This window comes from Heloderma suspectum, chromosome 8 (genome assembly GCF_057233095.1).
Source record: "Heloderma suspectum isolate Gila_16-S chromosome 8, 16-S_ref, whole genome shotgun sequence".
Taxonomy (NCBI): domain Eukaryota; kingdom Metazoa; phylum Chordata; class Lepidosauria; order Squamata; family Helodermatidae; genus Heloderma; species Heloderma suspectum.
The window spans coordinates 628,601-738,990 of record NC_139465.1 but is presented as its reverse complement, the minus strand read 5'-3'; the positions used below and the strand labels follow the sequence as shown (position 1 = coordinate 738,990).

At 55.6% G+C, this 110,390-nt stretch overlaps 6 protein-coding genes, 1 long non-coding RNA gene and 1 other non-coding gene across 29 annotated transcripts; 4 read left to right on the top strand and 4 right to left on the bottom strand.

The window, feature by feature from the left end:
- Positions 1-1,803: 1,803 nt before the first annotated feature.
- Positions 1,804-17,499, bottom strand: DHODH (dihydroorotate dehydrogenase (quinone)). 7 transcript variants are annotated; one of them, XR_014784686.1, is made up of 10 exons: positions 7,327-7,384; positions 6,389-6,601; positions 6,020-6,219; positions 5,809-5,891; positions 5,197-5,384; positions 4,604-4,717; positions 4,163-4,316; positions 3,919-4,078; positions 2,686-2,838; positions 1,804-2,029 (listed from the first exon to the last, which is right to left on the bottom strand). XR_014784686.1 is itself a non-coding variant. In XM_084812570.1 (10 exons), exons 3-10 carry the CDS (start codon positions 6,500-6,502, stop codon positions 2,784-2,786), a joined length of 1,068 nt encoding a protein of 355 aa, XP_084668696.1. In that variant the 5' UTR covers positions 6,503-6,601; positions 12,729-12,906; positions 17,314-17,499; the 3' UTR covers positions 1,804-2,783. The 7 variants fall into 7 exon arrangements, 5 of the variants coding, with proteins under 5 accessions (XP_084668696.1, XP_084668691.1, XP_084668694.1 ...); XR_014784687.1 differs by having other exon boundaries at positions 6,389-6,598; XM_084812570.1 differs by lacking the exon at positions 7,327-7,384 and adding exons at positions 12,729-12,906; positions 17,314-17,499 and having other exon boundaries at positions 1,804-2,838.
- Positions 17,500-24,996: 7,497 nt separating this feature from the next.
- On the top strand, positions 24,997-37,674 carry PKD1L3 (polycystin 1 like 3, transient receptor potential channel interacting). The gene is made up of 21 exons (XM_084812424.1): positions 24,997-25,208; positions 25,487-25,833; positions 25,954-26,201; positions 26,411-26,641; positions 27,049-27,572; positions 28,616-28,812; positions 29,293-29,489; positions 30,127-30,289; positions 30,471-30,657; positions 31,182-31,425; positions 31,649-31,751; positions 31,888-32,031; positions 33,530-33,715; positions 33,910-34,222; positions 35,024-35,157; positions 35,333-35,457; positions 35,628-35,788; positions 35,973-36,183; positions 36,293-36,394; positions 36,601-36,732; positions 36,834-37,674. The coding sequence occupies exons 1-21, from the start codon at positions 24,997-24,999 to the stop codon at positions 36,927-36,929; spliced, it is 4,257 nt and encodes a 1,418-aa protein (XP_084668550.1). The 3' UTR covers positions 36,930-37,674.
- A 193-nt stretch (positions 37,675-37,867) lies between these two features.
- On the bottom strand, positions 37,868-43,713 carry IST1 (IST1 factor associated with ESCRT-III). The gene is made up of 10 exons (XM_084812557.1): positions 43,641-43,713; positions 42,481-42,580; positions 41,890-42,070; positions 41,657-41,744; positions 41,297-41,380; positions 41,039-41,149; positions 40,765-40,953; positions 40,469-40,561; positions 39,455-39,503; positions 37,868-38,925 (listed from the first exon to the last, which is right to left on the bottom strand). Exons 2-10 carry the CDS (start codon positions 42,566-42,568, stop codon positions 38,726-38,728), a joined length of 1,083 nt encoding a protein of 360 aa, XP_084668683.1. The 5' UTR covers positions 42,569-42,580; positions 43,641-43,713; the 3' UTR covers positions 37,868-38,725.
- A 319-nt stretch (positions 43,714-44,032) lies between these two features.
- ZNF821 (zinc finger protein 821) lies at positions 44,033-48,980 on the top strand. 7 transcript variants are annotated; one of them, XM_084812563.1, is made up of 8 exons: positions 44,033-44,580; positions 44,665-44,729; positions 45,489-45,613; positions 45,704-45,826; positions 45,950-46,077; positions 46,532-46,636; positions 46,938-47,104; positions 47,387-48,980. In XM_084812563.1, the coding sequence occupies exons 4-8, from the start codon at positions 45,748-45,750 to the stop codon at positions 48,045-48,047; spliced, it is 1,140 nt and encodes a 379-aa protein (XP_084668689.1). In that variant the 5' UTR covers positions 44,033-44,580; positions 44,665-44,729; positions 45,489-45,613; positions 45,704-45,747; the 3' UTR covers positions 48,048-48,980. The 7 variants fall into 7 exon arrangements, with proteins under 7 accessions (XP_084668689.1, XP_084668686.1, XP_084668688.1 ...); XM_084812560.1 differs by having other exon boundaries at positions 45,950-46,095; XM_084812562.1 differs by lacking the exon at positions 45,489-45,613 and having other exon boundaries at positions 44,708-44,729; positions 45,950-46,095.
- Positions 48,981-49,538: 558 nt separating this feature from the next.
- Positions 49,539-56,566, bottom strand: ATXN1L (ataxin 1 like). Of its 3 annotated transcripts, none has more exons than XM_084812554.1 (2): positions 54,598-56,365; positions 49,539-50,091 (listed from the first exon to the last, which is right to left on the bottom strand). In XM_084812554.1, exons 1-2 carry the CDS (start codon positions 56,275-56,277, stop codon positions 49,846-49,848), a joined length of 1,926 nt encoding a protein of 641 aa, XP_084668680.1. In that variant the 5' UTR covers positions 56,278-56,365; the 3' UTR covers positions 49,539-49,845. The 3 variants fall into 3 exon arrangements, with proteins under 3 accessions (XP_084668680.1, XP_084668682.1, XP_084668681.1); XM_084812556.1 differs by having other exon boundaries at positions 54,820-56,365; XM_084812555.1 differs by lacking the exon at positions 49,539-50,091 and having other exon boundaries at positions 54,169-56,566.
- A 1,953-nt stretch (positions 56,567-58,519) lies between these two features.
- AP1G1 (adaptor related protein complex 1 subunit gamma 1) lies at positions 58,520-90,192 on the top strand. 8 transcript variants are annotated; one of them, XM_084812473.1, is made up of 23 exons: positions 58,520-58,811; positions 72,734-72,937; positions 76,792-76,916; positions 77,610-77,751; positions 78,112-78,208; positions 78,776-78,852; positions 81,123-81,218; positions 81,396-81,476; positions 81,590-81,688; positions 82,053-82,108; positions 82,493-82,606; positions 83,679-83,819; positions 84,694-84,748; positions 85,564-85,686; positions 85,783-85,872; positions 85,984-86,111; positions 86,230-86,334; positions 86,978-87,119; positions 87,402-87,531; positions 87,683-87,766; positions 88,220-88,380; positions 88,704-88,802; positions 89,096-90,192. In XM_084812473.1, the coding sequence occupies exons 2-23, from the start codon at positions 72,737-72,739 to the stop codon at positions 89,195-89,197; spliced, it is 2,448 nt and encodes an 815-aa protein (XP_084668599.1). In that variant the 5' UTR covers positions 58,520-58,811; positions 72,734-72,736; the 3' UTR covers positions 89,198-90,192. The 8 variants fall into 8 exon arrangements, with proteins under 8 accessions (XP_084668599.1, XP_084668600.1, XP_084668595.1 ...); XM_084812474.1 differs by having other exon boundaries at positions 89,102-90,190; XM_084812472.1 differs by lacking the exon at positions 58,520-58,811 and adding an exon at positions 69,822-69,889 and having other exon boundaries at positions 89,102-90,190.
- LOC146338708 (small nucleolar RNA SNORD71) lies at positions 83,420-83,506 on the top strand. The gene has a single exon (XR_014784743.1). It is a non-coding gene; the product is annotated as a small nucleolar RNA SNORD71 (small nucleolar RNA).
- Positions 90,193-105,200: 15,008 nt separating the features above from the next.
- Positions 105,201-110,389, bottom strand: LOC146338706 (uncharacterized). Its single transcript, XR_014784677.1, has 3 exons — positions 110,282-110,389; positions 108,886-109,057; positions 105,201-106,483 (listed from the first exon to the last, which is right to left on the bottom strand). It is a non-coding gene; the product is annotated as an uncharacterized LOC146338706 (long non-coding RNA).
- Between the last annotated feature and the right edge of the window lies 1 nt (position 110,390).

The following is a 110,390-nucleotide window of genomic DNA, read 5'->3' as shown; positions in this document are numbered from 1 at the left end:
TTCAATATGCCCCCGTTCACTCTCTCCAGGTGGGCAGGGCCCTATGGAAGACGCACGGCCCTTGAGAGTTCCTGCTGGGCAAGGCGTCAGCACGAGCACACCCTCCCTCAGTCCCAGCCCTCACACTTCCCTGAATGCTCTGAATCCTCCTCTGCAAGGAGCCCCCCTGCCCCCTGCCCGGGGGGGGGGGTGTCTAGCAGCCTCCTCTGGTACTCAGGGTAGTGAGTGCCCAGACCAAGGCCGCCGCAGGCCCCAGCATCCTGTGGGCAGGAAGAGCCTTGCGGGCAGGGAGGGCAGCTGCCCTTCCTGGCTGCAAAGGCTTTGCTTGCCACATGGTCATCCGGGACACACTCTGGGCACTCGCTCCGTGGCAAGTACTGGCTTACTCTGAATGCAAGCCAAGCAAAACCCACCTCACTCCCCGGCGTGACAGCTGAGCTCAGAAAGGCCACACATACCCCTGCCTTGGGGACCCCCAGGGCCTACTTTTGCAACTCTACTCCCCAGTACCCTCGCCATTGGTTCCAGCTCAGAGTGGTGAGCAGGATACTCCCACCTCCACCCAGCAGAGGGTGGTCAGCTCCAGGCTTTCTATGGGACGGGGGGGGGGTGCAGACACCCCTGCAGAAAGAGGCAACAGTTCCAAGGCCAGGGAGCCTCTGCAGGCTGGGATGGTCTGGCTGGCAAAGCAAAGGGCACGGGAGCAAGGCAGAGACTGGCTCCTTCTGTGTGGCAAGGGCCAGCAGACCTCCCTAGCCAGGGTCACCCCCCCCCCGGCACTGTCCTGTTAAGGCTGCCCAGGCTGAGGTCAGCCATTCCCAGAAGCTGCGCAGGGGGAGCCCTTGCAGCCAGTGCCACTCGGAGGAGAGCCCAAGTGCCGCAGCCCAGTGCCCTATCCATGGCCCACAGGGGTTGGCCATCACCTGCCTCTGGGCACAGAGGGAGCAGCACTCCAGGCCAGCCCCTGCTTGCTCCCTCATCTTTGTGTTGGTCCTGCTCTGCCGCCTTGACCACTGTCTGGGTACAAGAGGAAGCCAAGCCTCGTCAGGAGGTGGGCATCCCACGACCCTTCTACAGACATGGGGCCTGCTGCAAGACCAGGCTGGCTAACCAGGCACAGCTCGAGGCTGGTTGTTGTTGTTCAGTCATGTCCGACTCTTCATGACCCCATGGACCATAGCACACCAGGCCTTCCCGTCTTCCGCTCTCTCCCGGAGCGTGCTCAAGCCCATATTCATTGCATCAGTGATGCTATCTAGCCATCTCATCCTCTGCCGTCCCCTTCTCCTTTTGCCTTCAGTCTTTCCCAGCATCAGGGTCTTTTCCAGGGAGTTTTCTCTTCACATTAGGTGGCCAAAATATTTGAGCTTCAGCTTCAGGATCTGTCCTTCCAGTGAGCACTCAGGGTTGATTTCCTTTAGGATTGACTGATTTGACCTCCTTACAGTCCAGGGGAATAAGGGTCTTCTCCAGCACCACAGTTCAAACGCATCAATTCTTCGGCGCTCAGCCTTCCTTATAGTCCAGCTCTCACAGCCATACGTTACTACTGGGAAAACCATAGCTTTGCCAAGCCAACTTCAGCCATCTCCTCCCAAAAGAAAGCCTCCCCACACACACCCTCGCACAAAGGCCCTCAAGCTCTGCTGCCCCAGAGATGGCGCCCTTTTCCCAAGCTGCTCCTCCAGGGCACATGGAGAGGCATTCTCCGTGGCCAGATCCACCCCCAAGCCTGGCCATCACCCAGAGGCAACACAAGAGACACCCTCCCTTCGGCTTGCTTTTAATAACAGCTCTTCGGTGTAGCTTTTCAAAATATGTAACTTTAATATTCTTTAATGTTCTTGTCTTAAGGTTGTGTTGTTTGAAACTTGTATACCACTTTGATAGCTTTTTAGCAGATAAAGTGGTATACAAATGTTAATAATAAATAAATGGACTACCAATGATGACGAGATGGCTGTTTTTCTTGCCACTGATTTTGATCCTGTTGATTGCTGGTGTCCATCATGGAACTTCAACCATGCCACTGAGGAAAAACCGATGGCTTTATTCAAAGGTCCACCCAGTGGAAATGGCTGTCTGGAGCAGGGCCGGCCCCGCAGCACAGGCCACGCAGAACATGCTGCGCCACCCCTTCCCAGAGCCCAGCTGGCACAGCCTCCCCACCCCCACCCCCCATGGCTGTGGCAACAAGCCTCCAAAGCTCAAGGCCACTGGGCGGTCCACTGGCATCAAGCAGACGGGGGGATATTTTGGCTGTGCCCCCCTCCAAACCCCCTCAGAAAGGACTTCCCTTTCCCTCCACATACTGCAGAACCAACTGTCCTGGTCCTCAGCAAGCCAAGGGAATTTCTCTGGATCTTCATCTTGGCCTGAGGATATGCAGCACTAAACAGGAGCCCCCCACCCCCTCCGCTGCGACAAGATTTCTGATCAAAGACGCCAGCTCCTTCAGCTGCTGCCAGTATTTGCTCACTCTGTGCCAGGGACATGGAGAGCCAGGCTACACGTGTTTGCGGGAAGAACCAGCTGAGGGAAGTCCGTGGAGGGGACAGGCAAAGTCATTCTGCCTGCCTGCCTGGCCAGGGGAACTGTGACCCCAGGTGATACTGGAGAAGCCCCCTCACCAGGAGGAGAGCAAGCCGAGAGAAGCCGGCAAGCTGGATTGCAAGCAACACACACCCCAGAGGCCTCTGAGCCCCTCTGCCTGCCCAGGGCCAGCCGACATCTCTGTGCCCAAGAAAGTTGCTGCCATCGCACCAAGCCCATGCCAGGAGTCCTCAGAAGGCGTGATCTGCACCCACGGCGTCCTGAACGCTTCGGAAGCCTTGCTCTCTGCGCAAAGCAAGGAACACAGCGGTGGGAGCTACCCGTCTAGCAGAGCCTGCTCCCCCACCTCCCCAGTCCTCCACTCACTCTTCCTGAAGCCTGGGAGAATACATCTCCGCCCAAACAATGCCCATGTGCACTTTGACACCACCCCATGCCCTAGTTTGAACATGCCACCCCAGCTACTGCAGGCAACCAGGAGTGGTTATTCCTGTAGGGTAGATCAACCCTTAGTCTTCAAAGTGGGGAGAGCTGGTGACCCACAAATTCAACACAGGAAACCTAGGACAAGCTGCACCAGCTGCAGCAACCCCATTTTCACCTTTTGCTTGAGTGTATTTTTTTATGAGAGTGACGCTCAAGAAGACAGCCGTGCAGGTAAACTTAATTAAAAACAGGCTCTGTGTTGTATGTTGGGGTGGGGACAGCAGGCAGGCCTGAAAAGACGGTAGACTGGTGTGGATACCAATGTCACAGCTGCTATGCTAGCAACCGTGCGACAGAACAGCCTGGAGCACAGCAGGAACACTGACGCCCCCACAGAAAGGGTGGTCTTGGGCCAAAGAGGAGTGGGAGGAGATAACTGGGAACAGAGAAATGTAGCTAAGGCAGGGGAGGGGGGCAGAAGCTCTGGAGGAGAGGGTGGCAGGCTGGCAAGAATATGGGACCAGAGACCAAGACAAGGGGCACATGACTGCTCAAGTGGGGAGGAAGAGGTGGGGCCGGACAAGCACAGAACTCGAGCTGTGAGGACTAGAAAGTTGACAATGATGCAAAGTGTGACGAGAGAGTGACAGCATGGGTGTCCTTCTCACAGCGTAAACAGAATATCGGTACATAGTCAGGCCGTGAAGGAACCCAGCCGGACTAGGTAGGTAAGGTGTGGACACTTCCAGGGCCCAAGGGGCCCTCCTGGTCTGCTCAGCTCTCGGTTGGGGAAACCCCCTTCTGCTGAGCTTCCTGACCTGCACGACCCCAATACAGCGTGTTTGGCTGATGCCTTGCCGGAATCCTGCTCGCCCAATGGCCCCCAACGCCCAGCCAGCGGGTCTTACTGCTGTGGCTGGGAGCGGCCCCTCCACTCACCTCAGGAGCGCCTCCAGCTCTCGCTTCACCGCACCCACCACGGGGGGGCCGCTGTAGGTCAGGGCCGTGTACATCTGCACCAGGGAGGCCCCTGCGCGGATCTTCTCCAGGGCGTCTCGCCCGCTGCAGACCCCACCCACGCCCACAATGGGGATGCGTCCTGGGGGCAAAATGGGCCGGTCACGGGGGAGGAGGTGGGCGGCGTGGCCCTCTGGGTCTCCCCCCACATGGCGCTGCCCCTTACCTCGAGTGAGAGAGTACATCTCGCCAACCACCTGAGTAGATAGCTGGCGGAGGGGAGCCCCGCTCAGCCCCCCGACTTCACTCCGGAGAGCCCCCCGGAGAGTGCTGGGGCGGCTCACGGTGGTGTTGGTGACCACCAGCCCATCCACGCCGAGCTGGGGAAAGGAAGCCGTGGCTACGGTGAGAAGTCCACCAGAGGTGTTGCTTTCCCACTGGAGCCACCAAACCTGCAAGGCAGACCCCGCCCCCAAGCCTGGGGGGGTCACTGCTCTACAGCAAGGCAGGCCAGGCCAGCAGGAACTGAGGAGGCCGTGGGGGGGGGGGGGCTGGAGCAGGGACCGGGATGTCGGGGGCGATGGTGGCTGAGGCCAGGGGGCTGCACTCTAGCCACATCTGGGGGCCCTGGCGGGGAGGGGGCGCTTTCCCATCCCACCCGCAGCACCTCACACACGACACTGGCAACGTCCCGCTTGTCTTGGGCCGTGAGGTCTGGTGCGATCTTCACCAGCACGGCCGGCTTGCGCTCGGATGTCAGGGCATCCCTCTCGGCCAGTACCTGTCAGGGCGGGCATGCAGCTGTGGGCACACACGCCCTGCACAGAAGGGCACAAGCCAGAGACTGCCTTCCGGAGTCCCTCCCCAGCAAGCCCAGAGTGGCAGCTCTTCAGAGCAACTGGGGCACAGCCAGGCAGAGCATGCCTCCAACGGCTCTGTGGCCCCGCCACTGGCCAAGCCCGGCAGGCAGGCTCAGAGGCCAGGCCACACTGGGGGCTCTCTGGCATGCGCCAGCCCACACGCCAGAAGCGCACCTCCCCGGTGCAACATGGCAGTGTGGGTGCCGTGATCTCTGGCGCTCTGTGCCCGCTGAGCTGGGGCAGACGAAGGCCTGCCCTCTGCCCCAGGCAGCGGCTGGCCCTCTGCCCGGGGAGGAGGGGGTGCCAGAGGGCCGATGGGAGCTCAGCAGCCCAGCAGCTGAACAGAAGAGTGCCTGGGGGCTGACCCGGAGGATGGCAGTGCCCAGAGCAGGACACCCACCTTGGCCAGCAGGTAACGCAGCTCTGCTTTCCCTTGCAGGGCCCGCAGCCCCGGCGTGTTGGGACTGGACACGTTCACCACCAGGTAGTCAGCCAGGGGGCCTAACGTCCGCACTCCCGCCACATAGTCAGCTGCGGCGTCCACTGAGGCCTTGTTCTTGCCCAGGTTGATTCCGAGGGGCCTCCCCGCTGGGAAGACACACGCAGATAGCGGCCACTCAGAAGGGCTGGCCTGCCGGACAGGCAGCCCCAAAGCCTCCTGAGGGGCAGCAGAAGAGACAGGCCCACTGGGAGAGCGCTGGGGCCACAGCAGGGGCTGTGGAACGCTCAGGCGGCATCGCCACCGACACCGGAGTTGCCCAGGGAAGAGACCTGGGCAGGATCCAGGCGCCCTCCAGTCAGCCCTGCCCAGCCGGCTGGACCCTGCTACGCCAGGCCTGGTCTGCCCCACCCTCGGAAGTCCAACTTTGGGCTCCCTGAAAGCCTCACTAGAGACTGGCCAGGGGGGAGGGGGAAAATCGTGCAATTGCCACAAGCAAGTACCATGAAAGCAGAAGTACCGGGGGCAGGGCTGTCCCATGACTCGCCAGCGGGGGGATGCAACCCACCTCACCTTCACTGAGCAGACGCTGCGTTTCTCGTCGGGCCTGAAGCCTGTGCTGCACCACCGCGTGCCCGTGGCTGTTGAACCCATACCTATGAGGTGGCAGAGAGGCTTAAGTGGATCCCCCTCCCAGTGTGCTACTGGCCACATTCCCTCTCCTCTCCCGCCCCTCCGCTGTAGGAGGGGCCGGCCAACTCCCTGCCCCACCCCGGCCCCCCACCTGTTGATGACAGCCTGGTCTTCTGGCAGCCGGAAGACCCGGGGTCTGGGGTTCCCCTCCTGGGGCTCAGGGGTGACGCTCCCCACCTCCACAAAGCCAAAGCCCATCTTGTAGAGCCCATCCACAGCCTCTCCATGTTTGTCAAAGCCAGCAGCCAGGCCGAGGGGGTTCTGGAATCGCCGCCCAAAGACTTCCACCTCCTGAGAAAAAAACAGTTCTGCACCTGGAGCCAGCAGGGGGGAAGACGAGGCTCCATCCTGCAGGCACTGAGTGGGAGAGTTCTGCATGGCAGTGGTGCTAAGGGCTCAGACCTGAGGAGCAGAGCCTGGCTAGCCAGAGCCCTCCATTCCACCCCCGGCTTTTACGCACCAAGGCCTCTGAGTCAGCCTGGCCGCAACACGGCACAATCCCCAGGGCAGCAAAGCGCACGGCCAGCGTGTGGGCTGTCTCGGGGCCCACCAGCCTCTGCAGAACAGGCATCATCCGCTTGGAGTAGAAGCTCTCGTCTCCCTTGGCCACCAGGTATGAGATGAATATGAGGCCGCCGCCGCCAAGAATCCCAGCTGCCTCCTTGATGCGCTGCTGGGGAGCAGAGAGGGGGAGACTCTGCCTGACCCCTACAGGAGCGAGGCGATGGGCTCCCCGAGCCACACCCCCGCCCCCTGCGCTCCCCCCCCCCGGGCACTAGAGCTCTGGGCCTGTAACATATTTGTTGGGGATTGTTGTACTTATGCCCTTATTCTTATGATAGTTTTTACCCACTTTGGCTGCGATTTCCTAGCAGAAAGGTGGGGATCAAATAAAATAAACAAATTGATTAATTCTGGATTGCAGGCTCAAGTCGCAAGATGGCTCTGGGGGCCCACATAGCCCCTGCTCCCCCACCACCACCACCAAATAACACCGGAATAAAGAGCAACTCCAGCAAAAAACGAGGCTGGAAAGCGCCTGGCTTTCCCGGGTCTGAAGGTGCCAAGCGCAGCAGGAGGTTGCGGGAGGCGCGCCGGCCCCGCAGGGCCTGCAGCGGCCCCGGGCTTCGGCGGGCGCCCTCCTCGGCAAAGGCTCCCTGGGAGAAGGCCCTCCTCCCCTGCCCGGCGGGCCGCGGCTCTGCCCCGCGCGGCCGGCCGAGGGGCCGGGCCGGGCCTGCGCCTGCCAACGGGGCCGGCCGGGCGGCAGCTCGGGCTGGGCCGCGGGAGCCCGCCCGCGAGAGGCCGGGTCCGCAGGCCGCGCGCCCTGCCCTCGGCGCCCCGCAGCAGCCCGCCAGGCCCCGGCGCCGCGGCCCGCCAGCAGCCCGCGGCCGGGCTCACCCGCAGCGACGCGCCGGCGCCCGCCATGGCCGCGGAGGGGAGCGCGCGGGCCGCTTCCGGCAGAGCCCGGAAGCGGCCCGAGGAAGGCGCGGAGAGGCGCGGCCGCCGGGCCCGCGGGCGCCCGCGGAGGGAGCCGGCGCCGCGCCGCGCCGCTGCCCGGGCCGGGCCGGGCCGGGCCTTGCGCGCGATCTCTCGGGCGCCTGTAGCAGCTACACGTCGCCCTCCCGGGCAGCCCTTTCTCTCTTTCTGCGCGGCGCTTCTAAAGCGCCCCGGAGCCGCAGCTCTCCGGGCGGGCCACAGAGGCCCGGCCCGGCCCGGCCCGGCCCGGCCCGGGGGGGAGGCCGGGCTTGCGGCAGCCCGGCCGCTGCGTGTTGAGCGCGTGGCACGCTCGCGTCGCGTTGCGGCGCAGTCCGTGCGACAGTGAAAGCAGCCGGGAAGATCCGAGCGCGCGTCCGGGCGACGGGCAGCTTGTCGCTCCCGTCGTCACGGCCAGGCAATCGGCAAAGGCTGCACTGCAGCCCTGCAGCGGAGCCGGGCGGCGGCGGCGCCCCGAGTCGCCAGCCCCGCGCCCGCGCGCTCGGCTCGCCCGCCCGCCCTCCGCGCGCCTCGCGCCGCCGCCTGGGCCGCGCGGCCCCCCTTCCGCCGGCGGGGCAGCGGGCGCGAGTGGGCTCCGGGGCAGGAACTTGAGCCCAGTTTCCAGTCCCCTGATCATCTTCGTTGCCCTCCTCTGAACCCTCCCCAGTTTGCCTGCATCCTTCTTCAAGTGTGGTGCCCAGAATCATAGAATAGTAGGGCTGGAAGGGGCCTACAAGGCCATCGAGTCCAACCTGCTCAGTGCAGGAAACCAAGTCAGAGCATCCCTGACAGATGGCTGTCCAGCCTCGTCTTGAAGGCCTCCAGTGTGGGAGAGCCCACCACCTCCCCAGGTAATTGGTTCCATTGCCGTATTGCTCTGACACTCAGGAAGTTTTTCCTGATGTTCAGCCGGAATCTGGCTTCCTGTCACTTGAGCCCATTCTTCCGTGTCCTGCACTCTGGGATGATCCAGAAGAGATCCTGGCCTTCTTCTCTGTGACAACCTTTCAAGTACTTGAAGAGTGCTATCATATCTCCCCTCAGTCTTCTCTTCTCAAGGCTAAACATGCCCAGTTCTTTCAGTCTCTCTTCATAGGGCTTTGTTTCCAGTCCCCTGATCATCTTTGTTGCCCTCCTCTGAACCCTCTCCAGCTTGTCTGCATCCTTCTTAAAGTGTGGTGCCCAGAACTGGACACAGTACTCCAGATGAGGCCTAACCAGTGCTGAGTAGAGGGGAACTAGTACTTCCCGGGATTTGGAAGCGATGCTTCTATTAATGCAGCCCAAAATAGCATTGGCCTTTTTTGCAGCCACATCACATTGTTGGCTCATATTCAGCTTGTGATCGACGACAATTCCAAGATCCTTCTCGCTCGTAGTGTGGTTGAGCCACGTATCCCCCATCTTGTAACTGTGCATTTGGTTTCTTTTTCCTAGGTGCAGAACTTGGCATTTGTCCCTATTAAATGCCATTCTGTTGTTTTCTGCCCAGCACTCCAGTCTATCCAGATCACTTTGAATTTTGTTTCTGTCTTCCAAAGTATTAGCTATCCCTCCCAATTTTGTGTCATCTGCAAATTTGATCAGCATTCCCTGCACCTCCTCCTCCAAGTCATTAATAAAAATGTTGAAGAGCACTGGGCCCAGGACTGAGCCCTGCGGTACCCCACTCGTTACCTCTCCCCAGCTTGAGAAGGTCCCATTGATAAGCACTCTTTGAGTCCGATTCTGTAGCCAACTGTGGATCCACATGATCGTTGTTTCATCTAGCCCACTTCGAGCAAGTTTGCTCATCAGGATATCATGGGGCACTCTGTCCAAAGCTTTGCTGAAGTCGAGGTATATGATGTCTACAGCATTCCCACGGTCTACAAGGGAGGTGACTTGATCAAAAAATGAGATCAGATTTGTCTGGCAGGACTTGTTTTTGACAAATCCATGTTGGCTTCGAGTAATCACGGCATTGTTGTCAAGGTGCTTCCAGATGGATTGCTTTATGATCTGCTCCAGAATTTTTCCAGGGATTGATGTCAGACTGACTGGTCTGTAGTTCCCAGGTTCCTCCTTTTTACCCTTTTTGAAGATAGGGACAACGTTAGCCCTCCTCCAGTCATCTGGCACTTCCCCGGTCCTCCATGATTTCTCAAAGAGAATAGACAGCGGTTCTGAGAGTTCTTCTGCCAGTTCCTTTATGACTCTAGGATGCAGTTCATCTGGCCCTGGAGATTTGAACTCATTCAAAGTAATGAGGTGTTCCTTGACCATATGCCTGTCGATCTCAAGCTGCAATCCTGCCCCTTCAGCCTGTACTTCGCCTTTGCCAGGGGGGTCATAGACCCTCTTTTGGGAGAAGACTGAGCCAAAGTAGGAATTGAGCACCTCTGCCTTTTCTTTGTCATCTGTTATCATTTTGCCATCTTTATTTAATAGCTGAACCACCATTTCTTTCCTCTGCCTTTTACTATGCACGTAGCTGAAGAAAGCCTTTTTGTTGTTTTTAGCATCCCTCGCTAACCTCACCTCGTTCTCCGCTTTAGCCTTCCTGACGCCATCCCTGCAATTCTGTGCTACCTGCCTGTACTCTTCCTTTGTTACTTGGCCTTCTTTCCACTTCCTATATGTGTCCTTTTTTGTTTTCAGGTCATCCCTAAGCTTTTTGTGAAGCCACATTGGCTTCTTCTGTTGTCTTCCACCTTTTCTTCTTGTTGGAATTGTTTGTGATTGTGCCTTGAGAATTTCCTTTTTTAAAAGTTCCCACCCATCTTGGACTCCTTTTCTCACTAGCATTGTTTGCCATGGGACCTTACTGATCATTGTTCTGAGTTTATTAAAATCAGCTTTCCTAAAATCCAGGGTACGCGTTTGAGTACACTCGGCTTTTGCTTCCCTTAGAACCAAGAACTCAAGTACAACATGGTCGCTTTCCCCCAGAGTTCCTGTAACTGCTACTTTATCCACTAAGTCATCTCTGTTGGTTAGGATCAAGTCAAGGATAGCCGATCCTCTAGTTCCTTCCTCTACTTTCTGTAGGAGGAAGTTATCCGCCACACAAGTCAGGAATTTCCTGGAGGGGCCATGTTTTGCAGAATTTGTCTCCCAACAAATATCGGGGAAATTGAAGTCCCCCATTACTACTACATCATGCTTCCTTAAAACATTGGCTATTTGCTTTTCAAAAGTTTCATCCTTGTCTTCTCCTTGATTGGGTGGCCGGTAGTAGACTCCGACCACCAGGTTCCTTTTATTCTTTGCTCCATTTATTTCAACCCAGATGCTCTCGATGGGGCTACCAAGCTCCTCCTCCTGTATTTCTGTGCAGAGATATGTATTTTTCACATACAGTGCAACCCCGCCTCCCTTTCTGTTCCTCCTGTTCTTTTTGAACAAGTTATATCCTTCAACTGCTGTATTCCAGTCATGAGAGTCATCCCACCAAGTCTCAGTTATACCTATCAAGTCATAATTTCCCTCCTGTATTAAGAGTTCAAGTTCGTTCTGTTTGTTTCCCATACTCTGGGCATTAGTATATAGACATCGAAGACCATGTGCTTCATAGTCTGGCTTTCTTCCTACATGTGTCTGAAGACTATTATTGGGCGCTATCAGAGCTGTTCTCTCCATTGCAGTGCATGCGCCTACGTCCATTGTTACCCCCAACATTACATCTCCCTTCCCCGTAGGATTCAGTTTAAAGCCCTCCTGATGAATTTCTTCATGCTGTGGCCAAACACATTCTTCCCAGCCTTTGTGAGGTGCAACCCATCCCTAGCCAACAGCCCATCTTCCAGGAAGTATAGCCCGTGGTCCTAGAATCCAAATCTCTCTCGTCGGCACCACCTTCGTAGCCAGTCATTCACCCGGAATGACTGGACACAGAACTGGACACAGTACTCCAGATGAGGCCTAACCAGTGCTGAGTGGAGGGGAACGAGTACTTCCCGGGATTTGGAAGCGATGCTTCTATGAATGCAGCCCAAAAGAGCATTGGCCTTTTTTGCAGCCACACCACATTGTTGGCTCATATTCAGCTTGTGATCGACAACAATTCCAAGATCCTTCTCGCTTGTAATGTTGTTGAGCCACGTATCCCCCATCTTGTAACTGTGCATTTGGTTTCTTTCTCCGAGGTGCAGAACTTGGCATTTATCCCTATTAAATGTCATTCTGTTGTTTTCTGCCCAGGGCTCCAGTCTATCCAGATCACTTTGAATTTTGTTTCTGTCTTCCAAAGTATTAGCTATCCCGCCCAATTTTGTGTCATCTGCAAATTGGATCAGCATTCCCTGCACCTCCTCCTCCAAGTCATTCATAAAAATGTTGAAGAGCACTGGGCCCAGGACTGAGCCCTGCGGTACCCCACTCGTTACCTCTCCCCAGTTTGAGAAGGTCCCATTGAGAAGCACTCTTTGAGTCCGATTCTGTAGCCAACTGTGGATCCACCGGATCGTTGTTTCATCTAGCCCACTTTGAGCTAGTTTGCTCATCAGGATATCATGGGGCACTTTGTTGAAAGCTTTGCTGAAGTTGAGGTATATTATGTCCACAGCACATTCCCACAGTCCACGAGGGAGATAGTCCAGCCCCCTGCCCCACCCTGATCGGCAGAGTGGCCCTCTTCTGTATCTTTTCCAGGTCTGTCAGGGTCGGTTTTCTGCTGATTTCCTTCTGTGCCTCTTTCCCTGCTGGAGCCTTTAGGTCCCTCCCATAGCATATGGAGCTTGGAGTGTCTGAGTCCTGGCTTGCATGGAGCCTCCTCTGCCCCAGGGTTCTTGAAGAGTCACCCACCCTGGTGAAGAGACCCTTTCCCCTCTCCAGACATCTGCCTTTATTCAAGGGGTGAGTGGGGGGACCTTTGGGAGGATGTGCCAGGGGGCTCAGAGCTGGCCACAGTGGCCAATCAGATGCCCCAATGAGAAACCCACAAGCAGGACATGAGTGCAACAGTACTCTCCCACCCATGTTCCCCAGCAACCCGTGTACATTGGTTTAGTGCCTCTGATACTAGAGGTAGCACAGACCCATCAAGACTCGTAGCCATAGATAGCCTTATCCTCCAGGAATTACAGTCAGGGCCAGAAATATTGGAACAAGAATAACTGTTTTGGCACTTGGTCTCTGTACGCCACCACATTGAAGTTGAAAGGAAACACACCCAGATGGGAGCAAAATCAGGACTTTCAGCTGTAATTCAAGGGGTGTGACAAAAGTGGGGCACTAACCTTTCAGGAAGTACAGCCAGTGGCATACACCCCCCCCCCCATCGTTGGTGGCTCATAAGTAATGGAACAAACCAACATCATTTCAAACTTAAAGGTCACCTTTAATACCTGGATGAAAATCCTTTGCAGTCAATGACTGAAGCCTGGAACCCATGGACATGACCCAATGCTGAGTTTCCTCCCTCGAGATGCTTTGCCAGGCCTTTCCTGCAGCTGCCTTCAGCTGCTGCTTGTTTGTGGGACTTTCTGCCTTCAGGCTTGTCTTCAGGAAGACTTGTCTTCCCCCCTTAAATGCATAATTTCATTACAATTATAGCATTTCTGATAACCATACAAAGCTTTTTGTGACATACATATTACTTAGCCTCTTGTTGGGCTATTAGAGCGTAGAGGGCAGCAGTTTTACTAGCTGAGACATAAACTAGATTGGTTAAACAGCACATAAGACAAGGAACGCAGAGACATAACAGTATCTTTATGAACAACACTGGTAGAATTAGGATGAACAATGCTTTCAAGCCAGCTAAGATCTGGAAGCCAAGGGGTTAACTAATTTAGCTAATTGTTTTGTCTTACTGTTTTGTACGCTCCTATATTGTGCAGCTTGTTGATTTGTTTATCTACAGCATTGCCATTATCAGTTAAGTTAAAACAACAGAGCTTTTGGTGTTTCTCACAACTTAAATGATGAAGAAGGAAGAGGTAATCTATACTAGCTCTGTTTTCTAGAACTGCACCTTTTAGATCACGCAGCTTTTTATTTAACAATGACAATGCTCGTGAGGTGGCATTTATGCTTTTGGCTAAGCTGCAAGCTAACCGGTTGATTTCTAGACCGTCAGCCAAGGCTAAACCTGGAACCTTAACCAGTGACATTGCTAAGGCCAATTTTTCTGAGTCAGAATATAACTGCACATGACTATTACAATTTTTAGTTAGTTGGAGTGCTCGAGGCTGCCGTTGACGGATTTTCTCGGGCTACAGGGGAAGAATTGGCACCAGTTCAATTGGCGGCTGAGGCAACATGGGTGGTTATTAGACAAGTTGGCAGGAATGAATGACCAAGTGCGGGAACTACATGTCTAAAACCATCTATGAGGCAAAAGTATGTGGGCATCATTAAAAGATATGTTTTGAGTTTTATTACAGTGGAAGGGGGCCAGGGATAGCTTTGTATTTTCTGGAAAAAATTTTGACAATTAAGCATTTGTGCACACGTAGCATTTGTTTCAGCAATGATGGGGGTGCGTAGAGTGAACTCTGTAGGGGGTAGGATCTTTGCAACCACGCCCCAATTAGCATTTTGGGAATAAGTTAAACTTACACCATAAACTCTTAACATGGTATCTTTTTTAATTTTTCCAGGATGTCTACAGACAGGTATTAGGCAAGAGCTAATAAGCCTGTTTGCAGGTATACCTCTTGGCAAACAAAAATGTTTTACTCTCGTGATGTTAGCCAGGTGAAGCCAGTAATTATCAGCAAATCACTGGGACAAACTTCTCTTTCTAGGGGCTGGCCCCCCTTTTTGCACCTTATTAAGGAAACACAATGCAACACTACTAACACTACAACACACATGTTTGATCTTCTTTGGGATCTGACCGTACGCTGGGCAGCTATTCACCTGGCAAGCTGCAGTAGGGTCTAGTCCCCTTCTTCAATTCTCTAGTTGCAGGTCTAACCGTACGCAGGGGGACAGTCTCCCGGTGTGTCTACAGTAAGGTCTAGCCTGAGTCTTCTTACTGCTTTTTCAGAATGATGTTTAAAGGATTTTCAGGATTTCTGTTTACAGTCTACTCTCCCCTCTCGCTCTCTTGACTCGTGTCCAATGTATCCAGGGTTTAACTCCAGCTGCTTTCATAGCTGTGGGGGTGGAAAGTATGACAGTTTTCAGTCTTCTCTATCTGGGAGTCAAAGGGTTATTTTTCCCTCTTTAACTCATACTTTAACTCTTGGTTGGAAAGGATGAACTTTTGTGATGGGAATGGCTTATCTTCTAAGACAAAGCGAAGCTGGGCTTGAAGAACTTTGCTCAGTGTTTGAACTTCTTGTTTAAGGCTAACGTTTGCTTGCTTTTGATGCTGCTCCAGTGTCAATTATGAAGTCAATGTCACGGCCCCTCACAGTCAATGTCACGGCCCTTCTCAAGCTGTCTCTCTTTTCGCTCATTCTGGCCCCTTTGGTTTTTTTCTTTGTGTATTTGATTTATTTTATTTGGGCATTCATGCTACTAATGTCTATCTTGTCCACACTGGGCACACTGGTTCTTTTTTAAGAATCTTCTGCCTCTGCCGGGTCTTCTTCTTTTCTTCTTTCATCTATGTCTTCTTGGGCCTTTGGGTTGAGGGAGGTATACTGGCGATAGGCATTTGAAAGACGCTCTAAGTACGCTCTGGGGCCTCGGTGGCACCTTGCAGCACTTTAGACACTTTGGTCATATTAACTGACTTCTTCATACCTGCTTTCATGGCTTTTAATAGCAGGGTTTGATACTGGGTGATGCGCTCCAGCCCCACTTGTGTTTTGGGATTCCAGCGAGGGGGGGATTTATTTACAAGGAGACTTTATTGGGTAACTTACAGCACACAGGCGTACTTAATGGTTGGATCAGACAGCTTCTCTGAACCACGAGCTATTGGGCTAAATGGGTTATTTATACCATACATGTTACCCATGAGGCAGCACAACACTAGCAAGCATTTTCAGCATAGGCTAGAAGTGTTTGGTTCTCAGGCACAGCTTCCTGTAAACAACTTCGCTTCCCAAAGTGCTTGATAACACTTTTTATTTATTAGTATGGGAAGACAAATTTTTTCTCTTTCTTTTGCTTTCTTTTTTTTTTGCTGATCTGCCTGTATTGCAGATCATGTTTCAAACTTTTTATATAAAACTTTCTGATCCATGCACCAGCCTTGTCTCTTTATTTGTCTTTTTCAAGTTAAACTTACTTAAACTTTTCTGCCTTACACTAGTCCCACTGACACACATTTGGGATAGGCTCTTCTTCTCCTTCTAGTTACATTTTCTTCATTTTAAAGAACTATTACATTATTGTGGCTACTTTACCCCAGGTAATAAGCTCCAGGCACAATCAGCTGCTTTTAATTTACCCTGGGGGCAACTGTGGCCACGCTTCTTTTCTACAAATGTTTTTTCTTTGCCTCTTGCCTTTTCTTCTTTTTTTTTTTCCCCTCTCTATCTGTCTTCTACTTTCTCTACTTGACTTTGTCTTTTCTCCTTGTCATCCATTGGGAACCACACTTAGTATCATTTGGAGTTGCAACTAACACTAATCTGCAAATATCACATATATTTTATGATATTTAAGAAATCATAAAATATACACAACAAACTTTTTCTGCAATTTAACACAATGAATGGAAAACACTTCTTGCATGGTAAGGCATGATGGAGCAGATCCAGCAATTATACTGCTCTTCTGGCTGAAAGCTCAGGGCCCATTAAAATCAAGGAACGGGCATACCCACACACGCAAAGAGTTCTAGGTCACCATTTTTGCATCGGCAACTCTATGCTGCATGAGTTCTGGCAGAAGGAAATCTAAAAGTTATAGATCAAACTTAGCCTGCTGTACACTGAGCTGACTACAAACACAGACACACGGTCCACAGCGATGAGAGTTCAAGTTTATCAAAAGCTTCACAGCACTGTCCATGGCAAGTTTTTGACAATTTAAAATTTTAGTTCATGTGCAGAGTGTCTCTAAAAAGCTCAGATGATGATGGAGGCAAACAGTGAAGGCTCTGGGCAATGAAGATGCGATGTTTCCAGCAAAGGCTCTCCACTTTTGCATCAGTTTAAAAAGGGAAAGTGTGGCCCTACACCCCTTCTGACAGACAAGGGCCTTTAACTTTTTAGCAAGGCCTCTGTCTAAACAGAGCGGCACAGCTCAGCTCTCTAGCCATGACACTTTAACTTGGGCAACTCCTCTGTATTATTTTATTTCTGTCAGGTTCTCTCACAGACATTTTAAAAACTTACTCTTTTTTTTATTTTAACCTGGTACACGAAAGCACTGAAACACTGAGTGCTGAAACTCAGGACGCTGGGGGGTGATGGGCATCGCTTTATACTTGCATTTTTCAGGCAGCCATTAATCTTCGGGGAGGCGGTGGGGTGATTTGCAGGACTTCAAAGGCAAGCTTCTCAGTTTGTCTGTATTTGTAAATCCCAAGCTCAAAACAGGACACGATGAGGTACAGGGCAGCCAAATTCTTGCTTTGGCACGGGCAACAAATAACTCGGGTCAGCTTTCTTCGCTGGGGTCTCAAACAGGAAAACAGCCTTAATTTAAAGTTGTAACATCACTGACAGCGTCAGCCAGCCAGCTACACAGATCTCATTGTTTTTTAAGACAGTTGCTCCAATATCTTCTTTTCTTCTCAATCAGGTTGGGTCTCCCAGCTTACACAGTTTATTGCAGCTTTCAGGAGCATGGTAGTAGCGTGATTTTGGCTTGGCCAGGAACATGCTGTCTGGCTTCTCGGTCTCTTCAGCACACACACTTAGGCAGTGTAACACTGGACACTCAAATCAGTGAGATTTCTTTATTGCAGGGAATCCCACGGCAAAAGCTTAATGGTTACGCTCTTTAGAAATCATATAGCTGATGGTCAGTAGCTACAGGCTCTATGCAATTCTAACATAGTTCAAAGCTAAACACGGTTACCTTGACAGAGATCTTCAACGTGGTCTTTCCGCTTTATTCTGCTTTGGGACAGTCTTATGGCACACTTTTCATTCGAAGAGGGGTCTAGCCTGTGCTCTGGGGGCTGATTCTTCACCTTTATTTTCTATTTTGCCTTCATCTTCTGGGTCTTCATTTTCAGTTTCCATTTCTTAGGGATTTTATCTCAATTAGGCGAGGTGATGATGTTGCACAACTCAGAACGTTGTGGGCAATTTTCCTGCCCCCCCTCTCGGCGCGCTAGGCTAACAGCTACTTTTTCGGCCTTACACTCTCACGCTCCCACGCTTTGTTAAAAGCCAGACTGTCCTGCAAATTTTTCTAATAAACAGCCTCAGATCTTGTTCTTTTTTTCCTCTCAGCTCGACCTTGAGCTTTTTGCTGTTTTCTCTCTCTATTCTGAATCTTTTTAAAGAAAAACATTTTTCCTTCTTTGTTTGACATACATCTCAAGGGGGTGCAAGGTTTGCTTCCCCCACCACCCATAGCCTCCCTCCTAAATTGAAGACAGACACAATTAGGGAATGGGAATTGGTCAGTGAGTAAGGGGTCTCACTGGCCGACACAAGAGGATTTTTCACACCACGCACTTTGCTACTGGCCTGGGCACCCGGACGGTCAACGGTATGCGTCAGAAACCGCAGTAGCCACTCACACAATCATCAATCTCTCCACTACATCCATATGTCCCTGCCACCCACTTTTCCCACTTTTTACCAGAGCGGAAAACGGCTTCCCCAGCTTCCTCAGCTTCCTACTGAGTACTGGCGTGCTGGGTACTGGCGCCCACTCGGGGGTGTGATCAGGCCCCCCTTCTACCCGCAAGGAGTAGGTTCTTTTGTATACGTATACCACCAACACTGACCTTCTTCATGAGGCGGGGCCCTCTTTTTTTCTGCCCAGTGGCCTTTCTCCCTAAAGGCGGGGCCCTCTTTTCCCATATACTTGCCTCTCTCCTGAAGGCTTCCAATGTGGGTTTCAACTCAATTGCAGCTGCGATACAGGCAGGGCTCAAGTTCCTTCCTCCGCTTCCCAAGGTTCTCTTGCCGCTCGCTGCCGTTTGGGCGATCCCGGTGCAGGCTTTCTCCCATTCACTCGACAAAAAGGTCGGTGGCGCCAAAAAAGGGAGGCATGCGCCGAGCTCGTCCTCCTGGTGCGGCGATCAAGAGCAGGCAAATGCCACCTGTCTGGCTCAGAGCCTGCCACATCCGAGTCACGGCACCATTTATGTTGCAGAACCCAGAGTCAGAGAGACCACGGAGTGAAGGAAAAAGAGATACTTTATTTAACGCGCGGGCTTAAGGCTGGAATCATTTCCAAAGAGCCAGAAGCCCCGATTTACATTAGCACATTGGTTTTATAGACATTGTGACACATAGGAACCGGCTCCTCCTCCCCCTCCCGCGTGGGGTTGCAGTCCTCAACATTTCTTCTCTTAGCACTATTGTTTATAATACAAGAACTGGGTTATAGGGTAGCCATGATAAGGAGAGAACAGAAGAGAAGAGCAGAGAACAAGATATACAATTGTATGACCTTTGACAAGATAAGGAATTCCTGTGTCTCGTCAGCTTACAACAATACATTCAAGGGAGAAAGAGCTCAGCAAGAACATGAAGCATGAGACTGCATGAGGCTACTTAGTCTGACCCCCGATATGGCTGCTACATTACAGCTGAAAGTCCTGACTTCGCTCCCATCTGGGTATGTTTCCTTTCAACTTCAATGTGGTGGTGTACAGAGGCCAAGTGCCAAAACAGTTATCCTTGTTCCAATATTTCTGGCCCTGACTGTAGACCAATGCCCTTTTAAAGCCATCCAAATTGGTGGCCATCACTATGGCTTGTGGTAGTGAGTTCTGTAGTTTGTGTGCTGTCCGAAGAAGGCCTTTTATCTGCCCTGAGTCTCCCATCATGCAGCTTCGTTGGATTCATGTATAATGGGAAAGGAAGAAAAATGTCTCCCTCTACACTTTCTCTATGCCAGGCCTCATTTTGTACTCCTCTCTCATGTCCGTCCTCCCTTGCCCTCAAGCAGGATCCAGGCAGGGAATTGCTTCTCAAAGTGCTGGGCCTTGGCTGGCTGCGGGCAGGCCCCGCCCTGCCCCATGGAGGAAGTGGCTTCTGCGTACTTGAGTTTGGGCAGGTGCATCTGCCAGGTCGAGTGGACAATGCTTCTGCCTGCCTGCTGGCAGAGGTGTGGTCCTTGTTTGCAAACAAGGGTGTGCAAACAGGGCCCCTCCCCAGCTGGAGCTGCAGTTGGTGCACCTGTCCAGCCTCTGAGTGTGGCCCCACCAGCTGAAACTAGAGAGCTTTTGTCCTTGATTACAGTTTTCGGCCCCCTTGTTTCTCTGGCCGTGGGGTGAGGCGGGGCTTGCATGGGGGTGGGGAAGCATGACTGTGTATGAAAGGGTGGTGCAGGGCCAGGCTGCCTAGCAGAGTGGGAACCCCCTCAGCATGTGGCTGTGGTTCTGGGTGGGGGTGTGCATTGCCCGGGGGGCACCGGGGCCCCCCTGCCTGCCTGCAGGGGAAGAGGCCTGCTATGAGCTGGTCCAGTTGCCGCTGTCCTTCCTGGCCGCGCGGTCCTGGTGCCAGCAGCGTCAGGCCCGGCTCCTCCACTCGTGGGACCAGCATGCCGAGGAGGTCCTGCAGAGCCACCTGGACGAGGGGAGCAAGAGCTGGATCGGCTCACGGGCAGAGGTGCCCCGAGAGCAGCAGCTGCCCAGCAACCAGGACCACAGCCAGGGTGAGCGGGGAGCGGGGTGCCAACCCAGCACGTGGCTGCTGTGCAAAAGGCAAACTCCCTGTTAGGCAGAATTGGGAAAGGAACTGAGACTAAAGCTGCCAGGATCATCCTGCCGTTACACAAATCTGTGGTGCGACCACAGCTGGAGTACTGTGCACAGTTCTGTCACCGCACCTAAAAAAAAGATATTGTAGTGCTGGAAAAAGTGCAGAGGGGGGCAACTAAATTGCTCAAGAGGCTGGAGCATCTCCCCTATGGGGGAAGGTTACAACAGCTGGGATTGTTTAGCTTGGAAAAGAGGAGGGTGAGGGGAGACATGATGGAGGTCTACAAAATGATGCCTGGTGTGGGGAATGTGAAGATGGAGGCATTTCCCCCCCTTTTCCATTATACTTGAATCCAACAAAGCTGCATGCTGGAGAAGATGGGGGGGGGTTGCCCTCATTTCCTGTGGGCAGCTGGTCGGCCCCTGTGTGAACAGAATGCTGGTCTAGCTGGGCCTTGGTCCAATCCAGCCACAGGGCTCCTCTTAGTTCTTATGCCCCGGCAGGAGGCAGCAGGCAGAGGATCCCCAGCGCCCCAGAAGAGGGCCAGTAGGCCCCACCGCCAGCTCCAGGATGCTCCAGGGGGTGGAGGTTCCAGCTGTGTGCTGCCTTCCCAGCCCTCGACAGCTCTGACTCGGCCAGTCTCTGACGCCCCTGGCAGCAGGGAGACCCGAGCCCAGCACCGACCACGCTCGCAGGGGCAGGGGTGCAGAGAATGCTGGGCACTTCTGGGCTCTCCTCTCCCAGCCCCCCAAGTGCTCCCACTGACCCAGGGTGCTCACCCCAAGGCTCGCTGCCGCCCATGGCCCCTAGTCCTCTGCCGACGCTTGAGGAGGCTCTGCCCCACCCTGTCCTCTGCCGCTGTGCTGCCCTGAGAAGCCAAGGAGGAGGCCAGGAAATGTGGCCATGCTACCCTGGCCCCCAGCGGCCTACTGGCTCGATGGGGCGTCGGCAGGCTGCTGCACCCCTCCCCGTTCAGGCCACGGGCTCCCAGGGCCCTCTTCTAGAGACTGGAGAGGGAGCGGAAGCACACAAAGGGATCCTTCACAGGGCAGGGGTCTTCAGGCAAAAGTGGCTGGCAGAAAGGGCCCCAGCCTGGCAAGTGGGGCACTCAGGAGTGTCCATCCTTCCCACAGGCCCCTTCATGGGTTGCAACGCCATCACCCGGAGGGGCGGCCAGTTCTGGGCCAGGAGGGAAGCGTGTTCCAAGAAGCTCATCTTCGTCTGCCAGTCCGGTGAGCGAGCCCACCGCCCCACTTGGCAGCCCTCGAGCTCCCCCAGCAGCCGCAGGGGTGGGGAGAGTTGCGGCTCTGCTGCCCCATGCGCACACCAGGGAGAGCCGTGGGGCCCAGCATGTGCGGGGGGCACTCTGCTTTAGAGCTGCCTCATGCCCAGCGGGTGGCCGCCTCGGGGAATGAGGGTGGAGGACATCCTGGGTGAGGGGAGGGCCTTGCTGAGGCTGCCAGAGGGCCCCCAGAGCACGCGCATTCCCCTGTGGAGCCCGGGGCACCCAGGCAGGCAGTGGCGCATCCCAAAGCCGGCCCGTGGACAGAAACACTCCTGAGCCTGGCCTCCCCTCTGCTCTCCCTCCCCGGTCCCCCATCCCCACAGGCCCTCCCTGGATCCACCGTGATGTCTCCCCGGCCCAGCAGGTGAGTCCCAAGTTGGGGTGAGGCGCCGCTCAAGCTGTGTTCTGACCGGCAGCGGCCCCGAGCCCTGCTGAGTGTCTGTCATGGCTGCAGCAGGGCCCCTGGGGGTGGCGGGGGCAGCCCAGGTGACTCTAGCCTGTCTCTAGCCTTCCACCTGCCAGTGGTTCAAATGCAGACAGGGGCCCAGGAGCACAGCAGCGCCCAGCCTCCCCAGTCAGCCAGCAACAGCCCCCCAGAGCCTCCCGCCTGGAGCCACTGCCCGGCCACCGCCCGGGGCCCAGTCAAGAACCGGCAGCCCCCTGCAGCCCCCTGCCCATCCGGTGACTGCCACCCACCCTGCATCCAGCAGCCCCCCCTTAGCACCCAGCGCATGCCCTCTGCTCCACATGGGGCTGGCCAGCAGCCCTCGGGCAGCCCTCGGCTCCGCAGGCTCGACGACAGGACCCTCTGCCAGCACCCAGCAGCACCCGTCCCCCCAGGAGGCTGGCTTGGATGACACAGAGAACCACTCATCACCCCCTGCTCCGGGACCTCCCACTGCCAGCTCCCCAGAGGCTGCAGCTGAGGCCAAGATGCAGGTAGGCGGAGGCTTGCAGCTGCCCGTTCTCCTGGTGCCTTCCCAGGTGCCCTGGGGGGTCTCCACAGCCAGGAAGGAACCCAAAGGGACACATGAACAGACCCCTTGCAAGCCCAGACGGCCTGAGCCCCTTCCTTTGCATGCCAGAAAGCGCAGGCTGCGGGGAACACCAGGTACGGACTGGAGTGGCAGGGGCCCAGGCCATCCAACGACACGGGGCAGGGCCTTCCCCCTCCCGCCAGAAAGAATGGGGGGGCACATTGGGGGCAAGGAGCTGCGGGCAGGCAGGGGAGGGTGGCAAGGTGCCGCCAGACCGGCAGCCTTCCCAGGGCCTGCTCCTGCAGGGGGGACTTGCCTCGCCAGGGCCAGAGGGGGCCCTTGCCCTACCTGCCTGGACTGGGTCCCTGGATGGAGAAGGGCGAGGGAGGACGCCGGGCCCCCTGGAGCACCTCCCTCTCCCCCAGCCTCATGTGGGGACTCTTCTCCGACAGGCCCTTGAGGAGCTGCTGCACCAGTTGAGCCAGACCGTGTGGTCACTGCCAGGCCATTGGCTGGCGCTGGAGAGGGCGGCCCAGGACCTGAAGAACTGGACTGGCTCCCCTGCCCTGCTCTCAGGAGCTGCCCAGGTACAAAGGCAGGGGCAGGGAGGTGAGAGAGGCGAGGGCCCTGGTTCCATGGGGCTGCCTGCTATAGGCCTTCTGCTGGGTCCCTGGTCGGGCCAGGCCACGGCAGGCTGCACCCAGGACCACCCCGGACCTCACAGCCGCCCTTGCTCCCACAGGCCTCTGCCAGCCGCTCCCTCCTCTTCTTGAGCTCACGGCTCCTGGAGGACCCCCTGACCCCCAACAACACCTCCCAGCCAGGCCCTGCGGCCACCGCCTCAGCTCTCTTCCAGGCCCTCGGAAACCTGCTCCAGGCCATGGACAGCTCCCGCGGAGGCCAGCAACAGGTGTGCAGGGGGGGCAGACGGAGGACCCGCGCCTCTGCCACCAAGGGAGGGGCACCGCCCTCCCACCCTCTCCCTCTTGCAGCATGTGCCCAAAGCTGAACCAGACCAGCTGAGGGAGGATGTTGCAGCCACCTGTGTCCCGCTGTGGCCGGTGGCGTAGCTGGGCCTCACATGCCCCCTCCGTCCCTCCCTCCTGGTTTCACTGCTGCTGGCAGCCATGAGAGACCCCGGCCCTTCCCCTGCTGAGAGTCCGCTGAGGCTCTGCCTGCTCCCAGCCAGCACCAGCGGGCTGCTCTGCTGTGGCACCACCGTGGTGCTCCTCCCTAAGCCCTGAGGGCCCTTTTTCAGGGGGAGGCAGCCCTGGGAGAGACGCTGGCGGCCCTGCCCCTGATCCAGACCGGGCTCCTGCTGGGCCGCTCCTCTGTGGCCGTGGACTCTCCCGTGCTCAGCACCACCCTATTCAGGTAGCTGCCACCGCCTCCCACCTGTGCACACTCGGGCGGGGGGGATGTGGCTGGGTGCATGCCTACCTGCAGGGTAACCCTCTTGCCCCTCGCTCCGTCCAGCGGCCCTGCAGCCTCCCTGTCTCGCCGGTCCTTCCACCTGCCTCAGCCGCGGCCCCTGACAGTCACCTTCCCGTCCTCCGCGTCCCTGGCACCCTTTCTGCACCAGCACAGCCACCTGCAGGTCCAGGTATGCGGGTCTCTTGGGCTCCGCAACATGGCAGCTGTCCGCTCAAGGCAGCCGTGCAGTCCGTCGGCAGGGAGCAGCTGGCGGGGGACGCTGTGGGGCTGGCTGCAAGGGGCGGCGGCGGCCCACTCTGGCTTTTCCCTTGTGCTAGGTGGCCTCCTTTGCACTCAACCCGTTCAGGCACCTGGATGAGAAGCCAGTGGGAAGCGTGGCGAGTATCGCACTTGCTGCCAGCAAGAAGCCCATCTGGGTCCACAGCCTTGCAGAGGAGGTTGAGGTGGGAGCGGGGCCCTCGGCACGGCCGTGGCAGCGGGTGCACTGGAAGCGTTTCCCTCCACCGAGGCCAGGCTCCAAGCCGGCCGTCGGGAGGGGGACTGGCACGGTGGGCAGGCACTGGGCAGCGTCCTGGGTGAGGGCCCTGCATGCCCCGCCTCTCGCCTTGCTGCACCTGCCGCTCTTGCGGGGCCCACTTTGCGGCAGCAGCAGGAGAATCTCCAGCAGTCGCATGCCGTCCTGTCTGTCCAGGAGGGGAGCAGGCGCTCTCCCAATTTCCTGGCCATTGCAATGGCTCAGAGATTCACTTCCGATTCACCACGTGCCCTGATTTTTATGTAATCCATTTCTTCAGCACGGTTCAAAACTGCAGTCTCGCCAAGGTGGCTTGCAACATACAGTTCTATTTCAGTATAACCAGTTCAAGAAATAAGTTAATTTTAAAGCCAATTGAAAAATGAGCCAGTAACTAAACGAAACATATATAATTTTCTAAAAACCTTTCAGTTAAAAGCCAGATGAAACAAATATTCTGTTTTATCACTGGGCAACTCTAAAAGACTCGCAACTGTCCTGCATGTGGAACCTACTTTGTTATGTTACTTTAAGATGTCCTGATCAATTGTCTTTTGAAATATTGTTCCAAATGTTCTCAGAAGCAGCTGCACCCAGATCCTTGCTTGGTTTTGCTTTGCCAACATGAGTCGACCCTTTGGTCATAATCAACAGAGTACGGATATGCTTTCTCCAGCCGCTTACATTAAATCCCAGAAGCAGAAGCAGTTCTCGTTCCTCCGTACTCTCAAGTACTGGATTTCAGGAGGCAGAGCTCAGCCTTCAGGCAGCTCCAAGGGTCCCCTCCTCTCTCACCCTCCTCCCCACCTTCCTCCTTCCTGCCCTTTCCTGCTGGACCTCACATGGGATTGCTGCATGGGAGTGCTGTGGGCGGGGTAGTTTTAAATGAGGGTGTCCTGTTGCAGTCTGTTGTGCATCCTGGGCATCTGTGTGCGCCTGCATGGGGCGTTTCTTTCCAGGTTCAGCCTCCTTCAAACCCAGTCACTCCACGTGTGATTTGACGGGGGGGGGGGATTTGCACCCACCGAAGGTGCTGGGTTGGGTACATCCAGGGGGCTTTGCTTTGGCTGGAGGGGGGCTCTTCTTGCACCCGCCCAGGGGCAAAGCTGCCCTTAAGAGGTGTGGGGGCGGAGTGCTGCCCATGGGGCTGTAGGAGCCACCTTTTCCCGGGAGAGGACAGCCTGCTCCTGAGGGCTGTGTGGCCCGGCAGCCAAGGGCAGCTGTGCCCAAGGGGCAGGCAGCACGACGTGGCTGATCCAGAGGGCTCTGTCTGCTTCCAGATTGAGTTTGGCAGTGAGCCTGACTCTCCCACCAGCCTGACCGGGGGAGTGGGGCACTTTGGCCTGGAGGTGAACGTCACGTCAAGGGAGCAGGCCCTGCTGGTCTTCGTGAGGCCCAGCGCCCCCCTCCAGATGGTCCTGCGCCTGGGCTTGCAACCCCAGCCCCACAGCAAGGGCCCCCTGCTCAACACCACCCTGCCCAGGGGCCCCTGGCAAGAAGGTGAGGGAGAGGGGAGCAGAGTGGCTGGAGGTGTTTGGGGCCAGCCTGGGCGTGCGGAGCTCGCACGAGGGCCTGGAGATGAGGGCTGGGCTCCAGGAAGCAGGGTGGGCGGTGGCTGAGCTCCGTCTGAGTGGAGGTGGCGCCGCCTGGGGGTGGCCTCTCCCGGACTCCCTGCTCTTGCTCCAGAGGGGGCCTACGTCTGGGTGATCCCCCCGGAGGAGCTGCGCCAGGGCCCGGGCACCTACTACATCTCTGCAGAGGTGGCCCCTCACTCCTGGGGCCGCTGGACCTTCTCCACCCGCCTCGCCAGCGCTGGATGCTACTACTGGGCCAGCCCCCATCAGGCCTGGAGCAGCGACGGATGTCGGGTACGCAGCGGGGCTGGCTGTGGGCTGGGAGCGTCCCCTTCCCAGCTGGAGCCAAAGTAGGCTAGAAGGCCAGAGGGGGGGAGCCAAGTGGGACACTGGGGGGGGGCTGGAGCAGGCCCTCAGAGCCAGCCCCCCTGCCCTCCAGCACCAACAGGCGCCACTCTCCCCGTACAGCAGCAGGGACGGATCTTCCTCCTCCTCTTTCCCAGGTGGGCCCCCAAAGCAGCCTGCGCACCGCCCAGTGCCTCTGTAGCCACCTCTCCTTCTTTGGCCATGTCTTCCTGGTCCTGCCACACACGATCAGCCTTCAGCACACTGGCCAGCTCCTCAGCAGGGTGGGCCAGAACCCGGCTGGCGTGGCCTTGCTCGGTGGCTTCTTGCTGGGCTATGTGGCTGCCCTCCTCTGGGCCCATCGGAGACAGAGGGTGGATGCAGCAAAGGTGAGCCAAGTGAGGGGCGAGGCAGGAGGGGGAAGCCGGTGAGACGCAAGCCTTTTCTGGCTCCCGCCCTGGTCATGCAGGGGTGTTGCCAGTTGTGGGTCACAGCCAGTCACCCCCCAAGCCCCCACACACAGACGCACTCACAATCCGGGCCTCCCTTCTTGCCGGCTGTCTTGAAATGAGGTTGGGGGGAGGCGAAGGTTTGGGCTGGGAATGCGAACAGACCCTGAACAAAGGGGCGTGCGGAGCAGCAGAGCGCGTCCTCCCGCTGACCCCCCGGAGCAGCCCCGGGCTCCCGTCCGGCCCGGGGCTGCCCAGCGGCCACCCCGCGCCGCCCGCGCCTGGCCCCTCCCTCCGCACCCCCTGCCCACGGCCGCGGACTCAGGCCGGGCGCTCTTCCGCTCCAGGCGAACGTCGCCGTCCTGGCAGATAACGAGGCCGGCGCCGGCTTCCTCTACCTGGTCCAAGTGTTCACGGGCTACCGGCGAGGGGCAAGCACGTCCGCGCAGGTAGGGGAGGGGCCCGCCTCGCCCTGCCGACGCCCCCGCCGTTGCCCCCGGCTGAGCGCGCGGACCGAGCCGATCCCGCCCAAGCGCGGGCGGTGCCGGGGGGCGCGCGGCTGCGCTCGCTCGCGGGCAGCTGGGGCTCGAGTCGCCCGCACCCTTCTCCTGCTGGGGAAGGAGCGGAGGAAGGGAGGCGGCCGCGCCGCGCCGCGCCGCGCCGCCTGGGCTAACGCCCCTCTCTGGCTCGAGGTCACCCTGACCCTCTATGGGGCCGAGGGCCGGAGCGAGCCGCACCTGCTGCAGCACCCCGGGGCCGCGTGCTTCGAGCGCGGCGGGATGGACGCCTTCCTCCTGGCCACGCGGACGCCCCTGGGGGCCCTGCACGCCGTCCGCCTGTGGCACAACAACGCCGGGCCCAGCCCCAGCTGGTACGTCTGAGCCCGGCCGCGAGCGGGCCGCAGGGCCCCGGCCTCTGGGGTCAGGGGCCCGCGGGAGGCCGGGAGCACGACGCTGGCCGGGGCGCGCAGCCCGCCGCAGGGCTGTGCGGGGGACGGGCCGCAAGCGCGCGCCTCTGGGCAGCCTCGTGCTGGCCGGCAGGGCCCGGGGGGGGGGAGCCCGCGGGCGGGCGGGCGGGCGGGCGGGGGCGCCGCTGCCCCGCTGCCCCTGGCGAGCGACCGGCCTGCCGTGCGCAGGTTCGTGCGCCGGCTCGTCGTGCGCGACCTGCGAGCCCGGGAGGCGCGGCTGTTCCTGTGCGGCTGCTGGCTGGCGGCTGACGTGGGGGACGCGCAGCTGGACAGGGTCTTCGCGGCGGCCTGCGAGGGGGAGCGGCGGTCCTTCAGGTGACTGCGACGCGCCCTCCGGCCAGGGCAGCTCCCGCGCGCGCGCCTGCCCGCTCCGGCGCCGGGCGCGGGCCTGGCGGGTGCCGCGAGGGGAGGGCGGCCGGCCGGGCTTCGGAGCCGCGGGCAGCGGGCCTGCGTGGAGAAGCGCTCTGTGAAGACCGAGCCAGGGGCAGCAGGCGACGGGCCCAGCGGCTCCCGAGGCCCAGCGCTCGCGCCTGGGCCGCGGAAACGAAGGCAGAGAGTTCCCCGCCACGTGCCGAGGGCCGTTGTCGAAGCGGCCTCCTAGCGAGCCAGACCTCGGGCTGTCTAGCCCAGTACGGCCCACGCTGACCGGCGGCGGCGGAGGCCCCTCTGCGGGGTGCGTCCAGCCCCGCCTGGCGGTGCTGCCGGGGATCGAGCCCGGAGCCTCCTGCGTGCGCCGCGGCCCCCCCCCCCCCCCCGAGCTGCAGGCCCTGCTTCCCCCGGGTCTGAGTCGGGGGTGTGACGTCCAGGCCGGAGCGGGGGCCCCAGGCACGCTTCAGCCCCCGCACTGCTCCGCGCGGAAAGGGGCGGCAGCCCCGGCGGGGCTCTCCCCACCTGTGCCGAGGCGGCGGGGCCCTGCCGCCCCCCGCAACGCGCCCTCCGCCCCACAGGCGCCTGTTCTGGGCAGGGCTGGTGGGGAAGCTGACGCAGGAGCACCTGTGGCTGTCGGTGGTGAGCTGCTCCCCCTGGAGCCCTTTCAGCCGCGTGCAGCGGCTCTCCTGCTGCCTGGCTCTCCTGCTCTGCTCCATGGTCATCAACATCATGTTCTGGAAGGAGGCGCCAGCGAGGGGGCACCAGCCAGAGCCAGGTAAGGAGGCGGAAGCCAGCAGAGCCCGTGGGGCGCCGGTTTGTCTCTCCCCCGTGGCGCTGGGAGCCTGGGGGTGCCTTGGCCATGGTCCCGGGGCAGAGGCCTCACTCTGCCCTGGGGCTCCCCAAGCAGACCCCCAAGAGCCCCCATCCCTGCCCTGCCTTTCTCCCCCCCCCCCGCTCCAGCCTGCCTTCTCCTGCTAGCACATCTGTCTGCAAGCACCAAGGATGCAGCAGCCCATGTGGGCCGAGCTCCCCAGCCCCGCAGAGAATCCCTGGGAGCTGGGAATCCCCCACAGTTGGCCTGGCCCTCCCTGCCCACCCCCCGCCGACAGCACCCCTTGGCATCCCAGCAGTGTGTCCGGCTGGCTTGCTGCTAGGTCTGATGGCGCCTCCGCCACACCTGCGAACACCAGCCTCCCCACTCGCTCCCTCCCTCCCTCCGCTGGGCTGAAGGCCTCTGCCCGTCTCCCCGAGGCAGGGCCCTTCCTGGTGACTTGGCAGGAGCTGGTGGTGAGCATGGAAGCATCCGTTCTCCTTCTGCCTGCGAACTGGCTGATCACCCACATCTTCCAGCTGATCCAGCCCCCGGCCCCGCAGCTGCCGCCCACCCTCTCCCAATGCCAGCAGCGTGTGGTGCGCTCCAGGCAGCCCCCCCCCATTGTGCACATCAAGCAGGTGAGAGCCCCGGAGCACCTCCCGCTGGGTCGCCACCCGCCTCGTGCTGGGGAGGGGCTGTGGAGCAAGGCGGTGCACAGACCGTGCACACCACCAGGCGCAGAGCTCAGTGGCTGCGGAGCCACAGCTGCGGAGCCCGTTCTCTGGGGCAGCTCCTCAGAGCCCCACTGCTCAGCACTGCTGCCAAACTGTGCCCTGCCAACTGCTGGTGACGACGGAAAACCCATCTGAGCCGGTTGCTTGCTGAAAGGCTGCAGATGCTTCCCCCCTGTCCTGCCTCCCCCCCCCCCGCGATAATGCTCCTCTCACCCTGAGCACTGCTCCAAGTTCACCTAAAGAACAAGCTTCGCCCTCCAACTTGCCTCCCAGAGCTCTCACTTGCAGGCACAGGGCCTGGCTGCTCGGTGTGCAGAGACAGGCGCCCTTGGCTGGTGGTCACTGCAGAGGTCTTGCAGACCTTGGGGCACCTGCAAGACTGGCATGTAGCCCCCCGGGCCCATGCTCCCCAGGCTCGCCATCAGCAGACAAGCCCCCAGGGAGCACCGTGGGGGTGAAAGAACAGGCCCCAGACCTCCCCCCGCTCAGGCTGCTGCTGCCCGCCAGGCACTTCTTCTCTGGCTCTTTCCTTGCATGGCAGGAGCTGACTGAAACCCTTGGCTTTCTCTACAAGAACCCTCTCTGCCAGCACACAGGCGGGTGCCCCAGGGCAACGAAGCACGTGCCGGAGCTTGTGGCCAGCCTGTGTGGCCTCATCCGCTCCCACCTCCAGCATTTGAGGGACCCAAAAGCTGTCCCTCAAGGTAACAAGGTCTTTGCTAGGGCGGCTGGCTCACGCACACACAGAGCCAGTCCTTTGTCCAGCACCTGAGCTGAGCATGATGGGAGGGGAAGGGGAAGGATGCAGCCCAGCCAGCCAGGGAAGCTTCTCAGCCACTGAGGCCTGGGCGGGTGGGACTGGCACCCCCTTGCTCCTCTTTTCAGAGGGGTTCCGTCATCTCCACCGCTACCTGTGCCATGTGCTGAGGGACTTCGAGGCTCAGCTCCGTGGCCTGGACTGGTGCAGCTGGCCTGACGCCTACGACTACCTGCATGCAATGGATGACCTGCGCAAACTCCGGCGGCACCTGGAGCAGTGGCAGCAACCCCAGCCCAGCCCTGAGGAGCCCAGGTACTCAGAGGTGGCACTCAGCTCCCACTTACAGGCAGTTTGGCAAAAATCGGCCATAAGCCCACGGCCGTCCCTGGGGAGTGGGATCCCTGGTGGAGAGGCATTGTGCAGTGGAGTGCTGGGACTGTCTCCCCACAACCCTCGCACACACAACCACTTGTCGGCCTAGCACGTCCCTTCAGATCCAAGGGCCGCAAAGCGTGCAGCGGAGCACACGCAGGACGAGACGGAACAGCCAGCTTCTGCAGTGCCCGGTGTGCAAAGCGCTCACCTGCCGCCTCCACTGGGCTGGGCGTGCAGCCTGAAGCCTGGGCAGAAAAGCCGGAGGAGGGAAACTAGTGCCAGGAACCCGGAGGGCCCAGGAGTTGGGCCCACGTCATGCTCGGGGCTGTGCCGCAGTAGGAAGGAGGCCATACCAGGTCTTGTGGGGGGGCGCCCTCCTCTCTGCCCAGTGCTCCCCTCAGTGCCATGGGCGGCGGCACGACCCGACCGGCCTCCACCTCCCAGCCCTCCTGCTCCACCAGGCCCGGGGCCCAGGCCAGCAGCAGCCCAGTCCACGAGCCGGAGGAGGAAGCGGCGCTGCTCCCCCACCGCCTCCCTAGCCGTTGCAGCTTCGTGTGCTGGCTGGTCTTGGGGGCTGCCAGCCTGGCCGCAGCCTTCTTCACAGTGCTCTACAGCCTCCAGATGGACCGGGAGCAGGCCACCCACTGGGTCGTCACCATCCTGCTCTCAGTCCTGCAGAACGTCCTGCTGGTGCAGCCGCTGAAGGTGAGCGCCCCCCCATGCCAGTCCTGGCAGGGCCCGGGATGGGCCGTGGTCCCCGCCCTAGCAAGGCGAGACGCCCACCATGCAGTGGCACAGGCGTCTCTGGGCACCGCGGAAAGTTCCACAGCCAGCAGCCGTCCTGCCAGCCCTGCGAGCACCGGCTCCTCGGGGGGGGGGGGGTTCTGGAGGGATGCTGCTGCTGCACGGGTGCACCGGTCCTCCACAGGTGCTGGCCTTGACCACCCTCTTCTCAGTGCTCCGCAGGAGGGAGCTTTGGCAGGACAAAGGACAGGAGCAGCAGCTCCATCGGCAGCTGAGCCTCCTCACCGGTAAGGCACAGCCCCGCCTCAGGGCACCAACCTCTCCGGGCCCAAGGGGAAGGCAGGCCAGCTCCCTTCTCCTCCTCCTCCTCCTCCTCCTCCTCCTCCTCCTCCTCCTCCTCCTCCTCCTCCTCCTCCTCTTCAGAAAGGCACCTCTGCCTGTCGTCTCGTGGCTCAAGGGACTGGGCCAGCCCCCTGTACAGGCCTCCCACCCTGACGCCCACGGCACCACAGAAGGAGCGCACCGCCAAGGAGAAGAAGCTGTGCTCCTTGCTCCAGGAGATTGCAGGTAAGCAGCTGCCCTGAGATGGCTGGCGCCCCCCCGCCCCTGGTCTGGCCACGGGGTTACATTGTCAGGGCTCACAGAGCGAAGGGCAAGCATGCACATGCGTGTGAGAGAGAGGGCGGGGGGGCATCGTCTGCCTTCCCTTGCGATGCTAACAGTGCCTCTGAGCTTCTTTCCTCCTCTCTGGCAAGATGGGAAGTCATTGCTGTGGGATCAGGAAGAGAAATGGAGAGCAGGCCCAACGCCTCGTATGTACCTGCCCGCCTGGGTCGAGCTGGGCTTCCTAAGGGACAACTGCAGCCACCACCCCCCTCATGCTCTCCCATGGTCTTGTGCCACCTGGCAGGGCGCAACTGCTGCCCCTTCCCTTCATCGAGGCACCTCATGCCATGATGGTGCCCAGCGTAGGTGGATTAGCCATGGGGGGGCAATGGTACAGATTACAAGGAAGAGCGGCGGCAGCAGCTGCTCCAGGTCTGCAATGCCTCAGCTTCTCTCCCGGTCCTTGCTCCATGAGTCAGGCCGGATTCGGGTGCCAAGTATGGGTGGGCAGGGCGGAGCTCCATGGTGGGCAGCGTGCCCCTCTGCTGAGCTACCACCAAGCAGCATTCCTCATGTGCTAGCGAGGCTTGCCAGGCCGCTCCCTCCGATGGGGCATGCTCTGGCAAGGCACAGATTTGGCCTGCCCCCCCCATCCGGCTCCTGTTTTCTGGCCCAGTGTATGGAGGTAGACAGGGCACCATGGCTCTGCCAGCCACAGCTTCCCTCTGCCACCACCTCCACAGGACTCCCTGCACCCAGGACTTGGAGGGAACCTCTCAGATGCCCCAGTGCACAGAGCCAGATATGCTGGACTGGTAGCCCACAAGATGTAGTGCTGATGAAAGAATTAGCAGCACGAAATAATTCAGGTAGAAAGTTTTATTTAGAAGTTAGGGGTAAGGGAACAGGAAGAGCAATAAGAAAAGATACAGACAGAAGTTATAGAAAAAAACCCAAGCACCAATCCCTTGCTTGGAAACCAGATACGAGTTAAACAACAAATCTACCTGGCCTAGTCTACTTACTCCAGGGTAGGACCCTTTGTCTCATAGCCAGCAACCGAGACCTCCACCAGACCGGATGGAACCCCAAAGACAAGGGGATAGACATTTCCCCCCAGCTTTCTACCACGTGAGACTCAGCACTCCGACTTTATTCCCTGCTCCCTCGCCCAAGGAAGAGGAAGTGGCCTCTTCACGCCTTGCCAGGTGAAGTAGCTTCCCCTGGCAGGCCAAGGTGGTTTACAGCCCGGGGTAGGGATAAGGGATAAGCTGCTCCAGCTCCCCTCCCAGGTGTCCCACAATTGCAAATCTTCTTTGCCAGATCCTGCCACCTACTATAATCAAACAAAAAAATTCTAACAAAAAAACAATGCCATCTTCTATTCACCCTCGACTCCCACTCCGGAACAGGAATGCAGCAGAACGGTCTCCCTTGCAACCTACTATTCTTTACACAGTGCAGCTGATTTTCCTAGCTGTGCTGATGGTTGTGAGCTACAGTGAGAGGGGACCCCATGAGTTCTACCTGAACAGCGCCCTCCAGAACACCTTCGCATCCGAACTGGATGACATCCGCACTCCAGAGGAGCTCTACAGGTGGGCCCGGCAGTCTCTGCTGCCCAGCGTCTACGGAGATTCTCAAGGTGAGGACAGGCGATTCTTTGTGCTCCATACAGGGAGGGGGAGAGGCCCTTCCCAGCAGGGCTTCACCCTGTCCTCGCCCCTGCCCTTTCCACAGCACCAGCTGCTTCTCTATCTCCTCCTGCTTTCCAGCTCTGCACGAAGGGCTTTTCCCCCGCATGCAAGAGCAGCAGAGCCTCCCCTCTTACCCTCCCAGGACTGGCCATGGATGGCAATTCTTTCCTTGTGGGCAGTGTGCGACTGCGGCAGCTCCGGGCCAAGGGAGCCCCACAGAAGCCTGGGCCAGCTCTCCTGCGCCACCCAGCGTCCTACCCTGGCCCACTGGAGGAGACGGCGGGTGCTGCTCCCAGCTGGGGGCCTCCTGGCGTAGACGAGCGAGCAGGGCAGAGTCCCTGGGTGCACCAGAGTGAGAGCACCCTGGAAGAGCACCCCATCTGGGGGAAGCTTGCTCTCTACCCAGCCAGTGGGTACCTGGCAAACCTCGGCACAAATGCAAGCCACGCCAACAGGTAGATGGACGAGGAGTGCCACGGGGGCGGGGGGCATACGAGGCAGCCGGCCTTCAAAGCATTCGCTGCGCTTCCTGGACAGGTGTGCCTCTGCATCTCAAGTGCCCCATCGCTGGGCTCTCTGGCCCTGTCTCATCTGCAGCTCCTAGCCTGGCAAAGCTGTGGGGGAGGGAGGCAGGGGCAGAGGAAGATGAAGGCACAGTCTGAGTGGGGCGAGGCGGAGGAGACAAAGAGTGCCTGGAACGCCCCCACTGCCCCCCCAGAACAGGCCTGAGTTGTCATCCTGCTCATTTCTCTTCCCCCTCCTACCTGGAGGTTCAGCAGACCCCAAGACATCCCATCCAGCAGCTCCCCCAGTTACCTTTTTGCTCTGAGACGCTGCCCAGCAGGTTCCTCCGTGGGGGTGGAGGGGCTGTTGGGAAAGAGTGCTGTTGCTAAGACAACAAAAGATCCTGAGAGCAGCCCCGCCTATTGCCAGTCAGCAGTTTGCCCTTAGCTGGTCCAGCAGGGGCCCCGGGGTGGCAGGAGAGGAGAAAGCAGCCCTGTGGGACTCTGTTTAAATTGCACAGGCTAGAGGCCAGTGGGGGTGCTCTGAGGGAGGACCAGAGTTTATGATGGGGGGAGCCTCTGACGAACACTGGAGCATGGTCCTGTATGCCTGCCCACCCCCAGCAAGCTTGGGCCCAGCCCTCGGAAGTCTCGCCGGCAAGCTCCCCGGCGAGCTGTGGTCACGCTGCATGGCAGCTGGTGGGGGCAGCCACAGCCAGTCACGGCCTGTGCGCACCGCACCTGTCCTTCCAGCGTCCTCCGGTACCTGGAGCAGCATCATTGGCTGGACGGAAGCACGCGAGCCGTCTTCGTGGAGTTTGTCGTCTACAACGCCAACGTCAACCTCTTCTGCGCCATCACGCTGATCCTGGAGACCAATGGGATAGGCAAGAGGGGTGGCAGGAGGGAGCAGCCATCCCCCGCCTGGACACTGGGCCGCAGACTAGGCAGGATGGGAGCAAGGAAGACGGAGGCTGGCCCAGGGCTGATGGGGGAGTGCCGCCCTTCGCGGGCACTCCCCCCTCCGCCACCCACCCTGATGCTGCTTCTCCCTCCCAGCAGGGGCTTTGCTGAACAAAGCGGAGCTGCAGATCCTCCGCCTCCACGCCAGCCTCGGCGTCCTCGTGCAGCTGGCCTGTGCCCACATCGCTTTCCTCCTGCTTCTCTTGTACAGCATCATGGTGCAGGTGAGCAGGGGGAGGGGGCTGTGCGTCCATGCTGGGCAGCAGCAGGGGCATCCATGGAAGTCTGGGTGGGGGGGTGGAGGCTGCTGTGGCGCCAGATGACTACATCATGGCCATCGCCCCTGCCCCTCGCTCCCCAGCGCGAGCCCTCATGGCCACCTCGCGGCTTGCAGGGCCAGCAGCTGAAGCGGCAGAAGTGGAGGTACTTTGGCTGCAAGGGGAACTTGCTGGATGCCAGCACCATCCTCCTCAGCATGGCTGCTGTCGGCCTTTATGTGAAGAGAGGCGTCCTGGCCCAAGGCATCCTGAAGCGGCGCCGCCAAGACCGCACCAGGCGAGTGGCCGCTTCCGGCTGAACCCCCGCCCCACCCCCCCTTGCGCAGCCAGGCCACATCGGCAGGGGCAGACCCCGCGGGGGAGCCCAGCTGGGAACGCCAGGCTCAGCCGCCGAGCACACGGCCACTTCCCCCACTCTCCCAGCGCAGAGGGGCTTTCAAAGGCGCCTTCCCTTCGGACAGATTCATCAGCTTCTATGAGGCAGTGGAGGTGGACTCCGCGCTGACATACCTGATCGCCTTTTTGGTGGCCCTGGCAACTGTCAAGCTGTGGACTCTGCTTCGCCTGAGTCCCCGAATGCACCTCATCACGCAGACGCTGCAGAAGGCCTGGGGCGAGGTGCTGGGCTTCCTGCTCGTGCTCCTGGTGTTCCTCCTAGGCTATTCCCTTGGGGTGAGACGCTGCCGGCTGGGGAGGGCTCAAGAAGCCCCCCGGGCAGAGCGGGAGGCTCCGCGGGCGTCCGCCCTCGCGCCTTCACTTTTGCTCTCTGGCCACCCCTCAGTGCAACCTCATGTTCGGATGGAGCATCGCCGACTACAAGACCTTCTGCGACTCGGGAGTGACGGTCGTAGGGCTCCTGATCGGGATCTTCAACTACGAAGAGGTGAGAGCCCTGCAGCCCTCACCCCAGTGAAGCAGGGAGGCTGGGCTTGGCACTCGCTCCGCAGCCAGCAGGATCCCTGTGTGGGGCTCCAGCTTTCTGGGCCAGCAGAAATATGGAGCCCTCGGTGCTGGAGGCTCAGCACTGCCCGCTGCCCGGTAGCGTGTGCCCAAGGCTACTGTCACACACTCCGTCTTCTCCGTGCTCAGGTTGTTGCTTTGGACCCCGTGCTGGGCTCCACGCTGATTGTCACCAGTGTCTTCTCCATGGTGTTTGTGATCATCAACCTGTTTGTCTCTGCCCTCCTGACCATCTTCAGTCAGGAGATGAAGGCGGCCAAGGTAGGCGACACCAAGAGGACCGGGGGCTGCTCAGCCTTCTCAAGGAGGGCTGCCACCCCTCCTTGCAACCCACATTCACAAGTCCCTTCCCCCCAATGCAGGCCAGCAAGGAGGAGTCCATGATGCAGCTGATTCAACTCAAAATCTCTGCCTTCTTTGGAATCAAGCGAAAAGCCCTGAAGGAGGCACAAGGCTGAAACCTCCTCCACCGCCTGTCACGGCAGCTCACTCCTGCCGAGGATCCCCATTTTCTAGGCATTGCCAAAGCATGTGCTGTTCCCATAAGCAAGCTGAAGCCCAGATGCACTGGCAGAAAGACCCGCATGGCTGTGCTCCCAAGTTGGGGGAGGCAGGAGAGAGGTTGCCCACCCCCCTCAGCTTCAGCATTTTCACTTGGTCTTGGCTCAGTGTCTCCTCCCTTGCCCCACGCCATTTTCTTTCTAACATGGTGCCCTCCTGACACTAGTTGGGGCTGGCCAAGGCATCCAGAGCCCCAGGCCCTTAAGCAGAAAGTCTCCCTCCTCAATCTTCCCCAGAGCGGGGGGGGGGGGGAGACTCCAACCCCGGGCAAGCCAAAAGCGGGCACCCGCCCACCTGCAGGCCTCAAGAGCCCTCACCCCGAAGGACCAGCATAAGCCTAGATGCACTATTGTTCCTCAAGAGAGGTGGCCCTGACTTACACTTGCAGGGAGAACCCCCACCTGCCCTTCCACGTGCAACAGCAGCTACACAAACACCAAGGGCCCCCCCTCCACTCTCCCGCAGCTGAAGGGGAACCTCAGAAATGCTCTGTGGAATCTGCTCTGTAGCCCTCATGAGCATGGCCCAGACCAACAGGCCTTGTCCCAAAGCACAGGCAAGAACCTGAAGGCAAAGCGCTGGCATCCTCCGTTTGGCTACGTTTCCACTCCTCAATAAATAGTGTGCATTGCTCAACTACAACTGGGCTGGCGCTGGGCGTGCTGCTCTGAGGGAACGCGCGCGAGTTGGTGGGCCACAGCGGCTGGGGGCCATCCCCATACGGCCAAGGGCTGAGATGGGCCACCAGAGACCAGCTGCAGCTCTCCTGTTCCTGCTCCACCACTGTCTCGCCACTGCCGTGAACCCAGATTGCTCCCGCCAAGAAAGACCCAATGCAGAGTATTCCTCAACTTTATTTAGAATTAGTAGAGAAGGTACAAACCCATCAAATTGTCCCAGAGAAGCCATGTGGAAGTGTCACGCACAGAGATGTTAGATGGGAGAGCAGAGGTGGCCTCTTGGCACCGCAGCTGCTCCACAGTAGCAGCAGGAGGAGCCATTGGCAGTGCTGCCCCGCGTGGCTTTCCCCACAGGCAGGGGAGAACTGGAGAGCCAGGGTCAATGACGCACGAGTCAAACGATGGCCCTGAGCCCAGCCTGAGGGAGGGGGGCACTGCAGCAGGCCCTGGAGGGGCCTTGTCTGGGCCGCATTAAGGCAGAGCCAGAAGGCTCCTGCTTCTCTGCCAGCTGAATGACCACTGAGCCAAGGGATGCCCGAGCAGGCTTGCCTCCTGTGCTCATCCATGGCATCCCTCCCCACGGGGACGTCGTAAAGGCCCAGAGGGCTCCCTGAGAATGTGGCCGGCCACACAATCCAAGCAGGGGTGCTGAGGTAGCCCCCCTTTCACAGCACACGCCCAAAGGTGGGGTGCTTCTATCCCATCAAGCTGCCCAGAACCTTCAGGTTGGTGTTGCCAAGCTACCCTTGGTCCAAGTGAGACACTAGCCACATCGCCCCCTTTCCCCCCTCCAGAGAACACAGCAAAGCTTTTCTGGGGCAACTCAGGCCAAGCAGAGCTCTTCCCTGCTCCCATCTCAAAGACGCTCCATGGTCCTGGAGCACAACGGAGGGCATCAGAAAAGCAGCAGCATTTGGTGCGAGTACAGCAGGAAGGAGGAAGAAGAGGAGGAGCGAGCACACAGGCGTGCTGCTAAGAAGGGATGCAGCAATCCAGGCTCATCCCAGGTGCTCTTAGGTTTTCTTCTTCAGCTCCTCAAATCTGCGAGAGAGGTCATCAAAGTCAATGTCTTCTGAGGCGGAAGTGCTGGTGCCAGCAGAAGCAGCAGGCAGCGTGTCTGGCACAGATGGCAACTCTGGGAGTATGGCGTTCTCCCCTGACCTGGGCACAGGAGCCGGGGGCTGCCCCCGGGCTTCGGGTTTCAGGCCAGGACCTGTAGCAGACAGAGAGGGGGCTGTTGCAAGCAGCAGACAAGTGCAAAACTGGGGGGAAAGGCAGCCGCTGCTTCCTGGGGCAGTGGGCAACAGCAGCGGCAGCCGGGCACAGCACCCACATGGAGAGAGGGAGGTGCGGGCCTGCTCCTGCAGACTGCCATCCCCTGTCCAGGGAATCTGGTTTTCCTGGTGTGAAACTGGCCCAAGGGGAAGATCCTACTTTGGAGCAGGGGACTGGACTGGATGATCTGGGGGGGAGCAACCACCCTCACGAGCTGTGCCACCACTGGGCCCTGCAGTCCCTACCAACTTTGGACCCAAGGAGGAAGGGGACAGGGCATGGGCTTCACGGGTACTGAGCACCCGCCATCCCCTAGACTCCCCCCTCCCCCAGGCAAATGCAGCCACTCAAGGGCGGGCTCAAGTGCAAGTGAGGGCACCAGCTGGCGCAAGCCCCTTGAACACCTCTCCCTGCTCCTTTCCACCCATCTTTGCCTCCCACTTCCCTGCAGCCAACTCCGGACTCGCCTGTCAGTGGGGGGGATGGCACGACCTTGTCAGCACCAATGTCATCAATCTGAAACAGAGAGAGGCTGGTTGTGCACAGTCCAGGCCCAAAGTTCTTCCCTTCCCGCCGGACCACACGAGAGAGCTCCCTAGAAGACGCCTTGCCCGCACTGAGAGGGGAGCCAAGCGCATAGGGATGCCGCCTGTGGCTCTTGGGCCCTGTCTGGGCAGGACCTGGGGGAGTCTCCTCCCTCCACTCTCTCATGGAATCAAGCCACGAGGGGGGGGGGGAGATGAGGGCGATGTTCCTGTGGAGGGGGCATTCCTCTGGGCTTCAGCAGGCACTGGCTGCACAGCAAGGAGGCTGCTCTACCTCCCCCAGGGGACACAAGCAGCACAGGCCAGTCAACCTTCAGGCACTTCTCCCCCCCACACACACAAAATGAACTCCCTGCTGCCCTACACCAGAGGTGGGGAACCCCCTTCAATCTGAGGGCTGAGTTCCCTTTTGGAGATGCTTTCAGGGCCCACATTTGAGGGGAGGGGCAGGTAGGGTTGAGGGCAGATGAGGCAGGACCAAATCCCAAGCATTCCAGCCTCTGGTAGCTTCAAGCTCTTCCTGGTAGTAACAGCCTCAGAAGGGGCATTTGAACCTTTTAGAATGGGGCAGGGGGAAAATGCACAAAAGCCTGGAAACCCGCAAACGATGGGGGGCTGAAAGGGAGTGGGCTGGGGGAGGGGCATGGCCAGGTTGGGCCCCTGGGCCTGGGGTCCTGTACCCCTCCCTTCAACGTCACAGAAAACTTGGGGTGGAGGAGTGGGGGTGGAGGAGTGGGGGTGCAGAAGACCACGCCAGAGTCCATTACCAGCTCAGAGAAGAGTCTGCCTGTGCCCAGGGCTGAACTGGGCACCGCATGCAAGAGCCCCACCCAGCAGCGCAGCAGCACAAAAGCTACAGGCAGAGAGCTGCCACTCCACAGGACGAACGCCACCCCGCAGAAGCAGCAGCAGCCGTTGCCCTTCGGATGCACTTACGGACTCGTATGTCGGGGGAGTGGCTGGAATCTGAGGCGGGCGAAGGCTGGTGAAAGGCTGGTATGTGCCCACAGGCAGCCCATTGAAGTTCTCCTGCACAGGAGAAAGGCCCAGTCAGGCACACACCTACCCCCTGGTAATGACAGAATCAGTGGACAGGCCGCAGCACCACCAGAGCAGAGGGGTTGCTGGGAAGCTGCGCCCCCAGCACAGTTGCACCTCAAAGACCAGCTCGCTCCCTGCCCCATGCCCACTGGCTTCCCTCCCTCCTGTTGAAAGCCAGACCCAGCACTCACCGGCCCCTTCAGAGGTGGGTAGGAGAAAGGGGGAGCTGGAGAGGGCATGGCGATCGGCATGGGCACAACTCCATCAGGACCAGCCAACGGAGCCACGAAGCCGCCGCCGCCACCGCGACCACCTTTCTTTGTGTCGTCCACAAAACCCACGTCGATCAGGTCTGCTTCCACGCCTGCGGGAGCCTCAGCCTGGGACGAGGAGAGCTCACATCACAAGTGGGAAAGAGGGCAGTACCAGCGCCACAAAGAAGCCCCCCACCCCCACCCCACTCACCATGACCACAGAGTCCGGCTCATACGGCACGCTGTAGTTCTTGGCAATCTCGATCAGGTAGCGCTCCACCAGGATTTTGGGAGGTGCCTCGACACTCAGCTTGTGCATCAGCTGGAAGGCGGGGTGGGAGAGTAAGCCCTCTGCTGGAGAGGTTGAGGAGCCTGTGCCCCAAATCACCAGAGCCAGACAGCAGACCCCCTACCAAGGGGGGGTCCTCCGGTCACCCCCACGCCCGGCCCCAGCCCTCCTCTTGCTCACCCTGTCGTTGACGGTCCCGATCTGGTTGCTTCGGCACAGCTTGCCATACTCTTTGCTGTACTTGGCGCACAGCTGGTCAGCGACCTGGCACAGAAAAGGCATACTCGAGACAGAGGCCAGGAGCCGGGGGGGGGGCGGGGGCTCCTCCTCTCCAAGGAGGGGCAGAGGAGTGGTGGGGCTGCCCTTAGGCAGAGGGGCTGGGCCTGGAGTCAGAAGAAAGAGCTGCAACTTCCCAGGCGGCTCCAGGCGCCATGCAGGCTCTCTTGCCTCCTAGGAGGCTAGGAGGAGATCCGGCAGTCCCGCTGGCTGCCGTCCCCCAGGAATCACCTGCCCTGCCCAAACACAGTCGGCACTACTCACAATCTTCAGTTCAGCCACTTCTGACTGCAGCCGGGGGGCTGCCCAGATGAGGGTGGAAACAGCTTCTGCCAGGCCAGAGTCCAGCTCCCTGCAGAGATGACATAAAACCACCCTCAGCGGCTCAGCCCCAGAGCACTGCAGGTCTTGAGGGGCTGCAGGGGGTTACTATGAAGGCCCCAAAGAAGAGAGCCTGCCCCCAGCACCTCTGCCCTGCCAGATCAGGCCCTTCCTACTTCATGGAGTGAATGAGGCCAAAGCGTGCCAGAAGCAGGTCACAGTACAGCTCCAGGATCTCCATGGCCTCCACCAAGTAGTCCTCCCGGATGATGTGCTCCACACGGATGCGAGCCCGCTCGTCCTTGCCAGCAGACAGATAGTCAGCAATTTCCTTCCGTGCCTTCTGGGCTAGCTCAGCTGCAAGACAAGGGCTTGTCAGGCCAGCAGGCGGTAGCCCACCTACCCACCCTGATCCTGTGCCCTGAGTGGAGGGTCTACAAGGATAGGGGCTCAGGCAAGAGGGACCACAACTCCAAGAAGTTCTTTACCCCAAGCACACACCCCTCTCCTGGTCTTTCCAGGGGCAGAGCAGAGACCACAGCACTACTTGGTCACCCCCTTTGGAGCTCACAGCAAATTCACCCACTAGCGTCCTGCGTGCAGGCTGAAAACTAAGCATCTCTGCCTGCCCATGGGGCTGCAGGAAGCCATTGCCAAGAACAGCAGCAGCCGCTGTCTCTCCAGGAGAGCCACTCTGGTGACAAGGGTGAGGAATGAACGAGGTGGGGAAGTCAGCTTTGTTCTCTCCCACAGACAGACACACTCACTTTTCTTTTTCTCCAACAACTTGAGGCGATTGATGACAAGACGCAAGTTGACTCGCAAGCGCTCAGCCTTGAAGCCAGAGCCCAGCATGGTGAGAAATTCCTGCGTGGGAGACGAGACAGAAAACCTCCTGTTCAAGGCACATGCCAGTTTCTTCTTCCAAGACATGCTACTTGCTTAGTATGTGCATACTATGATTCCTTATTCATATAATAAACCCAATAAACAGACCCAAGTAAATTTATGTCAGTTTTGATTGAAGTTGATTGAGTTAAGGTCTAGACAGACCATGAATAGTAGCTGTTCCCAATCAAGGGCCATACACACCCACACAAAGCCAATTAGACACAGTATATCTCAAACTCTCTTTCCAATAGAAAGGGAAGGGAATTCAGAATTGGTAGCACCTTCCTGGCCTTCACTCTTCATAGCCCTTAGGGCAGCCCTCCAGATGTTTTGGGCAATAACTACTGTCCCCGCTGGCAAGGGCCGAAGGGAGTTGAAGTCTACATCTGGAGAGCACCAGGTTGGGGAAGGCCGTCCTGCGAGGCCAGCCGGCAAGCACTGGGCAAGCGGTTCTCCCCGGATTTCTGTCCTGTCCTGGCCGACGGTTGCGAGGGCTCTCTGCAGCCCACCTCTGCTCGAGGGCAGGACTAGCTGCAAAGACCCGGTCCCACAGCTTCTGACAGCGCTTCGCTCCAGGATAAAGGGAAGTCCTGGAAGTCTCTTGGGTCCTGGCCAGCCTCCCACCTGCCCGGCTCCCTCCTGGCGGAAAGGGCAGCCCGAGAACTACGAAGAAGCCCCTGAGGGGCTGTGAAGGGAATCAAGCACCCAAAGGCCAGCCAAGGCCAGGGAAGGCGGGCTGGACAGGCGGGCGAACTGAGTGCCACCCCAGGGGGCGGGCAGGGCAGGGCGAGGAGGCGGCGGCCCTCCCTGCGAGGGGAGCCCAGCCTGCCTGGGAGGCACCTGCGCCACCGCCCCTTTCTCCCCCCGCAGCTGTCCGGAGGCTCCGGGGCTCCCTGAGGCGCTGCGCAGAGCCGAGCTCGGCTGCCCGGGCGACCGCCTCCCTCGGCCGGCTCCAGAGGCGCCGCGAGCGCCTGGGCCGGCGCCCCAGAGAGGGAGGCGGGGGGGCGCGCGGCGGCGGCGGCCTTCCTCTCCGTACCCGCGGGGCGTCCGGGCGAGGGCGGCGGCGGCGGCGGCTCCTACTGCTGTTGCTGCCGCTCCGGGTCGGGCCTGAGCAGGGCCGTCGGCAGGCGGAGGGATATGCCGAGCTCCCGTCGGAAGAATAGCCGTCCGCGCCCGTCCCCGTCCCACCTCCGGAAGTGCGCGTCATCCGCCGCCGCCTGCCAGAAGAGCCCGCCCTGAGCGACGTGGGTTCCCGGGGCTGGCGGCGCGGGAGACGTGTTTGTGTGGAACTATTTTTCGGGCGGAGGAACCTACTTCGCGCCAGGACGTCAAGGGAGGCGCGAGCGTTGTACTTCCTGGAGCGGGAGTTACCCTTTTTGTGCTCCGCCCTGCCCCCGCAGCCGTGGCGGGAGAGTTCCGGCTTCTCCCGGGCCCCGGCGTCCCACACCGGGAGGGCGGCGGCGGCGGCGGCGGGGACGACGCCCTCAGCCGGTGGCCGCCCGCCCCGGGGCACTTCTGGGGGCTAGGCGCCCTGCGGTGAATAGTGCCGCTCAGCACCACTCGGGCTTGAGAGGCGGCGGCGGAGACTCCCCCGAGTCGTGCCGGACCAGGCAGGCGGCTCCTCACGGCTCCCTCCAGCCCTCGGCGCGACACCCTGGCCGGCCCCGGACGCATCGCGGCGGCCTCTGGGAAAGGGCTCCGCGCCGCCCCCTTCGCCCCACCAATCGACCTGCCACCCGCCGGGGCGCAAAGCCGGAGGCGCGCTCCGCTCCGCCTTGGAGGGAGGCACGCAGGCAGGCTCCAGCGCGGCGCGCCCCCGCCCGTCTGTCCGCCGGTCCCGCCGTGCACGAGCCGGGCGCTCCCGCCGTGCCGCCATCTTTCCTCCGACCGTCTGTGTCGGTCCGTCAGGCAGCCGGGTAGCCCTTTGTCCGCGCGGCTGGGCGAGCCCGGCCGGGGCGACGGAGCCCCGGAACCAGGTGAGGGCCGAGGAGTGGGGGGGCGGGGGAGGTTCCTCTCCTGGCCTCCCCCGCGAGGGGCTGACGGGGCTCTTCTCTCGGCAGGTGCGCCCCCTCCGGGGGGGGAACCATGTCCCGCCGGAAACAGACTACCCCCAATAAAGTGCACTGTGAGTAGTGCGCGGCGGAGGAAGTAGGGGGCTGTGGCCGCTCCCCCCCCGCATCCTGGCCGGGCCAGGTGGAGAGAGGCGACTCGCCTGAGCCTTCGGCGGAGGGGGCTGGGCGCCTTCTCTGGGGTCCCCGCACGTGCGCCCCCTTACGCTATTCCTTGTCTCCCGCCCCACCACTGGCCTCTCCGAGCCTGGGCCAGATGCTCTCCCCTTGGGCAAGGCGGGGGCTGTGTGCCCCCCCGGGGGGGGAGACAGCTGCCCCGAGACAGCCAGGCCCCTGGAGCAGCCCGCCAACCAGGGCGCTGTCTTGGCAGATGGCGAGCTGAGCACCTGCCTGTCTCAGGGCCAGCAACCCCAATGAGGGCTGGAAGCAGCTGCTCCTACAACCAGCGCAGGGTGAGGGCTGCCTTTCTTCTAGCTTCAAAACAGGAACATAGATAACTGGAGTCCAGAGGCCAGCTTTTCAAAGTCATCAAGCTCAGTAGACATCAGTCAGAGGTGGGACTGAGGTCGAGTCCAATAGAAAGCTAAACCTGACGCACAAAAGGGGTCTGGATGCATCCACAAAAGGGGTCTGGAGACCCCACGTTCCCGTCTCACCCACATGTAACAGTGTCACTCCCTGAATGAAACGGGGCAGCAGACAGAGTCTCCTAGAACCTCTGGTGGGCTGCTGGGCCACCCTGCTCCAGGGCAGAGCCGGGGCACGTTGGAGCCGCCCGGTGCGCTTGATGCAGCTGAAGACGTTTGTATTTCCAGGTCATGCTGGAAAGGATGCGAAGGGGCGGATTGGTCAGGCCGCCGTTGCTTTGCAGGAAGGGTTTGGGGAGAGCTGTTCTGGGGAGTGGAGCCCAGGCATTAGTCCCATTCTGGGCCACCTTCAGGTAGGGGAGACCACCACTGGGCATCGAGGGGTAAGGAGCATGTGGGCAGAGGACGGGCAGAGTTCTGACGCCTCCCCCTTGTGCTTCCAGGGGAGCAGGTCTTTGCTGGGCTGGAGGAGCACACGCGGCAGGCCATGTTAAGAAGGGACTTCCCTGAGCTGCTTGGAGCTCAGCCGCCAACACAGCCACTGCCAGAGAAGGACTCCAGCAGCAGTGAGTTGTGCTGTTCCTGGGATGGGATCACCCAAGGGCCGTGCTCTGCTTTGCCACCAGCTCTCCCAGTAGGCCCAGCTGGTCTCTAGGCATGGGGCCAAGAGCCATTGCTCTGTATTCCAGGTGACAGTGAGGGGGATGAGGAGACCACGCAGGATGAGCTCTCCTCCCCTGCTTCTGAGGAGGATGGAGCAACAGCCACAGTGAAAAAGGAGCTGGACCCTGCGGAGCTGCTCAGCCACAGCAAGCAGGTGACTCCAGGCCATGAGGCAAGTGCATCTCCTGCATTGTAGCTGCTGTGTGCCGAGGCAAAAGAGCCACGTTGCTGTAGGTGGGCTGGGGTTTTGGGGAGAAGGGATACTGAGTGCAGCAGATTCTTGGATATAGCACAGGTGTGGAGGTCAGTCAACAGGTGTTCGGCATGATTGGTCTCTGGAATTGCCCTGTCCAGAGGGGAAATGTGAGAGCAATTGCCCCTATGCCCTGCTGGTGGGTTTCCCAGAGGCATCTGATTGGCCAGGGCGGGAAGTTGGAGGAACAACTAGAAGACAGACGGATGCTCTGTCTGATCTAGGAGGGCTGTTATTGTGTTTTTCCAACACACTTAACCGCCGCCCACACCCAGAGGGGTCCTCCAGAGTCCTGCAGTGTCTGTCTCCTCCTGCTCCCCCTCTCTGAGCCTGCCCTGCCTCTCCTTGCCTCCAGATGGGTTTAAACGCCAGCCCAGATGTCCTGATGGGGCTTTCCAGATGTCCCCTCTGCCAGCTGGAGTGTGGGAGTCGGGAGCAGCTCGTCACGCATGTCTATCAGGTACTTGGAGGGGGCTGTGAGAGGAGCATTGTGCAAGGTTGGACCCTCCCTGGCCTCCAGGCTGAAGTGGTGGAGGCTTGACTGGGCTGGGAAAGGGTGAGGGGGACGCGGGGGATGCCCATTCCATCACCCCCAGTGGGTTTGCACCACATCCCAGGGAAGGCCCCGTGGGCCTCTCTCCTTCTTTCCCTAACAGAAGAGGGAGCTCTTTCGTGGCTTGGCTTCGGCCAGCCCTCGTAGGGGCAGCTGAGAGGGGGAAGGGCGGCGGAGCCCTCGCCTCACAGCCCGGCCTCGTTTGCAGCACACGGCGGCTGCCGTCAGCGCCAAGAGCTACCTGTGTCCTGTCTGCGGCCGAGCACTCAGCTCCCCAGGCTCCCTGGGCAGACACCTCCTCATCCACTCCGAGGATCAGCTGTCCAACTGTGCAGTGTGTGGGGCGCGCTTCACCAGCCATGCCACTTTCAACAGGTGAGGATTGGGAGCCCTCTGGCTTAGAAGGGCCGATGCATGGTGGGGCACTAAGCAGCCCTGGAGGAGCATTGTCTGGAGGTCTCGGGGAGGCAGAAGCAGGGATGCCTGCTGGATGCTGGGGCTGGCTGGAGGTGATCCCAAAGGCCCTTCCAGGCCAAGGCTCTGTGGGCTGCTCACAGTAGGAGGACCGGGCGGGAGAACAAGCTAAGGCAACAGCTTGCAGGCCACAGGGCAGCCTCGGAGACCAAGCCCGCCCATTCTGCCCTCTGCCTTTCACAGTGAGAAGGTGCCAGAGGTGCTGTGTGGAGATGCCCTGTCGCTCTCTCTCCCTGAGGGCTCTTCTGGGGCCGAAGAGAAAGCTGCTGCTGCTGCTCTCAGCCCCACGGTGTACCCTGCTGGTATCCTCCTTGTGTGCAACAGCTGTGTGGCTTATCGCAAGCTTCTGGAAGCTCAAGCCCCAGGCGTCCGCAAGTGGGCCTTGCGGCGGCAGAACGAGCCACTAGAGGTGAGGCTGCAGCGCCTGGAGCGGGAGCGCACAGCCAAGAAGAGCCGGCGAGACAACGAGACACCCGAGGAGCGGGAAGTGAGACGCATGAGGGACCGCGAGGCCAAGCGTCTGCAGCGCATGCAGGAGACGGACGAGCAGCGGGCACGCCGCCTGCAGCGGGACCGCGAGGCCATGCGGCTCAAGCGTGCCAGCGAGACCCCCGAGAAGCGGCAGGCCCGGCTCGTCCGGGAGCGTGAAGCCAAGCGGCTGAAGCGGCGGCTGGAGAAGATGGACATGATGCTGCGCGCACAGTTTGGCCAGGATCCCTCGGCCATGGCCGCCCTAGCTGCTGAGATGAACTTCTTCCCGCTGCCAGTGGGGGCCGTGGAGCTCGATGGGCAGCTGCTCAGCAAGATGGCCTTTGAGGAGCCCAGCCCCAGCACCCTGCACTGAGCAGCTGCTTGCCAGAAGCACCCTGGCCAGGCTTCACCGCAGTGCCAGGGGACAATGGACCTGGAGCGTGGCCAGGGACTGGGGGGCAGGTTCTGGGGGGAGGATGGATGACATGCTGGCAGCTCATCAGCTGTGTGGGGCCCACAAGTCATTAGCTGTCAACGGAGCTGTCAACGGGGGGTGGGGGGGAATAAATTAATTATACATGTTCCAAGTCTCTCTCTTGAGTGCGACGCTACTGAAACGGGGACACAAACCAAGACCTCACTGCAGTGGTGCTACCCTTACCTTTGCACTTCAGAGGAAGAGGGATGGACAGAGGCGACAAGGGGGAGAGCAGAGTGCTCCAGCAAGGGCCAGATTTCTCCTCTTCGTCGGATGTCCAAGTCTCTGGACTGCCTGGTGGAAGGGGTGAGACTGGGCACCACCAGTGAGGAACCTCCTCTTTCTCTTGTGGGCTTGGCCTGCTCTGTCCCTTTGCACCAGTCCTCCTCCTGGCCAGGCCCAGTGAGCAGGGAAGTCCAGACTGGCTCTGCCAAGCAGGATGACTCTCCTCTGAGAACCTGGAGCTTGATCTGTGATTTTCTGCACAAGAATGGCACAGAGCTAGTTGTGCTGGGGTGAAGATTCTTCTCCTTCGCCCAGCCTGCTCAGGCAGGAAGGCCAAAAGGCAGGAGTGCATCATTGCCATGAGGTAGATTCCTTTCTGGTCTCTGTCCTTCCGTTTGGGCTGCTTTGAGAAATTCTGGGAGGTGAAAGGCCTCAAGAGGCACCCATCTGGCAGAAGGCCAGTCAGACCATGGAATTAGGGGAGCGCTGAGCCTTTGCATTTTCTGGAGGGGCTTCAGTGTGGATGCTCACTTCTATAATTGTGTCTTGATGGAATCTTTGGCCCTGGACTTGTTGTGCATGGTACAAATCAGTAAACTAAATCACTCTCAAAGGCTTCTGCCATCGAGCTCTCTCAAGAAATTGTAGAGGAACCAAGTCCCAAAGGGTTGAGCATCTCTGCCTCTTATATTGGCTTCGGAGCTTGATTTTGGGGTGGGGTGCATAGTCTGGTCCCCAGCCAGAAGTGCAAAGGGAGTGGTCAAGTATGCCCCCCCCCCCCCCCCCAAACTGGTGGTGCTCTTTCCAATAGGGATGGATAACTGGCTGGGCACCCAGTTGCCATGATGCCGGCTGTTGTCATTGCTTTTGAGCCCTGGAAGCTTTGGGCATTAGCCGCAACCCGAAACATCTGCATTAGTAACCAACCTGAGACAACATACCCAAGCATGGTAACAAGGTCTTTGTGACTTAAAACTCAAATATTTCTACACCAAGTGCTACCCATCCACTATATCACCTGGCCCTTTTTAACTGAAAGATCAACTTAGATACCTAAGGGTATCTTAGGGCAAATTCCCCCAATGGAGGGAAGTAAATAGTGGGGTCCCACAGGGATCTGTATTAGGACCAATGCTTTTCAACCTGTTCATAAATGATCTGGAATTATTTATTTATTTCTTGCATTTCTATCCCGCCTTTTTTCCTCTTGCAAGGAACTCAAGGCGGTGTACATAATCCTCCTCCTCTCCATTTTATCCTCACAACAACAACCCTGTGAAGTAGGTTGGGCTGAGAGTCTGTGACTGGCCCAAAGTCACCCAGTGAGCTTCCATGGCTGAGTGGGGACTAGAACCCGGATCTCCCGGCTCCCAGTCCAGCACTCTAGCCACTACACCACACTGGCTCTCAGTGAGCAGTGGGATTAGGAGTGAGCAGTGAAGTGGCCAAGTTTGTCAATGACACCAAATTATTTAGGATTATTTAGGATGGTTAAAACAAAAAGGGATTGTGAAGAGCTCCAAAAGGATCTCCCCAAACTGGGAGAATGGGCATCTAAAGGTTCAATGTAAGCAAGTGTAAAGTGATACACGTTGGGGCAAAAAATCCCAACTTCAAGTATAGCCTGATGGGATCTGAGCAGTGACTGACCAAGAAAGAGATCTTGGGGTTGTGGTGGACAGCTCAGTGAAGATGTCAACCCAGGGTGCAGCCACTGTAAAAAAAAAAAAAGGCAAATCCCATGTTAGGCATGATTAGAAAAGGGATTGAGAATAAAACTGCCAACAACATACTACCCCTATACAAATCTATGGTGCAACCACACTTGGAATACTGTGTCCAGTTCTGGACACCACACTTAAAAAAACATATTGTAGACCTGGAAAAGGTGCAGAAAAGGGCAACTAAATGATCAAGGGGCTGGAACACCTCCCCTATGAGAGATGGTTACAACAGCTGGGATTGTTTAGCTTGGAAAAAAGGGAGACTAAAGGAAGATATGGTGTGGAGAATGTGGATAGGGAGACATTTTTCTCCGTCACAAAATACTAGAATCTAGGGTCATCCTATGAAGCTGATTAGTGGGAGATTCAGGACAGATAAAAGGACTTCAGCACATAGCACATGAAGTATGGAATTCTCTACCACAGGAAGTAGTGATGGCCACCAGTTTGGACGGCTTTAAAAGGGAGTTCGACAGATTCCTGGAGGAAAAGGCTATCAACGGCTCCTAGTCCTGACAGCTATGTGCTACCTTCAGTACCGGAGGCAGTGAGCCTTTGTACACCAGTTGCTGGGGACCATGGGTGGGAGGGTGCTGTTACACTCATGCTCTGCTTGTGGGTTCCTGGTCGACAGCTCGTTGGCCACTGTGAACAGAACACTGGACTAGATAGACCTTTGGTTTGATGCAGCACAGCTCGTCTTAAGATCTTATGTAGCTGTCCTGGTTTTCTAAAAGACTTTTCCGTACATGAAACAGTCGGGTCAGAAATAGCCCTCCCTTCTTCTTCATCCTTGAGCTTGCTGCTGGGGTATGTGGATATGGCTGGAGTTAATCGGAGCACAATAAGGTGCAGACAGTCTAAGGAAAAACAGCACCTAGTACTGCATCAAAATGTCATTTTTGGAAGCCACAAGCAATAGCTTGGCCTACGGGGGGCGGGGCGCTCTGAGGCTTGTAAGGATGCCAAGACCCACTGCTCGGTTTTGTCCCCCCTCACCCATGACCAGTGACTCCCACGATTCTTGCCCCTGTGCAGCAGCTGCCCTTTCATATTCCTCTTCTAGTGGAGTGCCTTGAGTCTAGGCTGACAACTGCCGCACGTTACATTGTTAAGGAGGTGCTGGTGAACCTTTAGCTTTCCAGTCCTGAGATTCTGGTCAGGATTTGCTCCACAGGACAAGCAAGAGACAGAGACAGCAAAGGAAAAGCTATTGGCTTATAATTATATAGATATATAGATATATATGTATATTTTTATATATATACTGTTTACATAATCAACAAGTTAAATGCAGTATTTGTAAGAGCATTAACAATAAAAAATACAATCTGTGTGTACAGAGACTTTAAATGGTAAAACAGGAAAAAGGATCTCACCCAAAGTACAAATATACAGTACAAATTGATTTATTTAAAACAGGTACAAAAAAAGCACAACAAAATAGATTATCCCCCAAAGACTGGTGATGCTTCATTAAGGAGAGGATGGGCTGGGCGCTTGACGAGTCCTAAGGCTTTAGATATGCAGGTGGCTACAGAGGTAAGAGGGCTATTAATTCTGGGCTCGCTACACACACTCCCTCCGCCAGCTGCAAACAGGCAGGTGGCCCACCCCAGCTAAGGTGCTATGCAAATGATTGCAGGCAGCAGCGGCAGGGGGGCTCAGAATTTGCTCCTTTGCCTGCCTCCATCCTGAGGCAGCAAAGGGCCCTCCTCTGTAATCAGCCACGGGGGCGGGGGGCAGACCCTCACAGGACACTTCCGGGGGCTCCTGTGGGAGAAGGCACGTGTGCTCTTGCAGGCGGGCACAGAAGCAGCTGGCAATGAGAGGGGAAGCTCTAGAGGAGGCGAGAAGATCTGGGAAGGCCCCTGGCAGACACCTGGCCACCGTTCAGCGGCTGCCCCGCTCAAACACTACTCCTTGGGCAGGCTCTCAGTCATGGACTAGGCCAAGGGCACAGCCAGGCAGTTGCTTGTCCCAGTGCATTGCATATCAGGGAGATCCCAACTCCTGCCCCCCGTGGGTCCTGCTGTAGTGTCACACAAGAGAAATAGCTTATTGCTCTAGGAAGCAGCCCCAGCGGGAGCCATGATCAAAGATGCTTCCACACCTTGCAGCTCTGACCTCAACACGGTCCTGGAAATTGCAGGCCAACGGAGGCAACAACTCAAGAGCAGGAGAGCCAGTAGTCAATCAGGGAGAAGCAAGACCTTGGGAATTTGGGCCCACAAAGAAGGGTGAGCTATCCAGTGGAACTGAGGGGGCTGAGTCTCAACAGCCATAGAGGCCTGGCGCTGCTGCCAGGAGAGAGATGGGCACTTTGATGGGGGTGGGGTAATGCCAAGCCCAGCCATGGCTGAGACGGCTCTGCCCGTCATGACACCCTGCAAGCACTCCCCCTACCCTGCCCCCGTTATGCCCCAGGGAAGAAGGGCCGGCCTTCCAAAATGGCCATCCCTGCTGTCAGGCAGCGGGGGGCAGGGAGGCAGAGCCTGGCACAGCCTTTACATGGAGATCAGAACAGTTCAGGAAAAGCACAAAGGACCATTTGGGGGAGCCTGGGAGGGAGGAAGAAAGGCCACGGGGCATCTTGGCCAAAATGTGGCTAGGAATAGTGCAAAGTGCTGGGCCCTTTGGAAGAAGACAGCAAGAAGATCCCAGCAGAGAAAGCAAAGCCTGTCACCTTTCATATACAAAGAACTGGGGGTGGGAGAGGTGGCTCGTCAGGCAGGGAGGCCATGAGTGCTGGCAAGCAATGAGTGCAATGCCACACTGTGGAGGAGAAAGCAGCAAATGGGAACCAGCCAAGGTGGCCCCTTTAAGGCGCTGGGAGGTGGTTTCAAACTACTGCTCTGTCTCAACAACAGAGCTCACCCCTGCCTGGTTCCAGAGAGCAGAGGACACCAAATCAAGGGAGAGTTTGGGGAAACTGCTCATCGGACATCTCACATGAAGGCCTTTCTGCATGTCTTCCAGGTCTAACACAGGGCTTCAGACTGAAAGCTATTAACCACTTGCAATTTTATCTTGCCTCAGTTTGTTTTGAGTCGCCAGGCACAAAGAGCGATTATCATCATTATCTAAAGAATAAGAACAAAGCATTTCTTACATGCTCCCTGCCTTTTCCATCCCCTTCAAAAGCTGCAAGTTGGTTAAGGAGGGCCCTAATGTCTCCAAACAGTTCCCAGGAGGTGCTTTCATTTAACCAGCCTAAAGGTGAGGGGCGTATGGATGTGTGCATGCACTACTTTGCACTCCCTGTCCAGGAACCTCCATGCACTTTTGGAGGAGTTGCCAGTCCCTTGAGCAGCTTCCACAATGCAACCAGACTAGAACAGGCCCCATATTCAACCCTGGACATTCTGACCTGGCTCAGCTGTGAATATTTCAATGCGCAACAGCACCCACAATAAAAGTGGACACAACCTACCTTGAAGGTGGGGAGTTGGGGGGCTACAGCAGGATGGAGACAGGCCAGACTGGGAATAATGTCTGTGCATGAAACTGACCCATGCACGCACTCACTCTCACAACTGCCCCCTGTCCGCCACTTACTGGATCTCAGCCCTACTTGGCTGCAGGCCCAAGAAGCTACACACTTGGCAGGCTTGCAGTTTAACAGAACACAGCTGCTGACTGTTTTTTTCCTCAATAAAACAACTGTGAGGAAATTGCATACAAATACCTCCCTGAGGAGAAGTCCAGGCTCCCTTGACTCAACGCCTGAAAGGGGGCTGCTGCTGTGATGCCCAGAGCAAAACGGCATGATATAGACCTGAGCAGAGAGACCTGACCCATGGTTGCCCATCCCTGCCTTTCTCCCCCACTCCTGGTGGAAGCGCCCTGCTGTGTGTGAGCAAGTGTCCTATTAAAGTGCTTGCATGATCAGGGATGCTGGGAATCCACTCCACTACTCACAGGCAGAGCAACAACCACCTCCAGACTCTGCCCTTGGCCCCTCACCCCCTCAGACCTGCCCCGCAGGAAGGGGAGGGAGGGAGGGAGGGAGCCTCTGTCAATGGGGGGCTTTCAGGCACAGGGCTGCTGGGAGAAGGGCTGGGCGCCCCTTCAGCACCAAGAGGATCTGAGCGGTGGCCAAGCTGGACAGCACCCAGGCCGGCATGGTACGCAGTTTGCCCACCACCAGGGCTTCACTTCCCTGCATTCGAGCGGCCCTCGATGGACAACTTGACCTCCTGGGGAATAAATGAGGGGCGGAGCAGGGGTAGCTGGGGCTCCTCCCCAAATCTTTGGAAGCTGGGGCCTGCCCAGCCATGCACAGAAATGGGGTCAAGACGGGAGGCTCCCAGGGAGGAGCCCGGGGCCCCCCCACCCTTCTCCAGTGGGCCTTTCTCCCCTGCCGGGGCTTGCAGCTCCCAGAGGCTCTGCCCGCTTCGCCCAGTCCTCTCTCGGGTGACTCCCTGGGGGCTGGCCTGGGGAGCAAGCCTCCCATTCAGGCTCTGCAAACTGATGGAGATGCAAACGTCACCCACCTGGAGCCTGTGGCAGGGCAGCGAGAAGAGGCAGGCAGTCCGCTCTGGGCTGCAAGATGACCAGCCCTGCCCATACACAAAGAAGGGGTGCTCAGGGGGGACATCAATGCTCACTTTGCTTTGCTGCTCCCCAACCACAAAATGCAGTGTGACAAAGCCTTGCCAGGGGCTCTCCTGCAAGTCCACCACCGTGCTCGAGTCTATCTTGAGGCCGCCACTCACTTCTGCACTGCGCACGAAGTCCTGGGTCTGCAGGTCCTCCACCCGTTTCAGCTCCCCAGTAGCCAGCTGGATGATGGCCCCTTTCATGAAGTGGGAAGGCAAGTGGCTCTGGGAATGGGCACGTTCCGCCTCCTGGGGTGCCTCAGGACTCGAAGTGCCCAGGCCATCCAGGTCCATAGGCCGGAAAGGTCCTGGGAGTGGCTTGCCATTGGCTATGGCCAACCCTTTGGAGATGCGCCTGTGGCAGAGCTGCTCCTCGGGGGACCTTGTGAACAGTTTCCGCAAGTGGCATTTTCCTGCTGCGGCGGCAGCAGCTTCTGCTGGGTTCCTCACCGGCTCCCCCTTCTGCTCAGGGGGATTACGATGGGAAAGGTTTAGAGGGCTCGAGCCATCCTTCTGCTGAGCAGAACAAACTGAATAGTCCTGAGAAGAAAGCACTCCCACCACCCTCTGCACCTCCAGGTCTGTGTCTGGGGTACTCCGCAGCGATGGGACAGAGACCTCTGTCTTCACGATCTGAGCACTGGTTAAAAGGGGGCCTTCAGCGTTGCATTCCACCGCTGTCCTTGGCCACTGCCCTTCCGCCTCACTCTCCTTTGCCCCCAGGGCAGACCTCTGCTCCCCATTTGCCATGACTACTTTGGGATCTAGCTCACTCTCCTGCAGAGGTGGCGGCTCAGGGTTTGAGCCAGCAACAAGCGCCTCAAACGCTGAATAGCCTGCTGGTAGGCATGACATCTGGTAATAGACTGGAATTCGGCCCTGGGAGACATCCAGCGGCTGGCTCCCTCCGTGGGGCTGCAGAGGGAGCCCTGGCTGCGAAGCCGAGGCACAGGTCTTGCTGAAGCTGGGGCCTGCCTGTGGGGGAGAGTCAGAGCCTTCGGCCAGGAAGGGAGCATAGGGCACAAAGTGGGGGATGTGGGAGGTGCCCAGGCTGGCTGGAGGCGGAAGGAGGTGGCCAGGCAGGAAGCCAGGAGGCACAGCAGTGGCAGTGGTGTAGGGCAGCGAGTAGGGCGAGCCCACGAACTGCAAGGGGGCAGGGGGGAGCGGGGTATAATGGATGGGAGAGTACTGGATTGCCGAGTGCTGCAGGAGTGGCGAGGGCATGCTGAAGGCCGGGGGCAGCGGGCTCACGTTCACCACTGGCGAGAAGGTGGCTGGCGGCACCGCCGCCACTTTGTATAACAACCCGTACTGGTCCACGGTCAGGCTGGCCACTGCCTCGGCAGGGCCGCCGCCACCGATTTCGCTGTACCGGGGGAGCGTCGCCTGGCTCGGTCCGCCGGATGCCGCCGCCGCCCCTCGGGTCCATTCAGCTGCCGCCGCCGCCGAGGCCTCTCCGCCGCCGCCGGCCGCCGGCCGCCGCTCTTGGCTGCCGCTGCTGCTGCTGGCGGCGGGGGGCAGCTCTCGCTTCTTGGGCGGCAGGCACTCCTGGCTGCGCTCCTGGGCTGCTCGCATGGCGCCTGCTCGGCAGGGGCGGGGCCCGGTAGGCCGCCGCCGCCGCCGCCTCCTGCTGCTGCTGCGAAGGCACCGGCGGGGCGAGGAGGGGGAGCAGAGGCGTCGCCGAGCGGGGGGCGGCGGGAAGGGGCGCTTCGCGGCGCGAGGGGCTGGCTGGCTGGCTCGCTCACCCGGCGCCGGCGGCCGCCTCTTCGCCGCCTGCTCGGCCGCCGCCTGCTCGGCCGCCGCCGCCTCCTGCTCCGGCGCCTCCCCGGCCGGGCTCCATCCCGCCGCCGCCGGCCCCGCCCTCCTCCGCCTCACACGGCGCGCCGGAACTGCCGCGGCCGTGACGCCAACACAGCGCGCGCGGGGCTCACAGCGATGACGCAGGGTTGCCATACCAGCCGCCGAGGAAGCCGGCGCCGCCATGGCGACAAACGCCCCGCCCCCGCAGCACGTGACGCCGCACTCTTGGTTTCCCGTTCCCCGCCTGCCTCTCGGGGTTGTTCTGAGCACCCAGCCCCGCACGCTCCGTCTACAGGAGAGAGTCCTGCAGGCCAGGCTCGGGGAGGAGCGAGCGTCCCGCGTCGCCGACAGAGCCTGCCGCTTGGGGGCGCCGGGCCGGTGCAAGGCGGCTTCCCACAGCAGCTGCCTGCCCCCGTAGGAAGGAAGGCAGCCCAGGCAGGGAGGGTCGCCTGACGCTGCCTGCCTCGGGCCCCTTCGACGTTTTATTGGTATATTTTGGGCGCATTCCTAAGCATGTTTTTGTTGTTTAAGAGGAAAAGACCTACAACTCCCAGCATGCCCCAGCTAGCATTGCTGGCTGGGGCATCCTGGGAGTTGTAGGCCGTTTCTCTGTCTAAACATGCATAGGATTGCGCCCTTTGTGGTCTTGACTGTACTGTACTGTAAACCGCCCAGATAACATTTTGTTGGGATGGTATATAAACAAAGATAGTAACCAAATACACAATTAAATAAAAGAACCATCTTCCGGAGGCAACGGTTTAATTGACCAACAGGTATTTCTTGAGGAACCTTTGCAGCCCTAAAATTGTACTTCCTCCCTTAGGATGGCTGAGTGGCCAGAGGTGGGAAATGTACATGTCTGCCAAGTTAAGCGAGATCTATTCCAGGCAACCCGAGGGAGCGGAGGAGACCCATCTCTTTATTTGTTTACTACATTTCTGTCCCGCTTTTCCTTCCAGAAACTGACATACACGGTCTCCCCACCCCTATTTTATCCTAACAACAACCCTGTCAAGTGGGTTAGAGTGCGAGTTTAACTGGTCCAAGGTCATCAAGTGTTCTGCATGGCTGCGGGAGGATTTCAACCCGGGTCTGCTCAGTCCAAGTGTGACACCTTACTACGCCCTACAGCGCTGGGCGGAAGACAGGAGCTACTGGTATAGCTCGGGCTGATTTACAGCGGATGGCAAGGGTTTCTGACTCCCAGTCGTATAACAATCGCAACATCTAAAAAGCTTCCAACGCAAAATTAGGCTGCTGAAAAAGAATGCTTGCTCAGGGTGGAACCAGCGGCGGATGATAGGCAAACGGGCTTGTGACTAGGAATTCCGGGGCGGGGGGCCTGTTCAAAGCCCCCGGTTCTTTGGTTCAGCCGCAGAGGGCGTGTCTCCCTCCATATGCTGCTGGACCGCAATTCTCATCAGCCCTACTAGCCAGCATAGCCAATGGTAAGAGGGCTGACGGGAGTTGAAGCCCAACATCAGGAAGCTGCGCCTGCCCCATCCCTGCCTTAATTCTTAGGTGTGTCCATCCGCCTGAGTTATTTTGCACCTAGATGGCTCTCAGTTCTAGTCAAAAGGCTACAAAGTAGATCCTGCAGGCCTGACGCCCGCATTGCTCTGCGCGTTCGGCGGGCAGCTCGTAGTAAGCTGCCCTATTGGCCACACTGGGTCTACTCCTGAGTAAGCAGGCATCGTATTGGCCTGCACTGACAGAGTCTCAATACAGCCGGCCTATCCGTCGGCCCTTCAGCCCGGTACGGAAGAGGCCGCTGCAAGTAGCGGAAGTACACTATCCTCCTCGCAAGCGGGCGCTTCCTGAGAGTCCCGGGAGGGCGAGCGGCTCCGACCGCACAGGCTGCCTTCGGACCAGATTCGTATCCAGGACGGAACCTTAATGTTCGCGATAGAATCCGGCCGGACAAACACCGTGAGCACAGCCGCAGCGGTGACTAGGCAGGCGTCTGACGTCATCACTGCCTGCCACGGCGCAGTCCCTTCACCTCTCGTGCGGCATTGCTGCAGATGCGTCCGCCAAGGAAACTAGTCCGGGGGCCGGCTCCTGCAGTCCCGCGCGGCGCCACTCCTGCTCCGCCACGAAGGGCGGCGGCGGCGGCGGCGGCAACGGAGGCCGCAGCGGGACGGGTGGACACGACGGGCCGCCGCGCCCTAAGCAAGGGGAGCCGGCAAGTCCCGGCCGCAGGATTCCTCCGCCTGCGGTATCGGTGCTGAGGCCGCGCCGCCGCCATTTTGGATGCCAGCCTCCTGCTCCTGCCGCCGCCTTCGCCGCCGCAGGGACCCGGCCCGGTGAGTGCCGCGCGGGGAGGCGGACAGCTGGCGGGCCCTCGGGGTTCGCCGCCGTCCCCCCCCCCGAGGGGAAGCCTGGTCCGCATTCCCTTCCTGCCTCTCTCCTGGGGCTGAATCTTTCCCGTCAAGGGCCTGGTCGCCTCCGGGGATGGGGCGGGAGGAGGGAAGAGGAGAGGCTCCGGTGCCTGCTCGCTCGCTCGGCCTACCTCTTGGCGCAGGAAGGGAGCCCGCGGCCACGATCCGCGAAGGGCCGAGCTCCGCCCAACCCGCCCGGAGCGGCCCTTCCTGGCCTTCCCTTTGCTCACCTTCCCCGCCCTGCGCCGCTACAACCCGGCGGAGGCAGGCCCAGGCGGGGCTACGGAGACCCCTCGTTCTCTGAGGCGTCGCTCTTCCCGCCCTTGTCTGCCCTGTCGACGCGGGGGGGGAGCGGGGTGTCCCCCCTCCTGCACTCATACCCCCCCTCGTGGCTCTCCCGGCTTAGGCTCCCCCCCCTCCCCGAAGGCGGGTTTGTGTCTCCGCCGCAGCGTTAAGACGTGGTCCTTGCAGTGCTTTCGGATATCGCCCACCGGTGCTGTACATGTGCCCAGGGAGGCGGCGACGGCAGCGGCTCCTGGGCTGGGTGTGATGTGGATGAGTTCGTCTTCATGTTTTTGTTCTTACGGCTTGGGCTGGTGCCTTCCCAGGCAACAGCTGAGCTGAGCAGTTGAGAAATGAAAGGCCAAGTTCATGCAGGGCCAGCGTGGTGTGGTGGTGAGAGCTCTGGGTGGAGACTAGGGAGTCCCGGGTTCAAGTCCCTACTTTGCCCTGACGCTCCCTGGGTGACTTTGGGCCAGTCACAGACTCTTAGTCTAGCCTACCTCTCAGGCTTGTTGTGAGGATAACATGGAGAGGTGGAGGGCCATGTAAGCCGCCTTAAGTTCTTTGCAAAAGATGACAAGCTAGCCCACTGTGGGTCGCTCCTGAACACGACCTATGGTGGGTTAGTGTGTCGTATGGGGAGTGTTTTTCTTGCCAACAATCCCCAAGTTACCCACCTCTACAGAGGATGTCCCCGGAGTGGCTTACTGTGGCAGTTGCTCTGTGGGTAAATCGCAGTGACCAGCAAGACAGCCGCCTAGAGTGCCGGCGACACTGTAGCCTGTGCAGCCAAACTTGATGGTCATGGTCACCTAACAATGGCTGAAGCAGACACCACGACCCCGTTCCCACCATGGTGGCCTCTGGGATATGCGGCCACAGCAGGAGAACGACGGAATCATGGAGCAGGCATGGGCAAGGGAACCACGCTGCTTTCCGTGGTTCCACAATTGTGTGTGTGGGGGGGCACTTGTCGTTGTTTCCCTATCCCTCCCTGCAGCATGGTTCTTTTACCTACCGCGCTCCCATGATCTTATAAATGTGCCCTATGAACGGTAAGGAGAGACAAGGCAGGGAAACTGTTTTTGCTGCAACCCAGTCTGACTCCCCTGAACTATTGCAGACTATTGCTTGAGAGAAGCACACAGGCTTCTACGAGCCATGTAGCTACACCTGGACATTCAGAAGTGTACAAAACTCCCTATAGGAGTCCCTTTGTCTGACACTTCAGCCCCTGATGATTGTGCCGCAAGACAGGGAACAGCTGGTTAATGATCCATTACAGGCATGGGATAGTCTACCCAGCTTTCCTGTGTCACTGGCCCACGTGTCTTGCAGTCAGTTAAGTAACTAGTCAGTGAACTCCAAGCCCTAAAGTTCAGGTCCTTGACTTTGGCCCAACATTGGCCATTATGGGTCAGTTGCAGGTAGTGATGAGTTATTAGGTTAGTGTTTTCTTATTCATATTCTTAAGGGAGCAATCCTATGGCCAATAGACACTGTCTAGAGAGCCATAGGATTTTTCGGTTCCTGGGAATCACACTCCCCCTCCCCTGCCCCCTTATAGCCAGTGCAGTTCTCTTCATGCTGGCTACATCTCCACGCTTGGAACGGAGCACAGAGACGGGGAAAAGCGGGCGGTCCTGGGAGCAGAGATGGAGAGTCAAAAGGAGAGACGTTGCAAGGCATGACGTTGTACCGCCTTTCTTTTGACTCCAAACGTGCAAATTGTATGGTCTTACTAGCGTATGCATGGGGAGTGGGGAGGAAAATAGGAGGTAAAGATTAGATCACTTTGCTGGACCTTTTACTTATGGGGGTTGCTGCTGTGAATGAGGGAACTTGCTTCTGCCTCCTGACAATGGAGAAGCTAAGTAACAGGAAGGTTTGAGCAATTTCTTCCTCGAAGTTGGGGTCCAATGGTGTCTTGAGACGTACAGCTCTCCAGAAGTTCTTGGGGCTGGAGACATGGAACCCTTTAGGACTGACAAAGGGTTGTTCCTGCTTTGTGCTTGACTTTCTCCTTTTGCTTAGGCATTATGGGAGGTGTTTCAGTAGAGGGGTTAGAATCATAGAATAGTAGAATCATAGAATAGTAGGGTTGGAAGGGGCCTACAAGGCCATCGAGTCCAACCCCCTGCTCAATGCAGGAATCCAAGTCAGAGCATCCCTGAGAGATGGCTGTCCAGCCTCGTCTTGAATGCCTCCAGTGTGGGAGAGCCCACCACCTCCCTAGGGAATGGGTTCCATTGTCGTATTGCTCTAACAGTCAGGAAGTTTTTCCTGATGTGCAGCCAGAATCTGGCTTCCTGTAACTTGAGCCCATTATTCCGTGTCCTGCACTCTGGGATGATCAAGAAGAGATCCTGGCCTTCTTCTCTGTGACAACCTTTCAAGTACTCGAAGAGTGCTATCATATCTCCCCTCAGCCTTCTCTTCTCAAGGCTAAACATGCCCAGTTCTTTCAGTCTCTCCTCATAGGGCTTTGTTTCCAGTCCCCTGACCATCTTTGTTGCCCTCCTCTGAACCCTCTCCAGTTTGTCTGCATCCTTCTTAAAGTGTGGTGCCCAGAACTGGACACAGGACTCCAGATGAGGCCTCACCAGTGCTGAGTAGAGGGGAACTAGGACTTCCTGGGATTTGGAAGCTATGCTTCTATTAATGCAGCCCAAAAGAGCATTGGCCTTTTTAGCAGCCACATCACACTGTTGGCTCATATTCAGCTTGTGATCGACAACAATTCCAAGATCTTTCTCGCTTGTAGTGTTGTTGAGCCATGTATCCCCCATTTTGTAACTGTGCATTTGGTTTCTTTTTCCTAGGTGCAGAACTTGGCATTTATCCCTATTAAATGTCATTCTGTTGTTTTCTGCCCAGCACTCCAGCCTATCCAGATCACTTTGAATTTTGTTTCTGTCTTCCAAAGTATTAGCTATCCCACCCAATTTGGTGTCATCTGCAAATTTGATCAGCATTCCCTGCACCTCCTCCTCTAAGTCATTAATAACAATATTGAAGAGCACTGGGCCCAGGACTGAGCCCTGCGGTACCCCACTCATTACCTCTCCCCAGTTGGAGAAGGTCCCATTGATAAGCACTCTTTGAGTCCGATTCTGTAGCCAACTGTGGATCCACCGGACCGTTGTTTCATCTAGCCCACTTTGAGCTAGTTTGCTCATCAGGATATCATGGGGCACTTTGTCGAAAGCTTTGCTGAAGTCGAGGTATATGATGTCTACAGCATTCCCATGGTCTACAAGGGAGGTTACTTGATCAAAAAATGAGATCAGATTTGTCTGGCAGGACTTGTTTTTGACAAATCCATGTTGGCTTCGAGTAATCACGGCATTGTTTTCAAGGTGCTTACAAATGGATTGCTTTATCTGCTCCAGAATTTTCCCAGGGATTGATGTCAGACTGACTGGTCTGTAGTTTCCAGGTTGGGTTGGTCCACAGTATTTTATTTAAAATATTTGTAGACTGCTCTTCCAGGGTCAAACCCTTCCAAAGCATCTTCCAACTTTTACAATGTATAACAAATAACCTAAAAACCATAGAACATGATAAAATTAACAAGTCATGAGAACCAGCAATAACACTAATCACAAACAACATTCAGCCCAGAAGGAGCAATAAAATCAGAAAAATAATTAAAACTAAAGTTGCACCATATACAGCAACCCAATAAAATATCCATTTAAGAGAAGGCAGTTGTAAACAAATGGGTCTTTTTGCTGGAACAGAGTTCCACCAGTGTGGGGCCACTTCCTAAAAGGCATTGCTGTGCCTGCCATAATAGATGAGTTACCGCATATAACAAGCTTGTTAACTCTCCTGAACAAAATCAGTGAGTGTTCAAGTTCAGGAAGCACACAGGTACTCAGGAACAGCCCTTGTAGTCTTTCCAGTGCCACATAAAACATGAGCCCTTTGTAGCTCCTGGCTAAGATGGTTGAGACCTCTAGTATGGCCCCTCCATGACTTCTTGCTAACATTTTCTGGCTGTTAACCCAGGTTCATATCTGCATTTCAGCTAGTGAAATAACGTTCCGTGTGTCTTCACTTGCTGCCCTGCATCATTAGTTGTGCTGGTGAGCATGTCCATGCTCATCTTGTGACAGGGTCAGCTTTTAGAAGTAGTACTGTGTTTTAATATCAAATACATTCTTTTTATAATTCCTTAAATGTGGACATCTTCCAGTAGATTCTGGGGCTTGTGCTCAGATTCGGTTTACATCACAAACAGTGCCACCCCAAGATACCTTGCTGCCTGAAGTGGAGTCCAAATGCACACACCTCTGGGCCAGCACTTGAAACACATCTTGCTGCATGATTCAGGCACCAATCCCTGTCTTCATCTGTCTCCACCCCCACTGCCTCCAGCACTGCCGGAAGCAAATCTCTTCACACTGTAACATGGAAGGATCTGCCCTCCTTGTGGAAGCTCCATTTAAGCAGGATATAATGCTCTGATACGTTCTTCTATTTGCTTTAACTTCTGAGTCATCCCTTAGTGTAACTGAAAATAGGTGAGGTCAACTTCACCATTGCAGGATGAGTCTGTGGGTTTCCATTCTGTGTAAAATACATTTCCCAGGAGTGTGCGAGAAATTTCTCAGCGACGGGAAAGGCTGTATGGCGTAAGAGGACCTCTCTGAAAAGAATAATTATTTGCTTGTATGTGTTCATGCATGTGCACATGCGAGATGTGAATATAGACAGTGAGAAAATGGCCTGTGTAGAAACACTGACCCTTTGAAAAGTGTGCATAGGTGACACTTATGTCCTGTTTGGTCCCCTGGAACCCTATATACAATCAGCTGCCACATGTGCTGCTTCTTCAGATGCTTCTAGACCATTCACTGGGCCTGTAGAATGGCTGACCCTTCGGTGGGGGAAAGAAACGCCGTGAAGGTTTCTGGTACCTACAGGTGTCTTTGAACAGCAAATTTTAGTGGTCTTTCTCTGTCTGAGATAAGACCTCGAGCAGCTGTTAGAAGAGCCTCTCATCACATGTGAGGGGGACAGCTTGCAAGTGGGAGGTGAGGAATATGGTGGCCTGGTTTTTGTGGCTGAGCATTTGAAAGACCTAAACCAGACTTGTCGTTCGTTTGTGTGCCTTCTGTTCGTTCTCACAGGATGGCAAACAGCGAGAGTGAGGGTGCTAGCTGCCGAGGGGATACATGTATGTGAAGATGGAGTGTGGTTGTGAGGTGTGGAGATTCCACAGAGCCTTTGGGTGGATGAATGAGAATGAATTATCTGGCTGACTAGGTCACCTGCAGAAGCAAAATCCTGCTGCTTGGTTTTCGTTTTCAGGGGAAGTTTTCTGTAGTTCTGCATCACTTCATTAAGGGATGTTGCTAGACAGAATCAGTCAAGTGGTTTGACCACAGAATACACTACAAGTAAATATGTCGTATCCATCAAAGTAGTCCTAACATAGAGAATACAAGCTATTGACGCTCCTAGGAATAGGAACCTGATAGTCAGGCCAGAATAGACAGATGACTACCAGAGTGTTGTGTTTCTTTTTAAAAGTCTGTCTACCAGAGAGTATATGGGAAATACAGAAGATTCAGGAAGGGTGCTGCTGGCTCCTCTGGAAGGCTGTGGCTGGGGAGAAACACTGCCCAAGTGTCCCAGCAGAGCAGCAGTGGGGGAGCTCCGGCCCACTCAGTCTCCCAGTACAGCCCACTGAAGCTTGGCCAAGCCCCCCCCCCCCCCCACCAAGGGGAGATGGAAGCTGACTGTCTCAGAGCCGCCACCACAAGGTACCTGGAGGGCCTGAACATGGCACTTCCTGGGAGCTTCCCTTTCCCACCAGCAAAGCCTGCTCCATCTGCAGCCACTGCCTCAAGGCACCAGGAGCGCTATGTAGCCAGGGCACCTGTCAGAGCATCTTCCTCTTTGCTGCTGTTCAGCTGTTTCCTGTGCAGCAGGAAAGAGCTGGCTGTATTGCTGTGGTGCGCAGAGAGAAGGGGAGCTCTTTCCTGTGGCACTGCCAGAAGCCAAGTGATCTGGTCATGCAGGATGAGAGCGATCTCTTTCTCTGTGGCCTGATCTCTTGGCTTTGTACTGCGTGGTGAGGAGAGCCAAATACAGTAGCCAAACATGGGGTGTATGTGTGAGAGAGAGAATGTGGGTGTGGGAGTACGTTTTGGCCCTGCCCCTGGTGATCATTTTTTCCCCAAGGGAACACAGCCCGGGGGGGGGGGGGGCTTGGCTTGTGACCACCTGCTGGCTCTTGGAAGCTGCCCAAGCACCTCCTCCCTAAGTGTGTGCAGGCTCCTTAATCTCGCAGAGCTTTAGGGTGGAAACTGAAGGTGAATAGTACAACCTGGTGAAAGTGTTGTTGTGGGTCTTGGTTTGAGGCTGCCGCTTGACGGCTGTCTTGTGAGGCCGAGCCTGAAGTAGCTGGGGCCAGTATCCTGCTCTGCTGGTCGCCATACCTCCCACCCCCAGTATAATTGAGGCAGCAGCTTCAAAAGTCAGAAAGCCCTGGTTGGATCACGGCTGGAGCAAGGGTGGGCAAAAGCCAGAAGCTCTAGGGAAATGGGAAACATTTCTGCTCTCTAGCCACAGGATAAGACCTGGGAATGTGGCTGGAAAGCTCACAGTTTGCCAGTCTTCAGTAACTTTCTCTGTTGCAATACTTCTTGAGCACCTCATATGGCATTGTCCATCTTTTTAAAATTTATGTAACTTAATTGGTATAAATCCTCTAATAAACTATATAAATGAATGGCAGGTGGCAAATCTTACTCCTCTTAAATCAAGAAATGACAGAATATATACCCATGAAGTGAGTATCTGGGGTAAGTCTCAATATGTTCTCTTATGTTCTTATTTGACGGCTAGCAGGCTTGAATGTTTGGCCAGCCTGCACGGAGTCCTGTTCATCCAGGCCCTCCGACTGCCTGGGAACAGAGACAACAGACCTCTTGGGCTGCATTAATAGAAGCATAGCTTCCAAATCTCAGGAAGTCCTAGTTCCCCTCTACTCAGCACTGGTGAGGCCTCATCTGGAGTACTGTGTCCAGTTCTGGGCACCACACTTTAAGAAGGATGCAGACAAACTGGAGAGGGTTCAGAGGAGGGCAACAAAGATGATCAGGGAACTGGAAACAAAGCCCTATGAAGAGAGATGGAAAACACTGGGCATGTGTAGCCTTGAGAAGAGAAGACTGAGGGGAGATAGGATAGCGCTCTTCAAGGACTTGAAAGGTTGTCACACACACGAAGGCCAGGATCTCTTCCAGATCATCCCAGAATGCATGACACGGAATAATGGGCTCAAGTTACAGGAAGCCAGAATCCGGCTGCACATCAGGAAAAACTTCCTGGCTGTTAGAGTAATACGACAATGGAACCAATTCCCTGGGGAGGTGGTGGGCTCTCCTACACTGGAGGCATTCAAGACGAGGCTGGACAGCCATCTGTCAGGGATGCTCTGACTCGGATCCCTGCATTGAGCAGGGGGTTGGACTCGATGGCCTTGTAGGTAGCGATGTACGAAAGTGACTTACCTTTCCATGGATTATGTTGATGCTGGGGGGGAGGCGTTCCGTTCCTCCCCCCCCCGGAATCCTGGCAGGCCGGCTCTGCTCCACTGGGATTCTGCGGAGCCACCAGCCAGCTCCGCCAGCAGCCAGACATCCGGCTGCTGGCTAGCAGGGACACAGATGGCGGCGGCCATAGCTGCTGCCGTTTGCGTCCCTGCAGTCAGCCATGATAGGCTACGTAAATGTTTACGTAGCCTATCACGGCTGATTTAAAAAAACAACAACATGCGTACGCAAATGGCGGTGGCCATGGCCGCCGCCATTTGTGTTCTTTTTTTTGGCATGTCTTAGTCTACGTTTACGTAGACTAAGACATGCCAAAATAAGGAACGCAAATGGCGGTGGCCATGGCCGCCGCCATTTGCGTACGTGCGTTTTTGTTTTTTAAGTCAGCCGTGATAGGCTATGTAAACATTTACGTAGCCTATCACGGTGTTTTTTTTAAAATCTAGCCGTGATAGGCTACGTAAATCTTTACGTAGCCTATCACATTTTTTTTTTTTAACTGGAAATGGCGGCACCGCCACTGCAGCCGCCGCCGCCAGGAAGTTCCACCCCAGGTAAGTCTCGTCCCGGGGGGGGCGGGGGGGCAGACCGTTCCGCCACCTATTTCGGGGGGCTGAATGCGCTGGCATTCGGCCTCCCCGAGATCCGTGGCGGAATTCTCTGACATCCCTACTTGTAGGCCCTTTCCAACCATACTGTTCTATGATTCTTGCCCAACCAGTTTGTCTCTTGTCGCTTGTGTTGCGGGGGCAATGCTGAGAAGATGTATGGGAAGTATGTTGCTATCAATAGGAGAAAGGGGGACTCTCAGTGGAAAGCAGGTGCGGGAGCAGCCTAGGCGTTGCATTTTGATTTGGAAGCAGCATCTAGAAATGTAGTTAACAGAATGAGGTTGACTTTAGAACCTAGGAAGCGGCCTTATATCGAGTCATACCCTTGATTCACATTGTCTACGCTGACTAGCCACGGCAATAGCTCAGGGCATTTGACTGGGATGTTCCTTGAAGGCCTTTGGCTGTTGTTTTTCCTCTGAGCTTGCCTTTGATTTAATATGGCCGCTGCTTCGAGGCTTGCTGTACTTTTTAATTGGTATTTGTTTTTATGGTGGTTGTTAGATGCCTTGTGGGTCTTTTGGGACAGAAAGGTGGAGTATAAATGTCTTAATAAATAAAATAAACACTGTGGTTTCCAAAGGAATACTGTCATATAAGTGAAACAACCCAATTGAGGCCCCAGCTTTGAGGATGCTGCCTTGAGGTCATTCCTAATGATGGCTTTTTAACTGTTTTGGAAGGCCCTTAAGAAATTGGTTTGGGGAACAGATGGTGTTCAGCTGAGGACAGGTGGATTTCACAACCAGTGGAGAATTTCACTGTAGGTTGTCTAACAACCACATTTATCAGTTGCTTGAAACACACCAAACCAAAATAAAGGCAGGCCTGCAGATTTTAAAATTTTAAGTACGGAACTACATAGATTAGCACTTCTGCCAGCTTCCATTGCTCAATTCTAAGAAGTGTAATCTCTGAATCTCCTGTTTCGGGCTGTCACAATTTGAACGTGTAACTAAAACAGATTCTAAATCCACTGTAATATGGCTTGTATTGATAAAGCACTTTCAAAATAGGCCTTACCTGGGGCTACCTAGCTTTTTTTAAGGTGGCCAAAAAATGCCTACCATTTTCTGGGTAACCCCCCTGCCCCACCCCAGCAGCATTCCAACCCCGATGTCACTGTCCGGAGTCTGATCGTGCCATTTCTCCAGAGGCCCCTCCATCTTCTCTGGGGATCTCTTGAGTCAGAGGAGAGTCTCTGCAGTGGCTCTGATGCTTTTCTGGGTGGAGCAAGTCTGGCTAACTGTGGGGACTGCAAGTCCACTGGAACCAGCTCTGCCGATGCCCCTGGCTCTGGACACATCTGGGAAGGGGCAGTAGAGCTTGTGCTGTTTGAATGGTGGGCTCAGCCTCCTTCTGGTGTCTGCCCCCCCCCCGCCCCACCCTGTGTTAGTATTTTAATGGAAGGAGCCAGCATAGAGTCCTGCTGGGAAATGGGAATGGGAGAGGCTGTGGGGATGGCTTGTCCTCCTGGAGCTTCCCCAGTCAGGTTGTGCTGTAGAGATGGGAAAAATATTGCCCAATCATGCCTCATCACCCAGGAATGCTCTGTCCACAGGTTGTTCAGCATGGTGTCCAAACCAAGAATTCTGGGTTGTTGTGGGGGACAACCCAGAGTTGGAAATTAATTTTTAATTCCTTAGTAAACATTATTGATCTAATGCAGCTTTTTCTGATAGACATTTAGGGATGTTCCAAGTCATGTTCAGTTTCCCAACATGTGACTAGACTAAAGAAAATGTGCATTCTTGATCCTTTTGAGTTCTGTTCTATAGATTGCTGTATTACTGGGGTTCTGGTTAGATGCTGCAGCAGGCAATGAATGTTGTTCCAAGACCCACATAGGAGAGAAACACCGTAGGTTATCCCACGTCACGTGATGGAACGGGGTGTGGGTTATCCCACCTATGCTTGGCTACTGTCCCTAATTGCTGAGAAAGTCTCTTGCCCAGCTAAATTTATCCTCAGTAGCTTTTCCTTCAAACCAGAACTCCCTAAACTCCACCCCAACAAATTCCTCACAAACAGGAACAGATGCTTCTTCCCTCGCCTTCACTTCCTGCTTCTTCTGTCTTTTAGGATGATTCAGATGTTTTAGGGACTACTTGCTAAAGTCCCTAAAATGTCATAAAATCATAAAATTACCATGTTTGGTATATTACATTTAAAAGTATTGCTTATTCAAACACATCTACTGAGTTTACTTTTAAATGCGTTTAGTTTTAATGATAATGTTATGAACAAAGTTGTACATAATACATTATGTTCCTAAAGTCAGTTAGATCTATAGAGAGCGTTTTAAAAATAGGTATTGCATATTTTTCCGTTTCCCCCCAAATTGGGGTTTTTTTTTCCTCCCTGTTTTTTCCTCCCATGGCTTCAAAACTTCTGAAAATTTTACATCTCTGCTGCCCTTGCTTTGCAGTTCAAGGACTGAGAAACAGCCACATTGAGGAGTCTTAAAGCGACAGTGCCACTGGGCCATGACAATGATGAAAAGGTCTTGGATGAAATCCTGAATGTTTCCATGACACAAGTACTCAAGAGTGAGATGTTGTGAAAATGTAAAAGTTACCCTCACAGCCTTGACTTCACTTCCTTGTTCATGTGCAGTTGTGCTAGTCTCACATGACTGGCTCAGATGTAGGCTTGGGTATTTGACTAGTCCAAAAATGTGGCAACTCTTTTAAGCATCATTACAGCACCGTAGCAACAAAGATGGTTATGATTTCACAGGTTATATATGTCTACAATTCTATTGACTCCAAAGCAGTATAAGAACCAGAAAGCTGACTTCAGCCAGGATTGTTCATCATATTGTCATATGAGCATCCCTTGCAACTCTAAAGCAAATCCAGAGTGAAGAAGATGATTTGGATTAAGCCAGAGTTTTTCTGCTGAAAGTTTTCTAGATCCTGTAAATAAACCTTTGCCTGAGGAATTGACAAATTGGCTAATTTAGCTGCTTCTGTGGATGCATTACTTGGTTTGTTTCAACCTTGGGTTTATTTTCACAATTGGATTTAATACAAGACTCAGAAGGTATGGGGGAATCATAGAATATTAGGGATGGAAGGGGCTTACAAGACCATCAAGTCCAGCCCCCTGCTCAGTGCAGGAATCCAAGTCAGAACATCCCTGAGAGATGGCTGTCCAGCCTCGTCTTGAAGGCCTCCAGTGTGGGAGAGCCCACTACCTCCCTAGGTAATTGGTTCCATTGTCGTATTGCTTTAACACTCAGGAAGTTTTTCCTGATGTTCAGCCAGAATCTGGCTTCCTGTAACTTGAGCCCATTATTCCATGTCCTGCATTCTGGGAAGATGGAGAAGAGATCCTGGCCTTCCTCTCTGTGACAACCTTTCAAGTCCTTGAAGAGCGCTATCCTATCTCCCCTCAGTCTTCCCTTCTCAAGGCTACACATGCCCAGTGTTTTCCATCTCTCTTCATAGGGCTTTGTTTCCAGTCCCCTGATCATCTTTGTTGCCCTCCTCTGAACCCTCTCCAGCTTGTCTGCATCCTTCTTAAAGTGTGGTGCCCAGAACTGGGCACAGTACTCCAGGTGAGGCCTAACCAGTGCTGAGTAGAGGGGAACTAGTACTTCCCAGGAGACGGAAGCTATGCTTATATTAATGCAGCCCAAAATATCACTGGCCTTATTTGCAGCCACATCACATTGTTGGCTCATATTCAGCTTGTGATCGACAACAATTCCAAGATCTTTCTCGCTTGTAGTGTTGTTGAGCCATGTATCCCCCATCTTGTAACTCTGCATTTGGTTCCTTTTTCCTAGGTGCAGAACTTGCCATTTATCCCTATTAAATGTCATTCTGTTTTCTGCCCAGCGCTCCAGTCTATCAAGATCACTTTCAATTTTGTTTCTGTCTTCCAAAGTATTAGTATCCCGCCCAATTTTGTGTCATCCGCAAATTGGATCAGCATTCCCTGCACCTCCTCCTCCACGTCATTAATAACAATGTTGAAGAGCACTGGGCCCAGGACTGAGCCCTGCGGTACCCCTCACGTTACCTCTCCCCAGTTTGAGAAGATCCCATTGGTAAACACTCTTTGAGTCCGATTCTGTAGCCAACTGTGAATCCACCGGATTGTTGTTTCATCTAGCCCACTTTGAGCTAGTTTGCTCATCAGGATCTCATGGGGCACTTTGTCGAAAGCTTTGCTGAAGTCGAGGTATACGATGTCTACAGCATTCCCACAGTCCACAAGGGAGGTTACTTGATCCAAAAATGAGATCAGATTCGTCTGGCAGGACTTGTTCTTGACAAATCCATGTTGGCTTCAAGTCATCACTGCATTGTTTTCAAGGTGCTTACAGATGGATTGCTTTATCTGCTCCAGAATTTTCCCAGGGATTGATGTCAGACTGACTGGTCTGTAATTCCCAGGTTCCTCCTTTTTACCCTTTTTGAAGATAGGGACAACATTAGCCCTCCAGTCATCTGGCACGTCACCCATCCTCCATGATTTCTCAAAGGGAATAGACAGCGGTTCTGAGAGTTCTTCTGCCAGTTCCTTTATTACTCTAGGGTGCAGTTCATCTGGCCCTGGAGATTTGAACTCATTCAAAGTCATTAGGTGTTCCTTGACCATATGCCTATCAATCTCAAGCTGCAATCCTGCCCCTTCAGCCTGTACTTCGCCTTTGCCAGGGAGCTCTTAGACCCTCTTCTGGGAGAAGACTAAGCCAAAGTAGGAATTGAGCACCTCTGCCTTTTCTTTGTCATCTGTGATCATTTTGCCATCCCCAGGCTACTTAAGGGAAGGAGCCCCTAAGTAACCTGGGGCTTTTGCCTCATCTGAGAAGGGTGGGGGTCTTTAAAAAGTGAAATCAGCAGGCCCAGGGCTGTTTTGTTTGCTAGATGTGCAGAGTTAGGCAGAGATTCCCATTGAGTAGTCCCCCCCCCCCCCGAGAGCCAGAGCAAACTCTTGGGCTCGTCAGGAGCAGTGAACAGTGTGTTGACTTTTGCAAGTGGGAAATGCTGTCTACCAGCAGCATAACTCTGCCCCATCCATTCTGTTGTGTAGCAGTGGGGGTAGAGTGGCAGCTGAAACATCATACCATGACGGTAGCTGTCTTAATCATTGCCTGTGGAGCCAGGCCTTTTCCCACGCCGACAACGGCTCATGCCACTTGGCAAGTGGGACAGATCTGTGGAGGCTGAAACACCCACTCGGTGTCCTCTCTGTGAGCTGAGACTGCTGACTTGGGGCAACAACCCTGGGCCCCCCACAGAGAGTCCTGTCAATATAGCCAAGGCCAGCTAGGAGACCCCACCAGCCAAGCTCCACAGGTTTGCAAGGGGTCCATATTGAAAGAGCAGCTGCCTAGCTTTAATTCTCGTCCCTGCCCTCTTTTCCTTAGAGGATGCCCGCCCCCATCAGACTCCGGGAGCTGATCCGGACCATCCGGACAGCACGGACCCAGGCTGAAGAAAGGGAGATGATCCAGAAAGAATGTGCCGCCATCAGATCGTCTTTCCGAGAAGAGGACAACACCTATCGCTGCCGAAACGTCGCCAAGTTGTTGTACATGCACATGCTGGGTTACCCTGCACACTTTGGGCAGGTGGGCCCCCTTCCTTTGAGGCTGTAGCTAGAATTGAGACCTAGGGGTGGCCTGTGGTCCAAACAGGGCTGCCAGCCCTTTCCTTAAAATCCAGACCTTGGAAGTGCGTCTGCTGCTCCTCGGCAGCCAAGGGGCCTCAGAGCTTCCAAGTTGCTGTGTCCCTTGGAAGCTGTCCAGGTGTCCTCCAGCCAGGTCGTAGGTGTTTCCTTGGGGTGGTAGGGAAATGCTGGAAGCCCCTTGCAGGGGAAGAAGGCTTCACACATGCAGGAGCTTGGAGAGGAGGAGGTCATGATCTCTGTAATGGAGCAAATAATGCTGTTTGTCAACTCTGAGTCACATGCCGCTGCTGTGTGGCAATGGCTTCCATCTCATGGCATCAAATTTTGCTTTTGAAGGTGGTGTGGAGTGCTGGGTATTTCCCCGATGAAAGGTCTACAGCAGCTTTCCCATCAGCCCCAGCAAGCATGGCCAAGGGTCAGGCATGCTGGAAGCTGTTATCCAGAAGCTCTGGAGGGCACCAGGTTGAGGACTGCTGGCCTATAGGAAGTCTCCAGGGAGGTCAAAGATCGTGGTTTCTGGGCGCTTCCTGTTAGTAGCTGGAGCTGACAGGCTTGTGGCAGGCTGAAGGGGCTGCAACGGAGGCTTGCCGCCGGGCTGCATGGCCCTGCCCTGCTCACACCATCGTACTTCATCCCGGGGTTGGGCATTGTGTCCAGTTCATATTGACTCAGCATCAGTGGACCATCCAGCTCCTTGGGCTCATGAAGCGAGAGAGAGGCAGGGTGGGGTGGGGTGGGGGGCTCTGGCAAAGGAAAAAATGGGAAGCTCTGCTATGGAGGGAGGTGAGCCTGTCACTTCTGCACTGAACCAGAGCCCCCGCCACTAACGCCTAAAGGCCTGGAAAAGTGTGGCAATGGACATCTTTGGGTTACTTCTCTTCCCTGGCTTGCTCCTTTCCCTACAGATGAAATGGATATGTTGGTGTCAAGGTTTCTCCTCCGCCTTTTAACTAGATTGAGGGAGAGCTTCAGCCAGCTCAAGTTACTACACCGAGCTCTGTGTGTAGGATGCATGCAGGCAGGTACGGAGGCAGCTCTTGCCCAGGCTGAGCACAGGGAGCAGCCTGTCCTGCCCCCAGGCCTGAGGTGCTGCTGCTGCTGCTGCTTTGCCTTTTCCTGCTACCATGCTAGGGTGGGGAGTTCCTTTGGCACATTAGAATTGGCCCTGGGGCTGCAGGGTCAGGCAGGCAGGCTGCAAGCTCTGGACATAATGGCATCTCTTCTTTTCTGGCAGAGTGAGCCTCAAGCACTTGCATGATGCGGCTTTAGCCTCAAGTGGGTGCTCCTTGAATTGACCGTGCACATCTGGATTTGGAAAGCAAGATAAATGAATCAGCATTGGGTGCTCTTACTTTTTTAATGAACTTCTGCAGTAGTAAAGACTAGAGAAGGCCAGTGTTGATATAATGGTGGGAAGCCTCTGCTGTGGTGGCAAAGAGATTGTGCGGGGACTGCAGGGTTAGAGTGTGACACCCCCCACCCCACATCTCCATCAGCCTGAATCACAGGCAAACTGACATCTGCACCAGCAGCAGCCCTGCAGTTAAGGCCAGTCAAGGCTCCCTCTTAAAAAGGATCTGCAGCAGCCAACCAAACCACTTTCTCTTTTTAAGTCACTTTGAAATGTGTCGGATTCTCCGGGGGCATTAGTGGCCCCAAATGGGCTCAGGTCTGGGATGTGGGGTGCAATTAGAAGTGTCTCTGAGCATTTTAGAGGTCTTCCCCTCCTCATTGAAGTAATGGTGTGCTGTGGCCCAGCTCAGCTCCCTGGGTTGTCATGGGGACAGAGAAACCCTCCCTGGACTCGGAAAATCTTAATAATTTTAGGCCTGTGGCAACTGTTCCTTTCCTGGGCGAGGTTCTTGAGGCTGGCTGCCAGCCAGCTCCCGTCACTCTTGGATGAGACCGATTATCTAGATCCATTTCAGTCGGGGTTCAGGCCAGGTTTTGGCATGGAAGCAGCCTTGTTCGCCCTGTATGATTACCTATGTTGGGAGAGAGAGAGGGGAGTGTGACGTTGTTGATTCTCCTTGATCTCTCAGAGGCTTTCAATACCATCAACTGTAGTATCCTTCTGGGACAGCTTTCATGAGCTGGGAGTAGGAGGCACTGCATTGCAGTGGTTTTGCTCCTACTTGGAGGGTCAGCTCCAGAAGGTGGTGCTTGAGAAATATTGCTTGGCCGCATGGATTCTCCAGTGTGGGGCTCCACAGGGGTCTGTTCTGACCCCCATGCCATTTAACATAATGTGTTAAATAGCATGGGTTGAGCGTGGTCATCCTGAGTTTTGGAGTTGGTTGTCATCAGTATGCTGATGACACGCAGCTCTATTTCTCCTTTTCCTCTTCTTCAGGTGAGGCTGTGGACATACTAAATTGATGCCTGGCTGTGACAATGGACTGGATGAGGGCTAATAAACTGAAACTCAGTCCAGACAAGACTGAGAGGCTGTTGGTGGGTGGTTCTTCAACCAGATGGAGGGTGCTCAGCCTGTTCTGGATGGGGTTGCACTCCCCCTGAAGGAGCAGGTTCGTAGCTTGGGGTTCCCCTTGAGCCATCTTTGTCACTTGAGGCTCAGGTGGCCTCAGTAGTATGGAGTGCCTTCTACCAACTTTGGTTGGTGGCCCAGCTACACCCCTATCTGGACAGGGATAACCTGGCTTCAGTTGTCTACGCTCTGGTAATCTCCAAGTTAGATTACTGCTTTGAAGATGGTTCAGAAGCTGCAGCTTGTGCAAAATGCAGCAGCCAGATGGATGACAGGGACCAGAAGGTCCAAACATATAAGACTGACTCTGGCCCACTTGCACTGGCTGCCTGTATGCTTCTGAGCCCGATTCAAGATGCTGGTTTTAACCTGTAAGGACTTACATGGCTTGGGACCACAGTACCCGACAGAGCGCCTCTCCTGATGCGAACCTACCTGTATACTATGCTCAACATCTAAGGCCAGCTGCCTACGCCAAAGGAAGCTCAGCAACAAGGGAGAGGGCCTTCTCAATGGGGCCCCCCAATTTTGGAATGATCTCCCTGATAAGGCCCGCCTGGTGCCAGCATTGTTATCTTTTTGGTGCCAGGTTAAGACAGGCATGTGGCAGCATGTAAGTTTTAATTGATCCTGGATTGTCTTATGGTTGTGGTTGTTCGCTTGAGATACCTTGCTTGAAGCTGTTTTAGATGTATGTTCTTTTGTGTATATTGTCTGCTCATGTGTTTTTATGTAAATAGCTTTTTTTTTCTCTGTATACTGTGTTTTTAATGTTTTTAATCTTTGTAAACCACCCAGAGAGCTCCGGCTATTGGCGGTATAGAAATGTTAATAATAGCAGCAGCGACGACGATGATGATGTTACACCCGCCATGGGGAGCACTGGCCTGTGAGGCTGCTCCTCTGGGGAATGCCCCCTTGCTGGAGCCGTGCCCCCATTACCTTTGAGCCCACCGGAGACCCTTCGTGCTGCATCAGAGATCGCTGATGCCACAGGGAGGTGCTCCAGAGAAGTCTGCAGAGTATGCGGAGCCGGCTTCTGGGGGAGCTGTTGCTTCCCGGTGCGGCCCTGATGCCCTGTGTGTTGAGGTGGCTCCCTTGGGGCTGCCACCTCAGGGCACCTGGGGGCCTTAAAGCAGCAGCTCCTGAGGAAGCTGGCTCTGCACCCCCCTTGCCTTTCAGTCAGGGAAGGGAAGGCACTTCCGGAGCTGGGTTCCTGGGTGCGTGTCTGTAAGTAAATATGGACAACTTGGGTGACTGTTACCATAGCCTCCCGGCCCCACCGACATCTCTGTTCCCCCTTGCAGCTGGAGTGCCTCAAACTGATTGCCTCTCAGAAATTCACAGACAAACGCATTGGGTACCTCGGAGCCATGCTCCTGCTGGATGAGAGGCAGGATGTCCACCTTCTCATGACCAATTGCATCAAGAAGTAAGCAAGGCCTCTTTCTCTCCCAGGGCTGTTGCTGAGGGTGGGAATTGGGAGCTCTTCTGCAAAGACGGGCCTCCTGCCGGGGATTGCTCAACAGTGAGGTTCAGCTCGTTTGTGCTCCTCCTCTGAGGGTTGTACCAGAAAGTAGAGGCCTTCTGTTCCCACATGGTCTGTAAGAGAGCGCCAGGTAGCACGGGTGACTGTTCTGGACCAGGTCAGTTTGGGACGGTAGCTGATAGCCTGCTTGCGTCACAGAGCTCGAGCTGCCTGCACCAGGGGCAACTGTGATGCACTGCCTCGCTGCTTTGAGCTCTTGTCCATGCTGCTGTATGTCTCTGGATCTGGGTCTGCAGGGCTCCGAGAGGCAGTCTTTGGGGTGGTTCTGATTGGGGCCAGGTGGAAGATGGCTGTGGCTCAGGGGCTTCTGAGCAGGTGGGTCTGGAGTACGGATTGAAGGCACTCCGAGTCCCCTCTGCTGCCCCTGAGTTTGCACGGCACACCACGGGGCGACTCGGGCTTCCTGTGGGTGGGCACAGTGGTGTTTGGCAGGTGGTGGCTGGGAACGGTGGGGGGAGCTGTTGCTCTTTGGAAGGCCTGGGGCATCCAGTGTGCTTGCTGCCCTTTCTGTACCTGGGAGTGTCTCATCCTAGGCCTCCCTTGCACTGCTGCTTTTTCTCCCTTTCTCTCTTCCAGTGACCTTAATCACAGCACGCAATATGTGCAGGGCCTGGCACTCTGCACCCTGGGCTGCATGGGCTCCTCTGAAATGTGCCGTGACCTAGCTGGGGAGGTGGAGAAGCTCCTGAAAACCTCTAACTCCTACTTGAGGAAAAAGGTATCCGCTTGTTGGTCAAAGATAGTAGGAGGCCTTTGGTGGGCTGCAGTGACCCACCAAAGCCTTGGTGTCCTCTGGGACTGGGGACCTGTGGGCCCTTCCGTTCTCTTACAGGCAGTTCTTGGTCGGCTTCCTCTTAAATGAGGCTGTGTCCACAGATTTTTGCAAGGGACTTTTAACTGGCTCCTGGCACTGTGTTCTTTCTTCCTCTTCCTTCATGCTTTGGTCCTTGTGCCCTTCTTTAGTCTTCCCAGGGCCAGATTAAATGCAAATAAGGCACACTGTTCTTTTGGGTGGGGCTTCCCCTGCAGGTGTGATTGGAATGTGCTGACCCCCCCCCCCCCCCGCGTCCTTCTGCAGGCAGCCCTGTGTGCTGTTCATGTCATTAGGAAGGTGCCTGAGCTCATGGAGATGTTCTTGCCAGCCACAAAAAACCTGCTGAATGAGAAGAACCACGGTAAAGCTTGCAGTGGCCAGGGTGGGCTCCTGGCACCATTTCGTGGGGGGGGGGTATGCGGATCTGCCTGTCAGACGGAGCAGGCTGGGTGTGGGGGGGGCACCCAGAGCGGATCAGCTCAGTTGTCCATGGAGCTCAGTGCTGTCTGCTCTGACTGAGGCTCGGTTTGCCCTTGAGCTTTGTTTTCGTTTCTACAAGCTGATCCTGGCCCAGTGCTGGTGGGCAGTGGAAGCTGCTTTCTTTGGGTCCGATGGAGATCCTTGGTTCTCATCCCACTGCTGGCTTTTCCATTTAACAACGGCCTGTGGTGGGGAGAGTAAAAACACCCAGCTGCTTTGGCCTAGGCTTGAAGTCCCCCCTGGCTTCCATGAAGAGCATTATCTTGAATGTGGGCCAGTGTGTGACAGATTCTGGACAGCACCTGCTGGGCTCTGAGGGCAGGATGCAGATCTGAAGCTTCCACAACGCTGCCTTTTAACATTGTGATCCATGTGTCCTGGTCAGTCTGTGGAGCTTTGCTCTGGGATAGCTACGTAAAGAGGGTGTCCCGTCTTCTCTCCCTGGCAGGTGTTCTTCACACCTCTGTGGTCCTCCTCACGGAAATGTGTGAGAGAAGCCCAGACATGCTCGCTCACTTCAGAAAGGTAAGTCCTTGCCCAGCTGCCCACTCTCAGCCACTTGTGCCCTTCTTTCAGGGCATGGCTTCTGCCTTTGAGGGAGGGCCGTGGCTGCTAGTGCTGGGCACTGATGGCTTGGCATAGCAGTGGGAGAATGCGACTATCGGGCCCCTCTCAGGGCCAGAAGCATTGTGGCTGGGAAGTCCCTGTGCGTGGGCCCAGGCCGGGCTGCCCTCCCTCTCTTCCCCTTCTGCACACACAGGTCAGCCGGCTCTTCGTGCTGCCTGTGAGGAGCTCTTGCCGAGCCTCTTCTGCTTCCTCTCTTCTATGTCTGACACCTCAGTGATGATTGGAGGGGTGGGGAGGGGGACACCAAGGAGATCTGGGCCAAGGCGGGGGGAGGAGCTGTTGCTGCTGCTGCTGCTGCCACCCCTTGGAGGGTCTCCTCCGCCTGCTTGTCAGCCTGGGGCTGCTAGCAGAGCATTGTTGCCAAAGGTGGAAGGAGCAAGGCCCCTGGGGTCCTGCCTGGGGAGATTTGGGGTTGATTGTGCCTCAGGTGTGGTCCTGGTTGCCCTTCCTGTCTCGGTGTCGTGCTGGTGATGGTGGTTGATGCGGTGAGCCGTGGCTCCTCTCCCTAATGCCTGCTTCATCTCTTTTGTCCCCATTGTCTGTTTGGAATCCTGCTGTGGTGGGTTAGAATGAAAAGGTAAGTGGTGCTCACCCCCCACCCCATCCCCCCGTGCATGCTTGCCTTGGGTCTGCAGAGTCCATTGCTTGGCATGCTAACATAGCAGCTTGTCTAATACGCTTGTCATGGAGTTTATTAACGTTCGAGGCAGCCTTGGATCTTAGCTGCAGCTTTGCTCAAATTGGGACCTGCTTGAGTATTCCCCTAGCCCCCCCGCCCTTCTTGGATGGCCCTTTGAGGGATGTTTCTGGGGGCTTTTGCACCTATTGGCTCATGGTGGGCACTTTCCATTGTCTTGTTGCCTGAGTCCTCCATTGGGGGTGGGGAGAGTAGGTAGCAGAGGACATGGAAGAATGAAAGTGTTGGGGCAACTGCCAAGGCCGCTTCCCGCTCCAGACAATGCAATGTTAAGAGGCAGCATGGGGTGGGCATTGACTCTCCTCCCTTTGTCCCATCATCACTTGGAGTAACTTGTGCATGGTAAGAGCCAGAGTGTGGGGGCTATGGGAAGCCCCCCTGGATGCAATGCCTAAGCAGACTCCCAAGAGATCCACTTTTGGAGATGAGATATTGGGGCCCTTTGGCGTGGGGCCAGCAGGAAGCCCTCCAAAAGACTGCTTGGATTTTGCTCGTTGGGCCAAGCAGCCATCAACTTCTCAAAGTAAAAAAATAAAATCTTTCATTGAAAGGAAAGTAAAATCTTTCATTTTACAAAGAACACCCCCCCGCCCCGGACATTAGGGCTCTTGGAATGTGGTCCTCTTAACTGCTCATCCTGTCCTACCAATTTTTATAGCAGCTGATGGCTCTGAGTAAAAGTAGTCAACCAATTTAAAGATGTTTAGTTGCGTACTCAATTTCGGTATAAGGCATTCTTTTTCTCTTGTTTTTCCTTTGGCAGCTTACAAATTTTGCCACACGCTTTACAACCCTTTCCAAGCTTGTTCTCAGAGCAGCAGATTGTGCAGATGAGTGAGGGGCAGTAGCCCCAAATCGCTTGCTTGAGTCCTTCTCAGCCCAGAATTGATCTGAGACATTGTGCCAGGCTTGGCTGCTCAGCACCAGAGTGACACTCTTGCCATGGCCAAGGGCTGCTCAGGCTGTGTATGTGCTTCTTCAGGGCAGCAGGGCAGGGAGATCCTGGGGCTGGCGTGCTTTGCACGTGGCTCCAACCTCCTGAAAGGTTTGCAGGTGGCGGTGGCAGGCAGCGGGGAGAGCTTGCAGGGTTCCACAGGTCTCCTGGCCGAATCCAGATGGACAGCCCCAGCTAATGGAAGCCAGGCCAGAGCCATTCATCGCCTGTTGGAGGTTTCTCCCATCGGTCGTCCACCAGACTGCTGGTCTCTGCCTTGCAGTATGGCAAAGTAGGGCCAGCTGGCCTCTGGTCTGTGCTGTGGGACAGGGGGCTGGGCTGGGCTGGGGCATGGTCAGCTGCGGCATGCTGTTACTACTACTACTGCCGCCACACTGTGAGAGCCCCCGTCTGGGCAGGGGGGGTAGGCAGAGACCTTTTTCCATGTGAGAGATGTCGTCTTGGATCCTTTCCTCAGTCACATAGAACGTGGCAGTGCCATAAATCAGACACCTGATCACTCTGTGTTCTCTACAGCTTGTCCCCCAGCTAGTTCGTATCCTGAAGAACCTCATCATGTCTGGCTATTCTCCGGAGCATGACGTTTCTGGGATCAGTGACCCCTTTCTGCAGGTAAGGGGTTTGGGGCCAGGCACAAGTGCCACAGCCAGTTGCCCTGACGGGCAGGGAGAGGAAGGCTTGCCCGGCTCTTCTGCACCTTGCTCTGCTGTAGGAGGGGCCCGCGGCTGGTGTCTGTGCCTGAGCCCTCCCTGTCTCAGGTAGCTTAGAAGGCGAACGTGGTCTTTTCAGGTGCGAATCCTGCGGCTGCTAAGAATTCTGGGCCGAAATGATGATGACTCCAGCGAAGCAATGAATGACATCCTTGCCCAGGTGAGGGGGTTCTTGGGGAGTGGGGGTTGCGCAGTATGCCCAGGCTGGTGTCTCGGGCTCAGGGGCTAGGGGGAGCTGCAAAGCAAGGCTGGCTCTCTCCCTCTCTGTTCCAGGTGGCCACAAATACGGAAACGAGTAAAAATGTGGGAAATGCCATTCTCTATGAAACAGTCCTAACGATCATGGACATCAAGTCTGAGAGCGGCCTGCGAGTACGTCCGTCCCCTTGGCTCAGTGGGATCCAAGAGAGAGGTGCTGGGCGCAGCCAAGCACTGCAGGCCCAACCCAGGCAGCCTTCTGCCTGCCTGCTGTTTCTCCACCAGTAGCCAAGCTTGCTCTCCCAGGGCTTTTTCTTTGAGCTGGGCAGAGGCAGCTGCAGATCCCTGGCATCTCTTCTGTGGCTGGAGGCAGCAGGCCCTTGGTTCCTCCTCCCCTTCAAGAGAGTCACGGGCCAGTGTTCCGGCTCCATGGGGTTCTCATTCCCTCTGGGGAGTTTTTGACTAGGTTTTGGGGGAGTGTTTTTAAAGTTGCGACAAGCACTTGTTGCTGACCCTGTCTGTGTCTCTCACTCTGCAGGTGTTGGCCATTAACATCCTAGGCCGGTTCTTGCTCAATAATGACAAAAATATCAGGTAAGCCAAAGACAGTGTCCAGGGTGGAAACCCCTTTGTGGTTTGAGCAGGCACAGCTCTCTCCAGGTGTCTCAGGGAACATTGGCTGGGCTTGAGCTGCAGCCAGCGATGTTGCGTTCTTGCTGCCGGATGAGGCCCGTTGGTCAGTCCTTAACCGCGGGCTGCCATGGCTGAATGCACCGCATGGGGCCCTGGCTTCTGTCCCGAGTTGTGGACAGACGTCCCCATCGTGCCTGTGGGCATCTGGCCAGCCTTGCCCTTAGCTGCGCGGTCTGCTTCCTCTGTCTTTCCCGGCTGCCCAGCTGTGCTGTCTGCAACAGCCTTCCAGGGTGCCATGATGCAGAGCTGCTGCCCAAGGCTGACGCAACAGTTCCCTTTTCTCAGGTACGTCGCCCTGACATCTTTGTTGAAGACTGTGCAGACCGACCACAATGCTGTGCAGCGGCACAGGAGCACCATCGTGGACTGCCTGAAGGATCTGGATGTTTCCATCAAGCGGTGAGCAAGGCTGGCTGGAGCAGGAGGGGGACGGGGGCCATGGCCTGCCAGGGTGCATAACTGTGCAGGATCCCCCCCCCCCCCCGCCCTGAACCTGCCCTGTCTTCCAGAATCTGCACCTGAAGCACTGTTTCCCCTATGAAGCCCTCCAGGGGCATTCTGCTGCCTGTTGGGACCAAAGGCGGCTCTCCGCTCCACAAAATGTGCTTAAGTACCTTCTGCCCACAGGAGCAGATCTCGCCCTTTTTCCCTGGAGCAGAAAATATGTTTTCTTCCTCAGAAGAAATAATGCACATTTCCTTATTGCACAAACATTGCCATTTGATGTTGTTTTTATAAATTCTGAACTTAGTATTCTTTAAACAAGTTAAAATGTGACTTGCTGTAGAAGTTGGAAGACTGGGGAGGTGTGAGGTAGCAAGAGCTCGAAGTTGGTCGAGGGAAACGAGTTGAAGCCTGTGGGGTGGGGGCTACCAAGCCCACCCCTCAAATCCTGTAGCACTTTGTAGTTGCTGCCCACAGTTTTTGCAATGCAGCACCTTCCAGCAGTGGCACTGCAGAGGTGGGGGGGCGGGTCCCGGGGTTCATCAGGAGCCATGTTCTCCCCCACTTGAGCTGCTCTTCCTCATTCTTTCTGGCATAATGCTAGACACCTGCTGGTGCAGCGTTCTTCTGCCAGTGGCCTGCGCGCTCTCGCGGCGTGTCTGTCTTTGTCCTTGGCCGCCGCCGTCTAGACCCTGTGGGCTGGGACTCAGCATGCAGACAGATGCTGCGTGGGGGAGCAGGCTGGGCACAGAGGGAGCCATCGTGGCTGGTGCTGTTGTAGGATGAAGCCTGAGAGTGATCCATCGGCAGAGCGCCTGGCGCAGTGGTGACCCTCACGCAGCTGACAAAAGCACATCTGTGGCCCCTGCCCCAACACTGGGGTGTGGCTCTCCTCAGGGAGCTCGGGCTCCCTTCCTTCCGTGCTGGGGATGTCGTCTTGAAGGGTGCTGTAAATGTGTCAGTGCGCAATGCTGAGGTCCAGGCCAGCAGCGTGCTAGGATTCATGGACCCTTCTCCCCTTTCCCAGGCGAGCAATGGAGCTCAGCTTTGCTCTCGTGAATGGAAACAACATCCGGGGAATGATGAAGGAACTGCTATATTTTCTAGACTCCTGTGAACCTGAGTTCAAGGCAGATTGTGCGTCAGGGATATTTCTTGCAGCAGAGAAGTAAGATATTCAAAGAATTTGTATTGGTTTAATTCCTTGTGAGTCTCGCCACCCCTGTCCACCGTTGCATCACAGCACTTGGAGGCTGCAGCCCCCTCACCCCACACACACACTGTTCAGCAGCGATGGCTGGGGGAGGGGGCTGCCAGCTGGTGCCCCCCCGAGCATCCAGCGTGGCCCCCTCGGGGCTCACCAACAGTTGTGCTTGCGCTAGCAGCTCCTGCGGGAGGAGCTCCTCCCTCAGGGATACTCCCATGCACATTGCCTGGGCAGTTTTACCGGCTGGGCTGGAGCTTCTGCCGTGGGTCCAAGATCCCTGCGGAACCCTTTGGGAACATGAAGAGGGAGCCCCATTCTGCAAGAGCAGCAGTCCAGATACCCTTGCACTGTGCACAGGGCAGCAGGGGCCACTGGAGCTGTCTGCGCTCGGCTGCGAGGGGGCCGCCTCTAGTAGTCCCAGAGACCCTGTCCTGCTGCCCTCAGCCCCCGCCGTCCATCATGGCCCTGTGGCCTTTGCAGTCAGGACAAGGAGCGATGGGAGTTTGACCTGCCGGTTGGTGCTATCCCGCCGTGGGGGGGGATGTCCCACGGCACAGCTGCCCAGATGCCGTCCTGCTGCGAGCCACGCAGCGGTGGCCAGGGCCTCTGCTTCCACCTCCCTCTCTCACAGCCCAGGCAGGGAGTGGAGTCAGTCTGCACCCCAGGACTACATCCCTGCCGCACAGTGTGGGCACAGTCAGAGTGAATCTGGCTGAGCACTTGAGTAATTCCAGGCAGGGTGGGGAAAGAGGCGGGGGCTGCCGGGGGCTGGGGAGCACCTGCCCCACCTGCTTCACTGGGCATCCTCACAGGTCTGTGTCTGCTGCTTTTCCAGATATGCTCCCTCTAAGCGCTGGCACATAGACACCATCATGCGAGTCCTGACCACAGTAAGTGCTGCCTCCAAGCCTTGCTCTCCCCCCCCGCCTCCTATCAGATGGAGGCATGCTGAGCCAAGGCGTCTGTCAGTTCTCTGCATCCAAGGGCCACAGTGGAGGCTGCGGACCTTCCCAGGCACTCCTGTTTGGTGGGTGCTGAGAGATCTTGCCACACTGCTCTAATTCTGTGCAGTGTCATGCACCTACACGGGGGCAGCCCTAGAAGATGACTTGGGAGCCACTGCTGCTCCCCACTTCCTAATGAGTAAGAGAAGAAAGGACATATTCAGCCAGGTGTGCAGCAGTTGCAGTTTGAGCTCTTCTGGGGCCAGTTCACAGGGCAGTGCTTAAGGTTAAGATGACCTTGAAGCCAGACTCTCTCCTCCTATGGCACTACCCCCCCCCCCAATATGCCACTTAGGTTCTTCTGATCAGTCTTGACTCTGTTTATCCTGGTAATGTGAAGTAAAATCCTCAGCCTTTGCTGCACTTTCCCTGGGCCTCTGGAATGACTCCTGATGGAGGCCAGGACTAGCTCCTGCCATACAGCCTCCCAAAGGGCGGCAGGACATACTCGCTCCCCATTTCATGTGGCTTTTGGAGGCTGGCTGTGCTGAATTCTGGCTGCTAAAGACATGGTGGTGGAATAGTGGCGTGAACAATCTTGGCCCTAAGAAAGATGGTATATAAAAGCAACCGGATTGGCCAGAACAATGTCTGTTGCTTCCTTCCCTGCTAGGTCTCTGACTTTGAGTAGCTTTCCCTAGCTTTCTTGGCTGACTGCTAAGCTTCCTTGCATGTGTGTGGCTTCCTCCTTTTTCATCCAGGCAGGGGGTTATGTTCGTGACGATGCTGTGCCCAACCTCATCCAGCTCATCACCAACAGCGTGGAGATGCATGCCTACACTGTGCAGAAACTCTACAAAGCCATCCTGGGTGACTATTCCCAAGTAAGTGCTGGGGAGCGGAGCCACTGGGGGGAGGGGGAGAGGGCTGGTCTTGTGTGAATGGTGCTGCTGAGATGCTTTCTCCTTTTCCTCTGCTAGCAGCCCCTGGTGCAGGTGGCATCCTGGTGCACAGGAGAGTACGGAGACCTCCTGGTATCTGGCCAGTGCGAGGAGGAGGAGGCCATCCAGGTAGGGTCGCTGGGGGGTGGGGAGGTCCGCCTCGCTTGTGGCCTACGCAGCTTTTGGCCAGCCCCCTCTGGGCCCGGCCCCCTCTCAACTTCTGCCCCTTGGCTCGCTCAGGTCACAGAGGATGAAGTCCTCGACGTCCTAGAAAGTGTGCTCGTCTCCAACATGTCGGTGTCGGTCACACGAGGCTACGCCCTCACGGCCATCATGAAGCTGTCCACGCGGTTCACGTGCACAGTCCAGTGAGTCCCTTCTGGGGAGGAGCGCTGGGCATGGAGCGGGCGGGAGCTGGGACCCGCACGCCCAGCTGAGCTGCTGCCCTCCTTGCTGCTTCTCACAGCCCCCTCTCTCGCTCTCCAGCCGCATTAAGAAGGTGGTGTCCATATACGGCAGCAGCATTGACGTGGAGCTCCAGCAGAGGGCAGTGGAGTACAACGCCTTGTTCAAGAAGTACGACCACATGAGGTGAGTGTGTGCGCTCCGGGCTGGGCAGGGGATTGCTGCCCCCGACCCTTTGGCCCTTGACTGGTGGGGCGAGGCTCCTGCTCCTGCATCACAGCATGGCCGGGGGGGGTCCGCAGAGGCAGCACCGCTGCCCCTCAGACAGTGGTGGAGCGTTCACCAGTCGCTCCTCCAGCATGCGCGCGGGTCCCAGGCCAGAAGAGGCTGAAGGCGATGGCGAGCCAGGCGTGATGTCTGTGAGGCTTCCTGCGTCTTGCCGGATGAAGCACCCGCTGCTCCCCAGGGTCCAGGGCTTCCCTTGTTGGATGCCGGCATCAGGTGTCAGCAGACGACGACACCGCTGCGTAGGGTTGCACCCACGCACATCTGGAGTGTGTTGGTGGCCTGCTTGGGCCTCGCCTCCTGGAGGAGGCAGCCTCTGTGAAGGGGAGCAGCAGCGTCTCCTCCCAGCTGCAGGCAGTGGGCTGGCATGACCCCTGGGCCTGGCGTGACTTCACGGTGCCACGGAATGCCTCTTGTGGCTGGAGCTCCTTGCATAGCAAAGAAGCAGGCCTGGAAGTGACTGGCTGGGGGCATGCCGGCTTCCCGCCGCCTGCAAAAGCAGGCTCCTCTTAGCCAGTGAGGCCACTGCCTTGTCCTCTTGCAGGTCAGCCTTACTTGAGAGAATGCCAGTCATGGAGAAACTGACTACCAATGGCCCCACAGATGTCATCCAGCCCAACGGGGAGGCAGAGCCAGCAGCCCTAGAGACCAAGCCTCCCCCATCCGGCCTGCAGCCCACCAGCCAGGTACGGGAAGCAGCCGCAGGTGCAGCCCCACGGCAGTAGGCCTCCCTCCCCTCCTGCAAGTGGAGAGAGGTGTTGGAGGGGCGGCTGCTGCCGCCTTCTTGGCCAGCCTCAGAGGCCCTTTTGGAGCTGGTGCTCTGTGGCTTACCGCCGACCTCAGGAGCAAACGGCTTTCTCTGCCAATCCCCTTTAGCCCTCTCCCTGATGCGCATGAGGCCAGACGGCTTCCTTGGCTGTTTCTCCCCCAGGCGCGTCAGTAGGCTGCCTTTGTGTGTGTCTCCTCAGGCAAACGACCTGCTGGACCTGTTGGGCAGTAACGACATCACGCCCGTCATTTCAACAGCCCACCCAAACAAGCCGGCTTCTGCAGGTGGGGAGCTGCTGGACCTCCTGGGGGATCTCGACCCGACAGCAGGTGAGGGGCTGGGCTGCTCGCGCATAAGGGGGGCAGTGCGGGGGGGACAGGAAGAGCCCCTTGCTTGCTGGAGGCAGGCGGGGGCCTGGGCCTGGCCGTAGGACACGCGCCTCGCCTGACCCCACCCTCCTTGCCCATGTTGCTCCGGCAGGCCCTCCGGCACCGCAGCTGTCGCAGCCCCCGTTTCTCCTGGATGGACTGTCCTCGCAGCCCGTCTTCAATGACATCGCTGCTGGTAGGAGCGTGGGGCGTGCTCTGCTTGAGGGCCAGGGGAGTGTGTGAAGAGGGGCAGATGAAACCGCCTCATTTGCCTCTCTTTTAAACGTATATCCTCACCTGTCCACTAAAAATAGTGTTCAGGGCGGCTGACAATAACAGGTAAATTAAAAATCGTGAGCAAAACACACCAGCAAATAAATTAAGAATGCATCGGTAAGAAGATGAGCAGAACCCCCCAGTTAAAGCCCGCGTCAGCATTCTCAGCCCAGAGCGTCTCTGAGCAGCCAGACCTTCGCCCCCCAGGAGAAGGTCAACGAGGTGGAGGTCTTGTGGCCTCCCTCGGCAGGGGCACCCCAGAGCCTTGGAGCAGCCACAAGTCGGCGCTCCCCTGCCAGCAGGGCCGTGGTGGTCCGTGGCGGGACAGGCTGGAGATGGCCCCAGGGCTCTGAATGGTGCTGCTTCTCCTCAGGCATCCCTCCCATCACGGCCTACAGCAAGAATGGGCTGAAGATCGACTTCGCCTTCGAGCGCTCCAGCGCCAGCCCCAGCGTCACCGTGATCACCATACAGGCCTCCAACAGCACCGAGCTGGACATGACGGACTTTGTCTTCCAGGCTGCGGTACCAAAGGTGGGTCCAGTCTCTGGGGTTGGGGCGGCCTCCTGTGACCCTTTGAAGTCCCAGCCAGTCAAGGGGCAGGGGCTTAGTTTCAAAGCTGCCTTGCTGCCTAGAAGCCCAGCTGTCCTTTTTCTGCTTGGCTGTTCCCTGGTTTCCAGCTGTGTGAAGAAGGGGACCTGCTGTGATGGGAGATGGGGGCCTGGCTGTGTCCTGCCTGCTTTTCACAGCACTTGGGGTGAAGCTTGAACCTTGAGCCCCCCTCCCCCCCCCCCGTGGCCACAGCAGGGGCCAGGTGCAAGTGCAGTGCTCTCTGTTTGTGCTTTGCCTCCCTCCAGACATTCCAGCTGCAGCTCCTGTCCCCCAGCAGCAGCATCATCCCAGCGTTTAACACGGGGACCATCACACAAGTCATCAAAGTCCTGAATCCCCAGAAGGTGAATGTAACGTCTTGTCCTTCAAGGGTTCCTTGGAATAGGCTCACATATAGGCTCTGGCTGCTTGGTATTGAAAGGTCTCATGCAGAAGCTGTTCTGCCCTTGGGGAAGGAACCAGCAGGGCTGTTACTGGATGCCAGGACTCCCTTGTTCCTTTCGCTTTGTTGTGCCCTTGGATGAACAGTGCTGGGCCTTGGGCACCCCATTTGCTGAAGGCAATGGGGAAGTCAGCCTGGGCGGGTTTCCTAGCAGTGCCCCGGTCTTCACCTGTCCTTGTTTTGTTCCCTCGGCAGCAACAGCTCCGCATGCGGATCAAGCTGACGTATAACCACAAGGGCTCGGCGATGCAGGACCTGGCAGAGGTCAACACCTTTCCCCCTCAGTCCTGGCAGTGAGCTCTGGCCCCACCCGCCTCACCCCACCTGGTTGGCCAAAGGAACTCCAAAGGGCAGAGCACGGCAGCTCCAGGAATCCCCCAACTGCGCCGTGGCCTGGGAGCTGATGAGAGCTGCTGCTGCTGCTGTAGAGCGGGGGAACTGGCCTCGCTCACCTTGAAGCATATCTCTTAAGACACTCGCTCTCTCTTCTCTCCTGGCCGCAGAGCCACACCTGCCACAGAAGCCCAGGCCCCCTTTGTTTGGAAGAGGGGGAGCTGCACTGCAGCTGAGGCTCTCTTCTCCCCCTCCCCTCCCCCGGCAACAAGGGAGGGAGCCGCAGTTTCGCCCTCTGTGCTGTCTTCTCTCCAGTGAGCGAGGTGGGTTTTGGTTCGGCTCCCATCTTCAGGCACTTTCACCCAGAGTTCATGTTGGAAACTTGTTCCAAGGATGCTGGTGATCCTTCCTTTCTCCTTGGGCTCCCTGATGTTGGGGGTCTTATCTATGCTTGGCTGCGCACCCCGAGGGCAGGGGCTTGAGTCAGAGGAGAAGGGGACGGGTATCTGTGGATCTGCTGTCCTGGACCGAAGCTCCGCTTGGAGGATTTGGGCAGCAAAGCCACACCAAGCCCCTCTGGCCAGTGCCTCCTCTCTCAGAAAGCATCATGACGGATGAGACGGACTGCTCCAGCAAGTCGCTCTTCGACGTGCCCCCATCTCAAACCCTGGAACTCCTTCTGTCTGGTCCCTGGCTGTCAGCTGTGGTCGGGTGGGTAGAAAAGAAATGTGTGTTGCTAGCTGAGATGCTTAGAGATGGAAGGGGGGCACCCTTTGCCTGCAGAAAGACTCTTCTCAAGACTCCACTCACTGCAAAGCTGCTTTCCCCTCTGCCCTCTTCATTTATTGAGTCTGTCAGAGTCCTGGATTCCATTTGAATTCGTTCTCCTCCTGGGACGTTTGTGTTGTATCTGTAATATTGGCACTGAAATAAAGACCATGCGGTTTCATGAGACTTTTTCTGCTTTTACAACTCTGTGTGTACAAACAGAGAGGAGCACAGTTCCGTTTCAGGAGGCCAGGATCCAAAACATCTGCCCACTTTCTGGGAGAGCGGTCTGCAGTGCAGAAGCCAATACAGTGGGAGAGATGGGCTGGGCTGTGTGGGGGGCACCCATGGAGGTCCCACCCTTGAGACCAAACATCCCCAGAGCTCAGTGCCTGAGGGAAGCAGGAGATGGCCTGCACTCCCGCCCCGTGTGGATGCCCTTGGATGGGCTGGGCAGATGCAGGCTGTGCGAAGGGAACGGGGGGCCAGGCCCAAGCCCTTGGAGGCCCTGGCCAGGCCACCTTGGACCGCTGGGGGCTGGCAGCAGTTGCCATCAGCTGCCTCTCTCTGCCAGGCCTGTTTGCTGGATCTGGACAAGGTGCAACCAAAAAGACCAAGGGACTAGAGCAACTCCACTATGAGGAAAGATGGCTAAGTTTGGGGCTTTTTAGCTTAGGGAGCCGAAGCGAATAAAGGAGGGACATGCTAAGAATCCTATAAAACAAGGCCTGGTGTGGAGAAAGTGGTCAGGGAGACATTTTTCTCTCTCATAATACTTGAACCCAATGGAGGTCATCCCATAAAGCTGAGTGGTGGAGGATTCAGGTCAGAGAAAAGGAGGACTATCAGTGGCTACTAGACATGATGACTACGTATTGCCTCCAGCAATATCGGGAGGAGTTTGGTGCTCAACACTAGTCGCACTTGGGTCCTGCTAGTGGGCTTCCCACACCCATCTATTGGGCTACTGTGGGGACAGATTGCTGGACTGAAATGCCTTTGGTCTGATCCAGCACTGCTCTTGTGACTAGCCTCTCACCTGCCAAGTCTGGCTAGAACCAACTCTGTTGCTGCCAGAAAGGAAATGATGCCCAAAATGGGAGTGGGAGGAGCTTTTCTGAATCTCCAGGCATCTTTCATTAGGCCAGTCCCTCAGGCAGCTGGGGGTTGAGCATTGGCAGTCCCAAGTAAGGTTCAAAGGAAGGCTCTAATGTCCACGGCAAAACAAGAAAGCCCTGTGGAAACTCAAAGACTAACCAACTTATTTGGCATATGCATCTCTTGGGTCCCAATTTGTCAGATGTATGAAGTGGTCTTGGTGGATGAGTATGTTTTCCCTGAATAGAGAGGAGGACAAAGGAGGCCAGAAGGTCTAGCAGAAGCCTTTGGCTTGGCTATTCAAGGCACGTGGCCAAGGATTTAGAAACGGGCATGCTGAGACATTGGCAGCTGGCCTGGGAGATAGCTGCTTACAGTGACCCCTCATTAAGTAGAGGAGCAGGTGTGGAAAAAGAACAGTTTAAACGGGCCTCCTGTGTGACCCTCCACAGCCACATTGGGCAGTTCTAGTGTTGTGGTGGTGGTCCACGGGTGGTTTGGGTGGTCCATGGGTGGTGTTGGGTGGTCCACGGCTGGCTTGTCTCTTCCCCCCCCCCAGCACCTTGGGAAAGAGTGGCACCACCCTGAGCAAGTAGCTACCCCTTCCATCTAGGGGTGTGAGGTGAAGGATGGCCACCCCATCTCCCCCCACCCACCCTTGTAAGTGGCAACCAACCGCTTGGGGACATGGCTTTAAACCATTTCCATGTGAAGGGTTTCCCCTCTGGGACTTTTGGATGGGGTCTCTTTCTCCCACAATGGCAGGCTCTCAGGCCCAGAATAAGTTCCTGAGGAGAAAAGTGTGATGGCTTCTTGGGTAAAACAACAGAGGACTTTAGAACCGCACTGGCCAAGACCAGACAATTCCCAGCTTTCTAGCAATTCTGAAAGGACTTTACAGCCTCTGACTGAACAAATACAGTTTAGTTAAAGGACCGTTCTGCAAAGCACAAATCAGGGAAATGGACGTTGGCCAAATGGCAGTCTTGTCCTCCCATTTCCCACAGTGGAGGGGCCAGCCAGGAGTTTGAAATAACAGGCAACGTATTCATAAATTATTTGGAATTAGGAGTGAGCAGTGAAGTGGCCAAGTTTGCTGATGACACTAAATTATTTAGGGTGGTTAAAACAAAAAGGGATTGTGAAGAGCTCCAAAAGGATCTTTCCAAACTGGTAGAATGGGCATCCAAATGGCAAATGCAGTTCAGTGTAAGCAAGTGTAAAGTGATGCATGTTGGGGCAAAAATCCCAAGTTCAAGTATAACCTGATGGGATCTGAGCTAGTGGTGACCAGCCAGGAAAGAGATCTTGGGGTTGTGGTGGACAGTCCGATGAAGATGTCAACTCAGTATGGGTTGACATCTTCCAATTTTATCTTCAATAATGCCTTCAACTAATTTACCAGGAACAGAGGTTAAGCTAACCGGCCTGTAATTTCCAGGATCCCCCCAGATCCATTTTTGAAAATTGGTGTTACATTGGCCATCTTCCAGTCTTCTGGCATAGAGGCTGATGTTAGGGACATGTTGCATATTTTGGTTAGAAGATCAGCAATTTCATATTTGAGTTCTTTGAGAACTCTGGGATGGATACCTGCTTCTGCTTCTGATATATTTAAACAATTCTTTATTGTTGGCCTTGATGTTGTTAGCCATATGCTCCTCAAAATGCCTTTTGGCACCTCTTATTGCCTGCTTGTATCGCCTTTGTGCAAGCTTGTGCTCTCTTTTGTTTTCCTCACTTGGGCAACACTTCCATTTTCTGAAGGAAGCTCTTTTCTCTAATAGCTTCCTCGACCCTGTTCGTTAACCATGCCGGCGACCTCTTCAACTTGGTGCTACCTTTCCTAACCTGTGGTATGCATATCAGCTGGGCTTCTATTATTGTGGTTTTGAGTAATCTCCAAGCATTTTGAAGGGTTTTAACCCTCTTGATTCCCCCTTTCAACTTCCTTTTCACCAGTTCCCTCGTTTTAGAGAAGTTTCCTCTTTTAAAGTGAAATGTGACTGTGTTAGACTTCCTGGGCATTTTCCACTTAAATATATATTAAATCTGATAGCACTGTGGTCGCTGTTTCCAAGTGGTTCAGCAACATTTACATCTCGTACTAGGTCCTGGGCGACACCACTTAAGATTAAATCCAAGGTCACCTCCCCTCTGGCCAGTTCCATGACCAACTGTTCTAGGGCACAACTGTTTAGAGTATCGAGAAATTTAACCTCTTTGCCGTGGCTGGAACATGCATTTCTCCAGTCAGTGTGGGACAAATTGAAGTCACCCATTATTACAACACTTCCTTGTTCGGAGGCCTCTCTGATTTTGTTTTCCATCTCAAAGTCACCCTGAGCATTTTGGTCTGGGGGACAATAGCATGGTCCTATCACTAAATTAGTTTTGGAGCTTGGTATTGTCACCTACCCCTTCATGGATCACTGCCTTGTTGTGGCGAAGGGGCTTGCGTAACTCAATGAAGCCATAAGCTATGCCGTGCAGGGTCACCCAAGACGGACAGGTCATGGCAGAGAGTTCTGACAAAATGTGGTCCACTGGAGAAGGAAATGGCAACCCACTCCAGTATTCTTGCCAAGAAAACCCCATGGAATGTATCACAAGGCTAAAAGAGATGACGCCGGAAGATGAGCCCCTCAGGTCGGAAGGTGTCCAGTATGCTACTGGGGAAGAGGAGAGGGTATTTCCAAGTAGCGCCAGAAAGAGTGAAGCGGCTGGGCCAAACCCGAAAGGACACTCAGCTGTGGATGTGTCTGGTGGTGAAAAGAAAATCCGATGCTGTAAAGAACAATATTGTTTAGGAACCTGGAATGTCAGATCAATGAATCAAGGTAAGCTGGAGGTGGTCAAACATGAGATGGCAAGATTGAACATCGACATCTTGGGAATCAGCGAACTCAAATGGACAGGCATGGGCGAATTTAATTCAGGTGACCATCATATCTACTATTGTGGGCAAGAATCCCTTAGAAGAAATGGAGTAGCACTCATAGTCAACAAAAGGGTGGGAAAAGCAGTACTGGGGTACAATCTTAAAAATGATAGAATGATCTCAGTACGAATCCAAGGCAAACCATTCAACATCACAGTAATTCAAGTCTATGCCCCAACCACTGAGGCCGAAGAAGCTGAGGTTGATCGGTTCTATGAAGGCCTACAACACCTTCTAGAACTAACACCAAAAAAAGATGTCCTCTTCATCATAGGGGATTGGAATGCTAAAGTAGGAAGTCAAGAAATCACCGGGATAACAGGCAGGCATGGCCTTGGTGTACAAAATGAAGCAGGACAAAAGCTAATAGAGTTTTGCCAAGAGAACATGCTGATCATAGCAAACACTCTTTTCCAACAGCACAAGAGGCGACTCTACACATGGACGTCACCAGATGGTCAATATCGAAATCAGATTGATTATGTCCTTTGCAGCCAAAGATGGAGAAGCTCCATACAGTCAGTAAAAACAAGACCTGGAGCTGACTGTGGCTCAGATCATGAGCTGCTTCTTGCAAAATTTCGGCTTAAATTGAAGAATGTCGGGAAAACCACTAAACCGTTCAGGTATGACCTAAATCATATCCCTGATGAATATACAGTGGAGGTGAGGAATAGATTTCAGGGATTAGACCTGATAGACAGAGTGCCTGAGGAACTATGGACGGAGGTCCGTAACATTGTTCAGGAGGCAGCAACGAAATCCATCCCAAAGAAAAAGAAATGCAAGAAAGCCAAGTGGCTGTCTGAAGAGGCTTTACAAGTAGCTGAGGAAAGAAGGGAAGCGAAAAGCAAGGGAGAAAGGGGAAGATATACCCAACTGAATGCAGCGTTCCAGAGAATAGCAAGGAGAGACAAGAAGGCCTTCTTAAATGAACAATGCAAAGAAATCGAGGAAAACAACAGAATGGGAAAGACTAGAGATCTCTTCAAGAAAATTGGAGATCTCAAGGGAACGTTTTGTGCAAAGACGGGCATGATAAAGGACAAAGAAGGCAGGGACCTAACAGAAGCAGATGAGATTAAGAAGAGGTGGCAAGAATACACAGAAGAACTATACAGGAAAGATCTGAATGTCCCTGATAGCCATGATAGTGCGGTCACTGAACTTGAGCCGGACATCCTCGAGAGTGAAGTCAAGTGGGCCTTAGGAAGCATTAGTAACAACAACGCTAGCGGAGATGACAGTATTCCAGCCGAGCTATTTAAAATCCTAAAAGATGATGCTGTTAAAGTGCTGCATTCAATATGCCAACAAATCTGGAACACTCAACAGTGGCCACAAGACTGGAAAGGTCAGTTTACATTCCAATTCCAAAGAAGGGCAACGCCAAAGAGTGTTCAAACTACCGCACAATTGCGCTCATTTCACATGCCAGCAAGGTGATGCTCAAAATCCTACAAGCTAGGCTTCAGCAGTATGTGAACCGAGAACTACCAGAAGTACAAGCTGGGTTTCGAAGAGGCAGAGGAACTAGAGATCAAATCACCAACATTCGCTGCATCATGGAGAAAGCAAGAGAATTCCAGAAAAACGTCTATTTCTGCTTCATTGACTACGCTAAAGCCTTTGATTGTGTGGATCACAACAAACTGTGGCAAATTCTTAAAGTGATGGGAGTACCAGACCACCTTACCTGTCTCCTGAGAAACCTGTACCAGGGTCAAGAAGCAACAGTCAGAACCAGACATGGAACAACCGATTGGTTCAAAATTGGGAAAGGAGTACGACAAGGCTGCATATTGTCACCCTGCTTATTTAACTTAAATGCAGAGTACATCATGAGAAATGCTGGGTTGGATGAATCAGAGGTCGGAATTAAGATTGCTGGGAGAATTATCAACAACCTCCAATATGCAGACGATACCACCCTAATGGCAGAAAGCGAAGAGGATCTCAAGAGCCTCTTGTTGAGGGTGAAAGAGGAGAGTGCAAAAGCTGGTTTGAAACTCAACATTAAAAAAACTAAGATCATGGCATCTGGCCCCATCACTTCCTGGCATATAGAAGGGGAAGAAATGGAAGCAGTGACAGATTTTACTTTCTTGGGCTCCAAGATCACCGCAGACGGTGACTGTAGCCATGAAATTAAAAGACGCTTGCTCCTGGGGAGGAAAGCTATGGCCAACCTAGACAGCATAGTAAGAAGCAGAGACATCACCTTGCCGACAAAGGTCCGTCTAATCAAAGCTATGGTTTTCCCAGTAGTAATGTATGGCTGTGAGAGCTGGACTATAAGGAAGGCTGAGTGCCGAAGAATTGATGCTTTCGAACTGTGGTGCTGGAGAAGACTCTTACGAGTCCCCTGGACTGCAAGGAGGTCAAATCAGTCCATCCTAAAGGAAATCAACCCTGAGTGCTCAGTGGAAGGACAGATAATGAAGCTGAAGCTCCAATATTTTGGCCACCTAATGCGAAGAGAAAACTCCCTGGAAAAGACCCTGATGCTGGGAAAGACTGAAGGCAAAAGGAGAAGGGGACGGCAGAGGATGAGATGGCTAGATAGCATCACGGATGCAATGAATATGAACTTGAGCACGCTCCGGGAGAGAGCGCAGGACAGGAAGGCCTGGCGTGCTATGGTCCATGGGGTCACAAAGAGTCGGACACGACTGAACGACTGAACAACAACAAATTGTCACCTACAGTGCTTCTATGGAAGAACCTACCCCTTTCAGGTATTCTAGTCCACTCGACACTATGCCCCCTTTGACATACAGGGCAACACCTCCCCCAGTGCGCCCTTCCCTGTCTTTCCTATAGAGTTTATATCCAGAGATGACCATATACCACTGGTTTTCTGTGTTCCACCAGGTTTCTGTAATGCCCACTATATCCAGGTTTTCCTTTAAAATCAAGCACTCCAACTCTCCCAATTTGGCTCAGAGGCTTCTAGTATTTGCATAAAAACACCTATACACGGTGTCCCCCCCCCCAGATGCCTCTGGCATGTGCATCTTTTGCTTTGGGACATTGGCCCCTTTGATTGGCTCTTATGTTCTGCCATGCACTCCTGGTCTATTTCCGCCCCTTCTACATTTGGGCAATCAAAAACATTTTCATCTTCATCCCTTTGAGATAATTTAACTCGAACCGGATGCTTCCCAGCTCCTGTTGGCTTTCCCCCAGGGTTTAGTTTAAAAGCTGCTCTGCCACCCTTTTTATGTTTAGCGCCAGCAGTCTGGCTCCATTTTGGTACAAGTGGACTCCGTCCCTCTTGTACAGGCCCGGCTTGTCCCAAAACATCCCCCAGTGCCTAACAAATCTGAACGCGTCCTGGCTGCACCACCGTCTCATCCACACATTGAGACTCCTCAGCTTTGCCTATCTACCTGACCGTGTACATGGAGCAGGTAGCATTCCAGAGAAAGCCACCTTGGTGGTCCTGGATTTCAACCTCCTACCTAGCAGCCCAAATTTGGCTTCCAGGACCTCATGACTACATTTCCCCATATCGTTGGTACCAACATGGGCCACGACCGCTGACTCCACCCCAGCACTATCTCCTAGGCTATCTAGACGGCGTGTCATATCTGCAACCGTCGCACCAGGCAGGCAGTTCACCCTGCAGTCTACACGCCCAGCACAAACCCAGCTGTCCGTGAGTCTAATGATCGAGTCTCCCACTAGCGCAAGCCCCCCTCCCCCGGAGGCACATCCTCGGTGTGAGAGACTATTTATTCGCCTTCCGAGGAATGGGTCCCTTCTAAGGGATCATTTCCCTCTTCCTCAGAATGACGCCCTCCTTCCCCGAGACCCACATTCTCCATGACAGCGGAGGAGCTGTCGCCCTGGGAATGGGACACAGCTAATGGGTCCCTGAAGGTCTCATCCACCAACCTCTCTGCCTCTCTTAGCTTCTCCAGGTCAGCAGCCTTGGCCTCAAGGGAACGCACTTGTTCCCTGAGGGCCAGGAGCTCATTACACCGAGCACCGTCCACGGCTTGTGCATGTGGCGCTCACTGCAACACACTGGATAGCCCCCGCCCCCCTGTCGGCTTTCTACCTTCATAACTTCTTTTTTTTTTATTTGGGTGTGTTTTCCCTGGAAGGTGGGGGAAATTATTTATAGTTATTTATTTAGTTACTTACTGTGAGTACAGAACAGGAAGGAAAGAGTCTACTGCCCAGGTGCCCTGTACCACAGTCTGCTGGGTTCGAGTGTGTGTATTTGAAGGTGGGTGCACGGGACAGAATAGGGATTCTGTTGGTGTACCATCCACCCCGCTGTTCCACAGTGTCCCTTCCTGAGCTAGCCAGGGTAGTCTTGGGGTTGGTGTTGGAGACCCCTCAGCTTGTTGTGCTGGGGGATCTCAACATCCATGCTGAGGCTGCCCTGTCAGGAGTGGCTCAGGACTTCATGTCTGCCATGACAACCATGGATCTGTCCCAAAAGGTATCTTGCCCCACCCATGCTGCTGGGCACACTCTGGACCTCGTTTTCTGTGCTGGATGGCATGATAGTGATCTGAGAGTGGAGGAACTCTCTATAGTTCCATTGTCATGGACAGATCACTACCTGGTGGGGTTTAGACTCGCTGGCACTCGGAACCTCTGCAGGGGTGGAGGGCCAATTACAGTGGTCCGCCCCAGGAGGCTGATGGATCCGAATGGTTTCCTGATGGCTCTTGGGTATTTTTCTGTTGCCTCAGCAGGCAATTCTGCTGAAGCCATGGCTGATCTCTGGAATGGAGAAATTACGAGAGCCGTGGACACAATCACTCCCAAGCGTCCTCTCTCACAAATTGGAACTGCACCAGCACTCTGGTTTTCTAGGGAGCTGGCAGCGATGAAACAAGTGAGAAGACAACTACACCAATGTTGGCAGAAAACTCAGAGTGAATCTGATTGAACACGGGCTAGAGCCTGTTTGAAGGCCTACTCTGTGGCAATACAGGCAGCAAATAATTTTTTTTTTCTCCCACTATTGTGTCTGCAAAGAGCTGTCCAGAGGAGCTGTTTTGAGTAGTCAGGGGTCTTTTATACACTAGCCCACAAGAGGATAATTTAAAGCTCTCAACAGCCCGCTGTGATAGAATCATGGAATAGTAGGGTTGGAAGGGGCCTACAAGGCCATCGAGTCCAACCCCCTCCTCAATGCAGGGATCCGAGTCAGAGCATCCCTGACAGATGGCTGTCCAGCCCCGTCTTGAATGCCTCCAGTGTGGGAGAGCCCACCACCTCCCCAGGGAATTGGTTCCATTGTCGTATTGCTGTAAGTCAGGAAGTTTTTCCTGATGTTCAGTCGGAATCTGGCTCCCTGTAACTTGAGCCCATTATTCCGTGTCCTGCACTCTGGGATGATCGAGAAGAGATCCTGGCCTTCCTCGCTGTGAAGTACTTGAAGAGTGCTATCATGTCTCCCCTCAGTCTTCTCTTCTCAAGGCTAAACATGCCCAGTTCTTTCAGTCTCTTCTCATAGGGCTTTGTTTCCAGTCCCCTGATCATCTTTGTTGCCCTCCTCTGAACCCTCTCCAGTTTGTCTGCATCCTTCTTAAAGTGTGGTGCCCAGAACTGGACGCAGTACTCCAGATGAGGCCTAACCAATGCTGAGTAGAGGGGAACGAGTACTTCCCGGGATTTGGAAGCTATTGTTCTATTAATGCAGCCCAAAATAGCATTTGCCTTTTTTGCAGCCACACCACATTGTTGGCTCATATTCAGCTTGTGATCGACAACAATTCCATTTATCAACTACAGTTATCCATGCTCTGATAACCTTTTGTCTGGATTACTGCAATGCATTATACGTGGGGCTGCCTTTGAAAACATTCCGGAAACTTCAGCTAGTCCAAAATAGGGCAGCAAGATTGTTAACAGGGCCTGGCCAACGAGATGACATTACGCCAGTAGTTTTCCAGCTGCACTGGCTGCCAGTCCATTTCCAGGGCCGATTCAAAGTGCTGGTATTAACATTCAAAGCCCTTAACGTCTTGGGGCCAGGTTATCTGAAGGATCACCTCCTCCCACAATTTATCTATTTATTCATTCATACAAAACATTTGTATGCCTATATCATTAGGATCTCAGGGCAGTGTACAGATAAGATCAATTAAAGCAGTGTAAAACAGTAAATAATTTAAATAGCTAAAACATATTCAATCATTAAGCTAGCTAATACCAATTTAAAATCTAAAACAATAAAACAGTTAAAACAGTGTACAAACTCAGGGAATCCAATTAGCCCTCAAAGGCTTTGGTAAAAAGCCATGTTTTAACTTGGCGCCAAAATGAAACCAGTGTCTGCGCCAATCGGGTCTCCAAAGTGAGGGCATTCCACAACCGGGTTGCCACAGCAGAAAAAGCTCTCTCCCACGTCCCTCCATAGTGTATGTCTCGCAGTGGTGGGATGTAGAGGAGGGATCCTCCAACAGACTTCCATCCTTGGGCAGGCATATATAGGGGGAGGGCTCCCTCAAATATCGAGGTCCCAAGATGCTTAGGGCTTTAAATGTCATCACTAGCACCTTGACTTCCAACCGGAAGCGTATTGGCAGCCAGTGCCATTCCTTTAAGAGTGGTGTTATATGATCATTACGTGATGTTCCAGTCAACAGTCTAGTTGTTGCATTTTGCACTAGCTGCAGCTTCCAAGCTGTCTTCAAGGGCAGCCCCACGTGAAGTGCATTGCAGTGGTCTAATCGGGAAGTTACCAGCACATGCACTACTGTGGTTAGGTTATTCCTGTCCAGGAAAGGCCATAGCTGGAGGATCAGCCAAGTACTCTGGGCTCCGGTGACAGGGATGGATCTAGGCATACCCCCAAGCTACACACCTGCTGCATGTTGCATGGGGAGCACAACCCCATCCAGGACAGGTGGCTTACCCAATTCCCAGGCTTGGGAACCACCATCCACACAGCTTCCATCTTGTCAGGATTCACCTTCAGTTTACTGACCCTCATCCAGCCCATTACAGCCTCCAGGCACTGGTCCAGCACCTTCACCGCCCCAGCTAACTCCGACGACAAGAAGTAGAGCTGAGTATCATCAGCGTCCTGGTGACACCCCACCCCAAACTCCTACTGACCTCACCCAACAGCTTCATATAGATGTTGAAAAGCATAGGGGATAAAATAGAACCATGTGGCACCTCAAAGCTTAATAGCCATGGGGTTGAACAGGAATCCCCCAATACTACTCTCTGGAATCGGCCCTGCAGGTCCCACCTCACAGAGCTGATCCAGTAAGACACTGTGATCAATGATATCAAATGTCGCTGAGATGGAACCAATTACCTAGGGAGGTAGTGGACTGTCCCACACTGGAAGCACTCAAGATGAAGCTAGGCAGCCACTTGTCAGGGATGCTTTGTGTTGGATTCCTGCATTCAGCAGGGGGTTGGACTCGATGGTCTTGAAGGCCCCTTCCAACCTTACTATTCTATGATTCTATGAGAGCTCCAAGAGGATCAACTGGATACCATTCCCCCTATCTTTCACCCGGAGTAGGTCATCATTCAGAGCAACCAAGGCCATTTCAGTGCCATACCTTGTCCTGAAACCAGACTGAAATTGGTCCAGATAATCAGTTTCCTCCAAGAATGTCTGAAGCTACCCAGCCACCACACGCTCAAGCACCTCGCCCCAAAAGGGGATATTAGCGATGGGGCAATAGTTCTCACACACCTCTGGGTCCAGGGGGGGCCTCTTCAGGAGAGGGCACACTGCAGCCTCTTTCGAGGTGGCAGGCACCACCCCCTGACAGAGTGAAGCATTTACCACTCCCTGGACCCACCCAGCCAATCCACCCCTGCTAAAATGCATTAGCCAAGATGGGCAATGGTCAAGCTTACATGGGGTGGGCCGGACTGATTCAAGTGTCTTGTCCACGTCATCAGTTGCCTGCCTGGACCCTAAGATCCTCCTCAGCGGTCTTTCTCCAGGAGCCCCTGCCAAAGGAGAGCCAATGTGGTGTAGTGGCGAGAGTGTTGGACTGGGAGCCGGGAGATCCGGGTTCTAGTCCCCACTCGGCCATGGAAGCTCACTGGGTGACTTCGGGCTAGTCACACACTCTCAGCCCAACCTACCTCACAGGGTTGTTGTTGTGAGAATAAAATGGAGAGGAGGATGATAATGTAAGCCGCCTTGGGTTCCTTGCAAGAGGAAAAAAGGCGGGATATGAATGCAATAAATAAATAAAAAGGAAGTGAGGTGGGTGGCTACTAGGAAGAGGGCCTTTTCTGCTGTGTCACCCTGGCTGTGGAATGAACTCCCTAGAGGTTCGCCTGGAGCCTACGTTAATAGTCGTTCCAGCTCCAGGTGAAGACCTTTTTATTCTCCCAGTATTTTAGCATTTTAGCTTCCTAGTCTTTTAGCGTTGGTGTTTTAAATCTGTATTTTAAATCTCTGCATTGCTGCTAGGCTTTGTTCTGGTTGTACTGTTATATTGTGGTTTTAAGCTGCACTTTTTATCTACTATTGTGGGCAAGAATCCCTTAGAAGAAATGGAGTAGCACTCATAGTCAACAAAAGGGTGGGAAAAGCAGTACTGGGGTACAATCTTAAAAACGATAGAATGATCTCAGTACGAATCCAAGGCAAACCATTCAACATCACAGTAATTCAAGTCTATGCCCCAACCACTGAGGCCGAAGAAGCTGAGGTTGATCGGTTCTATGAAGGCCTACAACACCTTCTAGAACTAACACCAAAAAAAGATGTCCTCTTCATCATAGGGGAATGGAATGCTAAAGTAGGAAGTCAAGAAATCACCGGGATAACAGGCAGGCATGGCCTTGGTGTACAAAATGAAGCAGGACAAAGGTTAACAGAGTTTTGCCAAGAGAACACACTGATCATAGCAAACACTCTTTTCCAACAGCACAAGAGGCGACTCTACACATGGACATCACCAGATGGTCAATATCGAAATCAGATTGATTATGTCCTTTGCAGCCAAAGATGGAGAAGCTCTATACAGTCAGTCAAAACAAGACCTGGAGCTGACTGTGGCTCAGATCATGAGCTTCTTGTTGCAAAATTTTGGCTTAAATTGAAGAACGTAGGGAAAACCACTAAACCACTCAGGTATGACCTAAATCATATCCCTGATGAATATATAGTGGAGGTGAGGAATAGATTTCAGGGATTAGACCTGATAGACAGAGTGCCTGAGGAACTATGGACGGAGGTCCGTAACATTGTTCAGGAGGCAGCAACGAAATCCATCCCAAAGAAAAAGAAATGCAAGAAAGCAAAGTGGCTGTCTGAGGAGGCTTTACAAGTAGCTGAGGTAAGAAGGGAAGCGAAAAGCAAGGGAGAAAGGGGAAGATATATCCAACTGAATGCAGAGTTCCAGAGAATAGCAAGGAGAGACAAGAAGGCCTTCTTAAATGAACAATGCTAAGAAATCAAGGAAAACAATAGAATGGGAAAGACTAGAGATCTTTTCAAGAAAATCGGAGATCTCAAGGGAACGTTTTGCGCAAAGACGGGCATGATAAAGGACCAAGAAGGCAGGGACCTAACAGAAGCAGATGAGATTAAGAAGAGGTGGCAAGAATACACAGAAGAACTATACAGGAAAGATCTGAATGTCCCTGATAGCCATGATAGTGCGGTCACTGAACTTGAGCCGGACATCCTCGAGAGTGAAGTCAAGTGGGCCTTAGGAAGCATTAGTAACAACAAAGCTAGCGGAGATGACAGTATTCCAGCCGAGCTATTTAAAATCCTAAAAGATGATGCTGTTAAAGTGCTGCATTCAATATGCCAACAAATCTGGAACACTCAACAGTGGCCACAAGACTGGAAAAGGTCAGTTTACATTCCAATTCCAAAGAAGGGCAACGCCAAAGAGTGCTCAAACTACCGCACAATTGCGCTCATTTCACATGCCAGCAAGGTGATGCTCAAAATCCTACAAGCTAGGCTTCAGCAGTATGCGAACCGAGAACTACCGGAAGTACAAGCTGGGTTTCGAAGAGGCAGAGGAACTAGAGATCCAATCGCCAACATTCGCTGCATCATGGAGAAAGCAAGAGAATTCCAGAAAAACCTCTATTTCTGCTTCATTGACTACACTAAAGCCTTTGATTGTGTGGATCACAACAAACTGTGGCAAATTCTTAAAGTGATGGGAGCACCAGACCACCTTACCTGTCTCCTGAGAAACCTGTACGAGGGTCAAGAAGCAACAGTCAGAACCAGACATGGAACAACTGAGTGGTTCAAAATTGGGAAAGGAGTACGACAAGGCTGCATATTGTCACCCTGCTTATTTAACTTATATGCAGAGTACATCATGAGAAATGCCGGGTTGGATGAATCAGAGGTCGGAATTAAGATTGCTGGGAGAATTATCAACAACCTCCGATATGCAGACGATACCACCCTAATGGCAGAAAGCGAAGAGGACCTAAAGAGCCTCTTGTTGAAGGTGAATGAGGAGAGTGCAAAAGCTGGTTTGAAACTCAACATTAAAAAAACTAAGATCATGGCATCTGGCCCCATCACTTCCTGGCATATAGAAGGGGAAGAAATGGAAGCAGTGACAGATTTTACTTTCTTGGGCTCCAAGATCACCGCAGACGGTGACTGTAGCCATGAAATTAAAAGACGCTTGCTCCTGGGGAGGAAAGCTATGGCCAACCTAGACAGCATAGTAAGAAGCAGAGACATCACCTTGCCGACAAAGGTCCGTCTAATCAAAGCTATGCTTTTCCCAGTAGTAATGTATGGCTGTGAGAGCTGGACTATAAGGAAGGCTGAGCGCCGAAGAATCGATGCTTTCGAACTGTGGTGCTGGAGAAGACCCTTACGAGTCCCCTGGACTGCAAGGAGGTCAAATCAGTCAATCCTAAAGGAAATCAACCCTGAGTGCTCACTGGAAGGACAGATACTGAAGCGGAAGCTCCAATATTTTGGCCACCTAATGTGAAGAGAAAACTCTCTGGAAAAGACCCTGATGCTGGGAAAGACTGAAGGCAAAAGGAGAAGGGGACGGCAGAGGATGAGATGGCTAGATAGCATCACCGATGCAATGAATATGAACTTGAGCACGCTCCGGGAGAGAGCGCAGGACAGGAAGGCCTGGCGTGCTATGGTCCATGGGGCCACGAAGAGTCGGACATGACTGAACGACTGAACAACAACAACATGCTGCAGTTTGTGGTTTTAATTTTTGTGAACTGTCCAGAGAGCTTCGGCTATTGGGTGGTATAGAAACAAACAAACGTTATGCAATAAAGAAAGCAGCAAGGGAAGGGAGGCTCCACTCAAGCCACCCAGAGCTAGAGCTTTTTGACAGCACATTCCCATCAGCTCTTGCTTACCAAGGAGAAAGAACAGCATCTCTGCCTTCAGCAAAGATTGTGCTCAGGGGAATGAAAACTTCTCTGACTTGTCAGCAGGTTTGCAGTCCCAGTTGGAAAACAGAGGAACTCAGGTGGAGGGAGGAAACTTCAGAGCAAGGCTGGGTGGGTAGGGGCTTTTCATTTGCTTTCTGGGGCCTGGCCCAACTGTGGTTAGTGTGAACCTCTCGGGTGCTGATACTGTAACTTGTTTGTACTGTAGCTTTTTCTCCATCTACCAAGGAAGCTGTGTGTGTTTGCCTAAAGATGGATTGGAGACAGTTTCAAGTAACAGCTGACTTTTATATTCTAAAAAATGGGGGATCAACCATGGTTTGTTTCTTGTTCCCACAGTCTTAGGGGCAGTGCTGGGTCCAGCCTGAAACCATCTCCTCACCTGGTGGAGCCTAATTTGAATGTCTGCGAATCCCTCCTTCCCTGGCCATGCAGACTTCATGACTTCAACATCACATCCATTTGTTTTTCTCTCTCTGTTCTTCCCCCCGCCCTGCTGCCCCAGACCACCTGCATTTTGTAACATCTTATGTGATGAAGAGATCTGAAGATCTCAGATATTTGCATCTTTTTTTGAGTTTTGAGTTGGACTAATGTGGACTTTGGAATTTTTCCACTGGCCAAAATGGCTACCTCTGCTTATTTTATCCTCAGTTGGCTTCTGGCTGCTGAAACCATGGGACACCATTCTAGTGTCCAAACGAAAGAGCTTTGTTTATGGATCAAACAACAGCCAGAACACAAATCCCTTCCATTTATTACTTGTTGAAGTAGTAAATGGGCAATTGTTTCAGTCTCAGCCAATGGTCTCAGAACAACAAAGATAATTGTGGTGCTTCCAGACAGAGGGTCCCTAGTACTATTATCTGTCTGTCTATCTATCACATGTCTGTTCTGCCAAAGCACCCAAGGTGGTTTACATTTTTTTAAATGCTGAAGCAAACAAATATTAACAAACAAACCAAGCAAGCACAAGAATATTGTTCTCTCCGGGCACTGATGGGCTTCACTTCTGTCTTCCCTCTTGGCACACAGCTATTCCGTCATTCTCTACTTAACAGGAAAGGCTGAAGAAGCTGTGGGGAAACACGGGAGTATTACAAGTGGAAGATGATGATGGCTGGGACCCCCGCCGCCCATGAGGCAGGCCAAGGGTGTGGCAAGAGGCGCCCTGCCTGGAGCCCCCTGGCTCTTACTGACAGGCTTAAAGGGGCAAACAAAGGAAGTGATGGCGGAGGAGAGGCCTAGCAAGGGCCGCTGAATGTGGCAACAACGTGAGCTGTGTGCGCGGCAGCCACCCAGGCTCCATCTCCTTGGCCACCAGGCCGCGCCTTCTGGCAAGCACACTTGTTCCCAGGGGAGTGTGACGTGCCCACTCCCCTTTGGATGGAAAAGCAGCAGGCAAGCAGCTGAGAGGCGATCGAGTCAGGCAGTAGACAGCAGCCTCCCCTCAGTCCTGTCAGCAGGGGCTGGAAAATGGTGGGGGTGGGGGGACTCCAGGCAGGTAACCCCCCCACGTGCGCGCACACTGCTGGTGGCGCTTCCTCCTCCGAGTTGTGTCAGGGGTGCGGGGAGTGGGGAAATGCACAAGCCAGAGGTGTGGCCTGCTCCAGCCTCCTCTGTCTTGCTCACCCTTTCTCTGTCCTGTGGCAGGACTGGGCCCATGGCGCTGCCTAGGGAGAAATCACGAGCCCAGTTGCCCCCTCCCCCCTGCCCATGGGCTGTGCAGCATGGAGGGCGGCTATGGAAGGGCAGCCACTTCATCCACTCTCCGGCATTCTTTTTCAGGACGGCCTGATGGTCGCTCCACCCAGTGAGTGAGGGCAAGTCAGCAGACAGAAGTGGCCATGGAGGGAGCTGTCCCGTGGCTTGCTTTCCCCTCTGGACAGGTGCATGGGACCCATGCTGCCATCCCTGCAAAGAGCAGCTGTGGCCTCCTCTCCCTCACCCCCCCCAACTCTCTCTGGCTGGCAGGGCGGATTGGATTTGGCTTACCAGGCTATGTGCCCATCTCCCCCATGCCCCCAGAGCAAGAACACCGGTGAGTGGGTGAAAGGCTCCTGTGGCTGTGGGATGCCAGGCCTGGGGATGCAGGAGGAGCAGCCCAGGAGGGTAGCAGGGGTGCGACTGCTGGCGCTGGGGAAGAGGAGAGGATGACGGCCGGAGGGGCAGCAGTGAAGCAGCAGCGGTGGAGTAACCTGGAGCCCCAGCGAAGGACGTTCAGGTTGAAGAGGTAGTGATGGCGTAGGAGGCCTGACTCAGGAGTGTAACGTCTGGCATCCTTAGGTATGAACAGAACGCTCCCAATACAAGGTTGCAAAGCTCGCTTTTACTGAGGGAGTCAGAATACAAACTTACATCCCCCTCTTACAGTATCGAGTCCTTTTATACCAATCAGTGTAACACTCAAATGAGTCCCCCCACACAATACAACCAAATACAAGCACATATCATTACAAGGAGCAGGGGGGCAGCGGCAGCAGTCCTCTCTGGGCATGAATTGGGGGCTCAGAGCTAGGACCGTTTGCATTTGGTTTATATGGTTCTATTTGTTATTAGTTAACACTGCTACTTACTGGAAATCCTATAGGTAAGTTATATATATATATATATACACACACACACACACACACACACACACACAAATGGGCAGAAGTAGCTGCTTCTGTTTCATTAAAATAAATTACAACATCTCTAATGTTACAGAAAAAGGATGTTTTAAAAGTCAAAAGTCTGATCTCTTGATAAAACTAAGAAATCTTACAAAGCATCTCTCATTCAGGTACTAATTAAATGTCTTTTGATTATTTGTAATTTTCTTAAGCTGATTAACTAACCATGCAACTCAAACATCATATTAGTGCCATCAAAGTATCGGGTTGTACAGTATCCTGAACCTTATCATTCCAGTACACCACAAAAAGACTCCACTTCTCAAAAAACTGATCCTTCTCTTGCCTCTCTCCATTCTTTTGCCCCTATCACATCCGTGAGCTTAAGAATATCACTAGAGCCCTGATGCTGGATCAGACCAAGAGCCCATCCAGTCCAGCATTCTGTTCATACAGTGGCCAACCAGCTGCCCCTGGGAATCCGACAAGCAGGGCACGAGCGCAGCAGCACCCTCAGATAGACCATGTCCCAAATGTTTCTATGCCATTCCTCATGAGATGGGAGTATAGCAGTGGCGGCATTGTTTGTGTGAGACACAGCCGCCAACAGCGGGGCCGTGGCTGGTGAGCTGCAGGGCCAGGTGCCTTCTCAGGTGTGGAATGAGGAAGGAACACAGCTGTCCTCCTGGCTTGGGTGAACCAAACTGGAATCCAGGCAGTGCCGATTCCGGCCAGAGAAACTACAGTGTGCTGGCTGGGCAGCGCCCTGTGGTTCGGAGTTTTTCGTAGGGAAGATCCCACAGGCTGTCGATGGGGACCAGCTCATTCCTCTCTCCCAACGTGTGGCTCTAGGGATTTCGACTCACCGTGGTGTTCAGTGGGCTTTGCCTGGCTGAGTGTCCACAACCCAGCACAGTGCCCAGGAGGCCGGTCTTGGGGGCACAGGCAAGCGCGACCTCCGCTTTGATGGCTGACCTTTGCCCCTGCTGCTTCTGGCCTCCTGTGCTGCCATCAACAAAGGCCCTCCCATTTCAGCACCTTTAAAAAAACAAAGCCAGACACTGACTGGATCCAGAGATAATGCATATCCACTCATACTTTTATTTCTTGTTATTCTTACACAATAAAAATACCCTTTTTATCTTACACAATAAAAATAAAAATCTAGGCAGCTCAGTCGGCCCAGTTCTTGCTCCCCGCCACACTGCCCTGGGAAGGGGAGCAAGAGGAGGGAAGAGGAGCATCCCCACCTTCTTCTCCACTCCACCCCTCCCGGCAGCAGCAGCCGAGGTGGCACTGGGGGGGTGCTTCAGGGATCCCCCCGCTGCAGAGTGAGTGAACGGGTGGGCAGCCAGCCAGCACCCAGCTGCTCCCTGGGCCGGCTCCCCACCCTGCCACGGCCTCATGCTCTGCTCCTCTCCAGCTACGGGGGAAGCCGTCAGGCTGGCCGCCGGCCGCCCGCTGCTCTGCAAGGCGGAGGAGCTTTCTGCCTGCCCCGCGAAGTGCTTGGGCCGCGGGCGGGCGGGCGCGCGCGCGCGCGCGGGGCGCCTCCTCCGCCTTGGTGCCTGTCCTCCAGCTGCGGGGGGAGGAGGATCTTGGGTGCAGCTAAGCCCCCTCCTTTTCATCCCCCCCCCGCCAGAGGGGCCCTTTCAGAGCAGAGTGCGCCACCAGGCCAAATCGGCTTCGACCGGGGGCCGGATGCTGCATGTCGCGCTCTCGCTTCTCGCCCTTTGGGGTTCTTGCCCTCCAGGTCTTCCCTGTTTCGACACACCTCGAGGATCCCCCCACCCGCGGCCTTCAGAGCCCTCCCGCGCCCCCCGGGACTAGGCCACGCAGGGGGTCTCCTCGTTCCGAGGCAGGGGAGCCGTTGCGCGGCGGCTAGATGGCCCCCTCCCGATCCAGCTGCAGGGCGACTCTCGCGCTCCGGCAGACGCTGCCTCCAGCCCGGCCATCGAGACTGGCCGACGCGGCCTGGCTGCGGCGGCCGCCGCAGGCTGCGGCGAGCGAGGCCGGCTTTTCCTCCGGACGCCTCCCCCTCCCGGGGCGGAGGGATGCCGGCGGGGTCGGGCGGGCCGCCGCCTCCGCTCCCCTCAGCCGGGCAGCCCCGCCCAGGCCTCCCTCCTGCTGCAGCGCCCGCGGGGCCATGGCGGAGGCCGAGCAGAGGCGGCAGGCGGCGGCGGCGGCGCGCTGGGAGCCGCCGGAGCCGGACAGGTGAGACGCGAGAAGGGTCCGCGGCGCGGCGGCGCGGCGCGGCGCTCTGACCGACGTGCCTTTGCTCCCCGCAGCCGGCGCGGCGCCCGCCCGCCCTGCGCGCCTGCGGACCCCGGCGCCGGCGGCTTCCCGGACGGGCCGCGATGCCGCGCCCTGCGCA

Bases quoted from the DNA above. Each gene is read 5' to 3' on its own strand.
- ZNF821 (XM_084812558.1), top strand. From the start codon at position 44,690: ATGTCCCGCCGGAAACAGACTACCCCCAATAAAGTGCACT. The intron at 45,827-45,949 runs GTGAGTTGTGCT...TCTGTATTCCAG, and splicing joins AGAGAAGGACTCCAGCAGCA to GTGACAGTGAGGGGGATGAG. The intron at 47,105-47,386 runs GTGAGGATTGGG...TGCCTTTCACAG, and splicing joins AGCCATGCCACTTTCAACAG to TGAGAAGGTGCCAGAGGTGC.
- PKD1L3 (XM_084812424.1), top strand. From the start codon at position 24,997: ATGCTTTCTCCAGCCGCTTACATTAAATCCCAGAAGCAGAAGCAGTTC. The intron at 26,642-27,048 runs GTGAGCCAAGTG...CTTCCGCTCCAG, and splicing joins AGAGGGTGGATGCAGCAAAG to GCGAACGTCGCCGTCCTGGC. The intron at 34,223-35,023 runs GTAGATGGACGA...CTGTCCTTCCAG, and splicing joins AATGCAAGCCACGCCAACAG to CGTCCTCCGGTACCTGGAGC.
- ATXN1L (XM_084812555.1), bottom strand. From the start codon at position 56,277: ATGCGAGCAGCCCAGGAGCGCAGCCAGGAGTGCCTGCCGCCCAAGAAG.
- IST1 (XM_084812557.1), bottom strand. From the start codon at position 42,568: ATGCTGGGCTCTGGCTTCAAGGCTGAGCGCTTGCGAGTCAACTTGCGT. The intron at 40,954-41,038 runs GTGAGTGGGGTG...TCCTCGTCCCAG, and splicing joins AGCCGGACTCTGTGGTCATG to GCTGAGGCTCCCGCAGGCGT. The intron at 40,562-40,764 runs GTGAGTGCTGGG...TCTCCTGTGCAG, and splicing joins ACCCACCTCTGAAGGGGCCG to GAGAACTTCAATGGGCTGCC.
- AP1G1 (XM_084812476.1), top strand. The intron at 77,752-78,111 runs GTATCCGCTTGT...GTCCTTCTGCAG, and splicing joins ACTCCTACTTGAGGAAAAAG to GCAGCCCTGTGTGCTGTTCA. The intron at 84,749-85,563 runs GTAAGTGCTGCC...TTTTTCATCCAG, and splicing joins TCATGCGAGTCCTGACCACA to GCAGGGGGTTATGTTCGTGA.
- DHODH (XM_084812565.1), bottom strand. From the start codon at position 7,353: ATGGCGGGCGCCGGCGCGTCGCTGCGG. The intron at 5,892-6,019 runs GTGGGGGGCCGG...GCCACCTCATAG, and splicing joins GACCAGGCTGTCATCAACAG to GTATGGGTTCAACAGCCACG. The intron at 4,718-5,196 runs GTGGGTGTCCTG...CCGCCCTGACAG, and splicing joins TGCGTTACCTGCTGGCCAAG to GTACTGGCCGAGAGGGATGC.